The sequence below is a fragment of the Schistocerca piceifrons genome, chromosome 5 (genome assembly GCF_021461385.2).
Source record: "Schistocerca piceifrons isolate TAMUIC-IGC-003096 chromosome 5, iqSchPice1.1, whole genome shotgun sequence".
Classification (NCBI taxonomy): Eukaryota; Metazoa; Arthropoda; class Insecta; order Orthoptera; family Acrididae; genus Schistocerca; species Schistocerca piceifrons.
Window position 1 is genome coordinate 104,072,256 of NC_060142.1, and position 144,179 is coordinate 104,216,434.

Consider the following 144,179-nt stretch of genomic DNA (forward strand, 5'->3'; position numbering starts at 1 on the left):
ATGTTTTAGACAGCCTGAGTCACTCTTACAAAAGTTTTATAGAGCAATACTTCCCATAGGAGAAGTTTTTTTCATACCCATCCCCAAGTACGTCAAGTCATTTGCAATAAATTCCATCGATTTATGTTTCTAAGGATAGTTTATCTTTGCTCCTCCTAAACTGGTGAACTATTTCCGACGCGCCAGCTCACGGATTTCACCAGTAACGTGCATGATGCAATCCTGCGGTGTAGCTTTTCGCATGAATTACAGATCCTATGTTCCTCCATTCCTGTGAGTAGACTCAATTTTTTATCCTGTAATACAGTAACATTGATCTACCAGAAACCATAAAACATCAACAATGGATGACGGTCACCGATCGCTAATGTCGTATCCGCGGAAACAGATCTCGATCTCGTCAGTTTGTTTTACGGTGACAGAGAGTCGCAAGTGACCCAGCTGCTGTGCCGGACATAAAGAAGAAGGAATATTAAGTGCCGTGGCACCGGTACGGACAGGTAAGTGGTAAGTTCCAGATAATGTAACGTAATACGCGTAGCAGTGGCGACAGCGTGGAGTAGAGGATGTGCAACTGCAAAATTCGGATGTAGTATGTACCTGTTCGCTTACATAGAATGCTTTTAGCGTGGGTGCAAAACTTTCTAGCTGCAAAACACATAATGAAATCTTCGACTTTCAAAGTAATACCCTAAGATACTATTTATTTTGAAAGAATAACGAAAATACTGGTATACAGTGTATACTCTGTTCATGATAAGAATAAAACTGATGTAAACAATGCGCCTGTATTCTTCCGCGTTTGCTTGAATCTCATTGGATTTCGTTTCGCGTTGAGCTGATCCCAAGATGTGACCATAACAGTCAAGTGGCACCATAAGGATACGTTTAATGCTGTTTTACGCGTACATAGACTGTCCGATAACCTGGGACAACAGCTTTACCGACGCATTAAACTTTGACAGTACTAGCCAGCCAGCTTCCAGTTAACCTGCAATGCTATGAGCAGTAGCAGTTCAGACGTAAAAAGAGACGAGCAAAGAAACAATATAGCTTCTAATGCCATTTAATGTTTAAAAAGAGTGAAATAATATGTAGCAGAACTCCAGGACTACCGTGCGCTTCTTAGGTGACTAGACGGAAAGCATAAAATGCTCTCCTTTAAACACAGGGTATTTTTTCTGAGCGAGATGTGTGTGATGCAAAACCATACGGGAGGGATTTCATTGCATTGTTGCATACTGAAGCCAGTGAAAGTATATTAATTAGTCAGTCGTATGGTAATCTCTTAGCTCATTAAGAAATGAGAGAAATCTTTTGTGAGGTGCAGTTCTATATCCCGACAGCGTTCAGTTGTGACGCATGCGTTAGCTCCAGTACGTTTGGTACCTTAAAAGTCTTGTTTTTTCTCTACTACTAATTTCTTAAGTTTGATCCAGATCATGATGGATGTGTGATGATGGAGAGGGTTTTAAGGGCGCACGACGGCAAGGTCTTCAGCACCCGCTCAGTAACAGATTGAGACGGGTGTCAAGAAAAGACTCTGAAGAATAAGATAGAACAGAACGTAAAACACAGGTAACAAGCTTCGAACAATATGTGCCTACCCACACCGAAGCGTGGGACGAAGCATGTCGTCAGCAGTAAAACATGGACAACTCAGGAAGAAAGTGGTAGAGGGAGCTAAAGCAATGTAGCAGATGGAAGTGGCAGTCAGTTCTGTTGGGTTCATATTGTAATGGTACAGTGGCAAATGTAAAAATGCAGCATTTTTATGGTGTGTTCGATGCTGTGATAATAATTGTTTCCCTTGTTTCTACAACTGTGATGTAAGACAATAGACATAATCAGAATTGAGTATTTGGTTTTAATTTTTTCCTTAAAAATTAAATTATGTTTTCTTAACTGAAGCAACATTTATTAACAGTCTTTCATAAAACGTCGATAATTAAGAATTTATCTTTGAAATGAAAACAGGAATTTCGCGTGCAATATATAATTAGAAACAAGAAGAAGTGCATAACTTAAAAAATTATGATCAGTTTTACAATTACGAGACGTAGGTATTTCAAATTGAACGAGGAAAAGAGTGAGTCAGACGAGACTTGAACAAGCGGTTTACGAACTGCACGGAATTTTGAATCTACTACCCTACCGATACCCCTACACATACAACGTTAGCGTGGATCTGAACTGTATCTAACACATTCCCTCGGAAAACTGCAAAGCCGATTATCTCTGTAATTTTATGAAAAACATTAAGAACAACCTACTCCTCGGCACTTTTTAATCGTGTTCCACATGCGTGTTTCACTACGGAGCAGGAAGCAGAGTCAGTCATGTTCACACTGCGCACTGTCGGTCCCGATAGTGGACTTCCAGCGGCCGCTTTGTTGGCTTCGTCGCGTTGCTTTCTGCTGTCAAGTTTATATTCCTCGCGCTTTTTGCGTAGTTGTTAAGTTGAAGTAACAGTCTGAAAATGGAAAACGTTGACAGATCAAACACGTTGAATGTTATTTTCGACAAAGATGCTGTACGCCCTACGGCATACGAAGCACATGATTGGATTGTAGACGAACTCGGTCTTACTGATACCGAAACATCATAGTCCAGTGAGACTTTATTACTGGAACCCTGTTCATGAAATTCAATGATGCGAAAATGTGCTAAAGGATCGTGAATGAAAACGGTGGAAAACGGCAATTCAAATATCGTGATGGAAGCGTTTGCGACGTGACCCTGTGACACGCGGGTTACAGTATTAGTCAAGTACGTATTTTCAACCTACCTTTTGAAATCCCAACGCAAATGATTCCTCTTAGTCTCATGCCGTATGGGAATGTATTTTCAGTGACGAATGAAAAATGGGGCAGTGGTTTTCGATTACAAGTTTACAATGGAGTAAGAAGTGTCCGTATTGAACTGAAACAGCATGTCCCGTCTTTCCGTCATAGGCGGTTACAGGGCTTTTATATCGTACAATGGACAGCGAAATACGTGTTCATACTGCAAGGTAACCGACCATTTTCGTCAAAATTGTCCGAATAGGCGGCGACATGCGCAGCTGCCGCTCGGCGGGGATACCGCACAACCACAGAAAAATACGTATGCGTCTGTAGCGTTAGGTATTGTTCCGATTCGGCCCTCGTCACTTCCTGTGACAGAGGTTGCATGCGAATCGTCCGTGATACCAGCGAACACGGACAAGTATATAACGACAAATGACAATGTGATGGACGTAACAGAAATTGACGAAAAAGCCGTCATCCGAGAAAATTCTCTTCGCAATGATGTAACAAATAACACGGTTTTGGCTGACATCGACCAAGAGCGGCGAAACTGTGATGATACGGTATCCGATATAATCCCGAAAAACATGCAAAATTCAGAGAGTGGGCGCAGTTCTGACGCTGCTCCCTCACAAACTCGTGTTTCACATAAAGACCCTAGTCCATCCCCGAGTAGGAGATCTATGAGCAATTCACAGAACAAAACTTCAAAAACAAAACATCGACGCGTCCGTGGAAACGGAAATTCGGATGCGATCTCTAAATCTGACCAAAAACTTCCCGTGGCAGTCGTCCCTCTTGCGTCGCCCGAAACAGAAGCAGAACGCTGCCTCGAGGCAACTGTTCGGCACCTAAGGGACGCCCTTAACAAACAAGAGAAAGAACTCAGCGTACAACTGCTCATAACCGAGGCCGTATTATCAGCGCCAATTAAAAGAAAGGCAGAGGAAATGCATGAACGCCGTGCTCGACACACAGCCCACGTCCTGGGAGACGACATTCATGTGGACCATCCATGCAGTCGAGGTGTGAGTCTGTGTGTGTGTGTGTGTGTGTGTGTGGTTTGAAGTTTTCGGGCGCTAAACAGTGTGGTCATCAGCGCCCAAACGCATAGAAACAGGAACACATGCGGAGAAGGGACGAAGACGGACAGCGAACAAGGAGAATGGCTAAAAGTCCGCAGCTCGTGGTCGTGCGGTTGCGTTCTCGCTTCCCGTGCCCGGGTTCCCAGGTTCGATTCCCGGCGGGGTCAGGGATTTTCTCTGCCTCGTGATGACTGGGTGTTGTGTGATGTCCTTAGGTTAGTTCGGCTTAAGTAGTTTTAAGTGCTAGGGGACTGATGACCATAGATGTAAAGTCCCATAGTGCTCAGAGCCATTTGAACCAGAACGACTAAAAGACACAGACCTGACGCAGTTACAAATCCTCACATACAGACGCAAAACAAGAGGAGAAGAAACGCACTAAAAAAGGAAAGGAAACACAAGGAAAAGAGAACAGAAATCGAAGTGAAACAAGTAGGTAATCGTGACTGGCGGACCTCTTACCTAAAACCTGGGTGAGCCAGTCACCCAGCAGCACATTAATATCCTCTCCCTAAAATCCGACGCAACAAACTGGACAGGACACATAACCGTAAGACCTTAACCACAGTCGTTGGGTCGTCTTGCAAAATAGAGGGCAAATCCGGTGGCAAGGGAACCACGCCCTCTGGTCAGAGAATAAAGGACAGTCAAGTAAAATGTGGCGGACAGTAATCTGGACGCCACAAGCACTGCAGATTGGGGGGGGGGGGGGGGGGGGGTCCTCTCGCCGGAGTAAAAAACCATGCGTTAAGGGACTGTGCCCGATGCGGAGGCGAGTGAGCAGAAACTCATCCCGCCTGCATCAGTGGTAGGACGTACGCCATGGCTGCGTGGTGGCCTTGACCAAACTCAGCTTATTTTCACCGACTGCCAGCCACTCCTCTTCCCATTGACGCATAACACGAAAACGCAAAATGGGAGGTAACAGCATAGAGGGGGACGGCTCATTCAACAACTTGAGGGAGGGAGCATGCATCTTTGGCAGCCACATCCACCAGTTCGTTTCCCCTAATACACACGTGCCCCGGCACCCAGCAGAAAGAAACCTCCTTCCCCTGTCGTTGCAGGTGGAGTAGGGCATCGTGGGTGTTCTGGATGACCGTATCCGCTGGGTACAAGTGTTGCCTGGTCTGAAGGGCACTCAGGGAGTCAGAACAGTCGACTCACCACTGTTACCACACACGCACATGCCGATGGAAACCACCAATGATCCTCCCCGCTCAGGTCAACAACGCGGTACTCCCTGGTCCGAAGACGTCTGAGTTCGAACAAGGTTGAAAATTAGTTGCAATATTCGTCACATAACAACACAAAGCGCCCCAGGATAAAATTAATGACATTTTTACCCCGTTTTCCTTAGTTAATGCTTCTCTGTATCTTTCTCCATTTCCAATGTCTGTCCTTCATGTACAAATAAAACCTTTTTCTATTCTTACCTTAAATATAAACGGAATTTCTGCTGTTCACAAAGTTTTATCCCTTATGGACCGTGCACAGTACGGTCGTTTTGACGTAATTTTCCTTCAGGAAGTTACCGCAAACATCCTCAATAATATAAATCGATATGATGTTATTTATAATACGAGTGTGAGTCAAATGAGAACCTTAAATTCGTATTAACAAATCGAAATTTCGCGCTGTTATCCTGTAAGTTCGTAAGCGTGCTACAAACAGCGTGCAGAATGGCCTGTAGGTGGCAGCATAGTGCAGATGCACACATACCGTCACAGTATCAGTGTAAAGATGGCCGCTCCACTTGCAACTTGCACCAGGGACGTGATGAAGATGGATGGATGGAGAGGGTTTTAAGGGCGCACGACAGCAAGGTCTTCAGCGCCCCCTCAGTAACAGTTTGAGATGGGTGTCAAGAAAAGACTCAGAACAATAAGATAAAACAGAACGTAAGACACAAGAAACTAGCTTGGAAAAATATAGGGAAGAACAGCGTTCTGTTATTCGGTTTTTGCGTAGTGAAGGTGTGAAACCTATTGAAATTCATCGACGAACGAAGGTTCAGTACGGTGATGCATGTCTGCCACAGCAGCAAGTCTACGAGTGGAGAAGGAAGTTCGCAAATGGTGTGACTTCAGTGGAAGATGCTCCTCGTCCAGGTCAGGCACTACGTGTTGTGACTCCACAGAACATTGCAGCAGTTGAAGCGATAGTGAAGGAAAACCGCCGAGTGACACTGAATGACATTGCAGCATGTTTACAGATTGGTCATGGGTCAGCACACCACATTTTGCATGAGGTGCTCCAGCTTCACAAAGTGTCTGAAAGATGGGTGCCACGGCAGCTGACACCTGAAATGAGAGAACGACGTGTTGATACTTGTGAAGAAATTTTTCGGCGCTTTGAACGAGATGGAGATGGCATCCTTGCAAGAATCGTTACTGGGGACGAAACCTGGGTTCACTTCCACCAACCGGAAACGAAGAGAGTGAGCATGGAATGGAGCCATTCCTCATCACCAAAACCAAAGAAGTTTCTATCAGAACCATCAGCAGGGAAGGTTATGCTGAGTCTCTTTTAGGACGAAAAAGGCGTCATTTTGGAGCATTATATGCGAGGGGACCACTGTCGCCAGTGCATCATACACAGATCTCCTAAAAAATCATCTGCGGCTTGCAATCAAATCAAAGCGACATGGATTGCTGTCAGCAGGCGTCCTTTTGCGGCATGACAGTGTAAGGCCCCACAATGCCCGTACTACAGTTGCAACAATCACAGACTTCCATTTTGAGTCTGTTCCTCATCCACCATATTGACCAGACCTTGCCCCAAGAGATTTCCATATGTTTCGACCACTCAAAGACGCAATGGGAGGAAAGAAGTCCCATTCTGATGAAGAGGTTCGCCATGCGGTGCATGAGTGGTATCGCGGACTACCGAAAGAATTTTTTTCTAAAGGAATTTATGCACTTTGTAAGCGCTGGAGGACTTGCATTGAGTGTGGAGGAGATTATGTTGAAAAGTGATAAGGCTTTGTACCACTTCTGCACATTGAATAATATTTTTAAAAAATATTTAAGGTTATCATTTGACTCGCCCTCGTGTTAATAATAATGTAAAATGCGGCACCGCGATTGTTTACAAAAGCTCCCTAGAGCGAGACAATGTCCAAACGTCGCCAAACGGACGCGCAATTGCGTGTAATATACGGGGGATGAGATTTATCAATATTTGTGTGTGTGTGTGTGTGTGTGGGTTGAGGTTTTCGGGCGCTAAACAGCGTGGTCATCAGCGCCCAAACGCATAGAAACAGGAACACATGCGGAGAAGAGACGAAGACGGACAGCGAACAAGGAGAACGGCTAAAAGACACAGACCTGACGCAGTTACAAATCCTCACATACAGAGGCAAAACAAGAGGAGAAGAAACGCACTAAAAAAGGAAAGGAAACACAAGGAAAAGAGAACAGAAATCGAAGTGAAATCAATATTTACACCCCTTCATGGACAGATAATAGAAGAGTACGCGCAGCATTTTTCAGTCGCGAAGTCGTTCCCCTCTTTGATACTACCTGTCCCATAGTTCTCGGTGGCGACTTTAATTGTGTAACATACCCAGCCGACCAACACCCTACGGCCACTATATGTACTGAATTAGTGAAACTGTTACCTGTCAAAGATCTGCGAGACACGTGGCGCCTCCTTCACTTAAGTACAACGCAATATACACCCATATATAATAGTGGAGCAAGCAGAATAGACCACAAATATGTCTCTCAACAGATTACAAACAATGTAAATAGCGTAGACATCATTCCTGTCGCGTTTAGCGACCATTGCGGTTATGTCGTTGCCATCCACCTGCAGCGTACAAATGACACAACTACTCCCAGGTTGTGGAAACTTAATACGAAACATCTTCCCGCGACGGGCTTCCGCTCGAAAATGCACTCTGTGTGGCAGCCTGCAGAAAGAGAAAAACTCTAGCTCAACATTCGAGTGGTGGACTGCGTACGCAAAGCCGCAAATTAGGATGGTTTCTGAATGTTATAGCCAGGAAGTATCCTTCTGGACGCAGCGCACATCAGAATTTTATCAAAGATGTCTCAAAGATGCCTTAAATGCCCCCGTCGGAACAAATGACAATCCCCGTCCCCACTTAAACCGTATCAAAGAAAGGATTCTCCTCATACATAATGAAAAGGCAAAGGGAATCTTGGTCCGAAGTAGCGCCTTATGCCCTCTGGACGACGAAGAACAGTCGTCCTATCACCTCGCGCGTGAAAAAACACGGGCAAGACGTAAACACGTAGCATCGATAACAACGGCGTCAGGCGAGCGTCTTACGCGGAAAGCAGAGATCCTCCAACATATTACAGCCCACTACACGGCCTTATTTCGAGACGTTGAGATAGACGACGTAGCACTAAAGTGCTTCTTATATGACCTGCAGACTGACATTTCAGACGCGGACCGAGAACAGTTGAGAGCGGAGATGAAAGTACAAGACACAAAACATATTATACAATCATGCTCTAAAGGAGGGTCTCCGGCACCTGATGGGCTCCCAACCGAATTCTATCACGTCTACTGGGACATCCTTGGGGAAAAACTCACCGACATAGTTCATGAAGTAATTCGTGGCACCAAAATTTCCGCAAATTTTGTGGAAGGTCGAGTTGTGCTCGTCCCCAAAACGCAAAACACATGCCGTGTCCAAGACTTTCGGCCCATCACGTTAATTAATACGGATTACAAAATTACTGCAAGGTGCATTGCAGTGAAGATGAAGTCAGTTGTGAACAAAGCTATGAGCTCCTACCAAACGTGTGGTCACACACCACAATATTTTCCATGCAGCGCCTTTATACCGAGACATAGTAGCGCACACGGCAGCCCAAAAACTATCGACAGCTATTCTGTCCATTGACTTTGCGAACGCATTCGATCGCATAAGCCATAAATACTTGCTACAAGTCGTGACAAAAATGGGGTTTGGCCGAGAATTTATCAAAATTATTCAAAATATTCTCACGGGAGCAAGATCAGTACTCACATTAAATGGATGGCAAACTAAACTGATCCCTATTTGCCTCTCTGTCAGGCAAGGATATCCGCTGTCAGTGTTCCTATTCGTTGTTGCCATAGACCCGCTTCTCAGAGCAATAGGCAGGACGTGAAAAGGTGTACAAATATCCAACGTTTCCATTAAATGTGTGGCATACGCAGATGATGTAGGCGCTTTCATTGACCATACAGCAGACATAGACTCGATTCGCTCCTCCCTTCGCTAGTGTGAACGTGCGTCTGGAGCAGCGAGCAATACTTCTAAAACTGTTCTACTCCCACTGGTTCTGCTAGCCACCGATGTTGGTCGTCCATGTTACAGAGACGTTAGAGACGACAAGGTGTTGGGTCTAGACGTAACTGCGTGTCCGCAGCACATGCAAGCACGTAATTGGAGAAGAATTCTCAACTCCATTAAGGGCCTCTGCAGAAGCAACGCAGCCCGGCATCTTAACTTACACCAGAAAGTCAAGTTCATCAATTCCTTTGTCCACTCTAAGGCATGGTATATGGCGCAGTGGCTTAGTGTGCAGAAACTAATAGGACGCAGTATGTCTCAAGCGGTTTACTGGCTACTCTGGCGCCACGAAATTTTTAAAGTGCGAGCAACAGTTTGTGTCTTGGACCCGCCACGGGGAGGACTCTGACTAGTAGATTTCAATCGCAAATGTGCAACATTGCTCGTGAACCGCATTCATCTACAGCTACATCTACATTTATACTCCGCAAGCCACGCAACGGTGTGTGGCGGAGGGCACTTCACATGCCACTGTCATTACCTCCGTTTCCTGTTCCAGTCGCGTATGGTTCGCGGGAACAACGACTGCCGGAAAGCCTCCGTGCGCGCTCGAATCTCTCTAATTTTACATTCGTGATCTGCTCGGGAGGTATAAGAAAAGGGAAGCAATATATGCGATACCTCATCCAGAAACGCACCCTCTCGAAACCTGGACAGCAAGCTACACCACGTTGCAGAGCGCCTCTCTTGCAGAGTCTGACACTTGAGTTTGCTAAACATCTCCGTAACGCTATCAGGCTTACCAAATAACCCTGTGACGAAACGTGCCGCTCTTCTTTGGATCTTCTCTACCTCCTCTGTCAACCCGACCTGGTATGTATCCGACACTGATGAGAAATACTCAAGTATTGGTCGATCGAGTGTTTTGCGTGTGTGTGTGTGTGTGTGTGTGTGTGTGTGTGTGTGTGTGTGTGTGTGTGTGTTTTATGAGGTTATCGGGCGCTAAACAGTGTGGTCATCAGAGCCCAAACGCATAGAAACAGTAACACATCCGGTGAAGGGACGTAGACAGACAGCAAACAAGGAGAACGGCTAAAAGACACAGGCCTGACGTAGTTCCAAATCCTCACTGCACTTGGCGACGAACAGTCAAATCTTGTCTTGCAACAAATTGGTGTGTGGTGTGTGTGGTTTGAGGTTTTCGGGCGCTAAACAGGGTGGTCATCAGCGCCCAAACGCATAGAAACAGGAACACATGCGGAGAAGGGACGAAGACGGACAGCGAAAAAGGAGAACGGCTAAAAGACACAGGCCTGCCGCAGTTCCAAATCCCGACATGCAGAGGCAAAACAAGAGAAGAAGAAACGCACTAAAAAGGAGAGGAAACACAATGAAAAGAGAACAGAAATCGAAGTGACACAAGTAGGTAATCGTGACTAGCGGACCTCTTACCTAAAACCTGGGTCAGCCAGTCACCCAGCGGCACATTAAAATCCTCTCCCTAAAATCTCAGGCAAATAACTGGACAAGACACAAAACCGAAAGACCTTAACCACCGTCGTTGCGTCCTCTTGCAAAATAGAGGGCAAATCCGGTGGCAAGGAAACCACCGCCTTCTGGTCAGAGAATAAAGAACAGTCAAGTAAAATGTGGCGGACAGTAATCTGGACGCCACAAGCACTGCAGATTGGGGGGTCCTCCCGCCGGAGTAAAAAACCGTGCGTTAAGGGACTGTGCCCGATGCGGTGGCGAGTGAGGAGAACCTCATCCTGCCGGCATGACTGGTAGGACGTACGCCATGGCCGCGTGGTGGCCTTGACCAAACGCAGCTAATTTTCACCGACTGCCAGCCACTCCACTTCCCATTGACGCATAACACGAAAACGCAAAATGGGAGGTAACAGCATGGAGGGGGACGGCTCATTCAACAACTTGAGGGTGGGAACATGCATCTTTGGCAGCCACATCCACCAGTTCGTTTCCCCTAATACCCACGTGCCCCGGCACCCAGCAGAAGGATACCTCCTTCCCCTGCCGTTGAAGGTGGAGATTGGCATCATGGATGTTCTGGACGACCGTATCCGCTGGGTACAAGTGTTGCATGGTCTGAAGGGCACTCAGGGAGTCAGAACAGATGAGAAACATAAGACTGGGAACACATCTCATCTGGTCCAATGCCCGCAAGATCGCAAACAATTCGGCATCAAAGATGGTAAACGCCGCAGGAAGCCGTGACTTGACGACTCGATCAGGGAAAACAACAGCACAACAAACAGCGTCCCCCTGTTTAGAGCCATCCGTAAATACTGGTACATGGTCGGGATGCTGGTTTAAAATATCATAAAATAAGGAGGTAAAAACAAACGCAGGAGTGCAGCTCCTCCGGTACTCTGACAACTCTAAAAGGACGCTGGGCCGCTGGAGCAACCAGGGAGGCAGGCAGGTAAAACCCTGGAGTTGGGGTGCCACACGCTCCACACCAAGCGACTCAAGCAAATGCTTGGCACGAATCCCTAATCGTCTCGTTGCCCTTGGACGACTGGAAAAGAGACGTTCCATAGGCGGTCGGGCAACAGTAGGGTATGCAGGGGAGGTAGGACAGGGAAGGAATTGACACACTCGTCGCACCATGAGGAGTTTCCGCCGGATGGCGAGCGGCGGTTCCCCTGCCTCAGCACACAGGCTGGGGATGGGACTGGTACGGAAGGCACCAGTGGCCAGCCTGATACCCTCATGGTGTACTGCGTCAAGAATCTTCAGATACGAAGGCCTCGCTGACCCATACACGGTGCATCCATAGTCAAGACGCGAACGGACGAAAGCCCTATAAAACTGCAGCAGACGTGGCCGATCTTCTCCCCAGGAACGATGGCTCAGACACTTTAAAATATTCAGTGCCTTCAGGGCCCGCACGTTGAGGTCTTTAAGGTGCAGCAACCATGACAACTTGTAATCAAAAGTGAGGCCCAGGAACCTCACAGTGTCTCTAAGAGGAGGAATGGTGTCCCTCAGACGCAATTCAGGGGAGCGAAAAGCACGTCGAGAACGATTAAAATGAACACACACACATTTGTCTGCAGAAAAGGTAAAACCCGTCTTTGCAGTCCATGCCTCTAATCGCTTTATCGTAAGCTGCAGCTGCCGACTAGCAGTGACAAGACTGGAGGAAGAACAGAAAACAGCAAAATCGTCCACAAACAAGGAGCACTGGGCAGGACTCCGGATAATGGACGTCATACTGTTAATGGCGACGACAAAGAGGGTGACACTTAAAACGCTTCCCTGAGGGACACCATTCTCCTGCACGTACAAATCAGATAGCACATTACCAACCCGATATCAAAAGAGGCGGCGGGAAAGAAAGGACCGAATGAAGATGGGGAGATGGCCACCAAAGCCCCACTGATGGAGTTGATTGAGGATAAGGCGACGCCAAGTAGTGTCATACGCCTTATTAATGTCAAAGAATACACCTAGACAATGCTGGTTACGTAGGAAGGCCTGCTGGATGGCCGCCTCAAGCAGGGTCAAGTTGTCTATAGTTGAACGACATCTCCGAAAGCCACACTGAGAGTGGCTAAGGAGCAGCCTGGTCTCGAGCAGGCAAACCAGGCGACGGTTGACCATGCGTTCCAATGTCTTCCCGACACAGCTCGTCAAAGCAATACTCCGATAACTACTGGGATGCATTCGGTCCTTTCCCGGTTTGAGGAGGGGAACCAAACTCGTCTCCCTCCACGAGTCAGGGAACGTGCCGGATGACCATATCATATTAAAACAATTCAGGAGTACTTCCTTGGATGGCAGCAACAAGTGCTGCAGCATGCTGTACAGGATTTGATCATCACCTGGCGCAGTATCATGAGCCACAGACAGCGCCGTATCCAGTTCCCACATTGTGAAGGGGCGGTTGTAGAGTTCAGAATATGGAGACCGGAAGTCCAATTGATCCTTCTCGATGGCAGTGCGGTAGCGGCAGAAAACTGGATCATAGTTAATAGTGGCAGTAGATTCCACAAAATACATGGCCAGTGTCTGGGCAATGTCGCTCAGCGCCTTGAGTAGACTACCCTGATGCAGCAATGCCGTGACAGGTAGTTGGCTGCGTTTCCCAGAAATCCTCCTGATGGCTTCCCACACTTTCGTGGAAATAGTGGAGCGGAGGATGGAGTTCAAGAACGATTGCCATGACCGTCGTTTGCTCTCTTTAACCACTCGCCGCGCCTTGGCCCTTGCCATCCGAAAGGCCGCAAGATTGTCAGCTGAGGGACGGCACTTGAAGCGCCGCAGAGCTGCACGGCGGGCTCGGATGGCAGAGCGGCACTCAGTGGTCCACCAATGGACAGGGCGCCTCTTGGGATGACTTGAGGACCGTGGTATCGACAATTCAGCAGCATGGGAGATCACGGCTGTAACATGGTCGACCCATTAGTGGACGTTGGCACGGTGTTCCAAAACAGCTAAATCGCTGAAAAGTGTCCAGTCAGCTCTGCAGAGGTGCCACCTGGGCGGCTTTGGTAATGCCACAGTCTCATCCAGGAGGCGAATCCAAAGGGGGAAGGGGTCACTAGAATGGAGGTCAGCGGCAACCTCCCACATGGCAGAATCCACGAATGCTGGAGAGCAATAGGAAAGGTCAGTAGCTGACGACGACCCAGAAGCAGTACAGAAATGAGTGGGAGCACCAGAGTTGAGGATGCACAGTTCTTCGGATGCCATGAGGCTTTCCAGAAAGCGACCCCAGGGGCAAGTAGTCGTAGGGCCCCATAAGACATTATGAGCATTGAAGTCCCCCAGAAGGAGAAATGGGCGGGGGAGTTGGCTAATAAGGTCTGTGAGAGCCTCAGAGTCTATTGCATCCTGAGGCGGTAGGTAAACGGAACAGATTGTGAGCCTCCGCCTCCCAAGAAGGTCAACTGCAACTGCTTGCAAATCCGTAACGAGAGGGAGCTCAGATGAGTGGTGCATGTCATGGACAAAAACCGCAACACCACCCTTTGCACTTTCCCCCATCAGATCATCTTTTCGATACACGGTATAGCCCCGTAAAGAAGGAGCATCAGTGGCCCGGAAATGTGTCTCTTGGAGACATAAGCACAAGGGGCGCTCTCGTACAAGGACTTGTAATTCGGCCACATGCGTCCTGAACCCATTCAGGTTCCACTGTAATATGGGAGCCAGTGATCAGGGTGGCTGAATTTTCACCCTGCCCCTGTGCTTTGGAGGAGAGCCCGTAATGGCCGGAGATTTATTCCTGGGGTGAGAAGATCGCCCCCGGTCAACATCAATGTCCATCAGCTCCGATGGCGACCCAAGGGAGATGTCAGACAGTACGATGACATCGTCACCAGTTGGAGCTTTACTCGCCTGGGCAGAAGGTGCCATATGGGGAGGTGCAGGAAGTACCCCAATGTCAGCAACCACGGCCTTGTCCGATGTTGTGGGGAGAGCTGCAGGTTGCAAAACAACTGCAGCAGCACAAGTGCACTGGCAAATGCAGGTATTAGTGCTGACACTAGCAACCTCCGTTTGTGTAGCAACAGTGGCCAACTGTACCGGTTTCTGCAGAGTGGAAGCGAAAGATGTTGTAAACACAGGAGGCTTCATGGCCTTGAAGAGCTTCTTGGCCTCACCATAGGGGATGCGCTTAGATGTTTTGATCTCCTGTATCTTCCGTTCCTCGAGATAGATTGGGCAGACCCGGCTCCAGACAGGGTGACTCCCAGAGCAATTCACGCACTTCACAGGCGATGAACAATCGGCTCCTTCATGGGCAGGCTGACCACATTTACCACAAGTGGTAATACCATTGCACCCCAACGTAGTATGCCCAAAGCGCTGACATTTAAAACAGCGCATTGGGTTGGGGAAATATGGCCGTACTGGCAAACGTAAGAAACCCGCTTTAACATGCTCTGGGAGTCTCGGGCAATTGAACGTGAGAATAAACGAGTCGTATTTGACTAGATCCCCATCGACTCGTTTCATAATATGCTGCACGTCGGCAATACCTTCGTCAGCCCACTCAGATTTCAACTCGTCCTTGGGGACATCCACCAAGTCCCTATATGTCACAACGCCCTTACTATTCTTCAAAGTGTACTGGAGCTCGGTCTCGATAGCGTACTCTCCGAGACAGATTGCTTTCCGAAGAGAAATGACTTGACGGGAACTAGAAGTTTGAACTGTGCGTGGGTGTGTGTGTGTGTGTGTGTGTGTGTGTGTGTGTGTGTGTGTGTGTGTCTGTGCGTGTGTGTGTGTGTGTGTGTGTGTGTGTGTGTGGTTTGAGGTTTTCGGGCGCTAAACAGGGTGGTCATCAGCGCCCAAACCCATAGAAACAGGAACACATGCGGTGAAGGGACGAAGGTGGACAGCGAACAAGGAGAACAGCTTAAAGACACAGACCTAACGCAGTTACAAATCCTCACATACAGAGGCAAAACAAGAGGAAAAGAAACGCACTAAAAAAGGATAGAAAACACAAGGAAAGGAGAACAGAAATCGAAGTGAAACAAGTAGGTAATCGTGACTGGCGGACCTCTTACCTAAAGCCTGGGTGAGCCATTCACCCAGCAGCACATTAAAATCCTCTCCCTAACATCTGAGGCAACAAATTGGACAACACACAAAACCGTAAGACCTTAACCACAGTCGTTGTGTCGTCTTGCAAAATAGAGGGCAAATACGGTGGCAAGGAAACCACCGCACTCTGGTCAGAGAATAAAGGACAGTCAAGTAAAATGTGGCGGACAGTAATCTGGACGCCACAAGCACTGCAGATTGGGGGGTCCTCCCGCCGGAGTAAAAAAAACATGCGTTAAGGGACTGTGCCCGATGCGGAGGCGAGTGAGGAGAACTTCATCACGCCTGCACGACTGGTAGGACGTAGCAGCCAGGACATGCTGCGCGACAGCACCATCAGGTGGAAGGTAAATACTGCAGACGGTAATAGCCTGTGGCGTCCACACCCGAAAAGCGACAGCCTCTAAAGCTGTTTGTAGAGGTACAAACTCGCTGTGAAGAGAGTTAAGGACACATATGCAGACGCCACCAGACACCCTTTCATAAGCTGCCCGGTTCTTAAAATAACCCCGATAGCACGGAGGGCGGGGGTTCGCATTGCTGGAAACCAAGTTTCCTGCAGAGCAATGCAAAGGAAAGGATGACGGCTGATAAGTTGGCGGAGCTCAGCTAGATGGTGGAAGAAACCGCTGCAGTTCCACTGGAGGATGGTATTAGCCATGGATGGGAAAGGGGTGAAGGGATTGGGGAGGCAGATTACGCCTCCGGGGCCCCTGCTGCTACTGAGTCACCACCTGGACAACAGCTATCTATTGCATCCGAGGGACTGGCGAGACCCATGTCCTCAGTGGACGCCAGAATCTCCACCTCATCGTCAGACACAGAGCTTGTAGGAAGCGGTGGAATGGGTGCCACCGCAATGTCGGTAGCCTTGGGGAGTTTCTTCTTCTTCTGCTTCTCGCACTGCGCCTTGGGTGGTTCAGGCTGGGAGGGCGTCACCGGGTCAGTCTCAGGGACAGACGATGACCGTGTGTCCCGACAACCAGGGACTGGCGGTTGTTTGAGCCACTTGTGGCTGTCGGCTTTGGAACCGGTTGGAACGTGCGAAGGGAGGTCCCCAAGGGACCCCTTCCTTACGAAAGTAGCCGAAGAAATCTTACGCTTCTCCGGCTGGGAAGGGGGGACTGATGTCCCCGATGGTTGGGGGGGTGTTGCTCCTGAAGTAGAGGGAGCAGGAGCAACAGGAGGTTTAGTGCCCCCCACCATCAAGGGGGCAGGTGTGGGACTTCGACTCTGAGAGCTGGCTGGAGTGGTTGGAATTGTAGAAGGAGTGACAGTTGCGGCATAAGAAGCTGTCATGCGCACTGGTGAAGCCGATCATATTTCCGCTTCGCCTCAGTGTACGTCAGGCGGTCGAGAGTCTTGATTTCCATGATCTTCCGCTCCTTCTGCAGAATCGGACAGTCTGGCGAGCAAGGCGGATGGTGCGCACCACAGTTCACACAGATTGGAGGCGGCGCACAGGGATGATCAGGATGGGAAGGTCGACCGCAATCGCGACAGATGAGGTCGGAAGCACAGCGTGAAGACATGTGGCCAAACTTCCAACACTTGAAGCACCGCGTCGGGGGAGGGATATACGGCTTGACATCACAACGGTACACCATCACCTTGACCTTCACAGGTAACGTGTCACCCTCGAAGGCCAAGATGAAGGCACCGGTGGCAACTTGACGATCCCTCGGACCCCGGTGGACGCGCCGGACGAAATGGACACCTCGGCGCTCCAAGTTGGCGCGCAGCTCGTCATCGGACTGTAAAAGGAGATCGTGGTGAAAAATAATTCCCTGGACCATATTTAAGCTGTTATGTGAGGTGATAGTAACAGACACATCCCCCAACTTCGTACAAGCCAGCAAGGCTCGTGACTGGGCAGAGAACGCCGTTTTTATCAACAACGATCCAGACCGCATCTTAGACAAGCCCTCCACCTCCCCGAACTTGTCCTCTAAGTGTTCGACAAAGAACTGAGGCTTCACAGACACAAACGAGTCCCCGTCAGCTCTGGTACAGACGAGATACCGGGGCGAGTATCTTTCGCTCTCATTCACAACCTTTCGTTCCTCCCATGGTGTGGCCAGGGAGGGGAACGATTTGGGGTCATACACATTAGCCTTAAAGTGAGCTTTGGAACGCCTAGAGACTGCTGACGGCTGGCCGCCAGCGAGAGATGATGTACCACGCTTCATTGCGGGTCATCCGCCCTGATGCCACCTACTCCGACCAAGGGCCCTCCCCACGGGCGCCACCCAGCCACAGCAAAGGCCACCTGGCAGGATGGCCATTGCCGGGAGTCCCGATGCCCCAGGGCGATGGGCATCTACTCCTTGGCATACGTGGGGAGTTAACGGCGTAGGCATCAGTAGAGCAATCCCTGTGTTGTCAGGGGGCTACAACCAAGAGGGTACATGGCGGCCCCACCACAACGGACTGGCTACCGTGCTGGATCTTAGGTGCAAAAATGGCCAAGGTCGTCGTCGCAGTTAAAAGAAACACTGCAGAGTGCAGCGTGGTAATCGCCCAAGAGATCGAATACGAGCGGGACACCATTGCAACGGCGAGAAAGACGGCTAAAGGTCTAATTGCATGATGGATACAATGCACCATGTAAGGCGCCCTTCCCCAAGTGGCTCGCTCTTCGGAATAATTTAGAAAGATGGAGGTCAAACCCGAGAGGGGACCATCACGTAAGGCCGAAACATGTGGGACTCCTTTTAGTCGCCTCTTACGACAGGCTGGAATACCGCAGGCCTATTCTAACCCCCGAACCCGCAGGGGGGGGGACTAATCGTCTCGTTGCCCTTGGACGACTGGAAAAGAGACGTTCCATAGGCGGTCGGGCAACAGTAGGTTACGCAGGGGTGGTAGGACAGGCAAGCAATTGACACACCCGTCGCACCATGAGGAGTTTCCGCCGGATGGCGAGCGGCGGTTCCCCTGCCTCAGCACACAGGCTGGGGATGGGACTGGTACGGAAGGCACCAGTGGCCAGCCTGATACCCTCATGGTGTACTGCGTCAAGAATCTTCAGATACAAAGGCCTCGCTGATCCATACACGGTGCATCCATAGTCAAGACGCGAACGGACGAAAGCCCTATAAAACTGCAGCAGACGTGCCCGATCTTCTCCCCAGGACCGATGGCTCAGACACTTTAAAATATTCAGTGCCTTCATGGCCCGCACGTTGAGGTCTTTAAGGTGCGGCAACCACGACAACTTGTAATCAAAAGTGAGGCCCAGCAACCTCACAGTGTCTCTAAGAGGAAGAATGGTGTCCCTCAGACGCAATTCAGGGGAGGGAAAAGCACGTCGAGAACGATTAAAATGAACACACACACATTTGTCTGCAGAAAAGGTAAAACCCGTCTTCGCAGTCCATGCCTCTAATCGCTTTATCGTAAGCTGCAGCTGCCAACTAGCAGTGACAAGACTGGAGGAAGAACAGAAAACTGCAAAATCGTCCACAAACAAGAAGCACAGGGCAGGATTCCGGATAGTGGACGTGATACTGTTAATGGCGATGGCAAAGAGGGTGACACTTAAAACGCTTCCCTGAGGAACACCATTCTCCTGCACGTACAAATCAGATAGCACATTACCAATCCGATATCGAAAGAGGCGGCGGGAAAGAAAGGACCGAATGAAGATGGGGAGATGGCCACGAAAGCCCAACCGATGGAGTTGATTGAGGATAAGGAGGCGCCAAGCAGGGTCAAGTTGTCTATAGTTGAACGACATCTCCGAAAGACACACTGAGAGTGGCTAAGGAGCTGCCTGGTCTCGAGCACCCAAACCAGGCGACGGTTGACCATGCGTTGCAGTGTCTTCCAGACACAGCTCGTCAAAACAATACTCCGATAACTAAAGGGATGCATTCGGTCCTTCCCCGATTTGAGGAGGGGAACCAAAATCGCCTCCCTCCACAAGTCAGGGAGCGTGCCGGATGACCATATCATATTAAAACAATTCAGGAGAACTTCCTTGGATGGCAGCAACAAGTGCTTCAGCATGCTGTACAGGATTTGATCATCACTTGGCGCAGTATCATGAGCCACAGACAGCGCCGAATCCAGTTCCCACATTGTGAAGGGGCAGATGTAGGATTCAGAATTTGGATACCGGAAGTCCAAGTGATCCCTCTCGATGGCAGTGCGGTAGCGGCAGAAATCTAGATCACAGTCAATAGTGGCAGTAGTTTCCGCAAAATACATTGCCAGTGTCTGGGCAATGTCTCTCGGCGCCGTTAGTAGACAACCCTGATGCAGCAATGCCATGACAGGTAGTTGGCTGCGTTTCCCATAAATCCTCCTGATGGCTTCCCATACTCTCGTAGAACTAGTGGAGCGGGAGATGGAGTTCAAGAACGATTGCCATGACCGTCGTTTACTCTCTTTAATCACTCGCCGCGCCTTGGCCCCTGCCACCCGAAAGACCGCAAGATTGTCAGCTGAGGGACGGCACATGAAGCGGCGCAGAGCTGCACGGCGGGCTCGGATGGCTGAACGGCACTCAGTGGTCCACCAAGGGAAAGGACGCCTCTTGGGATGACTTGAGGACCGTGGGATCGACTATTCAGCAGCATGGGAGGTCACGGCTGTAACATGGTCGACCCATTCGTGGACGCTGGCACGGTGTTCCAAAACAGCTAAATGGCTGAAATGTGTCCAGTCAGCTCTGCAGAGGTGCCACCTGGGCGGCACTGGTAATGCCACAGTCTCATCCAGGAGGCGAATCCAAAGAGGGAAGTGGTCACTAGAATGGAGGTCAGCGGCAACCTCCCACATGGCAGAATCCACCAATGCTGGAGAGCAATAGGAAAGGTCAATAGTTGACGACGACCCAGAAGCAGTACAGAAATGAGTGGGAGCACCAGAGTTGAGGATGCACAGTTCTTCGGACATCATGAGGCTTTCCAAATTACCACCCCTGGAGCAAGTAGTTGTAGAGCCCCATAAGACATTATGAGCATTGAAGTTCCCCAGAAGGAAAAATGGGCGGGGGAGTTGGCTAATAAGGTCTGTGAGAGCCTCAGAGTCTATTGCATCCTGAGGCGGTAAGTAAACGGAACAGATTGTGAGCCTCCAAACCACAAGAAGGTCAACTGCAACTGCTTGCAAGTCCGTAACGAGAGGGAGCTCAGATGAGTGGTGCATGTCACGGACAAAAACCGCAACACCACCCTTTGCCCTTTCCCCCATCAGATCATCTTTTCGATACACGGTGTAGCCCTGTAAAGAGGGAGCATCAGTGGCCCGAAAATGTGTCTCTTGGAGACATAAGCACAAGGGGCGCTCTCGTACAAGGAGTTGTAATTCGGCCACATGCGTCCTGAACCCATTCAGGTTCCACTGTAATATGGGAGCCAGTGATCAGGGTGGCTGAATTTTCACCCTGCCCCTGTGCTTTGGAGGAGAGCCCGTAATGGCCGGAGATTTATTCCTGGGGCGAGAAGATCGCCCCCGGTCGACATCAATGTCCATCAGCTCCGATGGCGACCCAAGGGAGATGTCAGACAGTACGATGACATCGTCATCGGACTGACCCTGACTAGTCTCCTCAGGTGGCAAAACCTTCACCTTCGGCGTCTTCGTCTTGGGGGGCTTAGAATGCAGAACCTTGTCACCAGTTGGAACTTTACTCGCCTAGGCAGAAGGTGCCATTTGGGGAGCTGCAGGTAGTACCCCAATGTCAGCAACCACGGCCTTGTCGTACGTTGTGGGGAGAGCTGCAGGTTGTAAAACAACTGCAGCGGCACAAGTGCACTGGCAAATGCAGGTATTAGTGCTGACACTAGCAACCTCCGTTTGTGTAGCAACAGTGGCCAACTGTACCGGTTTCTGCAGAGTGGAAGCGAAAGATGTTGTAAACACAGAATGCTGCATGGCCTTAAAGATCTTCTTGGCCTCACCATAGGGGATGCGCTTAGATGTTTTGATCTCCTGTATCTTCCGTTCCTCGAGATGTGCACACCACAAGCATCACCAAACGGGGGATCCTCCCGCCGTAGTAAAAAGCTATGTGTGAGAGGACAGTGTCCAATCCGAAGACGCGTGAGGGTCACTTCCTCCCGCCTCAGCAACTGGCAGTAGGAACGTCATGGGCGAGTTGTTGACTTCACCAACCACAGTTTATTGGTCGTCACTGCCATTCTTCCTCCCACAACTCTATGCACTTCTTGTGAAGTGCAAAAATGACACATTGCAACGGAATAGGACACTGGACCACATCCTACTCTCTGCAGGCCTCCTTGGCAGCCCGATCGGCCTGTTCATTGTCCCATATTCCTACATGACCAGGCACCCAGCAGAAGGACACCTCCTTACCCCCCCCCCCCCTCCTCCCCCCGTTGGAGCAAGTACAGTTGGTCATATATCAGCTGGACCATCTCCTCAGTAGGAAACAAATTCTGAAATGATGTAAGGCACTAAGAGCATCGGAGTAGAGGAGAAATCGATTGCCCCGAACACGATTCATCCGCTCCATTGTCTCCAGGAAGCGTGGAGCTCCGCTGCGAAAACAGTATCTTCATCCGGGAGGCGAATCCGGGTAACATGATCAGGGACCACTACAGAACAGCGAAGAAAATTCTCCTGTATGCAGCGTCAGTGTAAACGTCGGTAAAATCGTGATGCGCATCTAAAATGTTAAAAACTAAGATTGGAAACTTTTTGAGTGTCTGTTATACATGGCTTTCGAAACTAGGAATGTTTAAACCGTTGAAACAGATAATACGTATTGAATGCCAATTGATCTTTCCAGCAGTACGGATTTACCTGAGAGTTCTATTAGTTCACAGTGAGTAGAACTGACTGTACAGTGGATTTGTGACACCATGGATGGAAAAACAACTGTCACGTAACGTGATTCAAGACGATTGCATGTGTGGAACTAGTGAAGAGTCCTTTATCCAAGCAAAATCCTTTCTTCAATTACCGCATTAAATGTCCCGTATATTAAACTTGCTGTGATTTTTGGAAAATTGTAAGGAACAGGAAAGTTTCATTCCCCCCTGAAACGTAAACATCGTTAAGTTAATACAGTGGCACAGCTTTCGCGATGAACGAACTATGTTTTTCGCGATGGCCCTAAACGTGATAAGATGAAGGTAATATACTGCTGGACTTATCAAAAAATGTTAAGGTGTTGTGGATCATCAACTGGTTGTCCATGGCACTCATCTTCAAAAATGGGCCTTGCAAATGAACAGGCAAGTGAAGTTGAAAAATTGCCAGGCAAGCCCCAAAAGGCTGTTCAATTTTTAAAAGGCACACGTAGCCGTATCTCAGAGACTAACAGAACTGATAACTAGAAACTATGTAAGCTACAGAAGTCTCTCGATGAGGTCATTTTACGATTACAATTCTGGGGACTTACTCTCTTCGAAAGGGTTGCAAATAAGACTGAATCCGTTGAGCAGTCATTGTCATCAGTTACTTAGAGTTTTACGGTTCAACCCAAAGTCTATGCAGCTTGCTAACTGCTTATCCTCTTTCCATTCGTTTAAAAGAAGCTAATTGAGAGTTTGCAACGGAAATCCGAAAATCTCTTTTTGAAAGCCCCAAATATTATTTTTGTGACATCAGGATTTGGTAAACTAGTGTCTACCATCCCATGCATGAGAAACACTTGTATTACTATTAGATTTTTGGAGTCGTAACTGTGAAAGCACCGCTTTAATTTTCGTATCTGAGGACTGGCAAATTGTTCACCTGGTGATCATAAAACTCTCGACAGGGCAGGTGCAGCTCCTGCACGATTATTATGTCAATCTCCACTTAAGAAGCAATATAATATAGCTTCAATCCCCAGTACATAATCTAATCCCGCCCCGAGGTCTTTCAGTCTAATGAAATATGCCTGGACAAATTGGATATTGACAGAATTACTTTCCACAGTTTCAGAATTTATCTTTCCTTTTTTTTTTACATTGTGTGGTTCTTTGTATGCACTATGCGCGAATACTGACTTGACCCGGGGTCTAGCCATCTCCCCTCCACACTGTTCTGAGCACTGTAGCTAGCGACCAATAAGAAGCCACCAGACGACTACCAATGAAAAAGTGCTGTGCATCAGGCGCGCGCGCGCGAAATTTTGTGTTAGTCACTACTCCCTATTGTGTTTGTATGTGTATGCGTTTCCTGCGTCAGCGTGTCCTCCGTACTGTATTTTCGAAATGATTTCGTTCGAAGATAGTGTTGTGGACGAGCGAAAGGCTGAAGTATTTGTAAGTACCATATTTAGTATGAATTTTCTGCACTTAATGTTTTTTTTAAGCGTTGAAATTCATTGCTTTCCATGATAATGCTGTCGGCGAACGAAAGGCAGAGTGAAATAGTTAATACTATTTCTCAAGTGGGTGTATTCTCTGCTTGCTTTTTGAAGCTATTAATCCAGACTGCTCACTTGACAGTTGTTATTGGCAACTTGGTAATGTTGGCTACTTAAGATTATAGAATTACGGGGATCAAATAAAACATGAAAGATAAGGGTATTGGTAGGGTAAAAATAAAATAAGCACGATCGGGTAAAAATAGCTATTATTAGAGTAAATTATGGAAGGAAATAAGGTGAAGGTACAGCCAACTTGTTTACCTGATCAGAAATCCTCATTTAAAAATCTTGCTGTGGACTCCAGTAATTTAAATGGTGTGATAGTAAGCAGGAGATTTAATAACTGTATGAAACAGCGCTCGCAAATCGTAATATAAAACAGCGGTATACCTATTTTGACAGATTTTCATTTCTCGGTACTGGAAAATTACCATTTAATACATGTTTCTGTACTAATTTGGTTTTTATGTTTCTTGTTACCCACATAGAATTTTAATGATCCTTTAAAAGAAGGCTTTTTTCGTAGGCCATTTTTTCTTTATGTTTCACATATATGTGAAACATGTATATGTGTAAGAAGTTTCAGAATCAGCTAAAACTTATTAACATTGTGTACTGGAATTATAAAACACATTTGTATATAAACTGTGAGTTGTTTTTTCCGTTGTTTGGAAAGGTGGAGGAAAAGTGGAGTAAACAGAAGGCAATCATATCTTGAGCAGCTGACTGCGTCCTAAGTTCAGATTAATTACAAATAGTGTTTGCTTTTTTTAAAAAAATTAGTAACTGTTTTGTTTACTCTCTGTATTTCAATTTGGAAATCATGAGACTGTCAGTAGTGTTGAATGCCTAGAAATTACATTAAACTGCAACCTTTAAGAGAAAGACACAGAGTATGCTGTGGTAGTTTAAAATTAATGCCAGGTGTAAATAAAAGCTGTTACTCAACTGTAATTGAAAGATACCACTGGTATCTGAGAGTAATACTAAAAAGTTCTGAATACACAAAGATCTGTTCTCAGTAAAGATGAATATACTTGCTTGGCTACATGGGCCTTCCTGTAACTTCATTCAAGGTAAAACAGTTTGTTGCTGAGTTTGTTCAGGTACTACAGAAAGCATATTTACCAGAGAAAAGAAGTTTTGCCAGTAAGGATTGGTTTTCAGATTTTACCAAACACCCAGCTCTAATCACCAAGAAACTTCAGAAATTTTAAATAATCTATAGGAGCGCACCAACATGTCCATTTGTCTTTCCCTTAAGATTTGGAATTGGAACTATCAGTCTGAAGTGTCTAGAAAAATTTGTTTAGGCCAAAACTATTAGTTTAAATACTGTTTGTAACATTAATGGACATAGTTAATATTTCCTCTGTATAAAAATCTACCCTTTTACTCAAAACTTATAATACATTAATTTGTTTGATATAGATATGTCTAATAGACCATTATATGAATTCTTTTTATCTTGCCTCATACTTTTATTGTTCTGTCACCTGTGTAGGCACTTTCTTCAGTTTAGTCACTAGGTCTTTTTTTGTGCCCCCCAAGTATTTTTTCTTTTTTCGGTGAAATGTTTGTGTGAATATGAAACATTTTTAACCATATTCTGACGAGTACAAAAGCTTTTCACCCAAAATTTCGAAAGTTTAAATATTATTTTGTTTTTACCCCTCCATACCCAAGGTAAAATGTGTACTTATTGGTGGTTTTTATGAAATTGTGGTCTGGTCTACCATGTGTCTACATACCTGCTGCACTTCTTATATCAAATGTATGTTACTGTAGGGAGGAAAATTCTGAAATAATTTAAATGAAGCCAAGTACAGAAGTGATAGTAATACATGCTCCTCTCTCTTAACAGGAAATTCTCCCGCAGTGGAAAACACGTGTGTTGGAGCTGCACAGAAATGATTCTAATGTGCAAGAAATTTAATCTTTAAACATCCTTGTTGATGTTAAAACAAGGGAGGAGTTTGGACAGTGGTTGGCACAGTTTGAAAACATAACAAAAACAACTTATACAATAAGGTGCACTAAACCTGCATCAAGAAAGTATGTTGTTTTCAAACAAAGGCTGGTCTGTCACCACAATACTCGCAGTATAAAAGTTCATGGTTCAGTGCAAAGGGCAACAAAAAACACTAACTGTCCATCAAAAATGACAGTGACAATTCACGCTGTGCATGATAGATACAGAGGTAAGTCTGTAGAGAAAGCAATGCTCTACAAGGAAATGCCATGTGAGGTTAACTTGGTGTTGGGTCATAACCACAGTGTTGAGAGTGCTGCTGCTTTAAGATTTAGGCAACCATCAAGTGATGTCAAAGAAAAATTAATATCCCTGTTTGAAAGAGGTCATTCACCAGCCACTGCTCTTGAGTCAATAAAGGTTGAAATTCAGCTGAATTGTTCAGATTACCCTTTAGTCCTTGCAGACAGAAGCAGGTGTCCTGATTACAACTTTTGCCGCTATTTGTTCAACAAAGTTTTTAAGAAAAAGTATGGGCCAACAGACTTCAACAAAGAAGGAAAGCAGCTGTTACAACAGAGGTTAGAGGAATACAACAGCGAAGTTGGAGCTGTGTGTACCAAGATGATTCAGAAAGATGATGATTATATAGTATGGTAAGAGTATATTTACAAATTTGTAGTCTGATGAAAACTTTATGCATATACATTTAGCTACTATTAATATTTGTATAATGGTTTTTCAGCATTTGCTCACCACTGATGCAAAAAGTCCATACTCGTGTAAAAGCTGCTTCCAAACTTGTATTTATGGATTCCACTGGTTCTCTGGATCATGATAGCAGCAGAGTGTTCGTTTTACTTACTCACAGTGAGTGTGGAGGTTTACCACTAGGAGTTCTGATTATGTCTTCAGAAAGCTGCGGAGTTATAGAAATGGGATTAGAGTTGCTGAAAGAGATAGTGGGGGAAAATATTTTTGGGGGAAACATCAATGGCCCAAGTGTGTTTCTGACTGACGACAGCCAGTCAGAACAAAATGCAATTAGAAGGTGCTTCCCAAACACAAAAACTTTGTTGTGTATATTCCATGTCCTGCAGGCAGTGTGGCGCTGGCTTCTCAAAGCAAAAAATGCTATACCACAGCAAAAACATTGTGAGTTCTTCCAGAATTTCAAAAAAATAATGTTTGCGCAAACAAAAAATGAAGCAGTGGTAAACTATAATGTAACAAGAGCGAACATCGGTGAAAATCATCAAAATTTATTGAAATACTTGGAAGGGTATTGGGATAGGAGAGAACTGTGGACCCTTTCACATCGGCGAGGTATGCTTATAGAAGGGCACAACACAATATAAGTGAGGCCTTCATGAGAATTTTAAAGGACAGGATTTTTGAGAGGGTGCGTGCCTTCAATGTGGTTCAGATGGTGGACTTTTTTCTCACAAAGGTGAATTTGTATTTTCAGAGGAGACTTCTTGATGCTGCTATTGGAGCAAGTCCTAAGTCTTTCTGTAGGCCTATAAAGGCTCCTTCACAGGAGATTCTAGCAAAAATCAGACAAGTCAATGAGGATATTCTGCTCGTTCCCAGTGAAGAAAGGGAGAATCATTATTACATTGTTAATATGGCTTTTCTTGTTTGCACTTGTTGCCAAGGCAATACAGGGAAGATCTGCAAACATATAGACTAGGGCAGTACTGTTTTTACCATCAGGAAACTACAGGGAGGTGACTGATAGTGACAGTATACGCAGACTGTATTATTTTATTGCTACAAATGAGGACCCTCCTGAAGGGTGGCTAGAGCCTCTGTATTGCTCTCAGAATGCCGGGGCTTCAAGTTCTTCGGAACGTTTGGAGCAAATGGACACAGGTTTGCTCTGTGAAAGCCAAGAAGAGATGCCAGAGACACTTCACATGGAGACAGTTCCAGACAATAGAAATAATAATTTAATCGACGAGATAAAAGCACGTCTCATAGATTTTTCAAATAAATCCCCTGAGGAAATGAGGAAAGGCCTTGAAGTCATGTGCGAAAAATTGAGAAAGCTTAAAACGCCATCTGCATGTGCATCTTATTTGGCAAATTTTGGTGAAGGGAAGTAAAACATACTTTTATATAAATGTTATGGCAAGTAATTCAATATTGTATGAATTCTAATTTTTGTTACAGGAAAATCTAGAAAAAATCGTGGTAACTATATTCCCGTTCAGCCCACTGCAATAAGCAGAAGATGGTGGTGGTGTGTTGGGGCTTTTGGGCGCTCAACATCGAGGTCATCAGCGCCCTGACACACATTTAAAAGAAACAAATGTGGACAGACCTAAGAAAACTAAAGCACACACTCAAACAAAGCAGGAAAAGAAGGAAAATGCTAGCTAAGAAATTAAAACCTAAGGAAAGGGAAAACATAACAACAAGAATGCCACAGGAAATTGTCATTGGCTGGCCACTTACATAAAATATGGGCTAGCTTGTCACACAGTGAGAAAATTAAAATCCTCTCCCTAAAATCTTTGAAAAAACATTTGACATTGCACAGAACTTAAAAACTTTAACCACATTCGTCCGAGTGTTGCCTAAAAGAGATGGCAGGTCCGCTGGTAAGTCAGCCGCGGCCCGCTGGTCAGAAAATAAAACGCAATCCAATAAAACGTGCCGCACAGTGACCTGGACGCCGCAAGCACCACACATTCGAGGGTCCTCTCGCCATGCGTCGTAGGGCTGTGGCCTATACGAAACTGGGTGAGGAGAACCTCTTCCCGTCGATGGGGTTGAATGGAAGTACACCACACACGCGTTGAGGGCTTCACCATACGGAGCTTATTGTCAGTCACTTCCAGCCACTCATCCTCCCACTGACGCATGACCCGTGAGCTCAACAGTGAGGTGAGTGCGTGCAGGGGGGTAGTACGCTGAGATACTTGTTGATCGAGACACGCCTCCTTGGCTGCGAGATCTGCCCTTTCATTCCCAGCAATGCCAACATGCCCCGGAACCCAGCAGAAAGCTACAACCTTCCCCAGTCCCTGTAGTTGGAGGAGGGCATCCTGGATGGTCTGAACTATTTTGTCTGCCGGATACAAAGGTTGCAATGACTGAAGGGCACTGAGTGAATCGGAACAGACAAGAAATTTAGGAGAGGAAGAATGTCTCATCTGCTCCAGTGCCCGCAAGATCGCAGACAATTCTGCATCAAAGACAGTAAAAGTCTGAGGCAGTCGGACCTTGAGGACACGATCCGGAAAATCAACTGAGCAACCAACGGAATCCCCTTGTTTCGACCCATCCGTAAAAACAGCTACATAGTCGTGGTGCTCAGATAAAATGGCAGAAAATACTGCATTAAAGACGGTGGCAGGAGTGCAATCTCTCTTGTACTGCAATAAATCTAAAATCACTCCGGGGCTCTTCAGTAACCAAGGTGGCAGGCGGTTAACACCCTGGATTTGGGGTTGTACAGACTCCACACCGAGCGACTCTAGCACACGTTGCACACGGATCCCAAACGGCAACGTAGCCCGGGGACTGTGGGAAAGAAGGTGGTCCAGAGGTGGATGGGCAACAAGGTGGTGGGCAGGCGAGCTGGGAGCTGCAAGAAACTTACAAGCCTGGCGCACCAGCAGGAGCTGCTGCCGGATGGTAAGTGGCGGTTCGCCAGCCTCAGCACAGAGGCTGGGTACGGGACTGGTCCGATAAGCACCCGTGGCCAGTCCAATCCCAGCATTGTAAACAGCGTCAATGATCTGCAAATAAGACGGCCTTGCTGACGCATATACTGTGCGCCCATGGTCCAGCGGTGAACGCACAAAAGCTCGATAAAACTGAAGGAGACGCACCCTGTCCGCTCCCCAAGACCTGTGGCTGAGGCACTTGAGGATGTTCAGTGCCTTGAGGGTTCTGGCTTTAAAGTCACGTAGGTGTGGCAGCCATGACAACCTGGAGTCAAAAATTAGGCCCAGAAACCGCACTGTGTCTCTAAAATGTAGGACAGTATCCCTCATATGCAAGGCAGGCAAAGTAAAAAGATGACGAGAACGATTAAAATGAACACAAACACACTTACCGGTAGAAAACCGAAAACCCGTCTTTGCAGCCAACTCCTCTAACCGCCGCATTGTTAGCTGGAACTGACGGCTCACGGTTGCAACACTGGAGGAGGAACAGAAAACAGCAAAGTCGTCCACAAACAAGGAGCACTGTACTGGACTCGTCACTGTAGACGTTATACTGTTGATGGCTATGGCAAAGAGGGTAACGCTTAAAACACTGCCCTGGGGGACACCGTTCTCTTGCTCAAAGCAATCAGACAGTGTGTTACCAACGCGGGTCCGAAAAAACCGCTGAGACAGGAAAGACTGAATGAAAATGGGGAGGAGGCCACGAAAGCCCCATTGATGCAGTTGTGCAACAATACAGTGTCTCCAAATAGTATCATATGCCTCACTGATATCAAAGAAGATAGCGATACAGTGATGCTGACGGAGGAAAGCCTGCTGAATAGCCGCCTCTAGGAGGGTCAGGTTGTCGACCGTGGACCGAAATTTTCGGAATCCACACTGAAAGCGGCTAAGGAGCTGTCTGGTCTCTAACAGCCACACCAGACGCCGGTTAACCATCCGTTCCAGGGTCTTGCCGACACAGCTTGTCAAGGCGATACAACGATAATAACTGGGACATGTGCGGACCTTTCCTGGTTTGAGGAGGGTTAAAAGGAGTTGGGAACCACAGCAAAAGAGAAAACGTAAGAAACGAACAAGAAAGAGGGAAAATGCACACCATAAGGCAAAGTAGAAGAAAATACGAAAACCAGGGAGCAGATGGTCTGCGCTTGCTGATCACAAGAATAAAAGGGGATGAGTCAACCACACTGAGACACACGAAAATGTCACCAGCCTCAGGGACAAGGCGAGATGAACATACACAGGGAAAAGACAATCAACAAGGTAAACAAAATGCAAAGAAAGGATGACAGGGACTTGAATCGGAGAGAGTGTGGAGGCCTTGGAGAGATGGCCAGATGCCCACTGTTAGATGATACCTCACTCACAAATAAAACATAAAACTAAATCGGCTTTTGAGGCATTATAGGTAGGGCACTGGGAAGGGTAAAAGTCTGCCACAGACCGGCTAAAAAAAGGCGGGAGTTCAACAAGATGAGGACGGCAGTCACAGAGGAGTCACAGCGACACCAAGGTGGGTCCTCGTGATGGAGGAGTTGACCTGGTGTTAGCCACGTATGGCTGACGTGGAGCCAGCAAAGGATGACAGATTCCCTGCGAGTGGCTTGCATGGATGGCTGCCACACATTCGTTGTCTCCTTGATAACATGGAGTTTATTTGGTAGACTAAGAGTGCGTCATTAGGTATCCCAGAACGTGGAATATTTGAGGGGGAAGACGGATCTGGTAGCCAGTCTGGCCAGGCGGTCAGAACGTTCATTGCCTGGTATCCTGGCATGTCCTTGGGTCCAAATGAAGATCACGAAATGTCCACTGTTGCGGAGGGCATAAAGACACTCATTGATGCTGATTACCAAAGGATGTCGAGGGAAGCACTGGTCAAGAGCTTGTAGGCAACTTAAGGAGTCACTACAGATGAAGGACTCACCGGCACAGGAGTGGATATGCTCAAGGGCGCGATAAATGGCTACCAACTCTTCAGTGAGAAAAAATTACAGCCATCTGGCAAGAGGCGCTGCTCAGTATGTCCAACGTGAGTGTAAGAGAAGCCAAAAAAAAAACTGTCGACCGTTGATCCATCGGTGTAGACTACTTCCGAGCCCTGTAACTCACTGAGAAGAGAGCAAAGGACCTCAGGTGGAACGGAGCCTTTTGGGCTCTGTGATAGGTCCAGGTGAAGCCATGGCCGAGGTATGGACAATGACTAGTACAGCTGTGGACCCACGGGAAGGTGGTAGGTTGAAAGCGTCAAGTTCGTTAAGAAGCGACCGGACACAGATGGCGAGAGGAGTCCCAATGCAGGGCCTCCATTGCAGGAGATGGATCGCCATGTTAGGAAAAAGGAGACGGTAATTTGGTTGGCGAGGCGAACTACGAAAATGGGCAGTATAATTTGCAAGCAATAGTTGCCGCCGGAACCGCAATGGAAGAACGCCAGGAGGCTGTTCATGGGGCTCGATCGGAAGGCTCCCATTGCGAACCAAACACCAAAGTGGTGGATAGGGTCCAGCAGATGCAGTGTGGAGGGCGATGCTGAATCATGCACCACGCTTCCATAGTCAATACAGAGTTGTACGAGGGCTTTGTACATCTGTAACAGTGTACGACGATCAGCACCCCAGTCGGTGTGGCTCAGGCACCTAATAATATTAAGGTGCCACCAGAACTTGTCCTTCAGCTGACGAAGATGGGGAAGCCAACTTAAGCGGGCGTCGAATACCAGCCCAAAATGTCGGTAAGTCTCCACTACAACTAGTAGTTGGTCATCAAGGTAAAGTTCTGGATGGGGGTGGACAGTACGAGGACGACATAAGTGCATGGCGCAAGTTTTGGCGGCCAAAGACTGAAAGCCGCGGGTAAGGGTCCATGGCTGCACCTTCCATGTAGCCCCCTGCAGCTGGCGTTTAGTCACAACAATAGAGGAGGAGCAAAAGGAAATACAAAAACCGTCAGCATATAGGAGGGGAGAGACTGACACTCCTACTGCTAATGCGAGACCAATGAAGGCAATTAAATAAAGTGGGACACTAAGTACAGAGCCCTGCAGGACCCCATTCTGTTACATATGGGGTGCAGTGTTGGATGCACGCGAACTCTGAAAGCGCCAAGCGACAAAAGTTCTGTATGAAAATCAGGAGTGGGCGCAGAGACCCCGCACATGCAGAGTAGCGAGGATGTGGTGTCACCAAGTGGTATCACTAGACTTCGTCAGGTCGAAAAAGACGGCAATAAGATGCTGTCGCCAGGAAAAGGCCAATCGGATGGTAGACTCCAGATGCATCAAGTTGTCGATGGTGGAGCGTCCTTGGCAAAAACTGACCCTGGAACGGAGCCAGCAGGCCCATAGACTCAGGGAGCCACTACAACTGCTGGCTTGTCATAAATTCGAGTAGCTTCCACAGAACGTTGGTTAGGCTAATAGGACGATAGCTATCAACATCTAGAGGATTCTTACCAGGCCATAGCACTGGGATGATGATACTTTCCCGCAACTGCGACGGGAGTTCGCCATCGCTCGAGACGCGGTTGAAGACGGCAAGGTAGTGGCACTGGGAATTTGCTGACAGATGTTTCGGTATTCGCGAATGGATGCAGTCTGGGCCAGGGATGTGTTTGGGCAGTCAGTGAGAAATTCCCAAGCACTGAAGGGAGCAGTATATGGCTCAGGGTGGCGTGGAGAAAAAGAGAGTCGTTGTCCTTCCACCCTGTGTTTGAGGAGACGTAAGGTAGGGCGCTAATCCCCTGAAACATGTTGAGGCTTTTATGGGAGTGACGGAAAAGTGTATATCTCCTAGGTTGGTCACAGGCGAGTAACGCATGGGACTGGGCAGGAGATGATGCTCTCTGTATGAGGACTGCTCCACTTCTCATTTTTGACAGCGGAGCCACTTCCCCAAACTCATCCTAGAGATATTCAACAAAAAATGGAGGCATCATAGATAGGACGGAGTCCCCATCTTTTCTGCTGCAGACTAAATACTTGGGCGGCTATGGTTTTCTCTTGTCCATGGATCTACGTTCGTCCAGTGATGCGACTAGGGAGGGGATCTCTCAGCATTAAAGTAAACTTCTCCTTTTTTAGAGGCTGCTGGGGCCATTCGGTCCCCAGCAAAAGATAACTTTGTGTGCTTCGTTGTGGGTTATCTGTCCTAATGCCACCCACTCTGTTCTGGGCTCTCCCCAAGGGCGTCATCCAGCCTCAGCAAAGCGTTCCTGGCATGATGGCCATTGCCGGGAATCCTGATGCCCCAAGAAGATGGGCATCTACTCCTTGGCATACGTGGGAAGTTAACAGCCAGGTATCAGCAGTGTTGTCAGGGGGCTACCACCAAGTGGGTACATGACGGCCCCACCACAATGGACTGACTACCACGCAGGATGTTGGGTGCCACGAAATCCTGTAGTGCCATCCTGGTGAAAGAGGACAGTAGACAACGAAGGAAGATGATGTACCCTAGAAGATGCCCTCACCCAAATAGTTGAATTGCAGGTGGAGATGCAAAGCCATGACAAGAAGAGGTGAAGGAGATTTAATCTAATTGTACTATGGATAACTGGTGCCGCACATAAGGTGTCCTTCCCCACATGGCCCACGCTTTTGTACAACTTGTGAAGTGGGAGGTCAAACCATAAAATTGGACCTGAACTTGTAGGGCCAAAAGCTGGGAGACGCCTCTTACGACAGACAGGAACACCTCGGGTCTATTCTAGTCCCCGGACACGCCGGGCAGTGGGGCTGGGGGCGGGTGGGTGGGGGGTCGAATGTGAAGATGGTTGAGACTAGGTACAGAAGAAAGGATCGTATGCAAGAGGTTTCATTAAGGAACAATAGAGATTTCAGTGAAAGGCCAGTTACAGTTAAAGACTTTGTTTGTAAATTAAATATTAGGGAACATGTACCTTTCTTTAAGACACCTTACCACATCGCTTTAAGTATCCATGAAAAAGGAAATCGATAGGATGATCAGTTGGGGTATAATTGAAAAATCTAATAAGTGAATACAATAGTCCAACAGTGGCAGTGAAAAACCAAATGGCAATACTTGTTTAGTTCTGGATCCCTCAACGGGTAACAACATGATTGTAATGGAACGAGATAGACCAATGCCTATAGAAGAAATGCTAGTGAAATTTCGTAATGCTAAATCTCTACGTTCCCTCAAATTGACTGCTGGTTATTACCAGATAAACATTATTAAATTATATCCTTGCCTTGTGAACGTATTCTCCAATTTACGTAAAAATTTGTAACATTCACAGTGGTTGCTTGTATATACGATTATTCGCTGAAGCTTTAAAATAGGTGCATCTACAAGAGGCAAGGGATCTATATGACGTATTCATCAGTTATATACGAATGCTATCGTGTCTGACACCTATGTTATTGAGAATGTGTTTAGTTGTGTTGTCAGAATACACACAGGAAGCTTTGCTATAGGTTGCCGCACTGGTAAAGTAAATACATCATTCCTACTACCCGTAGACTCTCGCATTTAGGGTTTTTCTATTTTTCTTCCCTCCCACGCTTTTGTAGAACTTGTGAAGTGGGAGGTCAAACCATAAAATTGGACCTGAACTTGTAGGGCCAAAAGCTGGGAGACGCCTCTTACGACAGACAGGAACACCTCGGGTCTATTCTAGTCCCCGGACACGCCGGGCAGTGGGGCTGGGGGCGGGTGGGTGGGGGATCGAATGTGAAGATGGTTGAGACTAGGTACAGAAGAAAGGATCGTATGCAAGAGGTTTCATTAAGGAACAATAGAGATTTCAGTGAAAGGCCAGTTACAGTTAAAGACTTTGTTTGTAAATTAAATATTAGGGAACATGTACCTTTCTTTAAGACACCTTACCACATCGCTTTAAGTATCCATGAAAAAGGAAATCGATAGGATGATCAGTTGGGGTATAATTGAAAAATCTAATAAGTGAATACAATAGTCCAACAGTGGCAGTGAAAAACCAAATGGCAATACTTGTTCAGTTCTGGATCCCTCAACGGGTAACAACATGATTGTAATGGAACGAGATAGACCAATGCCTATAGAAGAAATGTTAGTGAAATTTCGTAATGCTAAATCTCTACGTTCCCTCAAATTGACTGCTGGTTATTACCAGATAAACATTATTAAATTATATCCTTGCCTTGTGAACGTATTCTCCAATTTACGTAAAAATTTGTAATATTCACAGTGGTTGCTTGTATATACGATTATTCGTTGAAGCTTTAAAATAGGTGCATCTACAAGAGGCAAGGGATCTATATGACGTATTCATCAGTTATATACGAATGCTATCGTGTCTGACACCTATGTTATTGAGAATGTGTTTAGTTGTGTTGTCAGAATACACACAGGAAGCTTTGCTATAGGTTGCCGCACTGGTAAAGTAAATACATCATTCCTACTACCCGTAGACTCTCGCATTTAGGGTTTTTCTATTTTTCTGGTGATTGATACTAGCTTTATTGATAGTTTATCTTTCGAACCTAGTGAACCCTGATAGATGCGTTGTTGTAACATATCCAGAGAGCTAAAACTGACCTCATTGTACCACAAAAATGTTCTTGCGCCCGCCCTTAATTACATAGCAATGTCATAGAGACCGTTAATGTGATTTATAGAATGAGAAGCTGAATATCAAATCTTACTTGACGTCATTATGTTAGTACAGACAATTATTTCAAGCCACACTGATTACGTCGTTGACTGTAGGCAAGGTTTTGTTAGTAGAACTTGTATTACGAGCGTGAGCTATATTGTCCGACATTGTTTTTCACCTACATATTGGAGTGCTGTTAGAGCTTGTTCAGACAGTATATCTCCAACGAGTTAGTGGTATGTGAAGGCTGGAGCAGTACAATACTGAGGTTGATATTTTTAATATCGGGTTGATAATGGTTGAAATGTCACACCAGCTGCAATAATGAAGTAAATTAAAATAGTATATTGGTATTGTTCGCACTGTAAGAAAAATAGAGATAGACACTGAATTAATATTTTGTATATCATTGACCTAAAAAATTATAGTGGACTGTAACAGCAGAGAGTGAATAGGAATATCGAAGTGAAATAGTGTTCTGGCACTACTTTAATGTGAACGTAATGAGGAATCTACATGAGCAGAGCTGCAGACCTGCTTGTAGCGCTTAATGCACAGTGAGCTAGCTGGCGGGGTGGGGAGGTGTGCCAGACACGAATGGAGTCCATACATTTGATTTACGATCGTTAGTTTCATTCACTGGCAGCCTGAGTTTGGTTTTTAGGCGGTTTTCCGTGCTCGAACAGACGATCGACGCCCTTTTACCAATCTCTTTCTCAACATATACCATGCACAAACAGCTGAAATGCAAAACCATACAGCCTATGAATACAGATGGCGAACACAGCTTTCCTCCATTAGGTTTAAGTTATGGCTGCGACGATAGGGAGGGTATCCAGCTCACACAGTAAAAAATAAAAATAAAAATTGCCAAGTCATGAGAACCGTAGACTTCGACCACCTATTAACGTTGTGAGAGATTATACATAGCAAGTAACATGAGGATCAATAGAATTTATTTTCTGTTCGTGGAACATTACATTCACGCCAGTTTAGGACATAAGATTTTTATTCTTAGCGTTTTTAACGGCAACAACTGAAATCGAATAGTATGTAATTAAACTACTCAATAGGAGAAAGTGTTCCAGTACCGAAAGTTGTCAAACATACACATTTTATAGTCGTGATGGCGCAAAGTATGTAAAAATATAGGCCTTATATTGCAGGGTGTGGAATGAAAATCTTAATTATATACGTGAAATAATAACAAATGTATCCTAAATTTACATAAAATATGTACCTTGCAGTATTTCATAATATTATAAAGGGTGCTCAGAGGTATCGAGATGATCTGAATTTTTTCTGCCAAACTTTTCCAGAAAACTATTTACAGTAGCACTTGCCTATGTGCAAAGTTTGAAAGAACCCACAAACTACTTACATCCAAAATATAAATTTTTTTCGCATTTCGAAAGGTGAGCAGAAGGCTAGTGGCAAGAATAAACAGATGCGCTTTACATGCCTGAACTGGTGTGAACATAGAACACTTGCATTTTTATCAAGTTGACAATATAAAAGACACACATGGGCACTACAACTTATAGTGCACTTGTCGACGAGAGTAAACAATGTTATCACTATGTCAAATCTCATCTGATATCAAGGTCAGTCAAACATTGTAGTGAACTCCTAAAACTAATTAATTTCCACAAAATGTTCTTTATACATATAAAATGTTTGCAAAAAGCATGCGAGCAATGTGAAATGTGCAGTGTTTAAGTTGGGTGTCACAATGTTTATCTCAAATATTACACTGTTATTTTCCACGCACATTCGCCATATTGGTGGTTAAATCATAATTATGAACCGAAAAGTATACTATTTCCATGCCAGGACACATGTTGTATATGAAAAATAACAGCGTTCACATTACCACATAGCCGTAATAAGTCGAAAGTATCCTAACCAAGATAAAGCACTAGGTAAGCAGACAAACAAATAGTCATTCTGAATGTAATTAATTGACCCTACTCATTGAGTAACATTCTGTGTTTCAGCACCAGTTTGGGAAGTGCGAAGATAGTGCATCATACAGCAGACTGCAATTATTACAAATGATTGGACTTGGTCTCGGCGATGTCTGAAATAAACAAGTTTATAGATTGCGATTCCTATAATCAACAGAAATATTTTATAAGAATACACTATGTAAAACTCCACAATTACACACAAAGTACCCAAATGCTATTTTAGGAAGGACGAAATAAGGTGTTTTACTGTGATATATTACTTACAGTGGAAAACAAGTGCTTTGTTAATACATGATGTACTGGAGAAGATTGTGAAAATCTATGGAAGAATATCAGTAAACTGGAAACCTACGTTCTATCGCACCACAGGAATCGGAGAACAACCCCAAGAAGGTGAGCTTTAGACAAGTCCGTAATAAAATCCCAGTGAGACACAGCGGGATAATTATATAAAATCATGGATAAAATACATGTAAAGATGCTGTTATTAAAGGGACAGATAATCGGACAGGGCGCCGACTTAGAAATAATACGTGACCCAGCCACCCTGTGACACATTATGATCTCACACCCAGTATTGGGGAAGCATTCCGGACACCACACAAAATCTTATGACACACACAACACTCGTCTCGTTATCAGTTACAATAGAGGGAAAATCATGTGGTAGACCCAGTTCAACCCTCAGATCGTCATATAAAACGCACTCAGTTGAAATATGTCGTATTCACAGGTGTGTCCCGCATCTGTGACATACTTAGGGCTCCTCCCGACGTAGGAGGAAGCTATGTGATGCTCATGTTTGGTTCGTGGGCCGCTCAAATGCGCGATTATTAGCGTCCATACAAATTCCCAACATTTGCTCAGTGTAATCTCGCCACATTGATGACTGATGATGATATGATACGGACAATACAAACACCCAATTATTTCGAGGCAGGTGAAAATTCCTGACACCGCCGGGAATCGAACCTGGGTCCCCGTGCTCGGGAAGCGAGAACGCGACCGCGAGACAACGTGCTGCGGACAGGAATCCATGTGTCAATGGACAATATCCCACTCGGAGCTTACTAAGGGCTGCTTCTTCACACCGTCGCGACCGGAAGAAGGTAGGCCATGGTCGCATTGAAATCTTAATTGGACGCAGGTTATTATTCCTCACTGCCAGCCACTGAGACTCCCACCAACATATGGCCCTCCTGGCCACAAATGAAGTGACAGCTTGCAGACGTACTGAACAGCGAGCAGGAGGAGGAAGCAGCAGCATCAGCGAGATCGTTTCCATGGATGGCTATGTGCCCTGGAACACAACAAAAAATTATTTCCTTGTTTTGCCTGTGCAAGAGAAGGAGAGCGTCCTGCACTTCTTGCACCATCCGGTTTGCTGGGTACATGTGTCCAACAGCAAGAAGGGCACTTTGAGAATCGGAGCACATGATAATTTTTTTGTGACGACGCAGTCTCATCTGCTATATTACCCTCAGGATAGCAAACAATTCTGGGTAATAAACTGGAAACTGCATTGGGAGCCCCATCCTTAGGACAATGTCGGAGAACGCGACGTAACAACCGAAAACATCTCCCTGCTTAGAACCATCCGTGTAGACGGTAATAAAATATGAGTGGCTACTTAATATCTCATTAAATTTATTTTTAAAACCATGGTCTGGGGTACAATGGTTCTTGTAAGCAGTCAGTTCTAAAAGCAATCTGGGCCTTGGTAGTAGCCATGGGGAGACCCTACTCCGCCCCTGGCTTTGGACCTTAATGCCCCCCCCCCCCCCCCAACTGAAATAACTCAATGCTCTCCCTTGCACTGATCCCAAATGGCCGTGTTGCGTGTGGTCGATGATCGAACAGCCGTTCCAGTGGCGGCTGAACAACGTAACTGGATGCTGGCGATGTAGGGAACAGACAATGCCGTATATGCGTGGCGTACCACGAGAAGAAGACGAGTAATAGACAGCGGAGGCTTACCAGCCTCCGCACACAAACAACAGGGTTCGTGCAATAGGCCCCTGTCGACGGCCTCGTGGTGAACTGCATCCAGCATTTTAAGGTATGAAAGTCTTGCAGACCCATAAATCTGGCATCCGTATTGAAGCTGGGGTCGCACAAAAGTCTTATAAATTTGGAGCAGACGCGCTCTGTCGGCTCCCCACGACATATCAGTTTCAGTCCTTTAAGGTGTGGCAACCACGTTAACTTCTCGTGAAAGATAAGACCCAGATACTTCACCTTTCCCTTAAAAGTGAGAACGGTGTACCCAGTTTTAAGAAGGGCAAATTAAACATACAGTGGGAAGTATTAAAATCAATGCAAACTGTTTTCTCTGATGAGCCTCTAAAACCTGTGGTACAAGACCATTACTCCAACCGCCTGATCGTCAGTTGCAATTGACGAGTAGCCATAGCGAGGCTGGAGGATGCACAGAAGTGGAGAAGTCCTCCACAAACAAGGAACATAGTACTGGACGTCGCACTGTGATTGTAATACTATTGATTGCGATGGCGAAATCTGTGGCACTTAAAACACTCCCTTGAGTGACTCCATTCTCCTGCTTAAAACAGCCAGACAGAGCATTCCCAAACCCTGTATCTAAAATATCTGTCGGAGAGAAAGGACGTATGAAGGTCGGCAGACGTCCACGGAAACCTCACTGATGGAGATGCGACAAAATATTATGCCTCCAAGGAGTGTCGTTAGGCCTTTCCAAATCGAAGAAAACACCGATAAAGTGTTGCTTACGAAGGAAAGCTTGTTGAATTGCAGCTTCGAGCAGGGTCAGGTTATCGGGAGTGGAGCGATACCTCCTTAACCCACACTGGGAGGGAATGAGTAGGGATCTGGTTTCAAGAACCCACACTAGGCGCCGATTGACCATTCACTCCGTGTCATTCCTGCGCAGCTTGTCAGGCTAATACTACGATAACTACCAGGGTCTGTCCGATCCTATCCTGGTTTTAAAATTGGGGTTAAAATAGATTATTTCCACGAGTTGGGAAAGTCGCCAGTTATCCCAATTTTATTGAAGGCGGACTTCCTTTGACTGTCGGTAAAACTGTAGCAACTTGCTGTAGGTTATCAGGTCGTTTCCAAGGATCGTATCACAAGCAACCGGCAACGCAGAATCCATCTTCCAGAGGGAGGTGTGTGTGTGTGTGTGTGTGTGTGTGTGTGTGGTTTGAGGTTTTCGGGCGCTGGGAGAAAGGCCTGTTGTTGTCTTTCATGATGATGGAACAGAAATCAATATCAGTCTTCTCCTGGACCTCCCGATATAGATCGAAGGTGGGATTCTGGCTGGAATCATCCGTAATGGATTTATATGATTCAGCCATTGTCTGAGGTATATCCGTTGTCGATGTAACAAGAAACCCCTGTATTCGTACAGCTGCTATTGGCGATTGATGATTTATAGTGGAGGGCGCTAAACAGCTGGGTTATCAGCGCCCTTGCATTGGTGGTCGAGAGGTGTGCCTTTAGTAGTAGAAGTAGTAGTAGAGGGTTTTTTTGGGCGCACGACAGCAAGGTCTTCAGCGACCGCTCAGGAACATAGTGAGACGGGTGTCAAGAAAGGATTCGAGATCCTCCTGATGGCTTACCACACCTTACTTGCGGATGTGGACTTATTGACGGAGTTCAGGAACTCTGATCAAGACCTCTGCTTACTCTCCCGAATTATTCTCCACACATTTGCACGCGCCCTTAGAAAGTTTGCAAGATTCGCGTCTGTAGGGTATCGATTCAAACTGCGCATAGCTGCCCTCCTGGCCTGATTGCAAAACGACACTCATCGTTCCACCTAGGGACAGGTACCCTCCTGGCCACTTCCACAGACTTTGTGATGGATGCGTCAGCGACATGGTGAATCACAGCTGTAATGTGATCCACCCAGTCGTGGACGCCGTCACATTGCTTTAAAACAGCTAACTGCCAGTAAAGAATCCAGTTAGCCTTCTTGAATAACCATCTCGGTGGCTTTCTTTCATGATCTACTCCATTAGGCAGATGGATCCAGATAGGGAAATGCTCACTACCATGAAGGTCATCGTCCACTGCCCACTGAGCAGTGTCCCCAAGAGCAGTTTAGGCAGCCAGCCATCATTTTTTCAGTGGGGTTACTCTTATAGAGAACTGAATTTCATTTAACTGTGAAACTGGCGAAAAGAACAAGAACAACCCCATACCGGAATCTTTCCACGTAATTCATAAAAACCCCGAATGGCTTCATCATGCAGTAATAAAATGACTTGGGAATGAAAAAGAATCTGAGTGATGGCAGTTTATTTTTCTTACCTCAGTGTAGCATAATCATGATAGGTCTAATCAAAATTATGCCTTTCTAAACTACTTTAACTGGCGGAAATTAAGCCATATTTACTTAATATGTATGAAGACAAGTAATCATGAAGGGGCGAGCATAAGATGGGCAGTTAGGAACAGAATATGCTTGTTCTAAAATATTACATCCGTTGTATTCCAGATGTAATTTAAATGAATCATATCAATGAAGACTAACATACTCATTTACCTACTGTGAGAATTTTAACGTTTCTCAACAAACAATGCTGATGATAATGATTAGTGTTTTAGGGGCACAACAACGAGGTTATCAGCGCCCGTTCCCAAAATAAATGTTGACGAGTGCAGCCAAGATCTGTTAAACAAGGATCAATTAAGAGTCGATCTTTGCGAGAATTGTAAATGCTCAAATTTCAAGATTGGAGACAGCTCATCAAAACAGGTAGATAAAACTAAAAATGAAATACCAGTACAAAACAGGTAAAAATAATTAACTGTGGCTGGGTGACCACTTACAAATAATGGGTGACCAAACCACTTTACAGCACATTAAGATCACAATCCCAATATTTTGGGAAGGAGTCCAGACATCACACAAAAACGTAAAACTCTAGTCACACTCGCCTCATTATTAGTTAAAATTGATGGCAGGTCTCGTGGGGAAACTTAAATCTTCCCTCAAACCCGCATATGAAATACACTCAGTCAAAATATGTCGTATCGACAGCTGTGTCCCACATGTCTGGCACGTTGGTGGCTCCTCACGACGTAACAGAAAACCATGTGTCAATGGTGGGGCAGGTTTTGTTAGAACCCAATAATGCATTATGAGAATTAAAATCTCCTAAAATGAAAAAGGGACGGGGTAGCTGTGCGAGGGGTTCACTGTCAATGAGCTCATCGGGTGGTAAATACAAGGAGCACACTGTGACATTAACATGGGCCAGGATCTGAGCTGCAACCGCTTGTAGCATTGTGGTTAAGGGCACAGGTGAGGAGTGGAATGTGTCCTTAATTAACACTGCCACCCCACCCTGCGCTATATTACCAGTCAGGTCGTCTTTCCTGTGCATGCAAAAGGGGTTTTCCTGTACTAATAGCCGTAATTCTTCAAAGCGAGTTCTAACTCCATTCAGATTCGACTGAAGTATGGGAGCCATATCAGTGGTTCGGTTTAGATTTCCCCCTTCTTTGCGCCGCGCTGGTGAGACACTTGTGGAGCGAGTGGCAGCAGAGGGGCTGCCAGGTTCTGGTGAAGAGGTATCAAACTCCATGACGGTTTCCTCCTCATCACTCAGAGTTTCCATGACGACATCCGATGGTGCCTTTGGCAGGTTTGACGCCTAACGTCATGGCCCTTTCCCTGGTCCCTTTTTCTTGGTGGAAGTCGGGGATGGGGGAAGTGGAGAGGCACTCGGTTTCTGAGGTGCCTTCGAAGTCTTCGCTGTAGCTTTCTCTGCAATAGCTTTTGGTTCAGTCGGAGCAGCCTGAATTGCTATATCTTTATTGGTTGTGCTCAGGCAGGTACAATCGCAGGTACAGCTATTGGTGGTGGATACTGCTACGCTGGACATGGTCTGCGTCAAAGCGTCTACTTTTGACACACCTTTTGCACCATGGTGGCGTAGGATGTGGCAACGACAGGGGGTTTTGTCGCCTTATAGTCTTTTTTTGCTTCCACATAAGGTATCCTCATTGTCACCCTTATCTCCTGAATTTTTCTTTCCTCCGTAAAGATGAGGCAGTCTCTGCTCCAGACTGGATGGCTCCCAGAGCAGTTGATACACAGTGCTGGAGATGGGCAGTTGTTCCCAGCTTCATGAGCTGCCTTGCCACACATACCGCAAGTCGGTTCGCCCCCACAACTCATCGTTGTATGGCCAAATCGTTGACATTTGAAACATCTCATAGGGTTAGGTATATAAGGCCTAACCCTAAGTCGTAGGAAACCAGCCATAACGTATTCAGTCAAGACAGGCGAATTGAAAGTCACAATGAAGGTGGCAGATTTCTCATCAACCCGATATTTCTACGTGTCCGTTGTTCCACGTCTACAATCCCCTGTGTTGCCCATTCATGCTTCATCTCTTCTACCTCGATATCCATTAAATCACGGCAGGTGACAACGCCTTTACTGGAGTTTAGGGAATTGTGCAACTCGACAGTAATATCATACTCGCCTAACTTGGTTGACTTTCGAAGCAGCTCCACTTGTTTGCCCTAGTAGTTTCAACTAACAGGGTACCATTCCTCAGGCGTTTGATAGATTTCAGTGTACCTGCGAGTCCTTCTAAACCTTTACGTATATAGAAAGGAGACACTTTTTCAAATGAGCCCCCCTTCCTCTTAATCACGATGAAAACATTGTCATTTATGACTCCATGTGCCCTGTTACTCAGTTCTATCTGCTTATCTGGAGGACTAGCCTCCCTCATGCGCTTTACTGATTGCGAAGTTGCTGAAAGGAAATACGTGGTTGCCATGTGCTTTCCACGAGCATCTAGGGAACTAAACGTCCGCCCAGACAGAGCCCCGCATTCCTGCGTAAGCCTTATACAATTGAGGTGCGGCAGGTTCCTCAGAGGTCGCCCGCTAGTGACTGTTCCACGTCAACAGCCATGCAGCTTACCGGCGCGCAGCACACCTTAAGATTGAAGGTTTTTTTATACGGGTATGTACCGTCCTCGCGATCCAGGCAATCAAGCCAAGATCCCCGGTCCCTGCGACACACAACGTTCCACCCTTGCGCCACACGCTGGTCGCTGAAGCATGCCCTGGGCTTACTGTGTCAGAGGACTGGCGGCGCACACCAGTCCACAGCTCGGGGACCCCGGGTTCGCCAAGCCCGTACCCAGCAAATGATTGCTGAGTCCCCTGAGGGGGCCAAGCCCGTACCCAACAAATGAATGCTCAGTCTCCTGAAGGGAACTTAGAATAGTTTCTGGGAAATATTATAGTATTACACTCGTGAAGAATTGTTACATAAACAAGGTAAAGATTCATAACTCACCACACGCATTACTCGTTACCAACTTATACGAGAGTGTGACATCTAAAACAATAACTGTCTCATAGAGAGTGGCAAAAATATTGGAACACCAGTGTTGTTGTGAGATGTATCTTGACACCAGTTAAGCACGGAGCTCAGATGTTGCTGAGAGACATTGTAACGGTTTCCAGTCATCTACATGAGGAGTAGCGCAAGAGTAGCCTTAACTAGGTCCTACGCGGCAACTCACGGGCTCCACCAACAACGTGCATTAAGCAACCTTATGGTATTGTTCTTCGCATGAATCACAGCCGTATGTTGCTCCATACGTGTGTGTAGCCTCGAATTTTTACCTTGTAAGGCAATAACATCGTTCTACCAGGAACCGGAGAATATGCAACAATGGATGATAGTAGCTGATCGCTAATGTCATATCTGCTGGAACGCATCTCGATCTCGACAGTTGGTTGTGCCGTAGCACCGGTACGGAAAAGTAAGTTCCAGACAGTTTAACGTAATGTGCGTAGCAGCGGCCACTGCATGGATTATGAGTTATGGAGCTACAAACTTTTGATGCCGTATATACCTGTCCGATCTCAAATAACGCTTTGGCTGCATAATGTTCTTGTTGAGACATATACAATGGATACAGAGTATCAATGCACTATCCAACGACATTATTTACTATGGGACATAAACAAAGACACTGAGGTACAGTGTAGATATTATATCTTTGCTAGCAGTGAGGGTCGATATTGCTTGATTCCTTGTTTTCTGCCGTTCATAAAGCATCAGAATGGAAAAAGACGTGTGTTCTATTCATGTGGCAGTACAAAAATTCTTTTATCGTTCGTGCACATCTCGGAGTGCAAAGACTTGCTGTTTACATGCCATATTGTGTAATTTTTGTACTTCATTAGTAATTTGTATTGCTGCCGTGCACTTAACGGTGTCTGCGGCTCATCCATTGGATGCTGCTGTTGCCAGTTCGTTGCCGTAGGTCGTAACACGTCGGCTTACAGTGCACAGCAGCGAGTGAGAATCGCTCAGTCTAACCATTTTTTACTACAATATGTCCGTTAATACGTAATATGTCGTGATTTCCCAGGTTGTGCTTAGCATGGTACCTTATGTCACTGCGTAGATGGTTCCGACTGGAACAAAATAACTGCTTACTGCTTTTCCCATTATTGTAGTTTCTCTCGTACAACGCAGTTATGGTGCAGACTGAACTATGAAGCTACATTCTCAATCTATCAACACCGTCTTTCACATAGTTAATAAAAATTTGAAATATATTTCTGCGTATTTCGAGCGTCGAACGCTGTACTCCGATAAACGTCATCGTGACAGTTAATTCTCGTAATATACAACATAATATCTTGGAATTACCGGGACCACTGTTGGTATGATGAGAGAAAACACTGTCTGGGTCACTACAATGACGTTTTGAAGATCAGTTTCGATATGATGAACAGGTCATGTGCAGATCTATTGCTGAAAAACACCGTTTCCAAAATAATTTCAACTGTGGAGATGTAACATTAGTGAGTTGAATACTATTAAACTTAAGCCTTCCTTACTGATCCACCTCCGTAAAAATACAAGATACGTCCTCTATGTTGCAGACACGTTCGTTTATTGTACCAGTACTTGGAAATCGACGACAATGTAACTTATGCTGCTTAGCGTAGTACAACAATTTATTAAAATAGTGACATAAAAGGAGCAGGAAAAGTAAAGGAATAGAAAAACCATTGATGGTAGTCCGTTATCGCTGGAACTATTGTCGTGTAGTAAGCGAATAAGTTTCCTTTAAAGCAGCTCTACAAATCACTCAGTGTTTCTATTGTGACGTCATCATGTTTCTCGCATTACCGACTACCGGTTGCGTAGCTAAAGGTACCCATTGTAATATCTTTTGTCCTCCGTACAATTTAGGCCGTTTAGGCTTGAGTCACCTAAGCTCAAGTGCAAATTTAAAACTTGACATTTCAGCATCTGACAGTGATTACGGGGTTAGTGTTACTGTGTACGCTTTTGTTGTAACTAACACGAGGCTTTTGTTGTAACTAACACGAGGTGAGGCAAACAATCCAGAACAGCCGAAACACAAGAAGAATATGAACACCATAGTTTGTTCAGGGCTAGTTTATGAATATATTGGTATAGGCGTTTCATGGTCCCTAAGCGCTCATTTAAAAATAATGCTGTAATCACGATTGACTCGCTGTTTTACGCCATTTACTTTTGTTTCTGTGAAAGGCACAACAGCGAAAACTCTTGTAATACGCTAACCCCAAAACGTAAAAAACATCATACAGTGGAATGCAAACAACCTCAGATGTATGGAACAATGCGCTTATATAGCAGGCGTTGCTGCAGAAACAACTCAGGATAGCTTCGTAGTGCGACTCATCCGTGATCAAGCTTCGAAGTTTTTGTTTTTGGAGTTCTCGTTCCCCCTGTCTACGCTCAGTTGCTACTATAATCCGTTTATCATATTTAAGAATAAACCTGATGTAAACAGGTACTGTTCCGCTTTTGCTGAAACCTCATTGGATTTCCATTTCACGTGGAACTGCAACCAAGATATATCGAGTACTGTCATGTACGATAATATGGGTACGTTTTGCGCCGTGAGTTAACGCGCACATCAACTTCGCGATATTACGGGACAACAGCTTCACCGTCGCATTTAACTTGGACAGCACTGGCCGGGCAGCTGGTACAGCTAGCCGGCAGTGACGTGACCAGCTGCAGTTCAAGCGCAAAAAGAGATAAGCAGAGGAGCAATACAACTTCGAATGTCATTTAATTTTTAAGCAGAAATAAATAATACACTGCAAATCACCCACAATACGCTCCTTAGACGACTAGACGAAAACCGCAACACGTTATCGATTTTAGCCTGTCAGCTTGTTACTTCTCGGGCCAAATCCCTCAACTTGACTCCAGATCAGTTCTGTTGGGTTCATATTGTAATAGTACAGTAGCAAATGTAAAAATGCAGCATTTTTCTGATGATTGTTTTTCATGTTTCTATGATACTTATCTACCTCTGTAGTACAAAACGATGGACATAGTCTAAGTAAAGATGACTTGGTTTTCAATTTCGTCTTACAAAATTAAAGTGTTATGTTTTCTTAATTTAAACAACTTTTATGAACAGTCTTTCATAAAACATCGATAATTAAGAATTGGTATTTGAAATGGAAACAGGAATTTCGCGTCCAATATGTAATTAGAAACAAGAAGACGTTCACTATTCATAAAAGAAATGGTGGTGAATTTTATAATTACGAGATGCAGGTGTTTCAAACTGAACGAGAGAAAAAATGGTTTTGGGGAAATTTGAACCAACTCATGAGTATGAGAATTTCGTTCACATTTCATCACACTATCACAGTCTAATATATTAGACGGTGACACTACCATCTACACTACATATGCCATACACGAGCTTTGGTCAACTGCAGTATATACAACACTGGGAAAACTTAAAAGCCGACTATCTACGCGCCGGCCGAAGTGGCCGTGCGGTTAAAGGCGCTGCAGTCTGGAACCGCAAGACCGCTACGGTCGCAGGTTCGAATCCTGCCTCGGGCATGGATGTTTGTGATGTCCTTAGGTTAGTTAGGTGTAACTAGTTCTAAGTTCTAGGGGACTAATGACCTCAGCAGTTGAGTCCCATAGTGCTCAGAGCCATTTGAACCATTTGACTATCTACGTAAATTTATCAAAAACATTAAGAAGAGCCTCTTTCTCGGCTCTTTAACCGTGCTCCACGCCCGTGTTTCACTACAGAACAGAAAGCAGCCTCAGCCATTTTCAATCTGCTCACAGTAACAGCGCGACAATCAGAGCTCAACGCTGCTGAAGTACGTAGTTCCGTTTCAGCCGCGCCTGCGAGTGGCCGCTCGTAACTGTTGCGCTGCACTTCAGTGTTTACATCGCTGTACTTGCGCTCCGCCGAGTGCTGTCCGTCCGTTAATCTCCGTGTTCGTTCCTATTCCTTGAGATCTGATCTGGTCTTGCTGCCGCTACTTGGAATTTCGGTTGTTTAACCGAAATTGCTTCGCTGGATTAACCATGGCTACAAACCTCAGGAAGAATAGTCTGGTATTTGTTTTTGACAAGGAATCCCGTCCTGTTCAGCCGACATCCATGGAAATAGATGACTGGATTACACAGGTAATTTGTCTAAATTCTGAAACCGTCCATACCTGGCAACTGGATCAGGAAAAATACTGTGTTTTTGTCAAGTTAATCAGTGCTTCGACTGTTCATAAAGTGTTACGAAAGTGGGGCTATGAAGTAGATTTTGTGCACAGCAATGGTTATAAAAGTAAGGTTTCCATCTATAGAGCGGACATTCATTACAAAACCGTTCGTGTCTTGAATCTTCCCATTGAAACTGAAAATGATAAAATTAAGGAAGCTCTTTCAAACTACGGAGACGTTAAATCAATTGCAAATGAAAGATGGTCGCCTCGCTTTAATCTGCTGTGTAGAGATGGACGTTAAGACGAATATTCCGTCTCACATAACTGTTTGTGGGTATAAAGCACAAATTGTCTATACAGGTCAGAAAGCTACATGTCATATATGTAACGAAACCGGCCACTTCAGACAGGAATGTCTGCGGCGAACTGTTGTTCATAAAAGTAATTTGATACCGCGTCAGAAGCTTACCTTAAATGATCTGTTACCAAAGAACAACTGGTTCAGGATGTTAACGCAGCGGGCCAAGCTGATGTCTCCCTTCACGATAACAGTCAATTTCCCCCGTTAACAACAAAAGGAAACCCTGTTGCCACTACTCGTGAAACTGAAATGCAACCGAAAAAACGACCTCTGGAGATAACTGATAGTTGTTCAGAGGACGAGTTGTCTTGCCCCACTCCCTCACTTCGCAAGCAAAAACAGTGCGATGAGGAGGCAGAGGAACCGGAAGGCAAAACGCGAATGGAAACTAATGAACAGAAAGATAATACACATACGGTACCAGAAAATGAAGGGGGTGCAAGCAGCATTAATTTGCAAGAAACAACAGGTGCAGTAGCAGATTGCAAAGATCAGAATATATCTGTTAATAATTAAATTCAGGGAGAGGTTGCAAAACTGTAGTCTCCATTTGTTTCCCTCGATCAGGAAGTGAATGAAATTAATAAAGAACGAGGAAGTGGTGGCCAAATTGAAATCACGGTCAACACCTCAGGGCAGGCGCCGGTAACCGAAATTGCGAAAGCGTCTGCTGCTACTCCAGATAAGCCGCGAAGTAAAATACCGACGCAACCAAATGAGAATGTAGCTCGTAACCAAGGGAAGGGAAAATCTGGTAGGGGCGACCCAAGCCCAAAGAATGTTCGGTCCGAAACGGTCCTACACGAATCACTGGAGGAAAAATCATTAAGTTTACCAGGAAATCAGTCTGCTTGCGGTACAAGAGAAAACATCAGAAGTAGAAAAAAAGGGGACAGTAACTAATAAACTGATTGAAGTGTTATTCCATGTTCAGCCTTCCGAGAAAACTGTTACAGCTTCACTGAACCCTAAATTACAGAAAACTAAATTAGTTCATCAATTTAGCTACATAGTGACAGCACAATGACGCAGTCTTACTCTGTCACCACTATAAACTTAAATAAAATCACGACCGGTTTGAAATTATCGGCCCTTAAGGAATTTTTGTACGAATTCGCGACTGATATTGCCCTGTTACAAGAAGTTCTAATTTCGGATTTGGTAATTCCCGGTTTTTTCAGTTACATAAATGTGTCTCCCGAAATAAGTGTTGGAACAGCTACTTTGGTGAGGGAAAGGATTACAGTAAGCGAGGTGGAACGACTGGAATCCGGAATGGGAATAGGACTATATATCTATGATGTGACTATCATCAACTTGTACGCCCCTTCAGGAAGTTCTCATCGAGCTGACAAGGCACGTTTCTTCAAAGATAACCTGCTATACTTGTTAAGGAATTTGCCAAGACAGTTATTACTTGGAGGTGATTTTAATTGTGTTTTAAATCTAAAAGATCGGTTACCTAATTTTAATTTCTCAAGTGAACTGAAACAACTAGTTACTGGTTTAGAATTAAAGGATATATGGGAAATCAAATACCCTCCACTGTTGAGTTCACTTATGTCACTGCAACATCACGTAGCAGGATTGATAGACTATATATTTCTAAAAATCTTGAAACTTCTGTGACAAAAGTAGAAACCATTCCTACGTACTTTTCAGACCATTCAAGTGTCTTAGCTTGCATAAATCTAACAAGACAGCCGGTTCGCCGATTCAAGAATCAATGAAATTTGAACACTTCCTTGTTAGTAAATCATGATTTAGAAAATTTGATTAAAGAAACATGGGCATTATGCCTGCGAGCCCGTAGTAGATATGCCACTGCTAATGACTGGTGGGTTAAAATGGCAAATCCAAAGTTGAGGAAAGTTCTCATTCAATACAGCGCCCAGAGGGCAAGGGAAATGAAATGCACTATAGAGTATTACTTTTCCGTTTCGAGAGATCTATATGATCAGGTCTCAGCAGGTTCCTCACTTCGGATAGCAGACATCAAAAAAGTCAAAGCCAAGTTACTTAATATCAAGAGAAGTCAAATGGAATGGTTGAAAATAAAATCGAAGGCTAATTCGGTGTCAGAAGATGAAACTACTTCCCTATATCATTTAGTTAAGCATACGAAAAACGGAAGAAGGACTTTTATTGATGAAATTCGAACAAAACACGGTACGTTTCTCAGAACCCAGCAGGATATCATGGACCAGATTTATCGCTATTATTGCGAGCTATATTCTGTACATCAAGGTAGTGATGCTTCCTTGGAAGAATTCCTTGACATCCTAACCCCACAGCTGACAGAAGATAACAATGAAAATTTTCTCGAGGTTGTCAGTGAAGAAGACGTGTATGAGACTCTGTGCGCCTCACCACCAAAACAATCTCCAGGACCAGACGGTCTGCCAGCAGAGTTTTACATCCGTTACTGGCCAATAGTAGGTGTGAAAATCACGGACATTGTAAATGAGGCTATTCAGGTAAAATGATTCCGGCTGAGTTTAAACAGAGTGAAATTGTTCTGTTCTCAAAAAATAATGGAAACAAAGATTTAAATAATTTTCGTCCAATTTCACTGCTGAATTCTGATTATAAATTAATAGCTAGAATAATAAACAAAAGAATTTCATGCCTTACAGATAAAATTATTAGTCAACATCAGAACTGCGCGCAAGGCAGAACCATTTTTCAAAATCTAGCGGAATTCAGGGAAATCATTGCAATAACTTCTGTAACAAACATAAAGTGTGCTTTATTGTTTTTAGATTTTATAAAGCGTTCGATGTAGTAAACCATGAATATCTTCTACAGACATTGAAGAAAATAGGTTTCAACGATAGGGTCATACAGTTGATTAAGAACATATCAACTGGAATAACTGCTAAAATAGCGGTGAATTTTCAACAATCCAGGCCGATTCAAATACAACGAGGTGTTCCTCAAGGAAGTCCTCTGTCCATGTCGCTCTTCGCCATTTTGCTAGAACCTTTCCTCCGACATGTCCATGCTAGATTAAAAGGCTTAACATTATCAGGAAATAAAACAGTTATAAGAGCCTATGCTCACGATATAGGAGTCATTATAAGTAATAATGACGAGGTAACTACTCTAGCAACAGTGATTGATTCGTACTGTAGAGCATCTGGAGCCAATGCAAACGAAAGAAAAGTAAGATGTTAAATCTCAGAGGTTTTGATAATATCAACGTCGAGTGGGCAAAATTAGTCCGACAACATAAAACACTTGGGATCTCCCTGACAGCATGCCCTATGAAAATGACGACTTTAAATTGGAAAGTTGTAGCAGATAAAGTGCAAGGGGCCATTGTAGAGAATTTAACTCGACATATGAACCAAGTTCAAAGAAGACAGTATACCAACTCACGCATCCTTGCTAAGGCTTATTATACTGCCCAGCTGTTTCCAATACCGAGAATGATAGCGACGACAATAATGTCCAAAATCACCAACTTTTTGTGGCTAGGTGAAGCGTTCAGAGTACCTGCTAAAGTAGCCACTTTAGATCCTAAAAATGGTGGACTAGGATTAACTGATATAACGGATAAAGCCTCTGCTCTTTTTATCAAAAGGCAAGTTAATTTAATAAGAGACTCGCGAGAAAGCATAACCAGTCAACTTTTCGAGATCATTAAACCTCCAGGCCTGCTTCCCCCGATTGACGTGCAGAATATCAACAGTCGCTTACAGCATGTGAGGATTTTCTATGTTGAGTTTAGTTATGTCAGTGTCGAACTCAGGCGGTTCCGACACTTACCATCGAGAGCCATAATGCGGGAACGAAAGAAAAGCGAAGGAAGGAACAGAATAGAACGACAGTTTCCAAACATTGAGTGGACTGAGATTTGGAAAAACATTAGTTCTAATGTGCTCACGTTTAATATAAAAGCGTCATGGTACAAGACAGTTAACAACATAGTTAGCACCAATGAAAGAGTGCACGCAATCGGACACTGTGAAACAAATTTATGTCAACAGTGCCATCTAGTTGACACAGTAATTCATAGATGTACTTGCAGTGGTCACATGAAAAGTTGGAAGTGGATCCGGGAGCAAATAGCTCTGATTACAAGAACATCCCCTGAGTAAATATCGCTGTCATTGATACACAGGCCTGAAGCACGCTATTTCCCAGAAGCAAAAAATAACGCTGTGTACTGATTGCTGGGAAATTTTGTTAACTACGTCCTTAACAAATTAGGATTCGATAACATCATAGAGTTCAAGGTACACATACTGCGTGAGTTTCACAAAATTAGACGGTATTCGAATCACAAGAAAAGGTTCGGTAGTGTGTTAAAAACTGTATTTGAAAGAATGGGCATTGGTTAATATAAAAAAGAAGACTGTGTTCACAGTGATGTATTGTAGTTACCTTAAGGATATTATTTAAGATTTTACAGTACATTTTTGTACTTCAGAGAGTAGTTTTTGAAACTTATAAGCTAATGTATAGAACTTATGTGACATTGAGATTGTGTGTCTAATAGTACCAAAACACAAAACATTAACGGTGTATTATTGGCTTATATTAGAAATTTGAAAATAGACAGTTTTTATAGAAATGTCCTAATCGATTGATTAAAACCATAAGATTGTATCTGATAAATGTAATATTCAATGGCTGGCACATTGCCCTATTCATTTTTGCACTGTGATGTGTAAGTCAGTTTCGCAGTGAAAGACTGATTATATAGATCTTATCACTTCAGATACTTAACATTCAATTAATGTCCAGAAAGTGTAGTTGGAAGGCTAGTCAACTTTATTATATATCTCCTTTCTGCCATTCTCAAGTATTTCAGAAATTGTCTAATATGATTATTAAATTGTTTCATATATAAAATTATCCCACCAACTTGATGATATCCATCATAAAGAACTAATTATGCTTCTGTAAAGATTGGAGCTCATGTAATTCAAAGTGCAGATTTTATTTCTTCACGTTGAAGTTTGAATGTCTTTAAAAAAAATTTCTTGATGTTTAACTTAATTCTTTCTGGTAATTTAGTCAGTAACACAATCTTCGGTTGTCTCTCCTTAACGTCAGCGTAATTGAAATGATCAAACCGTTTTGTTCAAATAACTTCATGTATAACATGTGTACATGGTTAGTACATGAACTTAGTATGTATTTGGAATGTGTAACATTGTTTTCTTAATAAATGTTTTTATAAAAAAAAAGAAGCTATGACTGCACACGTTTTTTGAAATAAATCCTACGGAGCTAAAGTGTGATTGAGAAAAACGTTTATGGCTGTTAATACATTTGAATATCTGAAAGTTACATTTAACGTAACTTATTAAGAAGATATTTGAAACATAAGTGGGACCTACTTCCAGGAGTGTAACAACACCAGTGTATGTGTGCTACGGCTTCTGACCAATCATAGCATTTGTGTTTGTTTACATCAGGTTTATTCTTATAATGAACATATTATAGGCTGAAGCATCCTAAATTCAAGTAAGTGTCGTGCAGGAAGCATATCAGACTAACACAGGTTCTGTAATCTCAATCTTAGCAGCTGTGAAAATAGCCGCTAACGAGTAGCTTTTGGTGCACTGGACAACAGCCTTCAATACGTAATCTATACTCGATATATATCAACAGGAAATTTTCTTCGAAATAGTAATATTACCAAAGATGAAGATCAACACGGACAATAGGCTATCTCATATGTCGCTGACAGAAATGGCATTCTTCATACAAGAGACTGAACTGACCCAACATTAAAGTCGTGTAATAACGGCGTAAAGGTACATGGTCGTAAACAGGCACAGGGAATAACTGATAAGTTAACTTTCAGCCACAACAACATATCAAGAGGCTTCATCAAGACAATGCGACCGATACAGGAAAAGCCATAGCACACGCAACATTTGCTAACGGTTGACGATAGTATGGACGTAACCGCGGAAACGCATCTCTTCAGTTGGTTCACAACGTCCCAGCAAGACAGTAGTGTTCGAGATCCTGCTCCGACGGTGCAGAAGATGGCATATTACGTGCTTGGCGTCAGTACGAAAAGATAAGTAATATGTCCGATGCAGTCCCATGTATGCGCGTATGAGGACGAATTACATATAAGTTACATAACTCTAAAAGCTTGCGTCGTTTCATACATAAGATAGTAACATGATTCGAGTTACAACCGACACAACGTTGTAAGCTACTTTCAACGCTATAATCAACGATACAGTTTATTCTAAGGTAGGAGCAAAGATGCAGCATTGCACTTTATATAGCTCTAGCCTCTGTGATTGCGAATGAGTGTCAGGATTCAAAATACATGTGAAAAGTGGTGTGATTTCTAGTGCTTCATGACGGATTTCTTACAAATTCGTATTATTTCCAGATTTCAGTGAACTAAAGATACATTTACTTCAGGGGCTATCCTCCTGACATTAAAAATTTATTGTGACCCGAATATCTTGTAGTCATGTCCCGCCACGTTACCTGGAATTTGGGTTTGCTTTTTTTTTATCAGCAGATGCTGCGTGACAGTTTATTATTGTCGTGTACACAATGATTAACATCTCTACTCGGAATGAATGGTATGTACGTTTGTGTTTCACTTTCTAAGAGCAAATCTTAATATCCACGTTTTATGCGTTGACGTAGTATTGGCAACAACCACAAAATTTCTACAACGTAAGTACTATTTTTCGTTGAACGTAAAATCATTTTGACCTCTTTTCCAGTCGTATCAATGATCAGCGAACGGCTTGTACTTTCAACTAGGCTACGACAGATTAAATGTTTCTATTTGAATATTGAAAACAACATTGCAATTTACTATCGAAAGACGCGAGAAACTCTGAAAAATTTTGTTTTCATCCAAAAATTTCTGTCAGCAAAATACAAAAAAGTGTGGAAAAAAAATCGTTGAGTTCAGTCGTACTGTACAGTATATCCAGACCTAGAAGGAGACTACACGCCATTCGTACTTAATTTATTTTTTACTTTTTGGTACATGAAATTCATTCTTCAAATAGCAGTTAACCAAAGCAGGCAATGCAACTCTCAAAAATTCTCAAGGAAATCGTCTCTTAAGTTTCCCGAGCATCTTCAATACATTAAATCCGGATCACGGGCCCTGTGTTAGAATGCCCGCTTGCAGTGTGGCAACTTGGTGTGTGTGTGTGTGTGTATTGGGGCTTATGGGCGCTCAACATCGAGGTCATCAGCGCCCTGACACACACTAAAAGGAACGAATGTGGGCAGACCTATAAAACTGAAGCACACACGCAAAGAAAGCAGGAAAAGGAGTAAAATGCTACATAAGAAATTAAAACCTAAGGAAAGGGAAAACATAACAAGAATGCCACAGGAAATTGTCATTGGCTGGCCACTTACATAAAATATGGGCGAGCTTGTCACACAGTGAGCAAATTAAGATCCTCTCCCTAAAATCTTTGTAAAAACATTCGTCCGAGTGTTGCCTAAAAGAGATGGCAGGTCCGCTGGCAAGTCAGCCGCCTGGTCAGATAATTAAACGCAATCCAATAAAACGTGGCGCACAGTGACCTGGACGCGACAAGCACCACACATTGGAGGGTCCTCTCGCCGGAGCAGGAAGCCGTGCGTCATAGGGCTGTGGCCTATCCGAAGCTGAGTGAGGAGAACCTCGTCCCGTCGACGGGGCTGAAAGGAAGTACACCACACACGCGTTGTGGGCTTGACTATACGGAGCTAATTGTCAGTCACTTCCAGCCACTCATCCTCCCACCAACGCATGACTCGTGAGCTCAACAGCGAGGTGAGTGCGTGTAGGGGTATAGCACACTGAGATAGTTGTGGATCGAGACACGTCTCCTTGGCTGCGAGATCTGCCCTTTCATTCCCAGCAATGCCGAAATGCCCCGGAACCCAGCAGAAAGCCACCTCCTTCCCCAATTGCTGTAGGTGGAGGAGGGCATCCTGGATGGTCTGGACTATTTTATCTGCTGGATACAAACGTTGCAAAGATTTAAGGGCACTTAGTGAATCGGAACAGACAAGAAATTTAGGACAGGAATAATGTCTCATGTGCTCCAGTACCCGCAAGATCGCAGACAATTCTGCATCAAAGACAGTAAAAGTCTGAGGCAGTCGGACCTTGACTAACTGTAAATCGTTTCCAACCACAATGCTACATGCAAGCCTTTTTTATTATTCTTGTTCGTAATAATAATATCCGTTACTCGGACTGAAACTTCATAAAAACGATTACTGAACGTCAATCAAAAGATTTTGGTGAGAACATTCTAAAACGATGGATTCTATTCACAAAATTTCGTTTCTTACAATGTTGCGGAATACTCCTTATCGCAGTCCATGTCGTTGTCCCATGTGGTAAATACCGCTGTCGAATGATGTGCCATTTCACCAACACGGCCTGTGCAGAAGCTGTAATAATGCACAGAATAAAGCTGAAAACATTTCTTAGCACATCGCTGCAGTGAGGCCTTTTTACTGTTCCTATTAATAATTTTATATCAAACTAAATGTGAAGCAAATGTTTTCTGGAGAGTTTTCGAAACCTTTGACTGCTTTTCAAAATATACAATACATTGCAATGTACCCTAATACTACATACTCATTTAAAAAAAATGTTTAAATATGTGTGAAATCTTATGGGACTTAACTGCCAAGGTCATCAGTCCCTAAGCTTACACACTACTTAAGCTACATTATTCTAAGGACAAACACACACACCCATGCCCGAGGGAGGACTCAAACGTCCGCCGGGACCAGCCGCACAGTCCATGACTGTAGCGCGTTACACCGCTCGGCTAATCCAGGGCGGCACACTCATTTCATTCCACGTCTCTTTTCCAGGTGATGAGAACTGATGCCGAGTGCAGAGCCATTCTACCTATATGGCCTGTGTGTGTGTGTGTGTGTGTGTGTGTGTGTGTGTGTGTGTGTGTGTGTGTGGTGTGAGGTTTTCGGGCGCTAAACAGCGTGGTCATCAGCGCCCAAACGAACTGAGCGATAAGTGGAGGTACTATTGATATGTCGCGAGTATTTTTGTTGTGCAGAGCACACAAGTAAAATCTAAATTGCAAATGTAAAAGCAATATAGGCTTTCCTGAACTAGCTTTCTTGGAATTTTTAGGTTTGGTACAACACCCCATCGGAGCTTCCTGCAAACAAACAGAAATAATTTAGTAATGGAACGTCTTTGTTGCTCATTTGTAGTTTGCTTTGTATGTAATGTGGTTTGGAGATCCAATAACAATATATACGTCTTACTGCAGAAACCACTGTATGGAAGGGAAGGTCAAGTTTATGTCTTACGACCTCTCGAGTTTAAAGTGTATACCTAAACATATATAGGAAACTTGAATCTATATTTGGGTATGGATTGTATGTACCACTGAATGTACACACACTCACACACAAAAAATAACACCTCCCCCCCCCCACACACACAGACAAACACACATGATATTATCACATTCTCAGATTAATGTCTCAAGAATTCTAAAACCACTTCCTATATTATGGGCGGTTGCAGTTGTTCACTCCACTATTCCGAGAGGGTAACTGATTTTACGTTTATACTCCTTACAGGTCATGCGGTCTACATTAGACTGACAACTGAGTAGCTATGACAAATTGCTGGAATTGTTCATTTACGAGAGTGCATTTCGACTGCAGGGAAAAAGTTTCCTGATGGAACTTTCTGCTAAATCCATATACTCGCAACCAAGTGAGAGGATACGATAGGAAAGTTGTAATAACTCTGTTTTTCAGAATTGCAGTGCTGTCCGCGATTTTCCAATAAACGTTACAGCAGCGGTAATATTCAGTACTTTTTTCAACTATCCACTTACGGAACATTAACCTTACAGGTACCCAAAACTTACCAGAGGTCAGTAAGTGAATGTCTCAGTCAGATCTTGTTCTCTTGTTCTTTATATCTATGGTACTAAATCATAGGTCCCTAACATAAATACGTTTATAAAGGGAAATAAATTCACCAGTAATTAATTTAAAACTTCATCTCGATCATGTAACACTTATGGCCTCCATTATTGTTACATTTGCCAATATCATCCACCTGAGGACGTATTGCCATTGAACTGTGATAGTGACAATTACTGTTGACACAGTATCAACATTGATGAAACTGGCTCACGTATGAAGATTCAAAACTGTTGTGTGTGTGTGTGTGTGTGGTTTGAGGTTTTCGGGCGCTAAACAGCGTGGTCATCAGCGCCTAAACGCATAGAAACAGGAACACATGCGGTGAAGGGACGAAGACGGACAGCGAACAAGGAGAACGGCTAAAAGACACAGACCTGACGCAGTTCCAAATCCTCACATACAGGCAGATTAACTGATCAAAACAGCAGACACTCTGTTGCCAGTCTTGAAACGTCATTATGCTGCCAGTTCGTAAGTGGGCACCATGCAGAGTCTTTAACTCAGCGGTAAACGGAAAATTTGAAGTAATATTCGCGTAGTGTCATACCGTTCACTGGAGCATACTCAGATTTCAAGGAGGAGGAGGAGATTAGTGTTTAACGTCCCGTCGACAACGAGGTCATTAGAGACGGAGCGCAAGCTCGGGTGAGGGAAGGATGGGGAAGGAAAACGGCCGTGCCCTTTCAAAGGAACCATCCCGGCATTTGCCTGAAGCGATTTAGGGAAATCACGGAAAACCTAAATCAGGATGGCCGGAGACTGGATTGAACCGCCGTCCTCTCGAATGCGAGTCCGGTGTGCTAACCACTGCGCCACCTCGCTCGGTCAGATTTCAACAACAATTCTTGGCATATTTCACAGTTATTATTGCATTTCCCGTTTCTGCCCCGGAACTGACTTGTCAGGTGGAATAAGCAAGTAGCGAAGGACTCTTGAACTCTTGTTTTACGTGGCTCATGTACCAGCGCGACGTGCAATCAGAGCCGTCTCCAAGGCCTGCTCTGACATATTGTTGTAGAGAATGTGACAGCAGGTAAGGTGGAAGAGTGACAAAACGGAGACGAGACGATCCAGCAGAGGCAGCCGCAGCATGAGCGCGAGGAGGTGGAAGCGGGAGATGTGAAGAGGAGGAGGGGGAGGGGCAAGTGGGGGAAGTCGAGACGACAGCCTCGGTCTGCTACGGCGGCTAATGGCGTGCCTCTGCATTAAGGTACTATGCGGCCGTAGGTTCAGGCGTATGTAACAGGTTGCTCTGGCCTGTTGTGTCGTCTGTGCAGAATTCTTCGATGTGGAACTTACCCTGTATCGCAGCTGCCTTCATGAATATGCCATTACCATTCCACATAGTGTCCTCTAGGATAGGAAGGAGTGTGGGGAGGGGCATTTGGGCTAATCCACATTTATCAGTGTGCTGGGACTTGAGTACTGGTTCTCAGTCTTCAGTCTTGTGATTATAGAGTAATAGTTTAGTCAAGTACGAAGAATGTGCCAACGAAATTTTTGTATGGGACAATCAGCAAAATGACTAACAGTAACTGAAGTACAATAGGTCTGGGTTATTTATGTGACATAATCATGTATGTTTTTTAAACAAATTAAAGTAATTATAGCTGTATATCAGATTTGCAAGACAACTATTTGCGTAATTTCTTGTATGAGTAATTTGCGTAAAATCGCTTCTGAATTTCTAAATAAGTGAATCTAAAAATATTTAATTTATTTCAGAGCTCATCCTGAAGTGGTGCCGACACCTATCAGTCAAACTAAGGAAGTGAGCCCTACCACCCAAATACCGGTATGTATTGCAATGCAAAAAACTTATGAATCCTATGTACAGACATCTAAGATGTCACTACTTCTCCACTAGTCATTTAATTAGCTTGATCAGTAGTTAACTGGGAAATTATACAGAGCACTTTGTATCATTTCTGACCAGCAGGAAAATTGTAGTATACGGTTAATTATACTCATCATAATAGGCGCTTACTAAAGGTTAATTTAATTAAGACTAGCAGTAAATAATAATTCAGTCTGTTTATGCAGTACAATATAAGAGTCACAATGTATCCTTTACTCCACCTGTAAAAGCAAAGATATTTTGCGACTAAGGAAACGGTACAATCTGATATTTTGAAGTTATTATTTTTTTATACTTTCATTCTCTACCGCAGAGAGTAACGTGGGCCGTCTACAGTAGGAACACAGAGTCCGGTTCTTGTCAGCCAAATGGCAGCTGACTTGGTAGTAAATCAGACGGTTCCCATTCTGGAAGTATTTGGGAAGGTTTTCCAGATTTTAATATGCCTCAAAACTTCTCGAAATACTTGTTTGCAAGTGAGGAACAGGAAAAAATTTTAATTTATTTTTATCGAATATGTCATTTTCTTAGCCAAAATTTTAATAGTCTGGAGCATGATGGACTACCTGCCTAGTTTTGTAACTCAATAATCTTGATGATCATCTCACCATTTGCAGTGTACCTGTAACACTCATCAGTAAAGTTACCTACTTGCTTTGGTACTTTGATATTTTTTTTCTGGCGCATGACAATTAAAATGGCTACAGTCTTGGCCCTGTCCACTGTTTGCGGAGGCTTGTCTCGGTTATAAGCTATTGCATTCACTGCGCCGTTATCCCCCTGGCCACACTAAGCCCTCTGGGTATCACATAGGTGGAAGGTCTGCGCGGTGGTATTGACAATGAAGTCGAGGCAGGATATTTCAGCTGCGCAAACGGTGGTAAGTAGTACAGTAACATAAACAGAAATTCGTTTACCTTAGTTACATTACGCTCTATATGTAATGTGGTGATATGTCAAAGGCTGGTTCATTGTGTCTCATTCAAATGTACACCTGAAATATCGTGATGCATGTTTACACCCTTTATTTCCAAAATTAGAATCTTTGAATAGAAATTAAACAAAATAATTTGAAATTACTTTGTTCACAGAATTCATTTCATCTGTTGTCCCGATGTGTATTCTCATTTCAAGTTATAAAGACATCATATTTTCATTAATCTTTGTCAAACTCTTAATTTATTCCCCAGAATTCACACAAACCAATAAACCTGCACATATGACTGTATTGCTGTTCTGGAAACATGTCACTACATCCTTCAACGATTACTTTCACAGTGGAATGCACTTTTCACTTTGCGTGAAAATAAAAATAATAGGCATCTGTATTTGTTCAGGCGTTCACGCGCGTGTGCGTTTTACAACGTCACTACTCCTCAGGCTTGAACGTGAACTTTCGCAGCAACGTGCTGTGCTGTAAGCAGTCAGTGATCGTAGTTCAGCAACACCGACGTTTATCTGTGACTGAGACAATCAGCCACGGGTCTACCATAGGATGTCCCCTTCGACACGAAACTACCAAATCAGAAACAATTTTCATTAACCCTCTCCACTAACGTCCCAAAATACAAATGACTGTCCAAACTGGTCCTCGTTTTTAAATAATTTATCAGGGATACTGATGACCAGTGACTCTGAACAGGTAAACAGTCGTGGTACCAAAATGCTTCAAAAATTAAGTCTGTGGAAAGTCATACATTACCACAAAACGTAATAGACCAAATATTTTTCATACAAGTAAACGGATGTAATGTATCACTATTTCAAGTTACAGAAGCGCACCTCTAATAGTAGAACCACAACACTAGTGGGTGATTCAAGTCCTTGAATGGGAAACAAAACAGAAATCCAAATTCTTGTCCATGACTACCTGGCCACTTACATTGAAAATTATTTCACACTCTCATCAGCAGATTTGTCCTATGACTGAAGCCCAAGAACAGAGCATTTCATTTATTACTATTGAAAGCTTTCTTTTTTACCTGCCCAGCTAAAAGTAGTGGCTTTTAGTCATGAAACTTCTTCGCACGTGTTTAGGGTACTGAGTCAAGTAATCCATACCGTGGTGTCAACAGAACGAGCCGTGTCAGCTACCTGTCATCATTAACGCTGACTAAATATTTTTAAACCGACAGTAGCAGCAACATAACTTCTGAGTGTCACATACGACTGTCTGCATATTCAGTTAACTACAGATTCCTTCAAAATATAGTGAAATAGGAAAATGTAAAAGATTTATTTTGCTTGAAGGAAAATAGTAACCACATTGGCAGTGAAAATTTTCCGGAATTAACTGTTGCCAGCCCCACCCTGAATTCTGCAGTTCTTGTGTTTGGCGTAATTTATAGTGCACAGGATGAAATAAAGTAAACAAACACATATTAGTATGCGAGATATTTCCTCTCATAAGGTGTAACAGTTTAGAGATAATGATAATGTGGGTAGAAGGGAGCAAGAAAAAACTTGCAAAGTAGTTATCGCCGTTAAGTTACTGGTACTGTAACACAAGAAAGAGAAAGGATGTGAATTAGAGAATATATGTTGATCTAACATGAAACAAATCCATATAGCCATTACTTCCTTGGTATGTCAAATGCTTTGTATCAACAGAAGATGAATGTATTAACGAGCTCGGTTCCTTGAACCTTTGTTTGATTGTTTGATTTGGGGGATGATGATGATGATGATTAGTGTTTTAGGGCGCACAACAACGAAGTTATCATCGCCCGTTCCCAAAATAAATGTTGACGAGTGCAGCCAAGATCTGTTAAACAAGAATCAATTCAGAGCCGATCTTTGCGAGAATTGTAAATGCTCAGCTTTTAAGGTTGGACACAGCACATCAAAATAGGTAGATAAAACTAAAAATAAAATACCAGTACAAAACAGGTAAAAATAATTAACTGTGGCTGGGTGACCACTTACAAATAATGGGTGACCAAACCACTTTACAGCACATTAGGATCTGGTTTGGGGGAGAGGATCAAACTGTGATCTCATTGGTCCATCGGTTGAGGGAAGGATGAGGAAGGACGTCGGCCGTGCCCTTTCAGAGGAACCATTCCGGCATCTGCCTGAAGTGATTTAGGGAAATCACGGAAAACCTAAATCAGGACGGCCGGACGCGGATTTGCATCGTCGTCCACATGAACGCGACTCCATTGTGTTAAGCACTGAGGCACCCTGCTCGGTACCTTGAATTCTTATCAGATTTAAAAGTACTGTATGTCGCCGCCCTTTAGCTAGCACTAACTCGCAGGAGGTATACTGTATGAACATGCTCGAACAGCACTCCAATACGTAGGTGAAAAGCAACGTCGGACAATGTAGCTCACTCTCATAGTATTACAATAAGTTATCCTCGCAAGACTTTGCCTACACTCAACGACGTAGTCTGTGTAACTTGAAATAATCGTCTATACTAACACGACGACGTCACATAAGATTTGATACTCAGCTTCTCACGCTATAAATCACATTACACCTCGCTACGAATTACTATATAATAAAGGTAGACAAAATAACACTTTTCGTGGTATACACAGAATCAGTGGTAGCTATATGGACATCAGTTACAACAACGCATCTATCAGGGTTCAATAGGTTCGAAAGATAAATTACCACCAAAGCTAGCATCAGTCACCAGAAAAATACTAAACGCGAGAGTCTACAGATAGCAGGAATGATATATTTACTTTGCCAACACGGCAACCTATAGCGAAGCTTATTCTGTGTACTCGGAGAACACAACTAAACACTTTCTCAACAACGTAGTTACCAAAACGATAGCTGTCGTACATAACTGACGAATACGTTATGTAGATCCGTTGCATCTTGTAGTTGTACCTCCTTCAAAGCTTCAATGAATAATTCTATACACAGTCGGTACGAACATTATAAATTTATACGTAAATTAAAGGATACGTTCACAAGGCAAAGATATAATTTAATATTGTTTTTCCCTCGTTGCCAATGAACGATAACCTCTATAAGTAGCGCCTTCCTACAACAATATCCTTGACTTCATAGAAATTTTATCATAATAACCTAATTAGTTAACCTCAACATTTCAGAATTAAATGGAATATATTCTCAATAAAACGTAATTTTGCCTTTCCCATCCAAATAAAGATTAATTGTCTTTCTTTCTGCTGGGATTATTGCCTGTAAAATACTGTTCCTTCTCTTTAATTTCTTTGAACTTTCTTTTTACCAATATTCCAGTCTTTCACAGTATTGGCATTTAGATTTACTTCAGTACGAAAAGACACAATAAAACGCCAAAACAAAAAGAAAAAATAACGGGTATAGGTATTCATATTCAAATACAGAGATACGTAAACAGGCAGAATACGGCACTGTGGTCGGCAACGCCTGTACAAGACAAGTATCTGGGGCAGTTGTTAGATCGGTTATTGTTGCTATAATAGCAGGTTATCAAGATTTAAGTGAGTTTGAACGCGGTGTTATAGTCGGCTCACGAGCGATGGGACACAGCATCTCCGAGGTAGTGATGAAGTGGGGATTTTCCCGTACGACCATTTCACGAGTGTACCGTGAAAATCAGGAATCCGGTAAAACATCAAATCTCCGACATCGCTGCTACCAGAAAACGATCCTGCAAGAACGTGACCAACGCCGCCTGAAGAAAATCGTTCAGGGTGACAGAAGTGCAACCCTTCCGCAAATTGCTGCAGACTTCAATGCTGGATCCGTGTGGTCTAGGCCGGCTTGTCACAGTTCGCGCGGCTCCCCCCGTCGGAGGTTCGAGCCCTCCCTCGGGCATGGGTGTATGTGTTGTCCTTAGAGTAAGTTAGTATAAGTTAGATTAAGTAGGATGTAAGTCCAGGGACCGATGACAAGTGGGCCATCGACAAGTGTCCGAGTGCGAACCTTTCAAGAGACATCGTCGTTATGGACATTCGGTGCCGAAGGCCCACTCGTGTACCCTGGCTGACTGAACGACGCAAAGTCTTACGCCTCGCCAGGGCCCGTCAACACCGACATTGGACTGTTGATGGCTGGAAACATGTTTCCTGGTCGGACGAGTCTCGTTTAAAATTGTATCCACACGTCCATAATTGCAACAGAGTGGCTCCAGGAACACTCTTCTGAGTATAAACACTTCCGTTGGCCACCATACTCCCCAGACATGAACGTTATTGAGCATATCTGGGATTCCTTGCAACGTGCTGTTCGGAAGAGATCTCCACCCTCTCGTCCTCTTACGGATTTATTGACAACTCTTCAGGATTAATGGTGTTAATTTCCTCCAGCACTATTTCAGACATTAGTCGAGTCCATGCCACGTCGTATTGCGGCACTTTTGCGTGCTCGAGGGGGCCCTACACAATATTAGCCACGTGTACCAGATTCTTTGGGTCTTCAGTATATATTGAAGTTATTAGTCTGCTTTGAAATAAGCCTCTGAGTATTTTTTGCAATAGTTTGGGGATAAACGACAAGCCGGGTACTGACTTCTTCAGTTTACAACCGTTAATTCTTTATTTCCGACAATTAATTGTGTACAGCTACAAATCAGCATTTTACTGTGCGAATGCTGCTGCTCTTTTCCAGACCCCACTACGAGGAAATGTAGTAAAAAATTAAACAAAAACCTAAATGTCAACCCCACTTTTCAACCATAAGAACTTTAAATAATCGAAAAAATGTCATCCATTTCAGGCGTTCAGGCGCGACCCACTATTATTTAAAACTCAAACCCCAACACTCGACGATCTGTTGTACAGAGAATTAGCGTGTTCTCTAACGAATGACTCTCGGTTTGTCGCTTAAGGACAAATGGAAAACCTGTCAAATTCTCAGTAAACTTCCAGTTGTTTCTCAATAAATAACTGTTCCTTAGGACGACCGTTCACTTTAATACAGAGTACACTTTCAGTGCATCCAACGACATTGCTCGAATATGCTATAATACAACGCTCACGGCGAAGTCATGCCATAAATCCTAACCAAATATCTTTAAGTTACTGTTGCTTAGTCATTGCGTACACCAATACAACCACAATAACACAACGCAACGCGTGTGCTTTAATCCTCAATCACAAAATAACTAAACGACTTCGCGTGAACACGTCTTCAAATGGTTCAAATGGCTCTGAGCACTATGGGACTTAACTTCTGAGGTCATCAGTCCCCTAAAACTTAGAACTACTTAAACCTAACTAACCTAAAGACATCACAAACATACATGCCCGAGGCAGGATTCGAACCTGCGACCGTAGAGCTCGCGCGGTTCCAGACTGTAGCGCATAGAACCGCTCGGCCACCCTAGCCGGCTGAACACGCCTCTTCGCATACACCATCCAACGGAAAATCTCCCAAAAATTATTGAAACTCGGTTCGCCTACAAACACTGACGGGTCTGCACTCTACCAAAATCGGCAAAATAATCATTTTCTTAACGACTTAGAACTGCTTTGAACACACTCGAATTCTATCTCCACTGCAGACAAATTCACGTATACTACGTGTGAGCCGATTCTTTTGAGATAAGCTCTCTCGAGGCTCACTGCTCGAACATTTGTCAGATACTACTACCGAAATTCTAAAGCCAGGAACCATTCTCAGCGAACAAACATATCACGCTAATTCTCTGATTAACAATAAGTGTTTCTTCTTAGCAGTCGCCGGCAAACGATCGTAGCCACTAGTTGCATCGTAGTTGTCTTTACCGCACGCCGCGTTTCAGAAGTCGGCTGGGCGAGGCAAACTCGCTGACCTGACAGGAGACAAGTGTTCTCAAACGTGAGGTGTCACATGTCTACAACTTTTTAACACAAAACTATAAGGAAACTATACAAACAACTTAACAAACCCTTCATTCTCCTAGAACGTAAAAATCGATAGTAAGCTCAAGCGACACAAACAAGTGAACGTTTTTTCCGGGCTGATGACGGTTTGGCGCATTACAGTTCAATAGCGGCACATCCTGTGGTTCATTATGTACTATTATTCAAATGTAGTGCAAAGTTGGCGATCCTGTGGTCTAGGATGTGCGAGTATTGAAACGTACTACAAAGTACAAACTTGTCAAACGTACACATTTTAAAGTCGTGATGGCGTGAAATATGTAAAAATATAGGCCTTATATTGCAGTGAATGGAATGAAAATATTAATTATACACGTTAGATAAGTACATATTCATGCCTAATTTACGGAAAGCTTGTAACTCGCAGTATTTCCTGGTACTATAAAGACTGCTCGGAGGTACCCAGGTGCTCTGAATTTTTTCTGCCAAACTTTTCCAGAAAATCACTTACAGCACTTCTCTATGTGCAAACTTTGAACGAACCCACAAATTAATTACTTCCCAAATCTAAATTTTTTCACATTTAAAAAGGTTGGCAGGAAGCCAGTGGCAAGAATAAACAGATGACTATGTATTTTACAAGCCTGAACTAGTGTGAGAATGCCTTTTTATCAAGTTGACGATATAAAATTTGCTCGGAGTTTTCGAGAGTACTGACCTACAGACTAAGTACTTTTCCTTGTACCCACAATTTTTACATTCCGTCAGCACAACATGAAATGCATATCGCTTCATAAGACACACATAGTCACTAGAACTTATAACGCACCTGTCGATGAGCGTAAGCAATGTTATCACTATGTCAAATCTCGTCTGATATCAACGTCAGTAAAACATTGTACTGAACTAACACTAATTATTTTCCACATCTACGACGCTTGACTGAACCATAGTGTTCTTTCTATAAAATGTCCATGAAAAACGTGCGAGCAGAGCAACATGTGCAGTTTTTGTGTAGCGTATCATAATGTTTACCTTAAATATTCCACTGCTATTATCCACACTTATTCGTCATATTGGTTGTTAAATGATAATTATGAACAGTAAAATATACTATTTCCATGTCAAGACACATGGCGCATATGAAAAATAACACAGAGTTCGCATTAGAAGTTAGGCCTAAAGTATCGAAGTTATCCTAACCAAGTTAGAGCACTTGGTAAGCACACAAACAAATAGTCATTTTGAGTGTAATTAATTGAGCCTATTCATTGAGTATTAGACTGCAATTATTATAAATAATTGGACTTAATAAAGGCATTTAGAGTCTGTGTTTCGTACAATCAACACAAATATTTGATGAAAATACTCAACGTAAAATTCCACAATTACACACAACATATTAGGAAAGAAGGAGTAAGGTGCTTTATTACGATATATTACTTAATGTGGAAAACGAGTGCCATGTTTAAACACACACAACATGGCATAGGATGTAGACAGAAATGTAATAGGACAAAGAAAATGACAGACCTGATATTTCAATCTTCTTTAAAATTAATTATCGTTTATCGAGTAGAAAAGCAAACACAAACACACACACACACACACTCACTCACACACACACACACACACACACACACACACACACACACACACACACACACATACATACATACACATACACACACATGGAACCTGCTATCTTAAAAGTATAATCATAGATATCTGTCATAATTAGCTCAAAATGAAATTTCTCAAAATATGGAAGATTTCGTACAGTTTGCAACTACACTGGACCTTCAGATTAATTTTTCCTCGTGTATATGTCTGCATTACATACGTTGTAGATAGTCTTAGTAACACTTACAAACAATTCATAGAGCCATAGTTCCCGCTGGAGAATTTTGTTTCCTATCTAGCCCAGACTACATCCAGTCACTTGCAATAACTGCCACCGATCTATGTTTCTAAGGATAGCTTATCTTCTCCCCTCCTAAATTGGCGCTGGAAAATGGCGTGTTGCACCAAGAGTATGATCAGAATATCCATTTGGTTTTCTGCATGTCTAGAATTAAATCCTGTATGGAACACTTTCCATGTTTTACTCCTAACTTGTTATTTTTATGGTGTTATTCGCCTTGTACTTCATGTGATTAGACATGGAAATATCATAATGCAGAGTTCGTTGTCATCTTTTTGGCACTAGTGTGATGAATTGGTGTGAAAAGTAATAGAATAATATATGACTTAAACATTATAAAACTTAACAAGAACATTGCATTTCTTGCGTAGTTCTCATGAGTTTTGCAGACGTTTCAAAAGTGAAAAGAGCATTGTGATACTTGCCGCATACTGAAAATGTGAAAACCGGCTAGTCTGAAGAGATTCACAATACTGTTAGAATGACTTTGTTGTCAGATGAAATTTGGAATTGTGAAAACATTAATTACTTTGGTCGACACATTCAGTATAGGCAGTACAGCACACGTGTATTTTGCAATGCACTAGACATGTCATATTATGCTGATCAGCTGTAAGGAATGTTGGAGCAAGCAGAATTACTCAGAAGGGAACATTTCTAGGTGTAAAAAAAGATCCTGATAAAACTTGACAGATACGTAGAGTGGCGCAAATAATGGAATAGATATTATCTCGTTTTTCTCCAATTTCACTTTTAAAGGATAAAAACACGCCCCAAAAGTTAATTAGCCATATTACGTTACGAGGGAATATCTTCGAAACGATTAAATACAAAAAATATGTTTGATACAATTATTGAAATACAGTTAACGTTCTTGAAACTCGTGTAATCAAGTGTAGTTCTTAGTTGAAGTTTCGCAAAATATCCTACCACGATTAGTTGATAGTGCAAAGTGAAGTCCATTGTTACAACACAGATTACAGAAGCTCCCACATCACATATGTCCATATGTAATAAAGCTGTATATTTTTTGGGAATATATTATATGTAATGCCCTGTCAGAGTATCATACAAAAGATTATGATACAAAATCATTACAATAATGATAATCTGTAAAGGAATGTGTAATATTTAACATTTTTACACCATTTATGTGACATGAATGAGATTTCTTTACCTGAAACACACAATAGGCAACATGGTATTAAACATAATTTAACACGATAGTCGAATTGTGGAGGGCAGTCTTCCAAATTAATGGTTTGTACCAGGCATATTTCAGTACATTGGAAACCCTCAGTGAATGAACCGATTATGTGCTAGTGATTGAGCTTGATAATATTGCTTCTGAAGTGAAGATTGAAACCATATGGATTCAGCAGAAGTAGACCGGAAAATGTTCTCACTAAGTTCTTCAAACATTGAGAACCATTTAAGTCTAACGGCTGCCCTGACCCGTCAAGGTATTGGGATCTCCAGATGAATAAGGTCCTTATGTTCAGGTGCAGAACTCAAAATGGTTCTTTCACCCTTAACACACCAAGAATCTAACCATAATACAATTGTTTTTCCACATTGCGAAAGAAAGTTCTGTCAAATACGTTTTGATTTGCTCAGACGGTAGTTTACCGGATTTCGATGCATTCACAAAAGCATTTAGCGTTTCAAAAGGAGATTCTCGAATTCCCAGTCCAAAGTCTCCATTACTTTCTGTTAAAAAAATTAAAAGGAGATAATTAATTTTCAGCTGCAGAGACTGTACTTGAATCGTGTGGCGCATCTCACGAAGACGACTGCACAAAGAGTCAAACAGCGTATACGCTGTTAGCAAACTCCAGTATACTGGGGCGATACATTTGAGTACATACTGCTCAAATCATTATCCACTGAGAATAGTGGCTATGACAAGCTCTTGGCGATACGACGACTGTGATTTCAGGACTTGTTTCTGATATTAGTAGCTGTTTCTAAAGACTGTTATTTCGAGAATTTAAAAGCACTACATATTATGGCAAAACGCCTTACTACCCCCTCCGGCTGCCGACCCTGTTTGGCACCACTTGTCAATCGCTGTTGCCAAGACACACTGTGGGTTGCGAGCAGGAGCCCACCGAGCTTCGGCAGCTGGCAGCTCGTGAGGAACAGGGCTGTACCGCTAGTCAGCGACACCGTAGTACACGTTGCGAGTCTGCCGAGGGTTGCGTTCACTGGTGCCTTCTCATTTCTACCTTCCGCTATATAAAGCATTGCCGTCAGTTCTGCAGTAGCCTCGTCCACCGCTTGCCACTACTACGGAAATCTATATCACCGTGCGGCTTACGGACGTCATCACACTGTTCAGAATCTCTCTTGAAAAGCTCTGTGTAGCACTATGCATCGCAGGATTTTTGCACTTGGCCATCAAGACGAAGTTCTTTGTAGACTGTCGTCTGGACTACCTGTACTTACTTGCCAGTATTCATTGTACTTGTAATGGTGAATAAACTTGCTGCCGACCAAAGATTTTGTACTCCTTATAAAATGTAAGGGCCATCTAAGGCTTTCCGTTTGAGGGCGTTGCTGCAGTGTATACGTAATGTAGCACCACTTCGGTATAGGTGCAGAAGGACTGTGAAATGGGCAAGGGATTGGTGTGGCATTCGTACCTTTCCGACGTGCTTGCGGTAAATGCGGAAAACTAAACTGTGGCGAAGTTGTTACGCAGTGCATCGAGTGAGGACCAAGAACCTGTTATTTTCTTGGCTGCTCAAGGACAAACACCATACGTCAGAGAATGAAGAATGTGTGTGGGGCGGCATGTTTGTAGAAAACCAAAACTGCTGCAAGGGGTTCTGCTGCATCCTGATAACGCACGAACCCCTATCACGAAATTCGTAACACACGAGTTAAACCACCAACTGAAGTGGGACATCTCGAGCTCCCGTACGACAGTCCTGAACTTCCCCTATGCGATTATCACGTCATCATTCCCTTAAAAAAGGTCTTTAAGTGTCAACGATTCCTGTTGGACAAGAACGTCCAGGAGGCAATTACGGACTTCCTCACACCATAGTTCATGGTGTTTTATCAGTTTGGTATCTTCAGCCTCCTGCATCATTGGAATGACTGCCTCAGTGTTCTGTGAGATTTCGCATGATTGGCATACTAATTCTGGAATGTACAAGCTTTCAACGAAACCTTTTTGGTCGTCCCTTATACATGGGTTTACTAATGGGTAAGGTGCCAACCGTTAATCCAGTTAATATGTGTCGAATACTACTTGCTCATTTCAGCAGTACGGATTTCCATGAAAAGTCTATTAATTCGCCATAAATAGCACTGATGTATACCATATTAGCAGTGATGATTTTGGGGCAGGAACTTGTGAAGGGTCATCTATCTTAAGCAAAATCCTGCGTTCAGAAATCAGATTAAATTTCAGGAAAGAACAGAAAAGGTCGCATTCATCCCTGAAGCGTAAATATCGTAAAGCAAGTACACAGTGGCGCAGCTTTCTCGTTGTTTACAATAGCTCAAAACGTGATAAGATGAAGGTAATACATTGCAGGGCTTTTCAAAAATGTTTGAGGTTATAGATCGTCAACTTGTTTTCCATGACACTGACCATCAAAAGTGGACCTTGTAAATGAGCAGGGAAGTAAAGAATTTCAAGGCAGGCCAAAAATTTGTTATTCAATTCTAGAAAGGCACACGCAGTTGTATCTTGGAAAATAACAGAGCTTATTACTAGAAACTACGTAGACAATAAAAACTATCTCGAGACGGCCAATTTACGATTTACAGTTTTGGGGATGATCTCTCTTCCAAAGAGTTGCAAATAAAATTGGATGCATTGTGCAGTCATTGTCATGAGCTTTTCATACTTTTTTATATTCAGACTGAAGTCTATGCAGCTTGCTAACTGCTTACCTCCTTTTCATTAATTTAAAAGAAGCTAATGGAGAGTTTGCGCAGAAAATTCGGGAAACTCTTTTTGAAAGCTACATATATTCTAGTCACGGCATCAAAGTTTGGTAAACTAATGTCTGACCACATCAAAAGATATCTGACATAAGTTTTCCTTCCAACTACAGGAGAAAAATCTCTAATTATTATTAAATTATTGGGGCCGTCTCTGCGAAAGCACCGTTTTGAGTTTCATACTTGAGGACAAGCAAATTGTTCACCAAAACCCTCGACAGGACAGGTACAGCTCGTGCGTGATTATGACGTAAATCTCCACTTCAAAAACAATATCATCTAGTGGCAGTCATCAGTACATAATCTACTCTCTTCGCCAAGGTTTCCCAGTCTACTGAAATACTCCTGGTACAAATTAGAATATTTATAGGATCAATCCCCACAATTTCAGCATTCTGCTGTATTTTGTTTCATATTGTTTGTTCATGGTATGCGTTGTACGCAGATATTTCCTTTATGTTTTGTGCATGGTGTAAAAAACGTTCCAAGCTTTTCCTTAAAGATTATTATTACTGTAATCATTTCGTATCATCAGAATAAGTTACCTATTATTGTCAATTAACGTATTACAGGAACTTGTAATGGTAAAGAAAAACACTTGAATTTAAAAGTTAAATTAACAATTTACAACATAAAACGAAGCTTCGTAAGACAAATAATTAGAAGCCTAATGTAGATTTAGGTGTTTCAATTAGATACGTTAAAAAATAATCCGACAGTACATTTTGCACAACATACTCGTATCTCCAAAAAATTCCATTTGAGATTCCAGCTTTATTACATATAGACGGTTGTCATAAGCGAGTTTCTCTAGTTTATGTTGTGACAGAAGTTTTCATTTCTCAAAATTAATTTACAGTGGTGGGATATTTTGCAGAGAAATTCGGTTTATAAATTACCTTTTTGGTTTTATTTTTACCCCTTGACAATAAAAAGAGCAAAAACGAAAAAATATATATTGCATTGAAACTTCCTGGCAAATTAAAACTGTGTGCCGGACCGAGACTCGAACTCGGGACCTTTGCCTTTCACGGGCAAGTGCTCTACCAGGAAGTTTCATATCAGCGCACACTCCGCTGTAGAGGGAAAATTTCATTCTAGAAACAACCACCAGGTTGTGACTAAGCCATGTCTCCGCAATATCCTTTCTTCCATGAGTGCTAGTTCTGCAAGGTTCGCAGGAGAGCTTCTGTGAAGTTTGGAACGTAGGAGACGAGATACCGGCGGAATTCAAGCTGTGAGGACGGGGCGTTAGTCGTGCTTGGGTAGCTCAGTTGTAGAGCACTTGCCTGTGTAATGCAAAGGTCCCGTGTTCGAGTCTCGATCCGGCACACAGTTTTAATCTGCCAGGAAGTTTCATATCAGCGCACACTCCGCTGTAGAGTGAAAATTTCATTCTGTATATTGCATTATTTGGGTCAATTTATATACCACCAGATATCATCAACACCGTTTATTTACACCTGGGAATGTTCTGTTGTTAGTCACTTAGTCAATACTATCGCAATCTCCACACACGGTATGTTTTCTCGACTCGACAAAAATGCATGTTTGCTTATCTCAGACCAGCTGAGACTTAAAAAATGCATAGTCATCAAGGTTAGTTTCCCGATGATTGGCTGTACACCTTGTGACACTTGGCAGCAATTAGATGTGAGAAGTAATTAATTAGAGGATTCTTTTGAAATATGCGCGTACGGAAGTGCTACTTTACATTTTGATAAATATGACGGAAAAATATTTGGGTGTTTGTATACTTTTGAGCCTCCTTTAAAATACTACACATTACACTCTTTAAGTAATTTCTGCTTACATTTGATTGTATGTATGTATGTGTGTGTGTGTGTGTGTGTGTGTGTGTGTGTGTGTGTGTGTGTGTGCGCGCGCGCGCGCGTGCGTGCGTGCGTGAGTGGGTTTACAAAACAAATAAATTTTTCCACACAAAATTTGTTGACTACTTTTTATGAGAAATATTATTTGCGATGATATCGTGCACTCACGGTCGTTGATGACATGTCACACGCCTGACTTCACAAATATTAAAAAATTTAACCACATAATATTCAAGAATCCTACTAAAACCTCAAAAATAATAAAATAATCAAGAACATGACTTATTTACCTCGCTTACAAATTGGATATTTTATTATTGAGTTCCACGTGGATACAGACTGAGTATCTTACAGTACTAAGCCATCTAAGTCTCACCATTTGAAACTTTAAACTTTTCCTAAATCAATAGCCTGAGCTGTACGACACTAGGCTTTAACTCGCTTACCTCGTAGCTTGTAACAGCAGTGTGCAGAAACCAGTATCATCTCATGAATGCACATTAACGTCGCCACCTAAGAATGTGTCAGAACAGACACACACACACACACACACACACACACACACACACACGAAGCTCTACACTCAGCCAGTCCCACGTGAATTAGAAAACTCGGAAAATAATAAAGTTTTAAAGTTGTCAAATGTGATGGGCAGCTTTCACCAGACTCCACCAGATTTTGTGAGCAGACTACCTAGTTGTCTGCAAGATGACCAAGTTATTCGAGCGCCTTCCTCAGTCATAAAATAACAAATTGATGTTGCCTAAACGATTCAGTGTACAAACGTGTTCGAATACCCATAGTCTCCATATAAATGCTGAAAACGTGATTATCACCACAAAACGGTTTCCAGTTGATATCAGTAGCATGTTACAAAGCTCATACTCCAGTCTACCAACATGAACTGTAAGTGTACTGAAATTTGCCTCGAGTTTATAAAATAAAGCTATCCAGATGGGCATTGTGTCATTACTATGACATAAATTCATGACAGTATAACACTCAAGTGTGGCTTCACTATGGCTTTAATAATTGTAACAAAAGATATAGCCCTCAAATGATACATGAATACATAAAAATAGAACGGTTGTATGTTGCCTCATTACAGACTTAATGAATGTGAGAATCAACATGATAGATCCCAAATGTTTTATAAATGCATAAAATGTGAAAAGTTATTTAAATATGGCCTCATTACGGCATTGATGATTTTCAGAATGGACATAGAAAGTCCTTAAATTTTAGACAAGAACCATACAAAAAGTTGAAAATTACTATGTGTGTGTAATGTGGGCTTAATGCAACGAAACCGTATACAAACGTTCTCAACTATTACGTAGTATACGCTACCGTAAATAATTAAATGTCGCTGCATGCAGCCTTAATGAAGGAAATCCAGACATGAAGTAAGGCATTTTCATCCTTTATTTCGTTAGTGAGGGCAGGTGAAATTAGTTTTTATCACACGGCTTGCAAACGTGTTTTCACAATACACTGACGCAGATGACGCTTTGGAACAAATTGTTTCAATACATGAATGTATTACACCGAGCGAGGTGGCGCAGTGGTTAGCACATTGCACTCGCATTCGGGAGGACGACGGTTCAAACAGACGTCCGGCTATCCTGATTTTGGTTTCCCTTGATTTCCCTAAATCACTTCAGGCATATGCCAGATAGCTCGTTTGAAATGGCACGGCGAAATTCCTTCTCCGTCCTTCCCTAATCTCATCGGACTGATGACCTCGCTGTCTGGTCCCCTCTCCCAAGTCAACCAACCATAAATGCACTGTAGCTCTGACTTAGATGGTCCGACAACACATCCCCTGTTCTCGCAGTCCACCTTGCCTACTGTTCATATAATGCTGCACAGTAATTGTAGCAGGGGTGTTATACAGGGTGAGTCACTAACTATTACCGCCAAGAATAACTCCGAAAGTATGATAGTAGCTGAAAAGTTTGTGGGACAAATGTTGCATGGAACAACGGGGGCCATAATATGACGTTGGTTTTATGTTGTTAGGTGGGGTTGCGTCAGAGATATGAAGGTTGACTTGGCTTTTTTTTTGAATGGGGTGCTATACTTTGGATTTCTATTTTCTGTCAGCGGCTATCGAGAGGAATACAATGATGAGTAACGGTCAGATCTCTGAAGGTCAATGAATGTCACAACTTTAAATTCTAGATACCTTTGTCTGTTACCAACATTTTTGTTGCTGCTCAGTAAGCACTCTTATTCTTTTCATAATGTCTCGTTTTACAGGTAATTCATGTGTCTTTTCATACCCAGTATTAATAAGTCAGCAGCTTACTTAATTGTTGCCTTCACTTTTCAGAATTTTGATAAAGTACATCTTATTTCTGCACAGTGGTGTTTGATAATTAGATCTCCAAAATATCCTTTACCTCTCCTTATCTTCATCTGAATAAGCCGACCTATTACTACAATATATATTCTAAAAAGCATCTCTTTCACCATCTCTTTCACAGTTGCCTGTAGGAGAGATGTCTTTTGAACCAACTGACACTTTGTCATTCAATACATAGTACTATCTTTAATTTTCTTTAATATTGTTTGCTGAAGACTCATTTACCTCTTGCTGGAAATGTGTCATTGTTAATCTCTTTAAGTAATTCTAAAGGTCTCAATTTTCCACATCACCTTTCACTAGACAGGTAGCACCAATTAGTCACGTGACCTCCTTCATCACTCTATAAGTCCTAGACATTTCTGCCATGGATTGATTAATCTCTGCGGCCGCGGTGGCCGAACTCTTCTAGGCGCACAGTCCGGAACCGCGCAGCTGCTACGGTTGCAGGTTCGAAATGGCTCTGAGCACTATGGGACTTAATATCTTAGGTCATCAGTCCCCTAGAACTTAGAACTACTTAAACCTAACTAACCTAAGGACATCACACAACACCCAGTCATCAAGAGGCAGAGAAAATCCCTGACCCCGCCGGGAGTCGAACCCGGGAACCCGGGCGTGGGAAGCGAGAACGCTACCGCACGACCACGAGCTGCGGACGGTTGCAGGTTCGAATTCTGCCTCAGGCATGGATGTGTGTGATGTCTTAGGTTAGTTAGGTTTAGGTAGTTCTAAGACTAGGGTACTGATGAACTCAGATGTTAAGTCCCATAGTGCTCAGAGCCATTTGAACCATTTGATTTATCTCCACAGTGCTCATCACTGCTATCAAAGCAGCTGAACAATTCAACTAACGTAACTCTATTCAATGTGCCTTCTGCACATGAATTCTGAGTAGTTGGGTTCACAGTGTTATCCTCATAACAGTCATTCCAGAAGTTTCTGTCTGTTAATGTGGTACTTACTGTACATAATACTGAATCTCTATTCCTGTTTGCTACACATAAATAACTTGGACTGTTAAACGATCTTTTCACTGTGGTCCCACTTCCGTTTCCTTTCTTTGAGTGACTCACCCCAATGTAAGCAATACCTAGTTCCACAATTCAGAATTTGGAAGTCCGGATAAGACATAATTAGTTTCAGTAGCTATTCCCATTCTGGTCTCCCCATCTCAGTTACCAACTTTTCTTCTACCACTACCACTGTACGTTACCTGTTGCCCTCTTCCAGTATTACTGTTTCTGGAGTTATTGGTGTTATTACCTAGCACATATTTTGAGGAATTCCAATGCAGTTACCATTCCCTGTGATGCATGTTACTTGAATCGACACTATGCTGGTTTCGTTTCTGTGTTCCAGTGGCATGTCTAATTTTACAAAAGAATAGAAGTACTATTCTACTGACAGGAGAAAGAAACGAAGGTCAGAGTTAAATCTCCCATCGACAGCATTGTCATTATAAATGCTAGGGGCATTCACCAAGTCCTATTGCAACTTTTCAGGTAAACATCTTCTATGTGTATAAATAAATCTCTGTTGGGACACCTAACGGTCATTCTAGATGGCACAGTTTCCTCAATTGATTTTTACAGAATTCTTTCACGGCCCCTACCTGTTACCTATAAATCCTCAGTAATACATTCAAATAATAAGTCGGAGTTGTGTATGACAGAGAAGAAGTGATTACTAGAAAACATATGCCTCTACAGTAGTTTTGGTGTCAGCAATACAGAGATGCGTGTGTACATAAATGATGCGTAACTTTTGACTTCAGAATCATTTTCTTAATACTATTATGCCAAAGGTAAGCTCGTCTATGCTATAATCTTCGACTTTCACAGAAAAAAATTAACTTGACACCACCATAAATATTCGTAGAGATCTGAAATTATACTTGCAATGATCCATGATGGTCAGCCATCAAATATGCTCAGTGATTGAATATGGTCAATGATCACTGAAGACCAGTGATCAGTGATGATCAGTGATCAGTGATACTACGTGATAAGTGATGTTAAGTGATCAGTGACTCTCACTGGTCAATAGAGGTTGTCAGAAGCATTCGCTTTTCACCATTCACCATCCACCATTCGACACTCAGTGTTCACCATTCAGCATTCGGCATTTATTTTTCTAAGTTCAGTGTTCAGTGTTTAGCATTACCGTTTAGCTTTTACCGTTTTAGTGTAAAGAATTTACCGTTTAATGGTTACCACTTAGAGTGGAAAAGGTGGCGCCCTTGAAAATGACACTTTCTGGTTTGATGGAGATACAGAGGAGGAGTGGTGCGTAAGACACACAGTCGGTCTCTTTCGATCATCTTGGATTTTTAAAACTGTGCTTGAAACAGGAGAGGGAATGATCAAATGCACATTATTAAGTACTAAGCTATGATTCGTTGGGAAAAGAGGAGAGGACGTAAAGTTCACAACTGTTTTCCGTTTCCATGTAAGGAAAGGAGGAGAATCCGTTAAAATCTTTCCATAATACAGTTGTGCAATATCCACCATCCTGGATATTTTTTAATACCACAGTAGAATTGGTTGGAGATACGGAGTAGGAGGAGGATGAGCATCAGGACATGGTTTTTAGCTTTCCACTAGCGCAACTGGGTATTTCAGGCACGTTAGATTTTTCATTGGTTACTTCATCCCTACTCCTGTGCTATGATTGGTTTAGAGATAGGGGGACAGCAGGGGTTTAAATTTTCCACTTTTGCAACTAGCCTATTTCCGCCATCTTGGCTTTTTAATACTGCATCATTATTGGCTGAAGGTAAGGAGAGGATGTGGCCTAACACGCATAAGGCTGATGACGTCACTGATCGTAGCAATAACGTGGCTGGTAAAGATGATGACATCACTTGGTCAGTAACCTAAATGTAGCAGACACAGTGCCCCAGATATTTTACATGTATATACATGGTGTCCCAGCTATCTTGTCCACCCAAAATATCTCTGGAACAATAACAGCTATTGGAAAATGACTTTCACCGGTATCAATGTAGGGCTGGGGCCCATGAATGTACATATTTGGAAACATTCTAAAACGAAAGCATATGTGTTTTTTAACACAAACTTATGTTTTTTTAAATGGACCTCCTACATTTTTTCTTCAGCAATCCATAGCATGACAAAGCACATACACAATGGCGTTGATTGCATCGCAATATTCCCATTACATCCCGAGATATTAAGACGCGAAGTTGACGCTTGAAACACCCGATATGCGCTGCTAGCGCACGTCCTGAGGCACAGGCGTGAACCCCATGCTGCCCGTAATCGCGATGTGATTGACATGTGTAATCACACCTCCATACTTATCAAGAGGTCCGAAACGAATAATACGCTTTGCTGACATCAACTCTCATAAGCGCATAATGGTTTCCCTCTTGCACCTTTTACGTATCTACATACACAATATGAACCAGTACCGATCGGTGTACACCCGTCAGGTTGTCTTATTTATCCTGCACACCAAAAATAAGGTTTATCTAATGCGTTATATGACCCATTGTGCCTGTTGCGCAGGGCCTGGCTCTACCTAGTCAAGTGTCCAACGTAGTTCCCACTACTGCCACAGTTACCACTTCGTCTTGTTTATGATTTGCGACCCATGCAAACTCCTGTACTCCACCACCCTCCGAGCATCCCGTTTGTTGTTGCTTTGGCGTGCAGTACACCGCTTGCCAGTGTAGTTGTGCATCAGAGTAATCTAGTGACGGCACGGAGATAGTACACATTGTGAACAAACGTTGTGTTGAGGAACTTATACTGTACAGTATAATGTACACATATGAAGATATGGTAGAAATGCTGCTGATATTTGGAGAATGTACGTTGACGGGAAGTACGTCATGAGATTGCTTGTTTCTTGATAGTACTGTTAGCGAACATTATGATTATTAAGTTAATATGTCTGTTTTCTACCCTACTCTACATACCTGTGCTGTACACTGTTGTAGGTGGACGAAATGCTGTTCAGGCAGAACGACTGTACAGAAGACGATTCCCTGACAAGCCATCGCCTTCGCGCCGGATGTTTGGTCGTCTCACATCCCGTCTACGTGAAACGGGAAGCTTAAACCTAAGACCTCGACATCGTCCTAGAACACGCACAGATGAACGTGCGGAAGTTGCTGTGCTCGCAACCATAGCTGTGAATGCTCAAATCAGCACACGTCAAATTGAACGTGAATTGGTGTGTCGAAATGAAGTGCACAGCGTATTCTTAAACGTCATAAATTTCATCCTTACCATGTTCATTTACACCAGGATCTTCATGGAAATGACTTCCGCAATAGGGTAACATTTTGTCGGTGGGCTCAGCAAAAACTTCTGACTAATCCAAATTTTTTTGCAGATGTTCTCTTTACCGACGAGGCATCATTCTCCAACAAAGGAATTGTCAATATGAGGAATATGAATTATTGGTCCGCAGACAATCCAAAATGGCTCCGTCAGGTAGAGCATCAACGTCCGTGGAAAGTTAATGTTTGGTGTGGGATTATTGGAGATACTATTATCGGACCTTTCTTTATAAATGGCATCCAAAATGACAGACAATACTCCAGATTTATACGACACAATCTTCCTGTTCTCTTGGACACCGTACCTCTGAAGCGGAGAATGGTCACGTGGTATCAGCATGACGGATGCCCTGCACATAACGCCTTACGAGCACGACGACTTCCGAACCGTAAGTTCCCGGGTAGGTGGATTGGACGAGGTGGCCCAGTTAGGTGGCCTGCCCGATCTCCGGACCTTACACCGCTGGATTATTTTCTTTGGGGAGCAGTGAAGGATGCTGTTTACCAACATGAACCAACAACACCAGAGGACATGAAGCAACGCATAATTGATACTTGTACAGCCATCAAAGAGGAAACAGTAGCACAAAGTAGGGCATCCTTCATCCGCAGAGTGACCCTATGTATGCAAGCCAATGGGCATCACTTTGAGCATGAGATGTCAACGCTATGTTTAGTATGTAGTGCTGGAAGTTTCTACAAAGGGCCATTTTACCCAGTGATGTTAAGAAACATTTGTTTGCAACAATTTGTCATTTAACGCATTAGATAAACATAACATTGATAATTATGTGATAATAAAACTAACTGGTTAAACATGTTTACATTCATCTTCTATGTCCTACCTGAACTTCCCAAATCAAAACATTTTTATCTAAACAACGGTAAAACTTTTAGTCCACTTGCTCGTTTCACTAAAACCATCAACATGAATTTTACTATTACGAATGAATGATTAACTGTCACTTGCGCTAGATCTACAGTAAAGTAAAGTTTAAACGTTGAACGACATTACCTTTTTAGTAACGGATTAAGGATAAGCGAAGTTAACTTTGTGACTAACGTTGCGGTACACAGAATTGTTACAGAACCGCATCACCCCTAGCCTATGGGATAAATACCTGCTGGAATGTACGACGTAATTGCAGGATGGCAGCAGATCGTATTATTCGTTTCGGACCTCTTGATAAGTATGGAGGTGTGATTACACATGTCAATCACATCGCGATTAGGGCAGCTTGGGGTTCACGCCTGCGCCTCAGGACGTGCGCTAGCAGCGCATATCGGGTGTTTCAAGCGTCAACTTCGCGTCTTAATATCTCGGGATGTAATGGGAATATTGCGATGCAATCAACGCCATTGTGTATGTGCTTTGTCATGCTATGGATTGCTGAAGAAAAAATATAGGAGGTCCATTTTAAAAAAACGTAAGTTTGTGTTAAAAAACACATATGCTTTCGTTTTAGAATGTTTACAAATATGTACATTCATGGGCCCCAGCCCTACATTGATACCGGTGAAAGTCGTTTTCCAATAGCTGTTATTGTTCCAGAGATATTTTGGGTGGACAAGATAGCTGGGACACCCTGTATAAATATAGTTATGTAAATTAAAGACCATTCTCTTCACAGTACAACAGAAGTTCTCAATATGGATACATGCTCTAAAGTATTGAAGCATTGCGTCAAAAATCTCCTCTTCAAACCCTGCGATATGCATTACAAAAATGGGCATTAATTACCTGCACGACGCGTTCCAGTGACCAGGAGACTCTGACTACAAAGTGTTTTCGCATTTTAAACAGCCATTTTGCATCGTTAAAGACAACAGCGCAGCATTCACCGTCAATGACTGACCTCAGCAGACAGACCAGCAGCGTAAGACTGACCGCGATGTCGTTTTCGCGGACGCCGTCTACCGAATGCCCAAAACCTTTGTTACAATACCCGAAACTGTGTCTTCCACTCTCCTTACGAACGTACGAAAGACTGTTGTACTAGTAGATATAGACAGCTTCGTACAGAATCTAACTTTGCAGCATACGTCATAGATAACAACACGCGAAATAATTCAGTAGTGAAAAGTGCAAATGCAACACAGAACTTTCAGCTTCCGGTACGTGGTGCAGGCCTCAAGGTCTTCTCCTGAGCTTCGCCATGTCCCCAGCGTTTTGTTGCGCCGCTTGCGTTACCAGGAGGAGCAGCAGAATTAGAGGGAGGAACTTGTGACTCTGTGAACTCAATTACCCAGTAACTTACGAGATTTCAGTGAATGAAGAAACTGCACTCGTAAACTTAGAACTCCTATTAAGATTCCTGGCAGCCCTTTGAATATGACAAAGACTACTCTATTACATCATTGGGTCGCAATTTTTTTTTTTTTAAAGCAGACATACCAACAACCCGTTGAAACTCACCTAGCGGATATTAATTTTCATTACAAGTCGTGGCAGCAGCGTCATTAGGTAATTCCTTTAAAATCTATCGAAACTAGCGGATATACACTATGTGATCAAAAGTATCCGGACACCCCCAAAACCACACGTTTTTCATATTAGTTGCACATTGCTGCCGCCTAATGCCAGGTACTCCATATCAGTGACCTCAGCAGTCATTAGACATCGAGAGAAGGCAGAGTGGGGCGTTCCGCGGAACTCACGGACTTCGAAAGTGGTCAGGTGATTGGGTGTCACTTATATCATGCGACTGTACGCAAGAATTCCACACTCTTAAACGTTCCTAGGTCCACTGTTTCCGATCTGATAGTTCAGTGGAAACGTGAAGGGACACGTAGAGCACAAAAGCCTACAGGCCGACCTCATCCGTTGATTAACAGAGACCGCCGACAGTTGAAGAGAGTCGTAATGTGTAATAGGCAGACATCTATCCAGACCATCACACAGGAATTCCAAACTACATCAGGATCCACTTCAAGTACTATGACAGTCAGGTGGGTGGTGAGAAACCTTGGATCTCATGGTCGAGCTGCTGCTCACTAGCAACACATCACGCCTGTAAATGCCAAACGACTCCTCGCTTGGTGTAACGAGCGTAAACATTGGACGATTCAATATTCAGTTGAAGGAGTCTGATAGTTGGTCCAATGTTTCTTGTTAATGAGTTCTGAAAAGAACTGTTTCTGCTATTTAGATGATATGTCTTTGCCAGGAGATCCTGTGGATAGTCTGGCTGCCTGTAATCACTGGTGCTTGTTGATACCCAGCTGAATACGACAATGCGCATAATATCTGGCGCAATTAGTTCTACTCCAGTTTATTTGCTTCCACAGTTAACCGGTATAATGCCTCCTGATCTACGCAGATGTACTGCCCTTATGAGAGAATTCCACAAGATCTCCAGGAATTCTAACCTACCCGTCCATAGCGACCTGCCACTTTTAAATCGCAAGGGACTGAAATCATGCCATACAACTCTGTGCGATGCTGCTGACATGGTTGCTAAGGATTTCAAACCTCTTGAGGAATGGAAAGGTCGGTGGGAAACAGTGACAGATGTGCACCTGCATAACATCTTCTCAGGTGCTAAACTTCCAAGTGGATTCGACCAACCACGCAAGACCTGGACTACTCAACAGAATCCGTACCTGCCATGGCCGATGCAGGGATGCTCTCTTTAAGTGGAAGAAGCTGCCTGATCCAGCCTGTGACTACTGGGCTCCATACCAAACTGTTCACCACATTGTCAGTGAATGCAAGATTCGAGCCTATCATGGCGCTAAAGAGGACTTCCTGCTAGCAACTCCAGATGCAGTTCGCTGGATTGAAGGACTGGATATTCAATTGTAAAGAGAAACTTAAGTTTCTTTTGTGTCAATATGTACACACACACACACACACACACATATATATATATATATATATATATATATATATATATATATATATATACACTCCTGGAAATGGAAAAAAGAACACATTGACACCGGTGTGTCAGGCCAACCATACTTGCTCCGGACACTGCGAGAGGGTTGTACAAGCAATGATCACACGCACGGCACAGCGGACACACCAGGAACCGCGGTGTTGGCCGTCGAATGGCGCTAACTGCGCAGCATTTGTGCACCGCCGCCGTCAGTGTTAGCCAGTTTGCCGTGGCATACGGAGCTCCATCGCAGTCTTTAACACTGGTAGCATGCCGCGACAGCGTGGACGTGAACCGTATGTGCAGTTGACGGACTTTGAGCGAGGGCGTATAGTGGGCATGCGGGAGGCCGGGTGGACGTACCGCCGAATTGCTCAACACGTGGTGCGTGAGGTCTCCACAGTACATCGATGTTGTCGCCAGTGGTCGGCGGAAGGTGCACGTGCCCGTCGACCTGGGACCGGACCGCAGCGACGCACGGATGCACGCCAAGACCGTAGGATCCAACGCAGTGCCGTAGGGGACCGCACCGCCACTTCCCAGCAAATTAGGGACACTGTTGCTCCTGGGGTATCGGCGAGGACCATTCGCAACCGTCTCCATGAAGCTGGGCTACGGTCCCGCACACCGTTTGGCCGTCTTCCGCTCACGCCCCAACATCGTGCAGCCCACCTCCAGTGGTGTCGCGACAGGCGTGAATGGAGGGACGAATGGAGACGTGTCGTCTTCAGCGATGAGAGTCACTTCTGCCTTGGTGCCAATGATGGTCGTATGCGTGTTTGGCGCCGTGCAGGTGAGCGCCACAATCAGGACTGCATACGACCGAGGCATACAGGGCCAACACCCGGCATCATGGTGTGGGGAGCGATCTCCTACACTGGCCGTACACCACTGGTGATCGTCGAGGGGACGCTGAATAGTGCACGGTACATCCAAACCGTCATCGAACCCATCGTTCTACCATTCCTAGACCGGCAAGGGAACTTGCTGTTCCAACAGGACAATGCACGTCCGCATGTATCCCGTGCCACCCAACGTGCTCTAGAAGGTGTAAGTCAACTACCCTGGCCAGCAAGATCTCCGGATCTGTCCCCCATTGAGCATGTTTGGGACTGGATGAAGCGTCGTCTCACGCGGTCTGCACGTCCAGCACGAACGCTGGTCCAACTGAGGCGCCAGGTGGAAATGGCATGGCAAGCCGTTCCACAGGACTACATCCAGCATCTCTACGATCGTCTCCATGGGAGAATAGCAGCCTGCATTGCTGCGAAAGGTGGATATACACTGTACTAGTGCCGACATTGTGCATGCTCTGTTGCCTGTGTCTATGTGCCTGTGGTTCTGTCAGTGTGATCATGTGATGTATCTGACCCCAGGAATGTGTCAATAAAGTTTCCCCTTCCTGGGACAATGAATTCACGGTGTTCTTATTTCAATTTCCAGGAGTGTATATATATATATATATATGTAATTTAATTTCATGATATGTCTGTATTAGCCATACGCTAAATAAAATAAATAATTGGACTATTGAACAGTGGAAAAACGGTGAGTGGAGTGACGAATCACGGCACAGAATGTGGGAATCCGATGGCAGGGTGTGGGTATGGCGAATGCCCGCTGAACGTCATATGCCAGAGTGTATAGCGCCAACAGTAAAATTCGGAGGCGGTGATGTTATGGTGTGGTCGTGTTTTTCATGGAGTAGGCTTTCACCCCTTGTTGTTTTGCGTGGCACTATCACAGCACAGGCCTACATTGATGTTTCAAACAGCCTCTTGCTTCCGACTGTTGAAGAGCAATTCGGGGATGGCGATGGCGTCTTTCAACACGATCGAGCACCTGTTCATTATGCACGGCCTGGGGTGGAGTAGTTACGCGACAGTAACATCGCTGTAATGGACTGGCCTGCACAGTCCCGACCTGAATGCTACAGAAAATCTTTGGGATGTTTTGAACGCCGACTTCGTGCCAGGCCTCACCGATCGACATCGACACCTCTTCTCAGTGCAGCACTGGCTGAACAATGGGCTGCCATTCCCGAAGAAACCTTCCAGCATCTGACTGAACATATGCCTGCGACAGTGGAAGCTGTCATCAAGGCTAAGAGTGTGCCAGCACCACATTGAATTCCAGCATTACCGATTGGAGGGCGCCACGAACCTGTAAGTCATTTTCAGCCAGGTGTCTGGATACTTTTGATCACATAGTGTATGAATCCCGAGTCGAGTGACAACAATGACAAAAGAGATGACATAATTACCCTACTTCTTTCATAACCAGTTACGATGGATCGGCAGCAGCAGGTTCCTTTAGCTTTGAAGGAATGATGGTGTGCCAAGACAGCGTGGTGATATACCGTCAGCAGTTATATATTTTCACAAGTTTTTCATGAAGCTAGCGCTTATAGATTCTCTTCTCCATGTTAATGAAGTAGCACGTTATCACAAAGACCGTGATAGCACTTTCTTAGTCTGAAATACTCATAAGTATTGCGAGTATGCAAAATCAATTTATTCCCATTACAAACCAACTTCACAGCGTATTGACTGAGTAAATCTTTCTATGCTTATTTCATTTAAACTGATAAGAACAACTATACTAGAGTACTTCGAATGTACTCATACTAATGAATCGCACAGGATTATATCAAATAAATCTCCTTTTGGTATTTCATATGGCTCCTCCGGACAATGAACTCTTCTCTGTGTTTCTTGCAATGTATGAACAACAGAACTGCACTAGCACAAATCTCTCTTTAACATATTTCATATCAAAAGACATCTCATATCCGGTGAGATACTTATGACAACGGTTTGGACTCTTTTCCTTCAGTGACATTCAGGAAATAACTAACTCATCGCAGAACAAGTTTTTATAAGTATAACTACCAAACGAGTAGCCTGTAACTAAATACCGAAGCAGTACATTGCTCCCTCCTACGTATATCTCGCGAAGAGATCATGAGGATAAAATCAGAGAGATTAGAGCCCACACAGAGGCATACCGACAAACTTTCTTTCCACGATCAATATGAGACTGGAATAGAAGGGAAAACCGATAGAGGTACTCAAAGTACCCTCCGCCACACACCGCCAGGTGGCTTGCGGAGTATGGATGTAGGTGTATATGTAGATGCAGAAGAGCAGCCGCCAGTCTTATTGGTGGTGGATAACAGCACGGTAACTTAAATTTATTCTGGAGGTTTTAGGGGACATGAAACGCAGAATTTTTTCGAAATCAGGATTTGTTAATGGGGCGAAACTGCGGGATGAGCTACCATCATTCCATAGTAAATCAAGCATTAAGTTTTTACCATATCTTGTGCTATTTTTTTTAATTTATCTCCGCCAACAACTGTTTTTTCGTTTATGGAGATGGGCAGATGATATAATTAAACCAGCACATGTCCCAGCAGCTCCAGTCTCTTCCGTTTTTTATCCAATACCGAGTCTGATTGGACGTACAATACCGTTAACAACTTTTACCTAGATACAAGTTGCTCTATCCAACAAATATGTTGGCAACATCTGTCAACATACTGGCAACATTTTGTCGGCCGGTGTGTACATGGATTAAGAAACGAAGTTTACTATACTTTCAACTGCTTTCCATTGTTGTCCAAACGTTATAGTGACTCCATGTATTAACTTTTAATTATAGTGCAAAATATTTGTCATCCTCTGTTGATACTGCTAACTGATGCTACCACACAAGATAATCTACAGGACAATTCGATAACACGTTGAACTGTAGTACCAACGTACAGTGACAATTATAGAACTAAATGAAATGAAACCGTCATAACTTCTGAACACTTTATATTAGGACGTTCAAACTGCACGGTTGGCGGCAGGGCATCATGGGAACTAGCATGAGCATGTGTTGTCGCCTTGTTATTGTTGTCCATTCCACGTGAAAATGTCACAGTACAACGTGCCTCAGCGAATAGCGCTACTGAAGGTCCATTACGTGAGCAATAACAGCCCAACTGCGGCTCAAAGGAAGTTTGCGACTGAGTTCAAGCTGAATGCAACCGCTCCAGGTGTGCTAACAACCAAGAATTTGACTTGCAAGTTTGAGATAACGGGTAGTGTTCACGATGACAGTGTCGACAATGTCGGTCGCCCAAAAAGGGTGAAAACGCCTGAAAACTTCGAGAAGACAGGCGCTGTGTTGTTGAAGACCTACATCTCTTCCCATACAATATTCAAACCCATCAGCCATTAAGTCCCACGGACATGAATCGGCGGTTCTGTTTCGCCAACACTACAGTCCACGTAAATGACGGACAGGACTTTGATGTGAATACGGTTTGGTTTAGCGATGAAGCCAACTTTCATTTGAATGGGTTCGTCAATAAGCAAAATTGACACACTTGGGTGACTGAGAATCCCCATTTCGCAATCGAGAAGCCTCTTCACCCTCTCCGGATGACTGTGTGGTGCGATATGTCCAGCGACAGAATAATCGGTGTGGTGTTCCTTGATGGCACAGTGACTACCGAACGGTACGTAAAGGTTTTGGAAGATGATTTCATCCCCATTAACGAAATTGACCCTGATTTCGAGCCGGCCGTTGTGGCCGAGCGGTTCTAGGCGCTTCAGTCCGGAACCGTGCGACTGCTACGGTCGCAGGTTCGAATCCTGCCTCGGGCATGGATGCGTGTGATGTCCTTAGATTAGTCAGGTGTAAGTGGTTCTAAGTTCTAGGGGACTGGTGACCTCAGATGTTAAGTCCCATAGTGCTCAGAGCCATTTGAACCATTTTTGAACCTGATTTCGACAAGATGTGGTTCATGCAAGACGAAACTCGACTCCATCGAAGCAGGAGAATGATGTCCTGGAGCAACGCTTTGAGGACCGTGTTCTGGCTCCGGGGTACCCTGAGGTCACTGTCATGGGCCGTGATTGGCCGCTTCATTCTCCGGATCTGATCACATGCGGTCCCTTTTTGTGGGGCTGTATTAAAGACAAAGTGTACAGCAATAACCCTAAAACCACTGCTGAGCTGAAAATAGCCCTTCAGGAGGTCATCGACAGCATCGATGTTCCGGCACTTTAACAGGTCATGCAGAATTTCGCTATTCGTCTGCACCACATCATCGCCAAGGATGGCAGACATATCTAACATGTCAAAACCTAAATCCGAACATCGGTAGTGACGTTTACACGTTGAATAATGTGTGTGCATGCAGTAGTTTGTGACTAATTTAGGTTTTTTTTCTTATATGTCAATACTTCTCACCGTGTATGAATGTAATACACATTCACACAGATACGAAACGGTGGCTGCCGTGCTTTCAGCTATCCACTTTTAACGGGTTTTCCAAGTCACTCAAGAATTATAGTGAGCCTCATTCTTAATTACTAACTTTTGCTTGTAATAGAAAACAATTGTCACCTACTGTGGACAAAGTGGAAAGCTGGCGTTTGATACAATTAAGACACTTTTCCACAGGGTCATTTACACTGTCCATTCTGTAATTATAAGTAACAAATTCCAGACTGGTAACAACAAACAGGGCTGGCCGCGGTGGCCGAGCGGTTCTAGGCGCTCAGTCCGGAACCACGGGACTGCTACGGTGGCAGGTTCGAATCCTGCCTCGGACATGGATATTTGTGCTGTCCTTAGGTTAGTTAGGTTTCAGTAGTTCTAAGTTCTAGGGGACTGATGACCACAGATGTTAAGTCCCATAGTGCTCAGAGCCATTTGAACCATTTGAATAACAAGCACTATAACCAAACAAGACGTACATGATACTTATAGACATACAACGGTGATTCTTTATAGAATCGTCTGGCGAATGCAAGGGAGGATCCTACCTATTGTTCCCAAAGTGCGTCGTAACAAGTTCACAAAGTCCTGTCATTGCGGACCAGGTAATGAACTGCCTCCAAAATTCCGGGTCATCCTGCACAGTTGGCCACAGTGCAGCAGCAGGTGGACTGTGTAATTACCATTCCAAGTGTACGCTGCATTAACGCAAAGATTGCGGCTGTTGGAATGGTACCGTGACTGCAAAGCATGGCCTACTGATCAACAGCTTCGCAGTTTTTGGTATGAGGAATCGCAGTTATAGTTGGCCCTGGAATACCTTCGTGCCTATATGGTGGTGACCTGGGAAGCCATAGCGGAGTTACTCCCTGTGTCATGGAGTGGGGAGCCATCAGCTATGACCTCACGTCTAGTCTGGTAGTCACTACGGGGGTGCCAGTGTCCTGGATTAAAGTGCCAGTTACAACTATTGTGGACCAGCTTGCCTCAGGAGAGAAGTCGACGACTGTATGAGACCCTTCTCAACCGTATCAGAGCATTCATTTAGGCCAGAATGGCTGCATCGTAATGTTCTGATAGGCGGACATCACATTTCCATGTTAATTGTGAATCTGACACGTTTTTGTAATCACTGAATACCGTCACGTACCCTCTCAACCGGCGAAGTTCCATTTTTTTTTTCTCTTTACGGCCCTTCTCGGTGCTTCACGATTTATGTCAGACCCTGTATTAATGCAGCATCTTCACATTGCCAACTGGCCCAAGTTGGTAGCAATGTCTTTGCTGAGTGAAATGGGATGGTCTGGGCCATATCTCCATAGAAATCAACGTTACCTGCCTCAAACTAGAAAGCTTTTCCTTTCGTTGTTTCAGGTTCATTTCCGAAGCTGCTTTTTCACCTGATGAGAGAAACAGTCTCACATACGATAGCTTAATGTCTCTAATAGTTTTCACGGAGGCTCGTGGTAAAGTCAAATTTTCGATACAGCACCTTGACTTTGATGCGTAACGCAATCAAATTCCGACAGGGATGACCTTTTCAGTGAATGATAGCAACCTAATGATAAGAACATAGAATAATGTACATGCGGTCCAGGCAAAGCTGTTGTATCGTTTTCTCAATTTTAGAGTTGTAGCTACAATCAAGAATTCTATACACCGAAAATTGCGAAAGAGAATGAAGCATTACTCTGATGAACGACTGTTGTATCCCATTCTTCAGTTAAATCGTAGAATTAAAGTCAAGCTATATGACATGGTTGAAGTTTTTATACTTCAGAATTATCTGTTTTGCCCTATTAGCTCCAGGTACATCTTAGCAATTATTTTGTCTACGAATTCAATTCGGAAATTAGTTCTGAATTATTCTTGTAGTGCTACGAAAACAAGAATTTCGTATTATATATACCGTATTTTTACCTCTCTCTCATTCACATATATTGTGGGTATACATACATATGTATGGGTATGTATGTTGCACACCTGCTCTACACCACCAGACCGATTTCAGCTAAACTTGGCACACATATAACTTATTATATGGAGAGAATTCCCATGAGGACAACAACCATCCACCTATTAAAGGGATGTGGATGGACTGAAAAAGTACCAAAGCTCATGAGGCCCGAATTCACAGAATTTGTTCATCCAGTGTTTGAGAATGAGAGCACTTAGTGACTTGCTATAAACTTTACACGTAATTTCAATCACTTAAGAAACATTTTATCTTGGACAGCCCTCACAAAATTATGAAAGGAAAAAAGTTTATCACTTACTACGTTTTCACTGTTCATGCAGTAAAACTGCCATATCATGCTTGGGGTTTTAATCTATTACTTCTGTATTCAGAACAGATATTGCAGATAGTATTCACATATAACTCTGAACATACATGCAAAATCATTTCATAGTATGAGACATATCTCAGGAAATATGATGCCAAACATAATGAGATGTGTGAAAATACCGTGTCATGCAAGAAGTTTTAATTTATTATATCTTTGCTACTAACTCTATTCATAACACATTTCGCAGACAGTATAAAGATGTAGCACTGAATGTATCATAGTGTAAGACATTGTTCAATAGACATGATGTCATAGAGATTGAGCTGAATGAAATCGAAACTGGAGGACGACGAAATTCGCTACAGATTAAGGTGAAATATGTGTACAAATATGTCTGAAATACGTTAAATAAATGTCAGATGTGTATGGTCTTGCATAGCTGTGAGTAAAGAGCTCGTACTAAACCCTTGCACTGATTTAAATCTAACTGGGTAAACACACACTACTGGGAAAAAATAGTGCAACTAGAAAGACGATGGCAATTCTGCTCCTACGACTGCACGTGCGACCTTGGGGATAGTAGATGTACTGGTATTGGTTTCAGTGTCGTCCACCAACAGAGAGTGTAGTGGTATAGCTAACACAGCGCCATCTACGTCTACTCATGGTCAGAAGGCTTAGTGTAGCAGTGTGGTGCAGATATATGAAGTGAGCTGTCAACTATGCTATGTAGATGCACTCATGCTTCTTACAGCCAACTGAGTGAGTTAGAAAGGGGTCAAATTGTAGCATTCCAAGTGCCAGGAAGGTCCTCTTGAAGAAGTGCCATAAAAGCTACACAAACTGCATCAGTTGTGCAACTGTAACCTCCCCACCGAAATTTTAAAAACAATATTTAATAGAAATGGAGCCAAGAAGCATAACCTCCCTAGCAATTAAATTTAATGACAATAAAAAATGAGAATCGCAATCTGACTGAAAGTATAAGCTGTCACGAAAATGATGAAAAACAATTCAGTGCTAATGAAACTTCAGTGACAATGAAAATTCAAATTAAACCGAAATATCGGTCTTTGGCCCTTGTGCAAAAATCAGAATTAATTTCCTACCTCATTGAAACTGCTTGTCAAATTTCTGCTCTTATTGTTAGCCACGGCTTGGAGGAACTGCATTGCAAATAATATTTTTTTTTAATTTAACTGAAACTTTTCTTTAAGAGAAATGGAAGGAAATCGTTGGTTTAATTAAATGATATTTTTTTTGTAAAAAAATTGCTTTGAAATCAAAATTATTATTGGGGCATTTGTTGGAAATTAATTACAATAAATAAACTTTACATTATCTGATGATTACCTTAATTAACAATATACCTCATTCAGCATCTTGCCCAGAATGCCATGTCGACGATCGCCGACTCCTCACACACAACTGCACTGGGCTGCTACTACGGACATACTGCTCTGCATGACGACTACTAGCGTACAGCTGGACGCAACTGAACTGAGCTACTGCTATCGACAGACTGTACTGCACGACGACTACTAGCGTACTGCTCGCAACACTCGTGCGGTCAAGCGCAGACTAACCACGATAATAGGCTCTCTGGTCAAAGATTTTATCATGCCTCACCATCGCTGCTACGTTACATACGTGTTTCATAACCCTCCACTGGGGGGGCAAAAATTTGGCAGCGATGGTGAGTCATTTGGACTTGCCATCGCAAGAAATTTTTACAATTTACAGAATATTCAAATTTAGTACATAAATTAAATGTGGTGCACACGCACCAAGTACAAAATATATCAGACAAAGACAAAATGTGAGTACAAAACGTAGTAGCAAATCAGAAAAATGTATATACAAATTATTTGACAGATAACAGAGTGCACACGCACTGAAAAAATTCTTTAGCATTTTCAGAACAAATAAACAGAATGTCAGAAAATCATGTTGATAAGTGACATGAGTGTACTCGCACTGGAGTTGAGAACATATCAGTAAATGACGAAATGTATATACAATGAGTAACAAATGACATAAGTGCATACGCACTGTAGTATTGAACATACAGAATGAGTACAAATCATATTGAAAAATGAGAAAAGTGCACAGGCACTGAAGTTCAGTAGAAAACATATTAATACCTAACATAAGTGCACATGCACTGTAGTTCAGAACATATCATCAAAATAAAAATGTATATACATTATAAAAGACAAGAGTGCACATATACTGTACTTCAGAACAAATCGAAAAAATGTCTTTAGCATTTTCACAACAAATAAACATAATGGCAAAAAAAAAGTCATCGACAAGTGACATAAGTGTACTCGCACTGGAGTTCAGCGAATCGAAAAAAAATGTATAAGCCATGAACATAAACGATGTTAGCAAAAAATGATTTTCATTATGTGACAAGAATTAGGATAGGAAAGGGAAGGATTGCATCATGGTTGTAGCACTTTAGATTGCACACAGCTGTTCTGAAAGTCCATATCTTTCCACAGTAGTACAACACCAAGTGACACAATTTGAAGTTCTTTTCCCATCAGAATTTATCAGTGTAGCCAAGACACTGAACTGTCGTAGTAATGTTCCATGTTCTCATTTTGGCAGTACACTAGGTACACCAAACAGTGGGACCATAATAACGTCTTCATCGCTCACGGTGGTGGACAGCATGTCGTGTCAACACCACGCTCATACAAGGCACACCAACGTAGAATTAGTGCAAAACCAAAGATAGTGCTCCATGATCACTAGGATAGACAGGACAAATGGACATTGCAGTAATTCAGGGTAGTTAGCTCATAAGGTGAAGGACATTAAGTCACATACCATTCTTCATTAGTAGTTTGCGGCATTCATAGCCCAGTTATTGAACATTTCTGTACCATGTATGTAGTATTACAGAAAAATGTTCATTAATTGTCTTACATAGAATCAGTAACCTTCTTTTCCTAGTTACAAAGCATTATTAAATAATCGCATTCTTTTCCAGTTACAAAGTATAGCATAGTTAATTAATCATTTGTCATTCCAATAGTAATCTCATTCTTGTCCAGTTACAAAGCATAATTAATCACTTGTCATTTCAATATAGTAAGAATCATTAGCTTTTTTTCTAATTACAAAGCATTATCAAACAATCACATTCTTTTCCAATTACAAAGCGTAATTAATCAATTGTTATTTGAATATAGTAAGAATTATTAGCCTTCTCCTAATTACAAAGCATTATGAAACAATCACATTCTTTACCAGTTACAAAGTATAGCATAGTTAATTAATCATTTGTCATTCCAATATAGTATTAATCATTAGCCTTCTCCTAATTACAAAGCATTATTAAACAATCACATTCTTTTCCAGTTACAAAGTATAGCATAATTAATCAATCATTTTCCAAGTGACATATTATTCATTGCTGTTCAGCATTACTCAGAACTTTCTCAAACTGGTATCACTATTTGGGACTGGTAATACATTTTTTTGTTAGCAATGCATTGCATTGGGATCGATAATTAATTGCTGAGGCATAACAATATTTGCTTTTGACCTATTGCTGCAAATGAGGATAGGTAACGTCATTCGTCATGAGTCAGCTGTAGCAAGGTTATGTAACAAGGCAGTATATGTGATCACATTTATAAATGATAAACACAAATGGGTAAAAAATAAAAATGCAAGTACTAGAACAGGTATAATAAGTAACAGGTTTAGTAAGTATCATGAAAAGCTTCTCCTGGAAAAAATACAAAATGGATTATTGACCTGAAAGAAGAAACGCACACTATGCTGAAAAGTAGTGAACTTCGAATTAACAGGTAGTGAAATGTGTATAAAAATGTGTTCCATAGCTGTCCTTTCCAAAACTTTCCGTCATCCTACTATGCAATATAACACCTGCTGTCAAAACAAACTGCAACAAATACTTAAATAACTACATAGCCTAAATATAACTTCAACATTATCCTCATCTGTAAAGAAAAAAACTTCATTATCCATCACTTCATTATCCATATTATCATAACTTCATTATTATCATCACCTGTAAAGAAAAACTTCATTATTCATAGTAGCATATTCTTCATCATTATTCATCAGCATTCATTATCATCTGCAAAAAAATCACTTCATTACTCATTACATAACTGTTCCTTATCTCTAGCATATTTCATCACTAAAACTAAGATGTGTAGTTCTGTCTGACAGCCTGCATCAATCACCTTGTATTCTGAAAGAAAAAACTAGTTAAGACTGCTATTCTACGATGAGTATAGTATATTCTTGTTAATGCTTGTTAATCCTGATCCATTTACTCTTCCTCATAAAGTTATTGCATCTTCTTTCGTTTATTCCGTAGGCGAAATTCCCATTTCTGTTGAATTTATATCTTACACGCATCATTTCTTTCTGAAATTGATGAACAAAGATTAATGTCTTGCATTTAAATCATATACCCACTAAATAATGACTGGTTTATGGTAACATAATTAAGTATACAGCATAACATGACAGAAAACGTAATATGTCAAAGACATTGACAGTGTTCATATGCAAAATGTACATAGAATATCACAATGCAGCAGCAAAAAATGTAAAACAGTCATGATCTTGAGATGGCATCAGGCAAAAAATGTCAAAGTCGACTGGTGTGTGTTATATCTTAACTATTTCACAGTGCATACAAACAAAACTTGAAAACAATCATACATAAAAAGACAAAATGTGACGTTCGTTGTGTTCAGCTTGTATGTAGTGTAGTTAATCGAGGCGAGAATTAAAGACTTTAATGGAGAGAGAATTTGATAAAATTACAACGTCATTACATAGAATTGCATAATTATTCATAAAATACTTAAGTTCGTCTGGAAAAATATGCACGGTCTGATGTGTAACGACAAGAAGAGCGACCTGCTAACCTTACCTTGCCGGGCACTTGCCAATAAAAAATACGATAATCATCAGTAATTAGTCATGTGAATATAATTGCATTAGTAAATGGCATCATAGTGTGTTGAATCATAAAGTGTCTTCATTCAATAAAGGGTTTAATATTTGACCAATGGTGGTTGCCTTTCGATTTTCTGGATCTCAAAGTTTCGACGTGTACAACATTGGGATGAGGAATGCTGCGAATCTGATATGGACCTGCGTATAGAAGTTCAAATTTACTGCACTTACCTTTTAATTTACTGGATAAATAGTGTGTACGTACTAATATTTTCTGTCCAACGTGAAAGTCGCGGCGTGTACAAACCTGTTTTTGTTGTCTTCTCCGGCGCTCTGCGGCACGTTTGATGTTGTTCAGCGCAATGTCAATTATTTCGTGGTGTCTTAGTCGACGACATTTAGGGAAGTTTACTAATTCTTTAATTTTGTTTGGTGGTTCAACGTTTTTCAATATAACAGACGGGGATAGCATAGTGGATTCATTTGGAATGGAATTAATTACATCTTGGAATGAGAGTGTGTGTGTATCCCAATCAATATGTCTTTTGTGGCAGTATATGCGGCACAGCTTACCAATTTCTTTCATTAACCGTTCACAAGGGTTCGAAGAAGCATGGTACTTGGATATATAAATCGGAGAAATGTTTCTAGCTCGTAACATACGTGTCCATATGCCAGAACGAAATTGAGATCCATTGTCAGAAATTACTCTCATCACATGCCCTACATGAAATAGAAAATGTTTTACAAATGCTTTCGAAACAGTTTTAGCAGTAGCTTTGCGTAACGGAGTGAAAGTAACAAATTTTGAAGTGAGCTCAACAGCGACAAAGATGTAGCAAAAACCTCTGTTAATTCTCGGAATTGGACCAAAAATGTCTACAGCGGCCATATGTTTTAATGTAACAGGTACAATGGGATATAAAGGAGGAATATGTGAAGTGGTGTCTGATTTAGCTTTCTGGCAAATTTTACAAGACGCTAAAACTCGTCGTATACGTTTCTCCATGTTGGTAAAAAAACAGTTCTGTCTCAGTATAAGAAAACATTTTCGTGCTCCGTAATGTGCGTAACTTAAATGAGTGTACCAGATTAATTTGTTAACCAGTTCGTCAGGAATGCATAATAACCAATTGTTGCTGTCAGGATGAGAGCGGCGAAACAGAATGTCATTGCGTACAGTGTAATGGTTTCTAATCGTAACATTATTCTTATCTAGCCAAAGGTGTTTAATTTCTTTCCACACATTGTCTTTATTTTGCTCTTGTGCTATGTCCTGTAATGACGATGAAATAAAGTTTTCAAATCCAACTTGCTGAATGTACATGACACTGAAATTTGCTTTGCAGAAGTTGGTTGCGACGTCTTGCTGATTGTTGCTCAGAGAACGGGATAGTGCGTCTGCTATAACATTTTGTGTGCCGGGAATGTGAACTATTGTAAAATTAAATTCCTGTAAATTAAATTTCTATCTGCTTAATCTATCGTGAGTGAATTTGGCCGAAAGTAAAAATTGTATCGCTCTGTGGTCTGTGTAAACGGTGGTATGTCTGCCATAAAGAAAGTGCCGAAATCTCGTAAAAGCCCATACAACACATAATGTTTCAAGTTCTGTAACAGAATAATTTCGTTCAGCAGGTGACAGAATGCGACTTGCAAATGCGATGTTTTTAATTGCTATTGACCCATCTTCTTCAATTTCCTGGAAAATGTGTACACCTAAAGCCGTGTTAGAACTGTCGGTGGCAATGGAGAAATTTCTGGTAAGATCTGGGTGCGATAAAAGTGGTGCATTCAACAGAGCATGTTTCAGGTTCATGAATTCAGAGTGTGCTTGCTTATCCCAAAACCAAATACTGTTTTTACCTGTTAATTGGCATAATCTAGGCGTGTCTAAAGCAGAGTGATGAATAAATTTACGAAAAAAATTAATTAAACCCAAAAAACTGCGTAATTGCTTTTTTGTTGTAGGAATAGTAATGTCACGTAGAGCTTGAAGTTTTTCCGGATCAGGTGCAATGCCTTCTGCTGAAATTACGTGTCCAAGAAATTTTATAGAAGTTTTGCCAAAGTGCGATTTACTAAGGTTAACTGTAAGTCCTTGTGCATGAAAAGTTTGTAACAGTTGTTCAAGAATCAGATTGTGTTCAGACCAGTTAGCTTCTGCGATAAGAATATCGTCTACATACGTCGTAATTCTGTCCTTAAGTTCTGTCGGAAGTATTGTGTTCAAACCGCGAATAAAGGCTGCTGAAGAAATAGTTAAGCCGAATGGTAATTTGCAAAATTGATAACAGCCGCCAAAACAGAGAAAAGCTGTATATTTTCTACAGTTCGGATGAAGCTGAATTTGCCAAAATCCCGATTTCAAATCTAATGTAGAATAAATAGCAGTACCATGAAATTTCTGTAAAAGTTCCTCTAAAGTCTGTGGTCGATCTGTTTCATTAATAATAATGTCATTAATGCGACGTGAATCAAGTACGAGGCGAAGTGAGCCATCTTTTTTCTTAACAATATGTAGCGGGTTTATGTACGGACTAACTGCTGGTTCTATAATTCCTTGATCAAGCATATCCTGCAACTCTTTTTTGACTTGTTCTCTGTGAATATATGGAATGGGATAATGCTTTGCTTTAAATGTGTCGTGTTGTTTGACTTGAAATTCATACATAAAACCGGACATAGTACCAGGAATGTTGTCGAAAACTGGAGCTTGCTGTAAAAGAATTTTGTGTAATTGCGTTCGTTCGTCGTCTGTAGTTGCACTGCTCTCTTTAACCTTATCAGAAATCAATTGCATTACGTCGTACTCAGCTTCGTCTGGAGTATTATAGTTGTGTACGTACGTATCCGCGAACAATGTGGGATTACAGTCTATGTTACGTGTTGCGGAAATGACCTCTGTGCGGTTAATTGTTTGTTCTTCCGCAGATAGTGAGTGCTGAAATTCTAAAGCAAATTGTATATTTTCATCCTTCAACATTAAATAAGAATTCTGAAAATCAATAACTGCGTCGTGTTGTACCAGAAAATTCGTACCTAAAATAACGTCTGTTGTCAATAAAGGAACAATCCAAAAATTAGAGTGGAAAGTATGACCTCCAATACAAAATGATAAATGCGTCTGTAATTTAACGTCTACTCCTTTACTCGGTACTGCTACTTTCACTTTTGTTTTGCCTAATGGTAATGTCAGATACGTATTCTCTTTGTTACACTCGTTAAAAGTTTCTTCATTTATTACTGATATAGGTGATCCGGAATCAATTACTGCTGAAAATTTCGATGAACCAATTTTAATTTCGATGACAGGATGTGAAATAGTTTTCTGAACAAATGGTCTTTCCTGCAAGAGAGTGTCTCTGATATCGTCAAAAGTAATTACATTTTCGTGAACAACATTTTGCGTGTCTAAAGTAGTGCTTGTATTATTGGAAGATGCGAACTGTACAGTATCTAGTCAGATTCTATCTGACGTGTTATTATTATCAGCAGGATGCTGTGGCATTTCTACTATTTGAACAGTTCTATTACTTCTTACTGACGTGTTACGCTATGGATGACACCTATTCTCTGTTTCATTCATGATTATTTGTTGTTGCTGATGTTGTTGCTGCTCATAACATCGACTGTTATTAAATGTACGCTGAAAATTGTGCTCACATTTCTTTTTTTTTTTTTTTTACGTCTGTCGTAATAGTCATTCCTATACGGTGCATTACGATAGGAATTGAAATACTGCCTTCTTTGTACGTAGTTGTTTCCATGCTGCCGTGCGTTACTATTTGTTGGGTCTGGGACTATACGTGCACGCGGCTGAACATTAAAGCCTGGTAGCCTTGTGCATTACATTGTTGGTTATGTATTCCAAACGGCTGACTTTCATGCTGTTGTGGTGGAAAACGTCTATTGTTACCAAAAAATGCGTTTGCTGTTAATTTTACACATACTGATGATTACGATTTTATCCGTTATTAAAATTACGCTGGTTCTGGAGTGCCTACTGAAAATTGTCACATTCGGTAAAAGATTTGTCATATCGGGTTTTCATTACAATGTTTCTTAATTCTAGGTAGAGCAATAGTTAAAGAGCTATTTTGATAGATATAAAGGATAGTGGAAGAGAAGGCAGCAGTGCAGAAAACAGCACTACTACAGCTCGGGGCCCTATGCTCGCTACGGCACATATTCATTAAAGCGTAATGAATCCCCTGAGGTCAATAACGCACTGCAAATCAATTTTAGCTTTTGCGTTGCAGGAAATGGCGGTAAAATTCCAAAGGCAAATTGTTGTATCCGTGCTAATTCAAATTTCTGCATTATAGGCAATGCTGATGAAAATGCAAAAATAAATTGTCGTTTCTGGTTCAAAGCTAGCTTCTGAATTACAGGCAATAGCAGTGAAAGCAAAAAAATAAATTGTCGCATACAGTGCAAATCGTGTATCTGTGTTCTGCCATTATTAAATTCCTTAGATTTTCTTACAAATGCAAATTGCTCGAAATCTACGTTCTCGTCATTGAATTTGAAAACACGTTCAGGTTTGTGTGTGAATCTGTTCGTCTGTGTCATTTCGGATTTCAAGTTGCGTAGCTTTTCAGATTTTAAGTCGCGTAGCTTTTCGGATTTTAGTTGGCGTAGTCTCTGTAAATTGCTCACATTATACGGGTTGCGCGAGTCTGACAAATGTTCGCAAAGTGGCGGATTCTGTGACGTATTGGTGACTGAAATAGTTTTTAATTCTGTTACTTCTTGTTGTAAACTCGATAACTTTCTACGTAACGTATTATTAGACGAATCGATCTCATTAATTGTCTGCTGTAAATTTTGAAATTCAGGTGTTTGATTAAATGAAACCGGTGCAGTATCGTCTGATTTATTATCATTATTACTTTCAATAGCATCAATACGACTGGCTAATTCATTATATTTTTCAGTCAGTATTTTTGCCTGATCATCGGTTTTAGAATCGGACGCATTAATCTGTTTTTGCAATTTACGGGTAGTTTCATTCAGTTTTTTAACGTCAGTTTTGACGACATCTGAATCATGTGCTAGTTCTAATTGTTCTAGTCTGTCGGTCACTGTTTGAAAATCGGTTGTGTATGTGTCTGTATTCGACTTAAGATTGGAAATCTCGTCACGTAATTCTGTGTTCGACTGTTTGATGGAATTAATTTCGTCGGACACTGTAGCAATATTATTGTCTACATACGTTTTTGCCTTCGCAAACATTTTACGTTTGTCTTCTTGTCTTTGAGCAGTGATTGTTTCCATGACTTGACGTTTGACTTTATTTTGATCCTGAATAAATTTGCGGAAACGCGTATCACTGTTTTGTATGTGAAGATTAAAGCGCTCGTCAATCTGAGTGTTCTGCTGTTCGAATTTCGCGTCTATCTTTGCGTCCATTGTGCGCGAAAGTTCTACCGTCATTGCTTTAAACTCGTCCCGTAATTGTGTAGCTTTTTCAGAGCATTGTTTATCGACTGTACTAATTTCCGCTCTAAGTGTTTCTGTTGCGGCTGTTTGCATTTCCCTTAATTCTTGAGCAACAGACCTAATTTCTTCGCTACTTTTTTTTGAACAAGCCTCAATTTCCACGCGCAACTGTTCCTTAGTGTCATGGCACTGCGCGGCAACGGCTCTAATTTGTTCACTAAGCTGTCTGGAATTGTCGTCTAATTTTTCATTTAACTGTTCGTTCTGTTCCCTAAGTTGTTTAAAATCTTCACTTTGTTTTTCATTCTGTTGTTTGACCTGTTCACTAAGTTGTTTGAGATTTTCGTCATTATTGTCAAGTTTTTCATTTAAGTGTTTGTTATCTTCCCTGAGTTGTCTGAAATTGTTGTCTGTTTTCTCACTCTGTTGTTTGTTTGATTCAAGAATTTGTAGCAACAATGCCTTAAGTGGATCCGACACAAAATTAGCATTTCTATTCTCCGTGCTATTTAATGGTGGATCTGAAATTGTCTTGTTTTGCGTGACCATTTGGTCGTTCTGTAATTTACAGAAAGGTTTATCAGTCGGATGTAAACTGTCAGACACTATTTCGGAATTAAATAGATCCGTCGTACTTCCAGTACACTGTTCATTTTCACTAGAAAAATTTGTCTGTACATTACTTGGATTTTCTAAATCGGGTGTGTTAAGCTCGGCAGCGCTCATTACTATAGACCGCTCCGCGTCATCAATTGTCGTCAAATTAACAGACGAGACAATTGAGTTCGTTTGTTCATCATTAAGGTAAAAGTCATCATTAGTGGTTGGAATGCACTGATTGTTAGTGAACGCAGGATTGTCATCATTACACTGCGTGTCACAATAACTATCGGTCACGCTGTTTAAGTCGGTAATTTCATTCAAAATACCTCGCGATACACTATTCATAGTCTTTCGCGGCATTTTCACAATAGTCACAATTATTCACAAAAGAAATAAGCACAAATACAAAAAGGCAACAAACAAATACAACAGAGCAACGCATTGCCGTTGACCTGTAGAAAGAAAGTCACAAGATTAGTAAAAGCGTTGCGCCAAATCCTAATTATATCTAAGCAAATAAGAGCAGATATCTGACTGTTTTTCAAAAGACTCTCAACGAAATACGATCCTGGACTGGGTGTCGCCAAGTGTAACCTCCCCACCGAAATTTTAAAAACAATATTTAATAGAAATGGAGCCAAGAAGCATAACCTCCCTAGCAATTAAATTTAATGACAATAAAAAATGAGAATCGCAATCTGACTGAAAGTATAAGCTGTCACGAAAATGATGAAAAACAATTCAGTGCTAATGAAACTTCAGTGACAATGAAAATTCAAATTAAACCGAAATATCGGTCTTTGGCCCTTGTGCAAAAATCAGAATTAATTTCTTACCTCATTGAAACTGCTTGTCAAATTTCTGCTCTTATTGTTAGCCACGACTTGGAGGAACTGCATTGCAAATAATATTTTTTTTTCTTTTTTTTAATTTAACTGAAACTTTTCTTTAAGGGAAATGGAAGGAAATCGTTGGTTTAATTAAATGATATTTTTTTTGTAAAAAAATTGCTTTGAAATCAAAATTATTATTGGGGCATTTGTTGGAAATTAATTACAATAAATAAACTTTACATTATCTGATGATTACCTTAATTAACAATATACCTCATTCAGCATCTTGCCCAGAATGCCATGTCGACGCTCGCCGACTCCTCACACACAACTGCACTGGGCTGCTACTACGGACATACTGCTCTGCATGACGACTACTAGCGTACAGCTGGACGCAACTGAACTGAGCTACTGCTGTCGACAGACTGTACTGCACGACGACTACTAGCGTACTGCTCGCAACACTCGCGCGGTCAAGCGCAGACTAACCACGATAATAGGCTCTCTGGTCAAAGATTTTATCATGCCTCACCATCGCTGCTACGTTACATACGTGTTTCACAACGATGCTGCTATCAGTAGTAAGATGAGCGTTCTCACACTCTTAGATGAGATTCTGGGCATCTTCACAACACAGACCCCACTAGGACCATCATATTGTAAAAGCAGCAGGGCAGTTTGTACAGCTACCATAGCAACGATAAGAGGGCTTATGAGACCAGATGTGGGTGGTGTGCGTACCGTAAGACCTTCGGTACACGCACCATCAGATTATTTGACTTGTCGCTCTAACGAAGTAGGCGAGTGTCAGCAATATGTCTCGTGGTCTTATCGTGGCGTGTTTATCTTCTGCCGTTAGGTCAGACGAAAGAAATGCCACTTGCACGCCTAGAGTAGCAGATTGACGGTGACCAACTTTAAACAGAACTTGATTAATTTTCACACACATTTATTAAAATAATAACATGCATAGAAATTACGTAACTTGATTCTGGATGCTGTTTACAATTGACAATCTGAAGTTCCTTTGGTCTTGGTACATTAACCTTATTCTCACATATCTCTGACACTTTACAAAGTTTCTATACATTTATCTTCATGGCTATGTACAGGAATTCCCTCCCCCCCCCCCCCCCCCCCCCCACATGAACCATGGACCTTGCCGCTGGTGGGGAGGATTGCGTGCCTTAGTGATACAGATGGCCATACCGTAGGTGCAACCACTACGGAGGGGTATCTATTGAGAGGCCAGACAAACGTGCGGTTCCTGAAGAGGGGCAGCAGCCTTTTCAGTAGTTGCAGGGGCAACAGTCTGGATGATTGACTGATCTGGCCTTGTAACAATAACCAAAACGGCCTTGCTGTGATGGTACTGCGAACGGGGAAGCTGAAAGCAAGGGGAAACTACAGCCGTAATTTTTCCCCAGGGCATGCAGCTTTACTGTATGGTTAAATGATGATGGCGGCCTCTTGAGTAAAATATTCCGGAGGTAAAATAGTCCCCCATTTGGATCTCCGGGCGGGGACTACTCAAGAGGACGTTGTTATCAGGAGAAAGAAAACTGGCGTTCTACGGATTGGAGCGTGGAATGTCAGATCCCTTAATCGAGCAGGTAGGTCAGAAAATTTAAAAAGGGAAATGGATAGGTTAAAGTTAGATATAGTGGGAATTAGTGAAGTTCGGTGGCAGGAGGAGCTAGACTTTTGGTCAGGTGAACACAGGGTTATAAATACAAAATCAAATAGGGGTAATGCAGGGATAGGATTAATAATGAATAAAAAAGTAGGAGTACGGGTAAGCTACTACAAACAGCATAATGAACGCATTATTGTGGCCAAGATAGACACGAAGCCCACGCCTACTACAGTAGTACAGGTTTGTATGCCAACTAGCTCTGCAGATGATGAAGAAATTGATGAAATATATGATGAGGTAAAAGAAATTATTCAGATAGTGAAGGGAGATGAAAATTTAATAGTCATGGGTGACTGGAATTCGAGTGTAGGAAAAGAGAGAGAAGGAAACACGGTAGGTGAATATGGGTTGGGGGTAAGGAATGAAAGAGGAAGCCGTCTGTTAGAATTTTGCACAGAGCATAACTTACTCATAGCTAACACTTGGTTCAAGAATCATAAAAGAAGGTTGTATACATGGAAGAATCCCGGAGACACTAAAAGGTATCAGATAGATTATAAAATGGTAAGACAGAGATTTAGGAACCAGGTTTTAAATTGTAAGACATTTCCAGGGGCAGATGTGGACTCTGGCCACAATCTATTGGTTATGAACTGCAGATTAAAATTGAAGAAACTGCAAAAAGGTGGGAATTTAAGGGGATGGGACCTGGATAAACTGACTAAACCAGAGGTTGTACAGAGTTTCAGGGAGAGCACAAGGGAACAATTGACAGCAGTGGGGGAAGGAAGTACAGTAGAAGAAGAATGGGTAGCTCTGAGGGATGAAGTAGTGAAGGCAGCAGAGGATCAAGTAGGTAAAAAGGTGAGGGCTAGTAGAAATCCTTGGGTAACAGAAGAAATATTGAATTTAATTGATGAAAGGAGGAAACATAAAAACGCAGTAAATGAGGCAGGCAAAAAGGAATACAAACGTCTCAAAAACGAGATTGACAGGAAGTGCAAAATGGCTAAGCAGGGATGGCTAGAGGACAAATGTAAGGATGTAGAGGCTTATCTCACTAGGGGTAAGATAGATATTGCCTACAGGAAAATTAAAGAGACCTTTGGAGAAAAGAGAACCACTTGTATGAATATCAAGAGCCCAGATGGAAACCCAGTTCTAAGCAAAGAAGGGAGGCAGGAAGGTGGAAGGAGTATATAGAGGGTCTATACAAGGGTGATGTACTTGAGGACAATATTATAGAAATGGAAGTGAATGTAGATGAAGATGAAATGGGAGATACGATACTGCGTGAAGAGTTTGACAGAGCATTGAAAGACCTTAGCCAAAACAAGGCCCCGGAAGTAGACAACATTCCATTGGAGCTACTGACGGCCTTGGGAGAGCCAGCCCTGACAAAACTCTACCATCTGGTGAGCAAGATGTATGAGACAGGCGAAATAGACTTCAAGAAGAATATAATAATTCCAATCCCAAAGAAAGCAGGTGTTGACAGATGTGAAAATTACCGAAGTATCAGTTTAATAAGTCACAGCTGCAAAATACTAACACGAATTCTTTACACACGAATGTTTGGATTCCGTAGAAATATTGGAACACGTGAGGCAATACTGACCTTACGACTTATCTTAGAAGAAAGATTAAGGAAAGGCAAACCTACGTTTCTAGCGTTTGTAGACTTAGAGAAAGCTTTTGACAATGTTGACTGGAATGCTCTCTTTCAAATTATAAAGGTGGCAGGGGTAAAATACAGGGAGCGAAAGGCTATTTACAATTTGTACAGAAACCAGATGGCAGTTATAATAGTCGAGGGGCATGAAAGGGAAGCAGTGGTTGGGAAGGGAGTGGACAGGGTTGTAGGCTCTCCCCAATGTTATTCAATCTTTATATTGAGCAAGCAGTAAAGGAAACAAAAGAAAAATTCGGAGTAGGTATTACAATCCATGGAGAAGAAATAAAAACTTTGAGGTTTGCCGATGACATTGTAATTCTGTCAGACACAGCCAAGGACTTGAAAGAGCAGTTCAACGGAATGGACAGTGTCTTGAAAGGAGGAAATAAGATGAACATCAACAAAATCAAAACGAGGATAATGGAATGTAGTCGAATTAAATCGGGTGATGCTGAGGGAATTAGATTAGGAAATGAGACACCTAAAGTAGTAAAGGAGTTTTGCTATTTGGGGAGCAAAATAACTCATGATGGTCGAAGTAGAGAAGATATAAAATGTAGACTGGCAATGGCAAGGAAAGCGTTTCTGAAGAAGAGAAATTTGTTAACATCGAGTATAGATTTAAGTGTCAGGAAGTCGTTTCTGAAAGTGTTTGTATGGAGTGTTGCCATGTATGGAAGTGAAACGTGGACGATAAATAGTTTGGACAGGAAGAGAATAGAAGCTTTCGAAATGTGGTGCTACAGAAGAAAGCTGAAGATTAGATGGGTAGATCACATAACTAATGAGGAGGTATTGAATAGAATTGGGGAGAAGAGGAGTTTGTGGCACAACTTGACGAGAAGAAGGAACCGAATGGTAGGACATGTTCTGAGGCATCAAGGGATCACAAATTTAGCATTGGAGGGCAGTGTGGAGGGTAAAGGTCGTAGAGGGAGACCAAGAGATGAATACACTAAGCAGATTCATAAGGATGTAGGCTGCAGTACGTACTGGGAGATGAAGAAGCTTGCACAGGATAGAGTAGCATGGAGAGCTGCATCAAACCAGTCTCAGGACTGAAGACCAGAACAACAACAATGTACAGGGATATGGTAATTTTATTAGGTGCGCACTGAAACTTGACTATAGGCTGGTACAGACTAATGTAGACTGGTACAGACAGGTGCAGATAAATGCAGACTGACTAATCGGAGGTCTGCACACTCGTTATAATACCTTGCGCATTCAGGCTTTAGTGGGAAAGTTGTGTACACGTTGACTACACGGAGCTATGTACACAACAATGTGTCAACATGAACTGTTACATGCTGGTTATTAGCAGTGGGACTACTGACATGCACACCTCTAGCCATGTGCCACTCACAGCATAGCATCGACTTGCATTGGTTCAACCAGCGCTCTCAGAGGATCGATTGAAAGATTGATGTAATGTCCACTGTTCAAAGTGCAGTCAATGCGAACAAGAGGCGACCGAGACGTGTAACCAATGGCACCCCATACCATCACGCTTCCAATGTGCGTTCACCGCGATGTCGCCAAACACGGATGCGACCATGATTATGCTGTAAACAGAACCTGGATTCGTCCGAAAAAATGACGTCTTGCCATACGTGAACCAAGGTTCGTCGTTGAGTACACCATCGCAGGCGCTCCTGTCTGTGATGCAGCGTCAAGGGTAACCGGAGCCACGGTCTCCGAGCTGATAGTCCATGCTGCTGCAAACGTCATCGAACTGACCGTGCAGATGGTTGTTGTCTTGCAAACGTCCCCATCTGTTGATTCAGGGATCGAGATGTGGCTGCTCGATCCGTTACAGCCATGCGGATAAGACGCCTGTCATCTCGACTGCTAGTGATACGAGGCTGCTGGTATCCAGGACGGCGTTCCGTATTACCTTCCTGACCCCACCGATTCCATATTCTGCTAACAGTCATTGGATCTCGGCCAACGTGAGCTACAATATCGCGATACGATTAACCGCAATGGCGATAGGCTACAATTCGACCTTTATCGAAGTCGGAAACGTGATGGTACGCATTTCTCCTCCTTACACGAGGCGTCACAACAACGTTTCACTAGTCAACGCCGGTCAAGTGCTGTTTGTGTATGAGAAATCGGTTGGAAACTTTCCTCATGTCAGCACGTTGTAGGTGTCGACACCGGCGCCAACCTTGTGTGAATACTCTGAAAAGCTAATCATTTGCATATCACAGCATTCTCTTCCTGTCGGTTAAATTTCGCTTCTGTAACACGTCATCTCCGTGGTGTAGAAATTTTAATGGCCAGTAGTGTATTTCCGTTTATGACATGTTATAAGTTTTGCGGTATTTTGGTTTCAGATAGCTCTTACGTCACGTGACATACAACTGATGGCAGAATTACGGTATTCAACAATTTGGATATAGGTGACGTCATCGTATTTTACACATTTTGTCTTCTTGTATTTTGTTGTCTGATTTTAAGTGTTTCTAAGTGTGATGGTGAGTACATGCCCTCGAACAGGCGTGTTTTGAAGCATAATTTGTTGGCACTGCACTGTGTTACGATCCGTGTCTCTACCCTTCATTCGGTCCCTGCGAAACCCTACATTTCAGCAGGATAATGCACGACCGTCTGTTGCAGGTCCTGTACGGGTCTTTCTGGATGCAGAAAATGTTCGTCTGCGGCAGTGGCCAGCACATTCTTCAGATTTCTCACCAACTGAAAACGTCTGGTCAATGGTAGCCTAGCAACAGGCTCGTCACAATACGCCAGTCACTACTCATGATGAACTGTGGTATCGTGTTGAAGCTGCATGGGCAGCTGTACCTGTACACGCCATCCAAGCTCTGTTTGACTCAATGCCCAGGCGTATCTAGGCTGTTATTACGGCCAGAGGTGGTTGATCTGGGTAATGATTTTTCAGGCTCTATGCACCCAAATTGCGTGAAAATGTAATCACATGTCAGTTCTAGTATAATATATTTGTCCAATGAATACCCGGTTATCATCTGCATTTCCTCTCGGTGTAGCAATTTTAATGGCCAGTAGTGTATAACGGCCACATGAACACCGACAATACCATTTCACTATAGGCTAGGTACTTTACCGCATGTGACAATGTTGGCGCTAAGCTCGATGTACAGTTGACAAAAAGCTTGCGAGAGGTTCGAAACCAGGGACGTAAATATCTCTGCTGAGCAGCACAATCTAACGGAGACATTTGGAACAGTTTCCTCTGTGGGCGTGCTGAGGCAGGCGGGCACAGAGTCGGGCCAGGTCTTCTCCGCCTCTGTTGTGCTGATGCTGCTATGTTCGCCCCAGGCTCCTCCTTGTTGAGGCAGTGCACTGCGGGGCGCAGCAGCAGCAAAGCAGACACCGATATCGATCCGAAACCAACAGCGTCGAGCGGTCCATTATGAAGCAGCAGGCGTTCCCCAAGGTAGTGTTATAGGCCCTTTGCTCTTCCTTATCCATATAAACGATTTGGGATACAATCTGAGCAGCCGTCTTATGAATGGTGCGATAAGTGGCAGTTGACCCTAAATAACGAAAAGTGTGAGGTAATCCACATGAGTGCTAAAAGGAATTCGTTAAACTTCGCTTATACGATAAATCAGTCTCAATCTAAAATCCGCAAATTCAACTAAATACCTAGGTATTACAATTACGAACAACTTAAATTGGAAGGAACACATAGAAAATGTTGTGGGGAAGACTAACCAAAGACTGCGTTTTGTTGGCAAGACACTTAGAAAATGTAATAGACCTACTAAGGAGACTGCCTACACCACGCTTGTCCGTCCTCTTTTAGAATAGCGCTGCGCGGTGTTGGGACCTTACCAGGTAGGACTGACGGATTACACTGAAAAAGTTCAAAGAAAGGCAGCACGTTATATATTATCCCGAAATATGGGAGAGAGTGTCACAGAAATGGTACAGGATTTGAGCTGGAAATCGTTAAAAGAAAGGCGTTTTTCGTTGCGACGGAATCTTCTCGTGAAATTCCAATCACCAACTTCCTCCTCCGAATGCGAAAATATTTTGTTGACACCGACCTACATAGGGAGGAACGATCACCACGATAAAATAAGGGCCGGCCGAAGTGGCCGTGCGGTTAAAGGCGCTGCAGTCTGGAACCGCAAGACCGCTACGGTCGCAGGTTCGAATCCTGCCTCGGGCATGGATGTTTGTGATGTCCTTAGGTTAGTTAGGTTTAACTAGTTCTAAGTTCTAGGGGACTAATGACCTCAGCAGTTGAGTCCCATAGTGCTCAGAGCCATTTGAACCATTTGATAAAATAAGGGAAATCAGAGCTCGTACGGAAAGATACGGGTGTTAGTTCTTTCCGCGCACTATACGAGACTGGAATAATAGAGAAATGTGAAGATGGTTCGATGAACCCTCTGACAGGCACTTGAATGTGATTTGCGGAGTATTCATGTAGTTGTAGATGTAGCAGGCCGCTAAACGGCCAAAGATGGTCAATTCTTTTTTGAAAGTGTTTGCTTATTTCTAAACTAAAATATTAGTAGAAAAGAGGCAAATGAGTGTAAAATTATTCTGACCTGTACAACACTGCAACAATATCACGCTCCGCCCCTCATTACTCAGTAACAAAGGCAAAGAAAATACGATTACAGTGGCACTAAAAAGTACTGGCACAGGTACCTTTCCGCGTCTAATACAAAATGTATAAGTACTAGGAATATTATTTCTATAACATTAACTCTGACCCAATAAAGGCAATAATTTGTACATTAAAATATGTTTCCACACAGCAGGAACACATGTAATCAGATATTTTTATTTTTGATTTACACGTCAAGTTTCGTAGCACCGAATTGAGGATCAAATCTCTAAGGTAATGGAACGTGTCGCTACATGAAATTACAACATAAAAGTAATAATAACAAATAAAAATAAAATCTTTATGAATCCGAGAAAAGAGAATTCATAAGTTTAAGTAAACGCAATCATCAAAACAAAGAGAATCACGTTAATTTTTCAAGGAACTCCCCGACAGAATAGAAGGAGAGACCTGTGAGAAAACTCTTCAGTTTCGATCTGAAAACGCGTGGATTACTGCTAAAATTTTTGAATTCGAGTGGTAGCTTATTGAAAATGGTTGCAATGGTATACTGCACACCTTTCTGCACAAGAGTTAAGGAAGTCCGATCCCAATGCAGGTTTGATATCTGTCGAGTATTAACTGAGTGAAAACTGCTTATTCTTGGGAATAATCCAATTATGTTAACAAGAAATGGCAGTAAGGAATATACAGGGTGAGTCACCTAACGTTACCGCTGGATATATTTCGTAAACCACATCAAATACTGACGAATAGATTCCACAGACCGAACGTGAGGAGAGGGGCTAGTGTAATTGGTTAATACAAACCATAAAAAAATGCACGGAAATATGTTTTTTAACACAAACCTACGTTTTTTTAAATGGAACCCCGTTAGTTTTGTTAGCACATCTGAACATATAAACAAATACGTAATCAGTGCCGTTTGTTGCATTGTAAAATGTTAATTACATCCGGAGATATTGTAATCTAAAGTTGACGCTTGAGTACCACTCCTCCGCTGTTCGATCGTGTGTATCGGAGAGCACCGAATTATGTAGGGATCCAAACGGAACGGTGATGGACCTTAGTTACAGAAGAGACTGGAACAGCACATTACGTCTACATACTAACACCTTTTTACTGGTCTTTTTCACTGACGCACATGTACATTACCATGAGGGGTGAGGTACACGTACACACGTGGTTTCCGTTTTCAATTACGGAGTGGAATAGAGTGTGTCCCGACATGTCAGGCCAATAGATGTTCAATGTGATGGCCATCATTTGCTGCACACAATTGCAATCTCTGGCGTAATGAATGTCGTACACGCCGCAGTACATCTGGTGTAATGTCGCCGCAGGCTGCCACAATACGTTGTTTCATATCCTCTGGGGTTGTAGGCACATCACGGTACACATTCTCATTTAACGAACCCCACAGAAAGAAGTCCAGAGGTGTAAGATCAGGAGAACGGGCTGGCCAATTTATGCGTCCTCCACGTCCTATGAGACGCCCGTCGAACATCCTGTCAAGGGTCAGCCTAGAGTTAATTGCGGAATGTGCAGGTGCACCATCATGCTGATACCACATACGTCGACGCGTTTCCAGTGGGACATTGTCGAGCAACGTTGGCAGATCATTCTGTAGAAACGCGATGTATGTTGCAGTGCTCCCCGATACACGCGATCGAACAGCGGAGGAGTGGTACTCAAGCGTCAACTTTAGGTTACAATATCTCCGGATGTAACTAACATTTTACAATGCAACAAACGGCACTGATTACGTATTTATTTATATGTTCAGATGTGTTAACAAAACTAACGTGGTTCCATTTAAAAAACGTAGGTTTGTGTTAAAAAATATACTTCCATGCATTTTTGGATGGTTTGTATTAAACAATTACACTAGCCCCTCTCCGCACGTTCGGTCTGTGGAATCGGTTCGTCATTATTTGATGTCGTTTACGAAATATATCCAGCGGTAACGTTAGGTGACTCACCCTGTATATATTGAGAGGCCATTGTCATAATACCCAGACTCATGAAGAGGGTCGACAAGATGGTCGTGAACTCACACCTCTTACTGCCCGAGCCGCTCATTTCTGAGACAAAAATATACTTTTAAAATGGGAAGAGTTACCCCAAAATATAATACCATATGACATAAGCGAATGAAAACAAGCAAAGTAGACTAATATTTATGTCGAATGACCACTTACTTTAGATACCGTTCGAATAGTAAAAATTGCAGCATTAAGTCTTTGAACAAGATCCTGAACCTTTCTGTTGTGTCGGTATCTGGGCCGACACCGTGAAGTTGAGATGGCTGAAAAGGCAAGCTAGACTAACGCAGACGGGCGTGAAGTACTGGAACAGGATACGTAATTAATGTTAGGAAGAAAAGTACGGAGCAGGATTAATACTTATCTTTAATATCATTGTGGTACATCGATCTTGACGATACACAGGAGACTTTAAGTACAATCACTGTATGGCTAATGGCGCCTTGCTAGTTCGTAGCCATTAACTTAGCTGATGGCTATTCTGTCTCTCGGCTAATGAGAGAGAAAGGCTTCGCACATCTGGTCGGTAGCTAGGTTCTCGTACAACTGGGCGGTAGCTAGGTTCTCGTACAACTGGGCGGTAGCTAGGTTCTCGTGCAACTGGGGCGAGTGCTCTCTCGTATCACGAGACCTGCCTTGGTGGTGGCGCTAGGTCTGCGATTACACAGTGGCGACACGCGGGTCCGACATGTACTAAATGGCCCGCGGCCGATTTAAGCTACCACCTAGCAAGTGTGGTGTCTGGCGGTGACACCACATTCCTCCCCCGCAAATCGGCGAACGGTCGTGTGATAAGGCTTCCGCCCGCCGTGGGGAGGACCACATGTTGACGTATGCGAGGAGGTGGGGAGCCTAACAACAGGCGAGGCTGTGCCACCCGCACCCGGCCATTCGGTCCGAGGGGAGCTAGGAAACGCCTGAAAAACTAGTCCAGGGTGCACGTCAACATGCGGTGTATGCGCCCGTAAAGAGACAGGAGGGACCGAAGGATCAACCTCCATTGCGTCGGGGTAGCCGACGCGCGATGACGTCATGTGGTCCGGAGCGGGCGGGAGTTCCATGGCGGAGGACAGCTGGTCACGGGAAGCGATCGGCGGCGCGTGACCCTGGGAGGCGCTTGGCGGCTGCAACGAAGCGTCGAATGCGGGCGGCGCCGGCGGGAGAACAGGCGGCGGCGGCGGCGGCTGCTGCTGCTGCAGCGGCGGCGGCGCGTCGCCATGGGGCAAAATGGAAGGCATCGTCGGTAACACCTGGGGATGAGGCGAGCCAGTAGATGGGTCCCCAGGGCGCTGACCGGACGGCACCGTCGCTGAAAGCAGACGGGGAGCGGCAGAACCCGAGCGACGACAGAGGCGCAGCTGATTGAGATGCCGACGCACCTCACCAGAGGCCCCCAAAACCAAATACATCGCGCGGCCGAGGCAGCGAAGAATGCGCCCTGCGAGCCAACGCCGTGAACCTCGATAGTTGCGATAAAATACAACGTCGCCTGGAGCAAAAGCAGGAGTCTGCCGCTGCACAGGAACCTGATGCGGCGGATGCAGCAAAGACATCAAGGTGCGATGAGGACGACCGTGGAGCAACTCAGCCGGCGAGCGACCATCTCGGGGCTGAGAGCGATACGAAGACAAAAAGAGCAACAATGCGTCCTCCCGAGAATGCGACTCTTTCAATTTCAACATCTGTGACTTGAAAGTCCGGACCAATCGTTCAGCGGCACCGTTGGACTGAGGCGAAAACGGCGCGGATGTCAGATGTTGAATACCATTGGCCTGGCAGAATGACTGAAATTCTGCGGACATGAATTGTGGGCCATTGTCGGAAACAATAGTCTGCGGAAGACCTTCAATGCAAAAGATAGCAGACAACGCTTGGATGGTGGCGGAGGACGTCGTGGAAGACATCCGGACAACAAAAGGAAAATTACTGAAGGCGTCGACCAGAACCAACCATCGAGCATTCCAGAATGGACCAGCAAAATCAATGTGCAAGCGTTGCCAAGGGGAAGTGGCTTTTGGCCAGGCAAAGACTTTCCGCGGCGGTGCGGATTGTTGTTCGGCACACGCCGGGCACGAAGAACACATATTCGTAATCGCAGCATCGATTCCGAACCAAGTACAGTGCTGACGAGCAAGTTGTTTCGTTCGCACGATACCCCAATGTCCTTGGTGAAGAAGCCGTAAAACAGAGGACTGTAACGAACGTGGGACCACGACTCTGGACTGATCATTATCAGAACGCAACAACAAAACACCACGTCGAACAAAAAGTCTCTCCTTGTGAGCAAAAAATCGGCGAACCAACGGATCCTCGATCCGAGACTTTGACAAAGGCCATTCCGTAGCAACAAAACGTAAAACAGTAGCAAGGACAGGGTCAGCAGCTGTGGCTGTAGCGACACGACGAAAATCAATCGGAAACGATTCGACCACTTCATCGATTTCCGAATCAATGAATATGCAAGCAAGTTCGGAAGAATCGAATGCTTTATCCTCAGCAACAGGCAAACGGGACAACGCATCGGCGTTTCCGTGCTTAGCAGTGGACCGATACAAGATATCGTAGCGGTACTGCGAGAGGAAAATAGACCAGCGAATGAATTTCTGCGCTGTACGTGGAGGTACAGGCTTGGTCGGATGAAAAAGCGATGTCAAAGGTTTGTGGTCTGTGATGATGGTAAAGTGACGACCATACAAGAAATCATGGAACTTAGTAACACCAAACACGAGAGCCAAAGCTTCTTTCTCTATCTGTGAATAATTTCTTTGCGCAGACGAGAGCAATTTGGACGCAAAGGCAATAGGGCGATCATGGGAGCCAACTTTGTGCGCAAGCACAGCACCGATCCCGAAATCCGATGCATCTACCATCAACAAAAGGGGTTTCTGGGGATCGAATGGCGTAAGGCAAGTATTAGAAAGCAACGCCGATTTCAACTGGCGAAAGGCGCGTTCACATTCCGTCGCCCAGACGAACGGAACACCTTTACGGCGTAAGCGATGAAGCGGAGCTGAAATGGAAGAGGCATTGCGCACATATTTATTGTAATAATTAATTTTACCCAACACACTCTGTAGCTGTTTCACATTTTGAGGGGAAGGCAATTCGTGTATGGCACAGTCCGATTCACTGATAGGACCTGATTTACAATAGACATGTTAAACAACTGAAACAAATCTAGACCAAACAAGTTCACTGCAGAAGAAGAACGAAGAACGTAAAATGACACAAGTTTTGTTTGTCCCTTGTATGTTGCAAGAAGGCTGCACTGTCCTAACACAGGAATTTTCTGTCCGGAATATGTAGTTAGCTTAACATTTGCGGAACGCAACGGAGGTTTGCCCAGTTGTTTGTACGTGTCGTGATTGAGCAATGAAACTGCAGCTCCGGTATCGAGCTGGAATGGTATCACTTTGCCTTGAAAGTCTAAGTCCACAAAAAGTTTATTGTTCTGCTGACGACAAGAGCGACTGTTTTGTGCAAGTGGAACAGACACTGGTACAGAATCACTTGCTAATTGACGTGATTTCCGGCGACGTCGACGCACAGTTTTTGTGGGACGAACACAGGTACTGTTAGAGAAAGTGTCACTGGACGAAGTGGAATTAACGACATGAATGTCCATAGGCGAAGGTCCACGAGCCTGAGTGTCCTTGGTTCGATTCCGGCGTGAAGCAAAGGGCCTGGAATGATTGTGATTGTCTGATCTGAGCTTTTTCTGGCAAACACTTTGAACATGTCCTTTCTTATTGCAGAAAAAGCAAATAGCTTGGCGTGACGGGCAATGTTCACGCGAATGTCTAGTAGCACACCGCGGGCACGATTTCACTACATTTGTGGGCTGGCGCGGCACACGTGGCTTAGCGCGCGGCGGCAGCTGTGCGGACGTGCGCGAGGCCCGGTTACCGGGCCGCGCAGCGCGTCCAGCGGGCCGGTTAATGTTACACACGGCTGGCGAAGTTTCAAAAGATTCCTGAGCACAGTCAAGTGTGTCCTGTCTATCCAATATGTCTATCACTTGTTGAAGGGAGGGATTAACTAGTTTCAAAATTTGCTCCCGTATGCGAACATCAGAAACGTTCTGTGCAATTGCATCACGCACCATTGTATCTGAATAAGAAAGACCACAGTCACATTCAAAGGCACAGTCCCTAGTAAGTCCTTGCAATTTTGCTACCCACTCCCTATTAGTTTGACCGGCCGTACGTTTTGTATGAAAAAACGTATACCGTTTTGCAACCACATTAACTGTTTCTTTGAAATAGGCATCTAATGCAGACAAAATTTCCTCGTAGGACAGAGTTGCTACGTCGCGTCGGGGAAACAATTTCACTATCACACGGTATGTGGACACACCGACACAAGAAAGCAAAAACGGCTGCCGCTCTTTACCTTGAATTCTGTAGGCTGCTAGATGAAAGTTGAACTGGCGAGACCACTCGTGCCAGGTCTCATCGGCTGCCACGTATGGTCGAAAAGGAGGTGCAACAGCGTTCAGTGGCAGCGGTAGCGAAGAAGCGGCGGCGGCCGCATCGGTTTGAATGGTACGTTGACCCTGGACGAGCTGTCCAAGGGCATCCAGTAACGCCTGCGTCTGCTGATTCTGCAAGCGATAAAATTCGGACAGTACATCTGGAGAATGTGGCGAAGCCATGACACAATTAAATGTAAGCAATCAGAAAGAACTCTCATCCCATCCTCGTCGCCAATGTTGTGTCGGTATCTGGGCCGACACCGTGAAGTTGAGATGGCTGAAAAGGCAAGCTAGACTAACGCAGACGGGCGTGAAGTACTGGAACAGGATACGTAATTAATGTTAGGAAGAAAAGTACGGAGCAGGATTAATACTTATCTTTAATATCATTGTGGTACATCGATCTTGACGATACACAGGAGACTTTAAGTACAATCACTGTATGGCTAATGGCGCCTTGCTAGTTCGTAGCCATTAACTTAGCTGATGGCTATTCTGTCTCTCGGCTAATGAGAGAGAAAGGCTTCGTACATCTGGTCGGTAGCTAGGTTCTCGTACAACTGGGCGGTAGCTAGGTTCTCGTACAACTGGGCGGTAGCTAGGTTCTCGTACAACTGGGGCGAGTGCTCTCTCGTATCACGAGACCTGCCTTGGTGGTGGCGCTAGGTCTGCGATTACACAGTGGCGACACGCGGGTCCGACATGTACTAAATGGCCCGCGGCCGATTTAAGCTACCACCTAGCAAGTGTGGTGTCTGGCGGTGACACCACACTTTCCACAACAGTTTAGTATCTATGTGAACACCTAGAAGGCTGAACTGTTCAGTTTCACTAATCGTATTCCCATTCTGTGAAATTAAATGTCAGGCTTTGTTGAACTGTGTGTTAGAAATTGTAAAAACTGAGTCTTACTTTGATTTATTTTCTGTGATTTATTTTTCTGTGATTTATTTTCTACAAGTCATGACGTTAGGTCATGAACTGCACTATTTGAAACCGAGCCAATGTTGCACACAGCATCCTTTACTATCAAGCTAGTGTCATCAGCAAACAGAAATATTTTAGCGTTACCCATAATACTAGAGGACATATCATTTATATAAATAACGAACAGGAGTTGGCCCAACACTGATCCCTGGGACACCCCCCCCCCCTACACTTGATTGGTTGGTTGGTTTAAAGAGGGGGAGGGGGGGGGGGGAAGGGACCAAACTGCTAAGTCATCGGTCCCTCTCACTTGACAGTACCCCACTCTGACCCCACATCACAGCCATTCTCAACATCATGAACCTTTTGCTGTCTGTTGCTAAAGTAAGATGTGGACCAGTTGTGAGCTACTTCCCGTATTCTGTAATGGTCCAACTTTTGGAGCAATATTTTGTGATCAACGCAGCAAATGCCTTAGTTGAATGCGTTCGTAAGCTTTTGTTTAACACATCCAGTACCTAACAGAGAAAAGAGAATATAGCATTTTCAGTTGTTAAATCACTTCCAAAGCCGAACTGTACATTTGATAGCAAATCGTGTGATATAAAATGTTGAATTATCCTTACATAAGCAGCCTTTCCCATGACCTAAGCAAACACTGATGGCATAGAAATAGTTTTAACATTGTCTCCATTACCTCTTTCTCCCTTTTTATAAAGTAGCTTTACTACTGAGTACTTGGATCGTTCAGGAAACTGACCATTCCTAAAGAAAAAATTACAAATATGGCTAAGTACAGGGCGAACAAGTGCAGCACAGTACTTTAATATTCTGCTAGGCACTCCATATCAGATACAGTTCTTAGTCTTCAGTGATTTAATTATTGACTCAATCTTCCATATCAGATACAGTTCTTAGTCTTCAGTGATTTAATTATTGACTCAATCTTCCCCTTGTCTTTATCACAGAGGAGTGTTTCAGACATCAATCTCAGAAAGGCATTTGCCAAGAAAGTTATATGATTCCCTTTACAAACTAAACTTTTATTTAATTCACCAGCAATGCTCAGAAAAAGATTGTTAAATGCTACATATATACGTCATTTATCAGTAACAGAAATATTTTTACTATGAACTTTCATATCGTCGACTTTGCGCTGCTGACCAGACACTTCCTTCACAACAAACCATATGGTTTTAATTTTATCCTGTGAATTAGCTATTCTATGTCCATACCACATGCTCTTTGCCTACCTAATAACATTTTCAAGCACCTTACAATACTGTGTGTAATGGGCTACTATAGCTTGATTGGGACTTTCTTCTAACATTCTGATATAATTCCCACTATGTTCTACATGATATCCTTATCCCACTAGTCAGCCACCCAGGCTGCCTATTACTGCTAGTACCCTGTTTACAACGTTCTAATGGAAAGCAACTCTCAAAGAGCGTGAGAAATGTGTTAAGGAAATCATTATACTTATCATCTGTGTTATTGGCACTATAAACATCCTGCCACTTTTGTTCCTTGACAAGGTTTAAGAAATTCTCTATCGCTGTTGTATTAACTTTCCTACATAGTTTGTAATCAAATATGATATTGGTTTGAGTACAAAAGCCTTTTAGTGTTAAATTTGTACATCATGGTCTGAAAGGCCATTGACGCTTTTACGAACAGAATGCCCATCTAGTAACGAAGAATGAATAAAAATATTGTCTACGGCTGTGCAACTGTTCCCCCGAACCCTAGTTGGAAAAAACACAGTCTGCAACAGATCAGATGAATTTAGGAAATCTATCAACATTCTTTTTCATCCATCATCATATACAAAATTTATATTGAAGTCCCCACATATAACTAATTTCTGGTACTTCCTGAAAAGTGAATCAAGAACCCTCAATAGATTGAGCAGAAAAGCTCAGAAGTCATACTTATGGGACCTATAAACAGCAACAATTAGAAATTTAGTTTCACTAAATTCAACTGCCCCTGCACAACATGCAAATATCTGTTGAGTGTAGTGCTATAATACGTCTATGGACTCAAATGGAATACTGTTTTTTTATGTACATAGCCACTCCTCCACCACGCCAGGAACTCCTTGAGAAACAAACAGCTAATCTATATCCTGGTAAAGGAAGCCTCTGAATTGTCCAATTATTGAAGTGGTGCTCCGATATACAATAATTTCAGAGTCAACATCTATAAGCAGTTCACTAACTTTGTCCCTAAAATCTGTTATATTTTGATGAAATATGCTAACTCCTTCTCTACTTGGAAAGATGACGTCTGCTGAAGATGAGCCCTTAGTTAGAGGGACTTCCTTTAAGCTGGTATACCTATCAGCTGACTTCAGTCCAAAAAAGTTGCAGCTCTAAAACCAACTACTACAGGAATTTTCCATGAGTGATCCCACCACCGCCCACTACACTGTCACCTGTTAGCTTTGCCAGCCTCCCCTTCTCATACGTATTGAGGTGCAGGCCATGTCTAGTGAAACCCGATTTACTGGTAAACCCAACTGGCACCAATGAAATGTGACCTATGCCCTCTCATCCCCATGTTAACGCGCCTAACAGCAGCATTAAGATGAGGCTAATCATGACGCTGAAACAGTTGCACGAAATGCACATTTGTGCCACCAGTTTAAGTAGCTATCTCTACCAGGTCACCACCTACATCATATTCCCTGTCCCTATCAGTAATGTTCCCTGCTTCACCCACTAGCACTACCTGATCCTCCTCCGTAAAATTCCTACGTAACTCACGCATCCCGTCAGTCACATGACTCAACCCTGCACTAGGCTTCACAATGCTGGTGACCTGGTACTCACTCCATACACTTCCTGCTACTGCTGGCCCACACCTCTACCGTGTGAACTACCTAGCAGCAGAACCTTCTTCTTTCTTTTAGATTCTGCAACTGATCTAGGCCTCCTAACCGCTGAGGACTGTTGCATGTTCCCTACATCTACAGCTACAACAGGCTCCTCTGCACTCAACTCAGACAATTGGTCAAATATATTGCATATACGGAAAGTATAACTGTCTGAATACCTCCTCCTTCTAGCTGCCTTCTTGCCAACTGCCAGTTCCCATTCCCCACCACTCTTCACCCTCCTCAACCTATCTAGTCCCTCCTTCGCGCGTTGTAACTGCACCTCAAGGGCACAGACCTTACGCTCCTGCTCCTCTATCAACTTATTTCTACTACAGATTCTGCATTCCCAGGACAGGATCTCGATAGAATGCCCACTGGCTTCCCCACTGCATCCCCCCCCCCCCCCAATGAAAATACTTTGAACAAATCCCACACCGTAACCCACAATTCACACACCTACGACAGAGCCAACACTTCTCACTCATGGTAAAATTTTAGTTACTGAAAAAAAACTATACGTCTACGATACCTAAGTTCAGTTACACCGGGAGAACTGTTTAAAGGACTAGCAATAGCGGTCTCGAAATTCTCTGTCTACTAAGAAAGCAACTACTTGTATTAATACTACTGCACCACAGCTAATACCAATACCAACAAAACCTCAAAAGATTATTAGCTAAAACCAAAATTTCAAGCGGCCACTGGAACACTCAACGATGAAATATTCCACTAGAAACAAAATGAAATGTCAGCTGAAAACTAAAACACAAAGTTTACTAAATGACTTGAACTCACGGAAAACTCTTAAATACACAGTCAGCGAACGTTTCCAAAAGCTGATTAACTCGTTATGTCACCACAGACAACACGAAACACCGCTGGAAGCTATTAAATTTAGTAACTGTACAACAGTACACAAATAACTTTGTCAGTACTTAGCTTTATAATTAACGCAGCTGCAGCTGCACTCCGCAAAATGTAAACACACTACTGAGGCGTGAGGCTTTTCACGAACGATGTCAGCACACTCAAGAAACTAAATGATGGTTTTCTCCTGCTCAAAAAGTAATGGCACACTGTGCGACGTTTATTACTGTAGCTGGCAGACAGCGCCACGCGTACCATATTTGAACAATCGGAGTTGACAAACAGTTCATTCGCTTGCGTGACAGCCAGGGTAGAGGGCATTCACTTGCCACAGTGGGTCCGAAAAGGAAGGAGCATTCCGGGTCGTTCCCAAACAAGGCATTTTTATTGCATTCGCAGGGTAAAAGTTACCGAGAGGTTGTGTATTATTTATTGAACCGGGGACATAGAAACGACGGAGAGGCTTCGTTCCGCAGTAGCTCTTAGTGGTTCACAACCCCCCAACAGCAGTCCACCCACCCCACCGCCGCCCCACACCTACCCCAGGGTTATTGTGCAGTTCGGCCCACAGTGGACGCTCCTCCCCTCCTCCCCCCCCCCCCCCCCCCACGCCAGGAAAGTCTCATACCAGATTAGCGTAACCCTCAAATGTTTGCGTGGTAGAGTAATTATGGTGTAAGCGTACGTGGAGACAGTGTCTGTGCAGCAATTACCGACGTAGCGTAATTGAGCCAGAATAAGTGGAACCAGCCCGCATTCGCCGAGGCAGATGGAAAATCTGCCTTAAAAACTATCCACAGACTGGCCGGCACACCGGACCTCGACACAAATCCGTCGGGCGGATTCGTGCCGGGGACCGGCACGCCTTCCCACTCGGGAAGCAGCGCGTTAGACCGCTAGTCTAGCTGAGCTGGCTTACCGTGAGATAAACCTCTTTTTGTTAATTACACAACCGTGCGGGCAATCATCAAGAAATTTCGGCAGATAAGTACAACAGACGATAAACGCAGATCCGGACGTCCAAGAGTCGAAGGATGGTTCGTCTTGCCAAAAAGAGTCCTTTAAAAGCTCAGTGTCATTTGTATCGGGCGTCCTGTCAACATCTAATAAGCAGCCCAGTGCTCAAATGGTTACGACTGTTCTGAGGGCAGCTGATATTCAGTACACAAATCCCAGAAAGAAGCCATAAAGATTTTGAAATACTGTGCTCTTTCTATGACGAAACGAAGTTAAACTTGTATGGATCTGACGGAAAGGAAAAACTGTGGCGCAAACCAAATACAGACTTCCAGTGACAATATGTCCTACCTACAGTAAAACATGGGCGAGCTTCTGTAGATGTTGAAGGTCTGATGGATCTTTCTAAATATACACATCAAAAAATGTTTTGCATCACTCTGGTTCCCACAACTCATGACGATAGACGTTGACTGTGGATATTGTATCACAAACACAGTCGCTTTGACCAGAGATGTCACTAAATCAGCCCAAAGATGTAAACAACCATGCATGAGCAGCGCCTAGTAGATGGATGGGGTCCGACAGCCGATCAGTTCCAGTCATTCCACCAGAAAGGAGGTACACGGCTTGTGTTGTCTGTAGTTCAACCATACCTAGACTGTCAATACCGCGGTTCGACTGCGTACGCTTTGTGCCAGGAAGGGCTCTCAACAAATGAAGTATCCAGGCGTCCCGTAATGAACCAAAACGATGTTGTTCAGACATGGAGGAGATACAGAGAGACAGGAACAGTCGATGACATGGCTCGTTCAGGCCGCCCAAGGGCTACTACTGCAGGGGATGACCGCTACCTACAGATTATGGCTCGGAGGAACCCTGACAGCAACGCCACCATGTTAAATAATTCTTTTCGTGCAACCACGGGAGTAGTGTTACGACTCAAACTGTGAGCAGTAGGCTGCATGATGCGCAAGTTCACTCCCGACGTCCATGGCGAGGTCCATATTTGCAACCACGACATCATGCAGCACGGGACAGATGTGCCCAACAACATGCCGAATGGACCGCTCAGGATTGGCATCATGTTCTCTTAACCGATGAGTTTCGCATAAGCCTTCAACCAGACAATAGTCGGAGACGTGCTTGCAGGCAACCCGATCAAGCTGAACGCCTTAGACATACTGTCCATTATTTATGGCCGACGTACGCCGCTGGTGGTCATGGAAGGCACCGTGACGGCTGTACGATACGTGAATGCCATTCTCAGACCGATAGTGCAACCATATCGGCAGCATACTGGCGAGGCATTCGTCTTCATGGACAACAATTCGCGCCCCTATCGTGCACATCTTGTGAATGACTTCCTTCAGGATAACGACATCGCTCGACTAGAGTGACCAGCATGTTCTCCAGACATCAACTCCATCGTACATGACTGGGATAGACTGAAAAGTGCGGTTTATGGATGACATGATGCACCAACCACTCTGATGGATCTACGCCGAACCGCCGTTGAGGAGTGGGACAATCTGGACCAGCAGTGCCTTGATGAACTTGTGGATAGCGTGCCACGACGAATACACGCACGCATCAATGCCAGAGGACGTGCTACTGAGTATTGGAGGTACCGGTGTGTTCAGGAATCTGAGCCACCACCTCTGAAAGTCTCACTGTATAGTGGTACAACATGCAATGTGTGGTTCTCATGAGCAATAAAAAGGGCGGAAAGGATGTTTATGGTGATCTCTATTCCAATTATCTGTCCACGTTCCGGAACTCCCGAAACCGTGGTGATGCAAAACATTTTTGATGGGTGTATATCGATGTATTGCAAGGCCGTGCACAGGAACTACGTCTTGATGGCGTATTTTACTTTCAACAAGACAACGACCTTAAACATACAGCTCTGAGTAGTCGGGAGCGGTTATTATGTAATGGTCCAAGAAAGGTTTTCACACCACCACAGAGCCCTGATCATAACCCGATAGAGCATCTATGGGCACACTTGGACAGAAAAGTTCGTAAACGCAGGAGCTTCAGACATTAGTCGCAGCAGATTCCACAAATTAACGTTTACATGGATGTACCCGTGGTCTAGGGGTAGCGTCTTTGATTCATAATCAAAACGTCTTCGTTCCCGGGTTCGATCCCCGCCATTGCCTAAATTTTGATAAATAATCAGCATTGGCGGCCGAAGACTTCCGGCATAAGAAGTCAGCCTCATTCTGCCAACGGCCATGTCAAAGAGGGCGGAGGAGCGGATAGAGGTTCAGGGCACTCTCTTGTCCTAGGGGTGGGAAATTGCCCCTAAAGGCGGAAGAATCAGCAATGATCAACGACATGAGGATGCAGAAGGCCATGGAAACCCCCATTCGGATCTCCGGGAGGGGAGTTCCAAGGGGGAGGTTACCATGAGAAAAAGATTGAATAATCTACGAAAGGATAACGTTCTACGAGTGGGGGCGTGGAATGTCAGAAGCTTGAACGTTGTAGGGAAACTAGAAAATCTGAAAAGGGAAATGCAAAGGCTCAATCTAGATATAGCAGGTGTCAGTGAAGTGAAGTGGATGGAAGACAAGGATTTCTGGTCAGATGAGTATCGGGTAATATCAACAGCAGCAGAAAATGGTATAACAGGTGTAGCATTCGTTATGAATTGGAAGGTAGGGCAGAGGGTGTGTTACTGTGAACAGTTCAGTGACCGGGTTGTTCTAATCAGAATCGACAGCAGACCAACACCGACAACGATAGTTCAGGTATACATGCCGACGTCGCAAGCTGAAGATGAACAGATAGAGAAAGTGTATGAGGATATTGAAAGGGTAATGCAGTATGGAAAGGAGGACGAAAATCTAATAGTCATGGGCGACTGGAATGCAGTTGTAGGGGAAGGAGTAGAAGAAAAGGTTACAGGAGAATATGGGCTTGGGACAAGGAATGATAGAGGAGAAAGACTGATTGAGTTCTGTAACAAGTTTCAGCTAGTAATAGCGAATACCCTGTTCAAGAATCACAAGAGGAGGAGGTATACTTGGAAAAGGCCGGGAGATACGGGAAGATTTCAATTAGATTACATCATGGTCAGACAGAGATTCCGAAATCAGATACTGGATTGTAAGGCGTACCCAGGAGCACATATAGACTCAGATCACAATATAGTAGTTATGAAGAGTAGGCTGAAGTTCAAGACATTAGTCGGGAAGAATCAATACGCAAAGAAGTGGGATACGGAAGTACTGAGGAATGACGAGATACGTTTGAAGTTCTCTAACGCTATAGATACAGCAATAAGGAATAGCGCAGTAGGCAGTACAGTTGAAGAGGAATGGACATCTCTAAAAAGGGCCATCACAGAAGTTGGGAAGGAAAACATAGGTACAAAGAAGGTAGCTGCGAAGAAACCATGGGTAACAGAAGAAATACTTCAGTTGATTGATGAAAGGAGGAAGTACAAACATGTTCCGGGAAAATCAGAAATACAGAAATACAAGTCGCTGAGGAATGAAATAAATAGGAAGTGCAGGGAAGCTAAGACGAAATGGCTGCAGGAAAAATGTGAAGACATCGAGAAAGATATGATTGTCGGAAGGACAGACTCAGCATACAGGAAAGTCAAAACAACCTTTGGTAACATTAAAAGCAACGGTGGTAACATTAAGAGTGCAACGGGAATTCCACTGTTAAATGCAGAGGAGAGAGCAGATAGGTGGAAAGAATACATTGAAAGCCTCTATGAGGGTGAAGATTTGTCTGATGTGATAGGAGATGAAACAGGAGTCGATTTAGAAGAGATAGGGGATCCAGTATTAGAATCGGAATTTAAAAGAGCTTTGGAGGACTTACGGTCAAATAAGGCAGAAGGGATAGATAACATTCCATCAGAAATTCTAAAATCATTGGAGGAAGTGGCATCAAAACGACTATTCACGTTGGTGTGTAGAATATATGAGTCTGGCGATATACCATCTGACTTTCGGAAAAGCATCATCCACACAATTCCGAAGACGGCAAGAGCTGACAAGTGCGAGAATTATCGCACGATCAGCTCAACAGCTCATGCATCGAAGCTGCTTACAAGAATAATATACAGAAGAATGGAAAAGAAAATTGAGAATGCGCTAGGTGACGATCAGTTTGGCTTTAAGAAAAGTAAAGGGACGAGAGAGACAGTTCTGTCGTTACGGCTAATAATGGAAGCAAGGCTAAAGAAAAATCAAGACACTTTCATAGGATTTGTCGACCTGGAAAAAGCGTTCGACAATATAAAATGGTACAAGCTGTTCGAGATTCTGAAAAAAGTAGGGGTAAGCTATAGGGAGAGACGGGTCATATACAACATGTACAACAACCAAGAGGGAATAATAAGAGTGGACGATCAAGAACTAAGTGCTCGTATTAAGAAGGGTGTAAGACAAGGCTGTAGCCTTTCGCCCCTACTCTTCAATCTGTACATCCAGGAAGCAATGATGGAAATAAAAGAAAGGTTCAGGAGTGGAATTAAAATACAGGGTGAAAGGATATCAATGATACGATTCGCTGATGACATTGCTATCCTGAGTGAAAGTGAAGGAGAGTTAAATGATCTGCTGAACGGAATGAACAGTGTAATGAGTACACAGTATGGTTTGAGAGTAAATCGGAGAAAGACGAAGGTAATGAGAAGTAGTAGAAATGAGAACAGCGAGAAACTTAACATCAGGATTGATGGTCACCAAGTCAATGAAGTTAAGGAATTCTGCTACCTAGGCAGTAAAATAACCAATGACGGACGGAGCAAAGAGGACATCAAAAGCAGACTCGCTATGGCAAAAAAGGCGTTTCTGGCCAAGAGAAGTCTACTAATATCAAATACCGGCCTTAATTTGAGGAAGAAATTTCTGAGGATGTACGTCTGGAGTACAGCATTGTATGGTAGTGAAACATGGACTGTGGGAAAACCGGAACAGAAGAGAATCGAAGCATTTGAGATGTGGTGCTATAGACGAATGTTGAAAATTAGGTGGACTGATAAGGTAAGGAATGAGGAAGTTCTACGCAGAATCGGAGAGGAAAGGAATATGTGGAAAACTGATAAGGAGAAGGGAAAGGATGATAGGACATCTGCTAAGACATGAGGGAATGACTTCCATGGTACTAGAGGGAGCTGTAGAGGGCAAAAACTGTAGAGGAAGACAGAGATTGGAATACGTCAAGCAAATAATTTCGGACGTAGGCTGCAAGTGCTACTCTGAGATGAAGAGGTTGACACTGGAGGGGAATTCGTGGCGGGCCGCATCAAACCAGTCAGTAGACTGATGACAAAAAAAAAAAAAAAAAAAAAAAAAACAAAAAAAAACTGAGGCACATAGATTGTAGCTTTCCCTCGCAATATTTGTGAGTGGAACAGAGAAGGAAACGACTAGTTGTGGTACAGGGTACCTTCCGACACGCACTGTACGGTGACCTGCACAGTTTCGATATACACTACTGGCCATTAAAATTTTCATACTTTCCTTGTGGTGTACGTTTTTCCCCTTTTTTGTAAGTTTCCTTCGTTTTCTATTCACTATGGTTCCTCATTGCTGTGGTTTTGTCACTTCATTTTCCGTACGAACCAACAGCAAATCTTCGCATTTTTCCGTAACCTTAGTTAACCTTATTCAACGTCTGTGCTCGATTTGTCACCTTGCTCTTCTGCAATCCCCAGATTTGCCATTAAAATTGCTACACCAAGAAGAAATGCAGATGATACACGGCTATTCATTGGACAAGTATATTATACTAGAACTGACATGTGATTACATTTTCACGCAGTTTGAGTGGATAGATCCTGAGAAATCAGTACGCAGAACAACCACCTCTGGCCGTAATAACAGCCTCGATACTGCTTGACATTGAGACAAACAGAGCCTGGATGGCGTGTACAGGTACAGCTGCCCATGCAGCTTCAACACGATACCACAGTTCATCAAGACTGTTCTACATCCTGGAGGACGTCCTGACTACAGATCAATTGGAATGTAAGTAAATCTAATCTAATCTAATCTAAGAGTAATGACTGGCGTATTGTGACGAGCCTGTTGCTCGGCCACCATTGACCAGACGTTTTCAGTTGGTGAGATGCAGAGAATGTGCTGGCCAGCGCAGCAGTCGAACATTTGCAGCATCTAAATAAGGGCCTTACAGGACCTGCAACCTGCGGTCGTGCATTATCCTGCTAAAATGTAGGGTTTCGCAGGGATCGAATGAAGGGTAGAGACGCGGGTCGTAACACATCTGTACAGAGATCTGGGATTCATCGGAAAAAATGACGTTTTGCGATTCGTGCACCCAGGTTCGTCGTTGAGTACACCACTGCAGACGCGCCTGTCTGTGATTGAGTGTCAAGGGTAAACGCAGCCAAGGTCTCCGAGCTGATGGTTCATGCTGCTGCAAACTTCGTGTAACATTTCGTGCAGATGGTTGTTGTCTTGCAAACGTCCCCCTCTGTTGACTCAGGGATCGAGACGTAGCTGCACGATCCGTTACAGCCATGCGGATAAGATGTCTGTCATCTCGACTGCTAGTGATACGAGGCCGTTGGAGCCATCACAGCGTCCCGTCTTACCCTCCTGGACCCACCGATTCCATATTCTGCTAACAGTCATTCTATCTCGACCAACGCGAGCCGCAATGTCGCGATACGATAAATCGCAATCGCGATAGGCTACAATCCGACCTTTATCAAAGTCGGAAACGTGATGGTACGCACTTCTCCTCCTTACACGAGGCAGCACAACAACGTTTCACCAGGCAACGCTGGTCAACTGCTGTTTGTGTATGAGAAATGGGTTGGAAACTTGCCTCATGTCAGCACGTTGTAGGTGTCACCACCGGCGCCAATCTTGTGTGACCGCTCTGAAAAGGTAATCATTTGCATATCACGGCATCTTCTTTCTGTCGGTTAAACTTCGCGTCTGTAGCACGTCATCTTCGTGGTGTGTCAATTTTAATGGCCAGTAGTGTAGATGTAGATGTAGCTAGTGACGGGTCAGACTAGTACACTCCTACGGCCTGGCTTAGTGCTGATGCGCGCTGCTCGGGGTGGCCGAGTGGGCGCGGAAGGCGGCCCGGGCCGAGCTGTTCTTCCCGGCCGCTCTCGAGCGAACCGAGTTGCTGCCGGCGGCAGTGGTTGCGGTTGCGCGGCGGGGGCGGGGGCGGAGGCAGGGGCGGTCTCGTCTCGGTGGCCGGGAGCGCCTCCGTCGGATCGCGGCCCTCTGCTCGTTACGTGTATATGGGATGGCCCGCAGCGTCCGAATGGCCGCATTACGGCCGGTGGCCGTAAAAGGGGGCGCCGGCCGGCCGCCCAAAGGAGCCCGCGCTGTTTCTCCGAGCGGCGACACGACCAGGAGCGACGACCGGGAGGGCGCCAGGGTGCACCCTGTAAAGGCTCACTTAAACGACCAAAGTATATGTGTCAGACTTCACTAGGCTCGCCAAATATTTGACGGTGTAATCTGCAGTTCGACGTGTTTGTCAAGCGTAGAGAAATTTTGATTGACAGAAAGTTTGACAAGATGCTGGACCCTGTTTGTGTTGGGATTTCGCCGCATTCGTTTCGTGAAAAATTATTTTTTTACGATTTATCTCACTGTATCTTGAGTTTTCACAACTACGAAAATTACGGTCAAGTAGAAGAACAAAATAGCGTTAGCAATTACCAAAGTGGTACAGGTACCACACCTTTCCCAGTCATTTATTACGCATGACGAGCTTACGAACAAAATCACCACTTTACGCATACAGTGACGTACAAGCGGAGTGGAATGAAACAAAAGAAAGCGCAGTTCTTCGGTTCTTCCGTGGCTATAAGTTCCCACGTTGCGGTATTTTAATGACCTGTTATTAGAGGACCAAGTAGAAGAGAATAAATTTCGCTTACTTGTGCCTTCTTTTTCAATGTGGGGGCGAAGTAACGCTAAACAAATTATAATACGTTTCATGGTGCGTCCGTAGAAATTTGATGTAATCACCAGGTTCTGAGTGAAACATTTCCATTAACAGGTTTCCAGATGCACCTTCAGTTTCAGCCATTCCGTGGACCAGTGTCTTGTACTCTTCTTCTTTAAACACAATTCCAGAGTCAATGTTAGAAATGCTTTATCTGCATTTGTACCCATTCCCACTAGTGCCAGCGTACAGCACACACAAAAACTGTCTGCTTCAAGATACAGGTTAAATTGACAAGCTTTGTTAGTCCGTGTAAGGGCTTGTTTGACATATCCGTCGCTGGACAAGAGCCAACTTGGCAGTCAAGTTTTCTCTTTTTGGACGCACGCAATAAGTTTTAAAAAGTTTCATTGTCCATTCGAAGAAAGCTGATGTAATCATAGGGTTCTGAGAATACTTACTTCAGCATATTTTCATGGACAAATCATTTTAAGCCATTTCCTGGACCAGTGTCTTGCTTCCTTCTTCTTCTTTAAACATAGTGCCAAAGCTAATGTCAGGACAGCTCTGTCTGCATTTGTGGCCATACACACTACGCTCAATAAACACACGAGCGCGGGTAACGTCTGCTCCAAAATGAGGTTAAACTGACAAACATTGTTTGAACGTATATGGGCTTGCTTGGCAAATTTGTGGCTAGATAAGAGTGATTTTGTCAAACACGTTTCATCGTTTATGGGGGCCTTAACGGCACCCGGCTCCACTGCATAACTTGCGCAGCTACGAGAGGCGTTTTAAAAGTCCCTGCAAAAATAAAAACTACTTACGTGTTTGGCGTAAACCTTTTTTATTTTCGACATAGTCTTCTTTCGTCCAACGCTGTTCTAATTTGTTGATCCCTTCTGAATAATAGGAACTGCCCAAATCTGCAAAGTAGCTATTAGTTGCTGCAATCACCTCCTCATTTGAATAAAATCTTTGTCCCACCAGCCATTTCTTGAAATTGGGGAACAAATAGTAGTCCAAGGGAGCCAAGTCTGGAGAATAGGGGGATGCGAAACGAGTTGGAATCCTATTTCCATTAATTTTGCGACAACAAGTGCTGAGGTGTGTGCTGGTGCATTGTCGTGATGGAAAACGACTTTCTTGTGGTCCAATCGCCGGCGTCTTTCTTCCAGCTTGCTTTTCAAACGGTCCAATAACGATGAATAATATGCACCTCTAATAGTTTTACCCTTTTCCAGAGAATCGATGTGTGATGTGGCTTATCCCTTGCTAATGGCAAAAGACAGTCGCCATAACCTTTCCGGGTTTAGATTGTTGTTTGGTCTCAAGAGTATAGTAATTTATCCATGTCTCAACCACAGCGACGAAATTACTCTTAAACTGCTGCGGATTCTTCCTGAACAGCTGCAAACAATCCTTGCAACACTTCACACGATTCCGTTTTTGGCCAAGTGTAAGCAATCGCTGAACCCATCTTGCGGATAGCTTTCTCATGTCCATACGTTTATGCAAAATATTATGCACCCGTTCATTCGAGATGCCCACAGCACTAGCAATCTCACGCACCTTAACTCTTCTGTCACTCATCGCCATATCATGGATTTTATCAATGATTTCTGGAGTTGTAACCTCTAAACGGCGTCCAGAACGTTCAGCATCACCTGTGCCCATATGGTCACTGCGTAAATTTTTAAACCACTTATAAACTGTTCTAACTGAAGGTGCAGAGTCACCGTAATGTTTATCAAGCTTCTCTTTAGTCTCCTGAGGCGTTTTGCCTTTCATGAAGTAATGGTTAATCACCACACTAAATTCTTTTTCGTCCATTTTTTGACCATCACTCGACTTCTTTGATTCACACGAATGCCAAACACAAAGAAATAGACCAATATGGCTGAAACTTGGTGTGCGTTCTTTCCAAAGATGCTACTAACTAAACATGACCTCGATACGCGCCGGTGGTGCCATCTCTCGGACTTTGCACGGACTTTTCGAACGCCCCTCGTACATTGTCAATGAAATCACTCTTTGACGTACGCCGACCGCAAGATACGTATTGCCACGAGAGAAATGCCACTTTACAGAATGTGGACGATGTCTCCGTAGCAAATACTAAGAGGTTTGCGAAGAGTGCAATGTACGTTTCATATCTGTGATACAATTGACGCAATCTAGGATATACTATATTATCTCCACAAAGACACGACACAAGGATGGATTAAACATTTGGCCTACAGCAGTGGTTATCAACGCGGGCGTCTACCTTCCTGCAATTTTTTCTACATAGTTTAGCGAATTTTATAATCTTCTAGGTGGCTTTAATGGCAATGAATTTTTTTTTAACTATGGGACTTAACTTCTGAGGTCATCAGACCCCAAGAACTTAGAACTACTTAAACCTAACAAACCTTAGGACATCACACACTTCCATGCGGAGGCAGGATTCGGACCTGCGACCGTAGCAGTCGCGCGGTTCCGGATTGAAGCGACTAGAACCGCTCCGTCACTCCGGCCGGCGGCAATGAATATTTAATGAAAAATACTCCTACAGTATGTATCACTGTGTAAAATAAATTACAAGTAATATAAACTTTCTAAATAATCTTATTCTTTACATTTAATCAGTGCGATCAATAAAAAAGAACAGACTTTCATTTCTTTCTCTTACACTGTTAACAATGCACAAGTTCGTAACTAAAAACAAAAGAAAAAGCGCTATAGTTGGGCATGGGAAAATATCAATTTTTAGGGACCGCGCATTTATTTCAGATTTATCTCGCAGTCCTTGCTTTCAGCGAATCAATCTCGTTATGTTAATGAAGTCAAGTTTAGCAGCTGTGTTGCATTCTATCGACAAGACAGCTGTAAAATTAGTAAATTTGAGAGTCTTTCGTCACTCATAGTTCCGCTTATGTACACTACTGGCCATTAAAATTGCTACACCAAGAAGCAATGCACATGATAAACGGGTATTCATTGGACAAATATATTATACTAGAACTGACATATGATTACGTTTGCACGCAATTTGGATGCATAGATCCTGAGAAATCAGTACCCAGAACAACCACCTCTGGCCGTAATAACGGCCTTGATACGCCTGGAGACCTTTTCAATTGGTGAAAGATCTGGAGAATGTGCTGGCCAGGGCAGCAGTCGAATATTTTCTGTATCCAGAAAGGTCCGTACAACATGCAGTCGTGCATTATCCTGTTGAAATGTAGGGTTTCACAGGGATCGAATGAAGGGTAGAGCCACGAGTCGTAACACATCTGAAATGTAACGTCCACTGTACAAAGTGCCGTCAATGAGAACAAGAGGTGACCGAAACGTGTAACCAATGACACCCCATACCATCACGCCGGGTGATAACGCCAGTATGGCGATGACGAATACACGCTTCCAATGTGCGTTCACCGCGATGTCGCCAAACATGGATGCGACCATCGTGATGCTGTAAACAGAACCTGGATTCATTCGAAAAAATGACGTTTTGCCATTCGTGCGCCCAGGTTCGTCGTTGAGTACACCATCGCAGGCGCTCCTGTCTATGATGCAGCGTCAAGGGTAACCGCAGCCGTGGTCTCTGAGCTGATAGTCCATTCTGCTGCAAACGTCGTCGAACTGTTCGTGCAGGTGGTTGTTGTCTTGCAAACATCCCCATCTGTTGACTCAGGGATCGAGACGTGGCTGCACGATTCGTTACAGCCATGCGGAAAAGATGCCTGTCATCTCGACTGCTAGTCATACGAGGCCGTTGGGGTCTAGCACGGCGTTCCGTATTACCCTCCTAAACCCACTGATTCCATATTCTGCTAACAGTCATTGGATCTCGACCAATGCGAGCAACAAGGTCGCGATACGATAAACCGCAAACACGATAGGCTACAATCCGACCTTTATCGAAGTCGGAAACGTGATGGTACACATTTCTCCTCCTTACACGAAGCATCACAACAACGTTTCACCAGGCAACGCCGGTCAACTGCTGTTTCTGCATGAGAAATCGGTTGGAAACTTTCCTCATGTCAGCACGTTGTAGGTGTCGCCACCGGCGTCAACCTTGTGTGAATTCTCTGAAAAGCTAATAATTTGCGTATCACTGCATCTTCTTCCTGTCGGTTATATTTCGCGTCTGTAGCGCGTCATCTTCGTGGTGTAGCAATTTTAATGGCCAGTAGTGTATATCCCCAGTTTCCTCGTTTTATGCAGCTGCTGCACAGTCTCCAGTCACTGCAACTCCGTGTCGATTTACTACACGTGTGGAGATTTCGAACTACCGCGTCACCAACAGTTCTATCGAACAGATATTATTAAACAATAAAAATCATATACAATGTGGAAGTGTGGCATGCAACCAAATAAGAAACGGTATAGGCCAGTTAATAACGACAGTAGTGGGGTAATGAAGCTCTACCCCAATTTTGATATCAAATTGTTATTCCGATTAATTAAGTTGATTAGCTAGTTACAATTAACTACCCTCCACCTACTCCCACCCCTAGCTCCAGAAGACGTAATGTGTTTCCCCAGCATGCGGGTCCTGCCCCCTGTTCCTCCCCAACTCTCCCTCTCCTGCTCCCCCACCTGCCCTATTGGTGGTAATTTCTAATTTTGGGGGGAATTTCGAATTTTGCTGGGAATTTCTTTGTCCCAGGACTGTGCTGTCGACCCACCTCACCTTCCACCCTTGAATTGGTGGGAAATTAAAAATATCGGTGCCCTTTCTGTGGCCGAACCCTGGTCCTTCTGGACAGAAATCCCAAGTGCATCCCCCAAGGCATGAAAACTGTTCAGATGCAGGAGTCGAATCTTAAGTTAGTGTACATTAGTTTGGTTGATAGACTGCAGTAATGGTCTGGCTCAATTACGTAATTAATCATAATGATCGGTCCTAATTACACAACTATATGTATAGTGCTACACAAGGAATGCCTAAAATCGCAATGAAGCTCCAAAATTGGAGATTGCATACAAATGGTGTTATTCTGCTGGAAAAAATTTCACAATATCCCTCGAAACTAGTGGCAGGCGTACTCAAACTCTTCCCCTCATCAACAAGCTGGCAGGAAAAAGGATAAAGTGGATAGTGCTATCTTTATTTTTTGGTGGGAAATATGTTCAACTGATGTGTACATAGTTCCGCATAGTCAGCGCTTTCACAATTTTCCCACTGGAGCGCGCCTCGCTAAGCACAACAGCACAGGCGCAGTGCTCGTCTGACTCCGCACTACGAGATGGCGCTGCCATAGAGATGGACCAAATTCTGCTTCCACCGATCCGCGTATTAATATGTAACGCAGCCAATGAGATTGCTGCTTATGTAGAACCTTTTCTCCTCGCGGATCACACTTGCGCAGTGATACATGAGCACGTGAGGCATTATAACGAGTGTATAGACCTCCGATTAGTCAGTCTGCATTTGTGTGCACCAGTCTGTAAAAGTCTGCATTTGTCTGCATCAGTCTTTACCAGTCTGCCTTAGTCTGCATTAGTCTGTAGTCAAGTTTCAATCTGCGCCTAATAAGATTACCATATACCCATAAAGATAAATGTGTGGAGACTTTTGTCAAGTATCAGAGATATATGTGAGAATAAGATTAACGGACCAATACCATAGGAACTTCAGACTGTCAATTGTAAATAGCATCCAGATCCAAGTTAAGTAATTTTTATACCTGTTATTATTTTAATAAATGTGTGTGAAAATTAATCAAGCTCTGTTTAAAGTTGGTCACCGTCAATCTGCTACTCTAAGCGTGCAAGTGGCATTTCTTTCGTCTGACCTAACGGCAGAAGATAAAAACGCCACGATAAGACCACGAGACATATTGCTGACACTCGCCTACTTCGTTAGAGCGACAAGTCAAATAATCTGATGGTGTGTGTACCGAAGGTCTTACAGTACGCACACCACAACTGACGAGATGCTGGTGCTGGATGGAGAGGAGTTTGATAAGTGTATCACCTGTAAGCATACAACTGAGGAGAGTATCTAGCGCTGTTCCACGTCAGAGTTCGCTACAGACTGCTCCCCATGCATTACACCACGATTACGCCCAGGTAATCGAAGACAATACACGCTGCTATAACTGAGAAAATACTCCGCTTTTGCAATTACACATCGAAATTGTCGTGAAAAAAAAAGCAGCACTCGTAATCAACGGGTCATAATCCAACACATGTTAATTGATCAATTTACTTAATTTGCATATCAATTTGCGTATCAATTTGATATCACAATTGTGATGGTGCCGCAACCTCCGTGCTGCTGACGGCTAACGTGTCGCTGTGTCGCTACAATAGCAGGGAAACCATGAGCACTGAGCGGGTAGATAACAGTAGTTACCGCAGTAAACGGGCGCACAAACCATCGGGAGATCAAAAGTAGTTACAAAATGATTTTCAAAAGATATCTGTACTGTGTGAAAACTAGCAATTCGCCCTAAATAATGAGAAGTAAGAGGTTCTCGATGTGAGTATCAAAAAATCGCTTAAATTTAGATTACGCTCTAAATCACGTTAAGTTAAAGGTTGTCGATGCAACTAAATATCTAGGGTCTACAGTTATGAAAGACTTAATTGGACCCATGACACAGATACTGTTGTGGGAATCCGAGGAAAAGCTGCGTTTTAGCGGCAGAAGAATTAGAAGATCCAACATATCTGCGCGGTGTCGCCTCCTTACCAAATGCTACTGACGGACGACATCAAAAAATTCTGAGAAGGGCAGCCCGTTTTCAATTATTGCGGAAAAGGGAACAGTGTGTGACGTTTATGACAACCGATTGGGAGTGGCTGTCTTTAAAGCAAAGGAGCTTCCCGACGTGGCGACTTTTTTCACGAAATTTCAGTAACCAACTTACTTTTACGAATGCGAAAATGTTTTGTTGATTCGCACCTACATAGGAACAAACTAGCATCGTAATAAAATAAGAGAAATCAGAGCTCGGTTGGAAAGGTTTACGTGTCCATTTTTGCGACTGCAACGATACAGAAATAGTGAAGGTGGTTTTAGGAACATTCGTCCAAGAACCGTATTGCGAATTGCAGAGTAGTCATGCTGGTGTAAATTTAGATGAAGTGAAGATTCGAAATGAAACCAAGAAGAGTTACACTATTTCTATCAAAAATGTTCGGATGTGTGTGAAATCTTATGGGACTTTACTGCTATGGTCATCAGTCCCTAAGATTACACACTACTTAACCTAAAATATCCTAAGGACAAACACACACGCCCATGTCCGCGGGAGGACTCGAACCTCCGCCAGGACCAGCCGCACAGTCCATGACTGCAGCGCCCTAGACCGCTCGGCTAGTCCCGCGCAGCCACTATTTCTATAAAACAGCTGGGAGGATTACGATGTTATTGCAACTAGAAGTGACCGAGGACATCTGCAGGTAGTAAATTTTTAGCGTTGAGGGAAACATACACGTAAGCAACAAGGTTAACCGTGCAACATTTGTATATGGGGTATAGAAAAGTTTTTGCGTATAACCGATCAGTGTCATTGAGCTAAAGTTAATGTGTTCTGTGCAAATTCACCATAAGAATTGTATGGTTCATTTGAATTCTTCCTTGTCCGTCTTTAATACACAACTTGGTGGTAAAACTAATTAATGGTACCGCTGTCGAGTATGTAAGAACAGCTTCTTGTGGGGTGTGCTAAACGGAAAGTTAAACTTACGCATGCAGTTCGAGCCCAGCTTTCTGGAAATTAGAATGAGCGATTAAATAGCGGGCACAAATAGTGATCATCGAATTGTCGCGCAACGGAATCGAAATCTATCGATTAGGTGGCGGAAGATGGCTTCGAGGAGACTAGCGGTTCGAGTGATGTTTATTTCGTAAAATACGATCAACTAGTCGAAAACACATGAACAGTACCAAAACAAGATCCTCTTTCTGCTTAATGCCTCCTTCGCTATGGCAATTCGAGTTTCCCTCTTCCTCCATTTTCTCTGTTTCGTCGCATTTCTGTTTCACCCATTTTTCACTTGGTCCTTCAGTTTCTCTTCTTAATTCATTATTCAGTTTCCTGTACCTCTTTTTGCCTTCTTCAGTTTCAACACTTTTCCACTTTCTCCGCTCTTCCATCTTTTCCAACAGGTTTTCTGTTATCCATTCTTTCCTGGTGCTTTGGGATACTCTATTCTGTGAACTATATATTTTAGATGATACACTTTGACGACCGTGCTAAGCACAGTTAAACATGGCTAGCGATTTTTGTTCGACGAGACGATGACGACGTACCCAAATCTGTTATACGTAATTACTATGTTCGCGAAAACACTAAATTGGGTATAAATGTATAGCTCGAATGTTGTAATTTTCTTCTGATTATGGTGTGTTGTTTTGTTTTATTCACTTGAAAATGAGCCATTCCTGAGACTAGTACTGCTAAGTGAAGTACGTTTTTAAAATACATCCCGGTGGAATGATGTCTTTCCTCAAATTTATGGAGGCTGTGGTGCCCACCCAGAAGAAAACGAGCGATGTATTCTTTCAACCCTTCAGTCCGCCCTTCCCCCTCTACCACCCATCTTGTTTACGTAGTGCTGTCTTGCCATCTGACCTCTTGATGTTCCTATTCTATTTTTCAGAAATTTGCTTAATACTGTTATACGTGACCTTACCATATAGGCGTCCCTGTTTTTAAAGTTTTGCACATATATTTTAGCCATTTCTCATTCACCATTTTCACTGTCTGTCAATCTAACTTTTTATACATATGCACGCCCTTTCCCAGTTTCTTCTTCAGCCGTTTTGTATTTTTCACTTTCGTCAAATAAAATTTACAGGGGACGCTCAGGAAGTTTCCGTCTGAAGGCATTGCTGCAGCGTGTAAGCAATTAGCACGACTCCGATGGGCATGTGTAAGCTACGACATGTGGCATTCGAGTCTTCCCGGCGCCACCTTAGGTGGGAGAGATTCGGGTAGCCGGCTTATGCTACTGGTCAGTCCCCGTGGGATTATCCCCCGTTCGGTCCCCTAAAAATGGCACTGAAGGGCTGGACGATGATGTGCAGCCGGCAGTTACGAACTTCTTCACGCAGCTGGACACGGCGTTTAATCTAATGGCCATCTCCAACCTGGAGCGTCGATGGGGTGATGGCCGCAATGCCCACGGCGCTTTTGCCTGTTTGGCATACCGACTCTGAACTGCACGGCCTTCGAACAGAACCACTCGATCGCCCCTTTTAATATCTCGTGTGTTATGCAAGATTTCTACGTGGTCTCTTTCCTTTCCCTTCCTCTGGTGCCTCCGCTATTTCATCCCTCCTACCTACCCACTCGTATCATGATGAATTTCGTGGCCTGTGTTAGTCAATTGTTGCCTATTTGAGACTTAGAAGTTCCCAACAACACTGTGGTTCTTTCAACTTATCCAGGTACCACCCCCAAGATTTCATAACTTTTTTTTCAATTTCTTCAGTCATAGCAATGCACTATCCATGGGATCGCGAATATTTATCCTGATGAGCCAAAACATTATGACCCCCTGAATGAGATTTTCACTCTGCAACGGAGTGCGCGCTGGTATGAAACTTCCTGCCAGATTAAAACTATGTGGCGGACCGAGACTCGAACTCGGAACCTTTGTCTTACGCGGGCAAGTTCTCTACCGACTGAGCACGACTCACGACTCGCGACCTCACAGCTTCAGTTCTGCCAGTACCTCGTCTCCTACCTTCCAATTTTCACAGAAGCTCTTCTGCGAACCTTGCAGAACTAGCACTTCGAGTCTCGGTCCAGCACACAATTTTAATCTGCCAAGTTTCATTATGACCCCCTATCTGACAGCGTGTTGTTCCACCCTGGGAAAATATAGCA